The following is a 136,173-nucleotide window of genomic DNA, read 5'->3' as shown; positions in this document are numbered from 1 at the left end:
CCTGCTCTCGGCCACCGGCTAGCTTAAAACCCAAAATAACAACACACAAATTGTATTCTTTTAAATACTGCCTGGCCTATTAATTCCAGCCTCTTACTCACAACTTGACTAACCCATATCTAATAATCTGTGTAACACCATGAGCGGTGTCTTACCGGGAAATATTCAGCACTTCTGACCTGGCAGCTGGCTTCATTGCATCTGGCATCTCTCTGAGGAGAGGCACGGCTGTCTGACTAACTTAGGAGAGGCATGGCATCTGACTGAGCCATCTACCTTACTTCCTTCTTCTTGTTCTGTCTACTCCACCCACCTAAGGGCTGGCCAAGGCAGTTTCTTTTTAAAACAGAAGACCCTCCCACATCAGGTATTATTTATAAAGCAATAAAATAAATTAAAAAATAACAAAACAAAGAAGCTAGAGAGATAGCTCAACAATTAAGAGTGCATACCACTCTTGTAGAGGACCAGAGTTCAGGCCACAGCACCCACAACAGGAGTTCACAACCACCTATTATTCCAGTCCTGGGGGTCTCACACTGTTTTCTGGCCTGCGCAGGCAGCCACTTCTCCACACACAAGTAATAATAATAAAAAACCCTTCCTTTTCATTTAGACAGAAAAGGGGAGGTGAGGTGGAATTCTTCTCTGTATGCTGTGATTACAATAAATAAATAAATAAAAACAGCTGGCTTGAGCCTATACAAGGGCAGAACAAAGGCAGGCAGGGAAAACTAGACTGAATGCTGGGATAAAGAAGGCGGAGTCAAGAGACACCATGTAGCTGCCACTGGGAACAGACATACTGGAACCTTACTGGTAAGCCACAGCCACGTGGTGATACACAGATGAATAGAAATGGGTTAAACTGAGATATAAGAGTTAGCCAATAAGAAGCAAGAGCTAATGAACCAAGCAGTGATTTGATTAATACAGTTTCTGTGTGGTTATTTCAGGGCTGAGCAGCCAGGAACAAACAAGTGGCCTTCCAACAACAAATACCTCCTACCTAGATATTGGCCATTTTGCTCTTTATTAAACTAATCACAACAATATATCTTCACACAGTGTACAAATATCTCACAACAAGGCATAACATGTGTTTATTCATTTGATGGACAATATATTAGCTTCTAGAATTTTTCTATTATGAATAATTTTGATAAAAATAAGAATGGGGATGGAGCCAAATGAAGCCTAACATGTATGAGGCTGGGTCCCATCCCCAGAACTACACATGCACACACACACACACACACACACACACACACACACACACACACACAAACGCACACCACATACATACATGCACATGTGCACACACACACACTTTCTTGCATTGGTATATTTATATGTACATGTATTTTCACCTTTCAGGTTTTTTTTGTCTGTTTGTATGTCTGTGTGTGTGTGTGTATAAGCCAGAAGTAAATACCAAGTGTTTTCCTTAATTGCTTCCCACCTACCATTTTGAGACAGGGTCTTTCACTTAATGAAGAACTAACCAATTTGGTTAGACTGGCTGGATAGAAAGTGCTACAGATATTTCTGTCTCTGCCCCTAGCCCTGGGCTTACAGCTATGTGTTGCCAAGACAGGCTTTAAGTGGGTGCTGGGGGCTGAACTCAGATCCTTATGATTTTGCAGTTTACCAGCTGAGCTATCTTCTGAGTCTCAGGGCAGCAGGTTTGAGGAGGTCTCCGAGTGAAAAAAAAAAGGATAACAGCAGGAAATGCCAAGAGGAAATGCCAAGCAGCCTGGGATTGTACGGTAGAGGCTTGCTTTCTGTCCCAGGTTCTGGGGAAGCTGAAGGAGTCTCAAATTCTACCCTATGTGTTTGCAGTACTAGAGAGAGCCTTTGGGTGTTTGGGAGGATGTGAGCCCTACTCTGACTTACTTCCAGTGTACAGATAGAGTCTTCTCATACTAGTGGTTCCATTATAGTCATTTATAAGACTCCTGGATTTTTCTGGAAACCTATATTTCCTATCTATTTATAGCTCCATTTATTTTTCCTTCTTCACTTTCCAGTAAAATGTTTGTTTATAAAAAAAGGTGTCCTATAATCTTTTCAATGACGTCCGTGATAGGAAAGATCAAATGTAAGTTGTTATGAAAATCTTAATGGAATAAATGACTTGCTAGGGAAAACACACGTCCAAGAGTGATGTCACTCATGAGGATTCCATGCTCCTTTGTTTCCTGGGGACCTGCTGTTTCCATAGTTCAAAGCACAGTTTCAAGTAGAGCAAATGTCAAAATTATGTTATATGTGAAGGCCAAGAGCTAAGAAATTTCTGGAGACAATGATGCAAGTATCTTCTGTGCTTGACAGCTGTTTCTCCTGACTGAGTAGAATGAGGCAAAATGTCAATTTCTTGGTAAACCTCGTATCTGTAAGTAGGAATATTGACACTTTGAGAGGGTTTGGCTTTTTAGTGCCTGGCACAGTGTGCATGGGTCGCCAGTAACTGTTTACTGAGGAAAGAGTCCACGAAAAAGATTTGTTGCCAAAGTGGTAAGATCACAAGACCCTCATCTTCTTTAAGAGAGAGTGTTGCTCTTGTAGATTGAATGTTTGTGTCTCTATAAAATACACATGGTGAAAGTCTATGTTCCAAGATAAGGGCTTTTGGAAATGTGGGCTTGGACAAGTAAGTGGGACTCTCATGTACAGGATTAGTACCTTCAGAAAGGGAGGTAATGACACCACCACACAAGCCCATCTCCCAGCTGCTTCTGCCCCTTGCTTCTGTCTCCTCAGTGAATCCCTATGCTGGTGTCTCTGCAAACACGCTGCCTTAGGTGGTGTTCTCAAACAGGGCCTTTTTATGCAGAGCATATGTAGAAAGAACCTGAGTGTCCAAGGTGTTCGGGGAAGCACACAGGGACCAGCTGCCTCATGAGCAGTGGTTCTCAACTTTTCTAATGCTGTGACTCTTTAATACAGTTCCTCACACTGTGGTGAGCCCCCGACCACAAAATTATTTCATTGCTACTGTTATGAATCATAACGTCTCTGATATACAGGATATCTGATATGTGACCCCCCAAAGAAGTTGCAACCCATAGATTGAGAACCGCTGCTCATGAGTTCTTTGAGTTTCAGTACTTTGATATTAATGTTTTGTTGCCAAAGCAGTAGAGGGCCAGTGTGGGAATCTTGGGAGAGGAGTCTGAAAGGTGAGGTAATGTTCTCAAGGACTCCAAGGCTTGAGAAATAGGCATATCTTGCCTTTCGTGTCCATATTATGTCCTTCTACCTAAAAGCGTGAGTATATACTCAGTGCTGCTGAGTGCATGCGGCATGTAGACCAACGATCCCTCCATTTTGCTTGCTTTGGAGCAGGAGCCCCGGCATCTGGTCTTCTAGCTGTGTCAGTTGGCTTGGCAGGTGTCGGGTCGTCCAGGCACATCTCTGCCAATCTCTGCACATCTCTGCACATCACTGCTTGTTTGCGGGCCACTCCACTTTGAAAGGTTGCAGACGCAGTATACATTGTGATTGGCGTCAGCCTTCCTGGCTGTATTCCAACCCCATTCTGGAGACAGTGAGGTAATAAATTCTCACATGTTTTGTAAAGTAACAAAATCTTCAGGAGCAGGGTACCAGAATTAACCGAAAGAAGATCATCCAGGGGGGGTACCTGGAGTGTACTCATGGCATGGCTAACAGCGACAAGACATTGAGCACGCCTCTGTCTTCTGTGGCGCTCAGCTTTTGTTGCTGAAAGATAAAGGCATTGGTTATAGGATGTCAAAGAACCTTGTTTTCTTGATCTCAGTGCTGTGAAAATTTCTATTCCCACCAGGTCAGGCTGACCACCCAGTGTCATTGCTTAGCCAGAAGTATATTTACAATCTGTTAGGTATCAATGCAGTGAAATATTAACTGCAGTTCATCGGAAGAGAAACAGCCTAATCCATTTTTGGGTATGTACGTAGTAGTGTAAACTTCAGTAAGAACAAGGAAATAGAACAGCAATTAGTGTGTCCATTGGTACATGAAATTGTTCCATGTTTTTGTCTGATTTAAATTTTAAATCAGTGATGACAGTAAACAGATCCTTTCTGGGTTGACACACTGGAAGTGGAAATGCAAGAGGCTTAGAAAGCAGACAGCCTGGGTTTTGATTCTGGTTTCTCTGCTTATCAGCTCTCTGACCCTGGGCAATCAACTTTCTTTCTTTGTAACTTCCTTAATTCTAATCCTTATATCAAATCTACATGTAAATATCTACTTGAACTATGATTTGGGGACAAGTCCTAGAGTGGTTAGTGCTCACCTCCAGCCTCTGGGTGGCAGCTGGATCATCAACATGTTTCAGATTCCTGTGTGTCTACTCATTGGCAATAAGAAACTACCTGGGCCTCTTCAGAACTCCAGAGATGCTCTAGCCTTCTCTGGGGGCGGAATTTAGTTGCTTTAAGGGTAGAGTTCAGATAGCAGGGTGGCTTTTCATCTCCCCTAGTTAACCTTTTGTTCACTTTGGCTGAAGGCCCATTGTCTTAGCCCTGCGATGGCCATTCAGGTCTAGGGTGTGAGGATTGTCTTGTCACTGAATTTAGAACCAGTTCTTATTTGCTGAGACCCTTACCCTTAGCTCCCATGGAGTGGTCAGAATAAGTACTGAAGAGTATTCAACCTCTTCAAGAGTAACAACAAATAGTAAAAGCCCAAGTTTCATTTCAAAACAGTGGAAATGTCAGCACAGCACCAACTCTTGCCTTTCTCAGTACTGCTCTAACATGTATGCTCCCTGCCTGTTCTTAACATCGATGATGACGGTCTTTCACTGTGGAGGACTTTGAAATTTTGTTCAAAAGCTACATCTATTAGGAAAAACCAAATCCATGACAAGAAGTTTTTCAATAAGTAGAATGACAACTCCTTTTCTCTTGAAGAAGTAGATGCATATGAGAGTGTGAGACAACCTTTTCAATTCACACAGTGAATGGAGCTGTCAGGTACCAGTAGCTTAATGAAGGAACTTGGGCAGTTGATTGACAGGAAGGTGAGAGTTTCTTCGATGCTTATTTGTATACCATGCAGTATTATGTATTTATCCATGAACATGCTTACTTGGGATCCAAGGAATGAGTATGCTATCCCTTCCCATTGAATAACTCTGGTTGGCTAGTATATAAATTTGGTTCTTTGGTGATTTTCATACTTGGAAACCCCCCCCCCCAAAATAGAAAAAATATTTTAAAAAACTCTTCTGTATGTAATCCTGAAATGCAAACCTTTTATCTTATGGGAAAAATCACCAATCAACTTTCTTTATTAGAAAGAAATTCTGAGGATTTTGATTGTATATGGAGTAAATCTAAAGCCATTTGGTTGTGCCACTAAATCTGACTCACTTCCCCACATTTGACCATAGCATCACCATTGTCCTCTGTCACTGACTGTGCTAGGTTATCTTAAAATGTTTTTTAAATCCTTATTCTTTCCTCTTCTTTTTTTGGTACAAAGTCTTGTTATGAAGTCTGTGGCAGTCTAGAACTCATTATGTAGTCTAGGCTCATCATGAACTCCTCATCCTCACCTCTGCTTCTTCCTTCGGAAGGATCAACCATTGTTTATTAAGCCAGCCTTATTCCTTTGTGGTATAAACAGCATTTTTTGATGTGAGACTTAGGGTTCTTTTGTGCATGTGTGCATGCGTGTGTATTTGTATGCATGCGTGAACACAGATGTGCCCTTCCAGAGGTCAGAGGCCATGTAGAGTGACTTCCTCTATCACTCTCTGTCTTATTCTCTTGAGACAGGCTCTCTTACTGAACCTGGAGTTTGAATTTTTCTGGAGACTGGCTGGCTAACAAGCTTCAGGTATCCTCCTGACTTCCCAGCTCCCTAGTACTGAGCTTGCAGACATATGCTGCCACCTCTGCTTTAAATGGATGCTGAGGATCCAAACTCAGATCTCCATGCTTACGAGACAAGCGTGTACCCTGCTGAACCATGTCCCTTGAGTGAGACACTCTGCTCTTATAGGGACCTCAGTACTCTTTCCCTTCAGTCCCACTTCCTTGCTGGCACAGGCCATTTTTCCATAGAATTACCAGGAATTCTATTGTGAAATTAGACATGATTTTTAAAACCATTATCGTTCCTATGTTGAAGAAGGATGCTTAAAAGAAATCCCACACTAGCTCAGAATCGAGAATAATAGATGGGTATTTACTTAGTGGTAGACTCACAAAATCAGAATCCTCTGCTGGAATGGAAAACAGAAACCGAATCCTGCAGCTAGAAAAGAGACCGGACACATGCTTTACACAGGCATAAATAGTATAAGAGGCCACGCTCCAGTGGGCAGTTAACTTAAAGGCTATTGGCTGTATGATTTCCTAAAGCACCATGTTTAATAATCATCTGAGTTACTTATAATGAAAGTAGTAAGGGCTTCCAGCATTTTAGTAGCTGCCTCTTCCAGAAATGTTTCAGGAAGCACTTAAAGATATAGTGCTTGCTCTTTCCCAAGAATTCCCAACAATCTTTGTTACTGGGAGACATTGCTTCATGGTTTTCTCATATTTTTGCATTCCTGTGTGACAGAGGGACCCCTCTTTGTTCCAAGATACCTCTTTGGGAGTGTCTTTATAGCAGAAGTATTGGAAGATAGAGATAATTTCTCTGCGGAGCAAAGGGCAGGTGTGTCCAGCATAGTGCAGACCGGGAGCTCCTCCTAAACAAGCTTCCTGCCCTTAGTAAAGCTTCCACACTCAGGCGCTGTTCCTCTCATGTAACATTCATGGGACAAAGGGCCTGCTGCATTGCCCAGTGACTGCTGCTGGGTCTGTGTTTAACAGTCTTCAGCTTCTTATATTCTGCAGGTAACACTTGTTAGCTTGCAAAAGGGATAAAAAAATATTAGAATCCTGTCTTAGTTACTTTTCTGTTGCCGTGACATGACACCATGGCCAAGACAATTTATAAAAGAAAGCATTTAATTTGGGTCTCAGGGTCCCAGAGGGTTAGAGTCCATGATCATCATGGCCTGGAACATGGCAGGCAAGCAAGCAAGAATGGAACTGGAGCCCTAGCTGAGAGCTTACATCTGATCCACAAGCACACAGCAGAGCAAGGGATGGTGGTGGGTCTGGTATGCTCTTTTGAAAATTTCAAAGTTCATCCCAGTGATATACCTCCTTCAATAAGACCATATCTCCTAGTCCCTCTCAAAATAGTCCCATCAACTAGGTAGCAAATGTTCAAATATCTGAGCCCTATGGAGGCCTTTCTCATTGAACAACCACATTGCCTTTCCTAGTCCCTATAGGTTTGTAGTCATATCATAGTGCAAAATGCATTTGGCTCAACTTCAACTCCCCCCAAGTCTTTGTCTTAAAACTTTACAAGACCAAAGTCCTTTCTCAGATCCAAGGCAATCTCTTAATTGTAAGCCCCTGTAAAACCAAAAATCAAATTGAATACTTCCCACATACAGTCACACAGAATATACATTATCATTACAAAATAGAGGAATGGGAACACAGTGAGGAGATACTGAACCAAAGCAAGACCAAAACCAAGCAGGGCAAACTCTAAACCCTGTAGCTCCATGTCTCATGTCAAAGGGTTTGTATGGCTCCTCAAACCTCCTGCTCCTTCTTTAATGACTGCAATACTCTTTTTTTTCTTTTGGGCTGGTTCTACTTCTTGTATGCAGCTTTCCCTGGCAGATAACCCATGGCTCCGGCATCTTCAACATCTTGGAGTCTCCAACAAAATTTAGTCTTCATTTTCACAGCTTTATGCAGTGTTGTCTCTGGGCTTCCATGCAGGGACACCCCTGACATATGCTAGGGCTTAGCAGATTTCCTTAACCAAGGAAGAGGATTTCACAACTTGACTCTAAAGTTAGAACCACATGGCTGACGCTGCCAGCTGGGGATGGAATACAGCCCCTCCTTAAATTATATTTGCATCGCTTTTTCTTCTTGTTGCTCTTTGGGAACAGAAATTCTTTAGGCCTTTTCTTTTTGTGGCTTGCTGGATAAGCAGGATGGGGTCATGCCTTAAGTGAGCCACTCCCTTTATTCCATTTAACATCAGGCCTTTCTTTAAACGACTCACATCTTTGAGCACGAGACTAGGCTTCAACATTGCGTTCCCTGCCGCTCTTTTCCTCCACAAATTGTGTATTTTGTACCTCCTTTGACCCTGCCCTGCTCTTTTTCATTGTGGATCTGCATAAAAGTGAACATTAAGAGCTACCCAAAAGAGTCACTGTTAGGCTGTCCTGACATCTCTGCCAATGAAATTAGTTCAAAACACTTCAATTTAGCCTCTTGCAGAGTCAAGGGCATAAAGCATTCATACTCTTTGCCAAAATATCACAAGAATAATCCCTTGTTCAGCTGCTAATATTGTTCCCCTCTGAAAGCTCTTGAACCAGGCCTCTTCCATAGTCCACTCTGCTCTCAGTACTGTTGGCTTCCAAGCTCCTACTAGGACTGCCTGCTAATCCTTGCATACAGCGTTCAACTGATTTTCCAGTCCAAAGGTCTAAAGTTTTCCCCTTTCCCTCACAAAGCAGTATGGTCAGGCCTGTCACAGAGATATGCTACTCTCTGGTCTGTCTTAGTTACTTTTCTATTGCTGTGACGAGACACTATGAACAAGGCAACTTATAAAAGAAAAGCATTGCATTTGGGATTCACAGTTCTAGAAGGTGAATCCACAACCAACCTAACAGGAAGCATGGCAGGAGGAGGCAGGCAGGCTGCTGGAGCAGTAGCTGAGAGCTTACAGCTGATCCACAAGCAGGGGGTAGAGATGGGGGAGGGGACGGGAGAGGGAGAGAGAGAGAGAGAGAGAGAGAGAGAGAGAGAGAGGGAGAGAGAGAGAGAGAGAGAGAGAGCCTGGTGTAGACTTAACCATTCTGACAGTTTGGACCAAGTACAAAAATATATGAGTCTATGGGGTTCATTCTCATTCAAATCACCCTTTGTAATTCTTAATTAGTTTCTATAGCATAAAATCCGTCTCATCACAAGGCATACGCCTCTTTTCCTCTTGTCATTTGTTTGAGGAAAGACTGAGACATTGGGATGAGCTGAGCTGGTTTCTACTTCCGGTGTTGTTTATCTTCTGCTCTACCTATTTTCCCCCAAATTATTTTTAACTTTGGTCCTTCAGCTTTCAGAGACATGATCTCTTACCTACTTCCTGAATTTTACAAATTCTCTGCTCGTCATTAACACGTTTTGTATGAAAGGCGATTCTTTTGATTTGGCCTTCCATATCCTCTCCCAGAGTGCCTTGGTGAACTCTGTGAGTAGAGAAACCCTTGCTAATGAATGATCTGGCTAGCTGATGAAGTTAAGCAGGATCAGGGAATTAGTTACTGTTTCCACCAGAGGGCGCTCGTCACCGTAGCTTAAGAATTATTTCAATGTCTGCCTTAGAGACTTGCGGGTCAGTCAAGTCCTTAACAGGATGCATTAGTGAATGTATAAAAATGTACTAGAAAGCATTAGAAAATGGAACCTTCGTTTAGTTACACGGAATCAAGCAGAAGCTGCAGGTGAGAGCAAAGATCAGATCTTAGAACACGAGTTCCCGTGACTTCAATTTCTACAAACTGAAAATGTATGTCAGCACGCACATACTGACTGCAGACAGTAGTAGCTTGACTAGAATTTCCACTGTAGGTCACTTTCACAGCTACGAACAAAGATTCTATGTCTCTTGTGTTGGAAAGAGAGACAGTGTTCAGTGCTGACCATATTGAGGGAATGAAGGAAGAAGTGGCAGATGTTTTTTTTTAGTTATAAATGGATTTATTTCCTCTTACCTTTTACCTTTTGTCCAAAGATGTCAGAGTTAACTAACTTCCAAATACATTTCAAACAGTCTTTGACTTTTAATGAGCCCAAGTAGTCCACTTTAATCAGGTGCTGCCTGTGACTTCCATGGCTCAGAAACTACAATTTTCTATGCAACCTATGAGTTCTGAGCTGAAATCTTGCTTAGTAAGATACACATGATAAGGTTTTTCTGTTTTTTCCTCCACAGCTGCTCACACCCTGGACACTGGTCAGGGAGGTTATGCTTTTAGCAGAAGTGAGATTGGGTAAAGTATGCAATGTCTTTGGCTTCACTGAGAAAAAAAAAAAAAACCCTGTAAAGACAGCCTACCTAGAAGATAGGCGTGCTCTGCACCCACTCTTTCCTTTCAGAATGGCTTTAGCCTTGGGATTCCTGAACTTGCTAGCAAGACAGGGATGTTGTCTATGGGGTCCAGTTACTCAGGATACTCGAGCAGGGTCCATGAAGTCGCTCAGGTGTCCAGCTGTTGTTTGACAGAGCTTTGAAGAAAGGCCTCGTCTTCATTTTCTCAATATTGGCTGCTTGGAGCTTGTGTGGTGCTTGGGCACCATAGGCTCGTATATTTGAATGATTGGCGCTATTTGAAAGGTTTAGAAGGATTAGGCGGTGTGGCCCAAGGTATCTTCACAGCGGCAGAACAGTGGCTAAGGCGGATGGTGCTGATGAAATGCATAGAGTAACCCATAGGGACTGCAAGTGTTCAGACACGGTTCCTGCTCCTCCTGGTCAGGCTGTCCTTCGGCATCTTGAGAACCAGGTGGAGGAAAGGCAGCACGTCTCTTGAGACCTTTGTCTCACAGCCATTGGCTGGGCCCATACAGTCCTCAGCGTTGGATAATGCCAGAATGTTCAGGCCAGGCCTCTCTCTTTCTCTCTGTGAGGCGGCTCAGAATACAGCAGAGGACGTAGAAACTGTTTACGCTCTTTCCAGGGACTTTAGTTGATTTCACGCACTTTTAATTTTCCGGAAGTTAATGTTGGTGCTGTAGTCTTAGCTTCATCCTGAAATGGATCTTTTCCCCATTTACTTCAAAAACTGTCCAGAGCCTCACAGCCTTGGGGCCGGATTTTCTACAGGAAGCGCCTTAACAGACGCCAAGCTCTTGCTTCCAACCTCCCTGAAGTAACAGTCCTAAAAGAGTAAGGTAGCTGAGTGGAAGATTTTCCCCTAGTTGCCTCCAACTCTCAAAATTCAGGTTCATCTCCCTAATTTTGACTTCCCAATTTAGATTTCTAGTTGGCCACTAGGTTGCGCTGTGTGACAAGAAATCTCAGGATCTTGAACCCCCGGGAACCCAGGACTCGGAGGGAGAAGAGGTGGGAGCGCGAGAGGGCGAGCCAGGAGAGTGGGTCCCGGTGGTGTCCTCTGAAGAGGAAGACCCACCGGAAGCAACTAGACTGGACGACTACAACCAGCTGTGCCGCAGTCAGCAAAACCCACCGCTTTACTGCAAACCTAACGGATTCCAAGCGGAGTTAAGAACTAAATGCGCCATTTGAAAGGCACAGAGTAGAAGAGGGCTCATCCGCGTTGGCCGGTTTACTGTCCTAAGAGCCAAGCGTACAGGCCCCAGGAGACCAAACAATTCAGAGGAGGAGGAGTATTTGAACCGCCTCACATTCCTTTGGGAATAAGCGCCCTTGTATTAATTTGTAGCTGTCCCTATCTCCCCTATCTCCCCTTTCCTCTTCTAGCACCCTGAAATCTTGAGCAGGGATTCTTCTGAGGGTGAGAAGGCTTTTGTTTGTTTTACAGCTCTTGGTTTCCAATATATATATATATACAATTATTTCCCAGCCTTCCCGTTTAAGAATGATCAGAACAAAAGAAGCCTCTCCCCCCCACCACGCCCCGCACCCCTGTGCTGCTCTAGGCTGGGGAGGATGTGTGTGCCCAGAAGCTTCTTCCACTCAGTCTTCAGACTGCAGACTAAGCAAGAGGAAGCCTGGGGCAGACAGACACTCCTCACTCCTGCAGTTTTCCATTTCTAGTTAGGGAGTGTCGTTGCGCGTGCGCCTCTGTGTGTCTGTGTGTCTGTGTGTCTGTGTTTCTGTGTTTCTGTCTGTCTCTGTATTCCATGACTGGTGTAGGCCTTCACCTGCACTGTGCGGGGACCGTGGGCCTGGGAACTTCTGTCTTGTTGCTGCCTTCTTGTTGCTGCTGTCTGGGAACTGTATTGGACTCTGTTCCCTACGCATGCACGTGGGGCTGAAGAGCAGGCTTGGAAGCTGAGGTCTCCCGCAGGACTCGTTGTTCCGTTGGGTGGCTCTAAGCACCACAAGGGTGTGAGCCATCAGCTGTGTCGCCCACGTTGGGGTTAGCACCCTCTAGATGCGCTCACACGCTAGAGATCTGTCAGACATCAGAACTGTGGAGACAGGAGGGAAAAGCCTGCGCCCTGTGTGGGTGCTTTGTGCAAGTTGCCCAGTGGCTTTTGAGTGGGCCTCGCGTGCTCCAAGAATGTGCAGAGGTGGCCATTCTCATTTTTCTCGTTTCTTTCCATCCAGACTCCTCTTGCTCCGGTTAGCTCTGGCCAGAGGCAGTCTGTGCGTGGGGCGAGGAGTAAGAGGGCTGGGAAGGAACACATAGTGTAGAGAGTTTTTGTCATTCTGAAGACTATGGTGCCTAGAGAACGGAAGAGCAAATCTGCCGAGGTGAGATCAAGCAAGCAAGAAAAGCTTACATCAGGTGTTACCTAAACTTCTGCTATTAGGGGGCGGTTAAATCCAGGGTCCAGGGCTTACTCCTCTCCCCAGTACCCACTAGTTCAAAAGCCGCGGGGCGAGTTCCGAGCTCACAAACGTGAGTAAGAAGAAGCCGTCTTCGAGCACTTTTCGGATAACATCGTGTGACTACTGGATGCTTCCTCCCATGCGTCTTGTACAATTTGGCAACCTCAAGTGCCAGACTCCCACTGCGGCCAAGGGGTGGAGTGCCGGGAATCGGGGAGCCATAGAAAAAGGCTGTGTGCTGGCAGAGTGTCTGGCTCCTATTTGGCCTTTTCGGTAGCGTGCGTGTGTGCGTGTTTCTCTCTCTCTCTCTCTCTCTCTCTCTCTCTCTCTCTCTCTCTCTCTCTCTCTCTCTCTCTCCTCGTGAGCGCGCTCCCGCGCGCGCTCTCACAAGCACTTCTTAATCCTTTTTACCTCTAGGAATTTTTAAGGGCAGAGCTGACAGTCTGAATCTCCAACTTGGGCCAAGCTCTTGCTCCCAACCTGGCAAGAAATTTCTATGGTGAATAAAACTTGTTCTTGAGTGACTTGTTGGGATGACCCTAAGGTACCAGTAGCTTTTCTCTCCCTCCCTCCAGAATGAATCAAAGCTGCCCAGCTTTCTTCTGAAAAACCAGGTTAGGCAGACAGGCCTGGGAAAGTCATCCCATCCCTGAGCCGGGAGCAGGAGGCTGTCCGAGTTTTCAGTCGCGGCTTGGAGACTGGGAAAGACAGAGGCCCGCCGCGTGCACAGACAGTTAGTTAATGGAAACCCTGTAAATCGGTTTTAAGTGCACCCAGGACAGAGGGGAAAGAAGGTGGAGACGGTGGTGGCTACGGATGGCATAGAGTGAGGGACCAAGGGTTACCCATCCAGCCATTCTGAAACCAACAGCAGCTTCCCATTTCTCCATTGTTCTTAACTTAGAAAAGTAAACATATTAAAGAAATTCATCAGGATAGGGAAACCCGAGCCCCTTGCCCTCCCCAAGCGGAGGAGTCCGCGGCGGCCTCCCTTGGCAGGGAACCCGGCTGCGGCTGTCCCCCTCTCTCCCTCCCTCCTCCCCGCCCCCGGAGGGGCATTGCTACTACGGCGATCGCCACCTCACGCCGATGGAATGCTCGAAGTATGCACACGTTCCCAAAAGTAGACCTCCTTCACCGCCGAGTAGCATACATCACCCGTGGCAGCCTTCCACCTTCTCAGGCGTTTCGTAACCGAGTAAACTGAGAGCCGGGAACAGCCCTCTATTAAGTAGCCCGCGGCGCGGAGCCTCTTCCCAGTCGGCGAAGGCGGCCGCCACAGACGCGTCCGCCCTCAGCTGCAGTCAGTCCCCCTGCCTCCGCTCCGCGCTCCAGTCGCCACTCCTGTGTGCTTCCCGCCGCCCTTCTCACGCTGGTGGCCGCCAGGTGCTCCCGGAGCGCAGCGCTCTCACCGGCCAGGGGGGTCCCACACACTGGCTGCAGGACGCCCGCTCCCTCTGTCACCACCGGCTCAGGTCAGTATGGCTTCTGTTCCCCCCCTCAACCCCAACCCCGAGCGGCCTTCCCCGAAGATAACTGGGAAAAGTCGCTTCTTGCTAGTATATTAACCCGGGCCAGGCACAGCACCCGGCGGGAGCCGGTTCGCTTTGGAAGTGATTGATTTGTGTGCCTGAGATAGATCTGCGGAGCAACAAGAAACTTTGCGATTTCTTTGGAGTTTTGAAGGGCGAAGGAAAGATGGCTTATTCGGCTCTGTTTTGTCCATCTGCAGGGGATTGTCCCCTATAGACGGTGTCGCCTCCCTTGAAGTGCATGGGCTGCGTAGGTAGCTCTTTATTATCTGGTGATTGTAGCTTTGCCAGGGTTGCCGGTTTGCAACATGGGCACAGGACATTGCACGAAAGCGAAAAGAAGTTTTGCACGCGCGGGGCAGAATTTCTCGGAGGGCCAATGGCAAGCGCTCCTGCGCGGCGAGGTTAGGCGCGAGTGGCATTTCCAGATGCTCCTGGGAGCGGCCCTGGCTTCATCCTCAACTGCTTTCAACGGGTTGGTGGGTTAGGCTGTTTTTTCACAGCTGCTGAGACATCCTTTTGGGCTTCCCCTGAATGCACTGGGATTAAGTCCTACTTAGGATCAGTCAGAGGCACCCCTGAGACGGCTTCTTCTCCAATCCCTGGGTGTAGAGACTGGGTATCAGACTGTGAGGATTTCGCGTATTTACAGAGCTATGCCACACGGGACCTGCATCTGGCTTCTCCAGCCACCCTCCCTTGACCAGTTCGGATCTCTGGTATACCTCCCCACCCCCAACTTCAAGGTTGGATGGAGTTTTCTAAGGAACCGTGGAGAGGGTTGGGGGATGGGGGAGGAGAAATGAGACTGAACTCGTCCTTGGCTAACTAAGGTCAAGCCTGCAGTTACAGAAGAGTTTGTGGCGCCTGGAATCTAGGTGGGCCCATGGAACATGTGTATGCCTGTGGGTGCGTTTGAAAAAAAAATTAACTTGAGAGGGTTAAGGAGTTGGCCGTTTCCAGCAAGGCGTGGGGGAGGGGCGAGTTGTTCAAAAAGGGACCAGTTCCCAAAGCGCCCCCATTCCAGGCAGCTGATGCATTTTCATTCTGAGGGGGAAGTGAGGGAAGTCCTACTGCCACGTAGGGGCGGCCGCTTTCAGCCATCTCTGTCTGAGAATGCTCAATGAAGTGTTGCTAAGCACTCCGATAAATGTTTTGGCTAAGAAGGAGAGAGACGCTTTTCTTTAAAACATATATGGACGGAAATCTTGGCTGGCTAGGATGATTGAGTTATTCATCGGATACCCCAATGAGAGATGATTCATTCTTTATGCTGAGTCAGGAAGCCGATAGGTGGCGCACTAGACCCAGATAAACGCACTTCCAAGACTCAAGTTTTTGTTCGGCTTATTAACAACTCCCCCAAAACTGCACACAGATTTTTGTGAACATATTGCCACACTTTAAGTCTTCATGAGCTCAGTTGCCAACTTCATTCCAAATTATTATATGAACACTATGGTCAGGTGATGGCAACAATGGGCCAGTCATGCTTTCTTATTTAATTTTTTTTTAACTAATGTAGGAAAGGGTTAGAATGTCACAGTTGTTAATTAGGAAAAAGACATTACTAAAATCCCCTAGATCTCCTAGCCGCGCCAAAATTTTAATCTTGGCTTCATAAAAAGGAGCTCTGGGCAATTTGGCTTGCCTGCTCATCAGACATGTAAAATGCAATTTACACTCAAATGAAGAAAGCTTCCCTAACCTGCGTGCCAAAGATTTGGAAAGGCATGGTTGGAGACTGTCAGCTTCTTCTCTCAAGGAGAACCCAACCTTTGGCTTAGTTTTGACATCCCAAGCACCAGTTCCCCTCCCCCTTTCATTTGTCTCGAGGCCTATGGTGCTGCCTTACAGTAATGTGTGTACCTCTGAATCCACCCCCCCCCCCCCCCCCGTGTGTGTGTGTGTGTGTGTGTGTGTGAGTTTGGCCACAGGCACCTTCTCAGTCCAGCTCATTGATGGTAACTTTTGTTTCTGGATTGGGCCTTAGACGATTAGGACAGTCCATTAAACAGTCACCGTGTGTTCGGGAAACTACAAAAGAAGAGTAGGCCTCTTGACCATTAAAGAATTAACCGAGTTGCAAAGTCAGGGAAAAGTCAGAATAGAACCTTCTTGCTCTGGAGCTTATATCAGTTGTAATCTTCCAGCATATTAAGAACTAGTTAAAAATAAAGATGAGTTATTAAGGTTTTTAAAACTCTAAGAACATTTAGAAAACAGACAAAGGTATTTTGCTTCTTTATATTGTTTTGACTCTCTTTAGTATGCATTTTAGAGTTGGTTGCCCCTCTTCTTTGGTAAAGGGTTTATCAGATATAAAAACAGCATAGTTATCAGAAGAACTGGGTTTCAGTCAGGCCTTGCATATCCCTGTGTAATCTATTCCAGACCTTAAAGACATGCATAGTTTTAGTCAGGATAAACTGAAGAAAACAGAATAAAAGAGGTTTATTATTCTTTCCAAATTATCCTGGGACCACTAAAGTACAGTTACCTAAAGAGTTCAGCAGTTAGGAAAAAACGGTCAAATGAAATCCCCAGCTGGAAGAGACATTTGGTTGAGTCAGGGATAGAAATCACCTCTAAATTATCCATCATCTTGGCAGGATGAAGCCATGTGCGGTCTGGTCAGGCGTTCACAGAGCATAGTACCCTGGAGAAGAGTACCTTCTTTAAACCAGAATTTCCTACTAAGTCCCAGATTAAACCTGTTGGCTCACAATAGGTCCATTATGTGCTGGGCTAGCCGCCGTTTTTATTATGGCACATTTGACTGGGTTCTGGACCATGTTTAGGCTCCTGTTTGACCTGATCCTGGCATGCTCAGAATGGGTGCTGATGGATCACTGCTTCCTCCTGCAGATCCCTTCATGAGGCTGTGAGCTTGAGGCCAGAGCATGCAGACCAGGCTTCCCCGAGCGCTGGCCGCCCTGGGCGTGGCCCTACTCCTGTCTTCCATCGAGGCAGAAGGTAAAATGCTTTTTACTTTCTCTATGGCAAGTGATACTGAAGAATTCAAGAAAGGAAAAGGCTCTCCTCCTGCTTCTGTTGCTTGCTCTGTTTCCTCTGCACTTCTCCTGTGATTTCTCTTCTCCAGAGAAATCTCCTCCTTCTGAGGTATGTCCGTTTTTCCAGACTTTCAAGTCCAGCTCTAATATTCTGCTTCCCCTACTCTGTGCAGTGCTGTCTGGTCTCTCTGTGCTTGTCTGTAGTGTGCTGTCCACACTGCCACCTACGCTGCTGCCTTCCCTGAGGACCAGTCCCCTGCATAGGGCAACAGCTGCATCCAGCTCTACCAAGAGGATCCTGGAGGTCTGGGTACCAGGAATCTCAGAATATGGACATCCTCACAGGATCACCTGGGTCGGGACTGTGACCTTGGTGACAACATGAATAAAAGACTCCAACATCGCCAGCTCCGCGCGTCTGGTTTTCTTTTCTTTTCTTCTTGAGCAGATTAGGGAACTTCAATTGGCTAGGCAGACTTTTAGGCAAAGGATCCAACTTTCAAACTGACTGTCACTTGAGATGGTGGGTATGGGGATGAGTGACAAGCAGAAACCAATTCATAGGGGGTACTTACTCAATCTAGGGACTCTGCTGTTGGTATTTGGTTCCAAAGTCTCTAAAGCATGTGTCCCAGAACAACCCAGCTCAGAAGGATTGGCTCTGGGCCAGGGTTTCCAGCCTGGAGGCGGCTGTGAGCCGGGCACCCCCTTGGCGTGCTCACCCTTGCTTGGCTCAGGAAGACCTGGCCGCGTCTGACCTCAATGCCTTGGCACTAGGTGACCAGGGACACCACAATGCAGCTCCGAATTGGCTCCTTGTGACCCTGCCCTCTAGAAGACTTCTGTTAAACTTTTAACCTAATTTTATTTTGTTTGGTGTGCTTGATGCTTTAATATCTTAGTATTTATTGACAAAGCCACTTCTACGTTATGACCTCACTGGCTCTTTGAAGCTATCATTTGCGATTTGGCAAATTTATCATATTCTGCAATATTAACGAGTTAATCTTAATTTTTCTTTACCCTCTCCAATGAAAGAGACACCTTTAATGAAATTATAGAGGAGACATCAGTAGGCTCTGGAAATTCCAGGGTAGAATGCCCTGCTTGTAGAAGGGTAGGGATGTAGGGATGTTTCTTGGCAACCCTGATTTTTTTTTTAATGTTCTACTTCAAAACTGCGGGTACAGAGAACTAATGTTAGGAAAAGAAAGAGTCCCCAAATGTGTAGCTCGCCTAAGATTCAGAGATGCTGGCTGGCCGGCCCACCTGATGAGGAAATTCAGAGGGCCTCCTGAAGGAGTTTTCGGATGAGGTGGCCTTGCAGTAATCTTTGCTGTGTCGTCAGTTAGGAAGGAATTTTATTTGAGAGACTTCTGGAAGCACTACTAAAGATATTTTTAGATAAGTCACTGAAGTGGCCGTTTCTTGCTCATTAAGAAAATGGTTCTTTGGAAATAAAAGTTTTGAGAATACTCCAGTATAGGGTTAGGCTGGAGATACCGGTAAGTGGAAGACATTGGTTCTGAACTGGCAATGACCAGTCAGCAAAAAACAGTTAAAGACGATATTATACTATTTGCCTTCCTGATTATTCCCATTGTTTCTTATATTCTATCTTTGTATTAATTTTCACATGGTGTAATTCTTTCTTAAACTCTTGTCTTTTGCTCAGTATCTTTTAATAAGATTCATTTTTGGATTGTTTTCTGGTTTGGCAGCGTCAAACAGAAATATGATTCACACATAAAAGTCATATATCTAACTTAAACATTTTTTATAGTCATATAAAGAAAGAAAAGGGACCAGGAAAATTGATTTTTATGAAAGGTTTTTAACATAATGCTATTGTTTCAACACGTGATCGATAGAAAGACCATAGGCCAGCTCCTCTGCACTCCTGGGCTAAGTTTTGGAAGCTGGGCATGCACTTCATACTTGCAGCCCTTTTCATTTCGGACTGGCCACACTTCAAGGGCTCCACGGCCACATGAGACTCTTTGCTCCTTGTTGGGCAGCTCAGCTCTGGTGTTAACTACCAACTAAGTGGCCCCAGGAGCCTGTGAAGAGCTAACAAAATTTGTGGCCAAAGTCTTACTGAAGACATTGGGCTAGAAAATAGATTTTTTTTTCCCCTGAAATCTTTCTGTTGGGGCATTTCAAAATTTCAGCTTGCCCCTCGTTTGCAACCTTCTGCTAAGGGAGCCAAGGCTACTTTGCTTTCTTTTGTTGACTCATATGTTCTTGTATGGTTCCTGGCTCTTTTTAATTTACTTTTTTATATGCTAGAAACAGTTTTTAATGCTAATCTAAATTATTTTGAAATTTGCATTTAGAAACCATGATAATCATTTTCCACATTGCCTCTATTTGCATGATGAATTATATTTCAATGCTGATTTACTGTGTCCAATAGATATAAAGGCAAAGACTACTTCCTTTTTGGCCTTAAGTAATTATTAAATAGACTAGCAAACTTTAATCTTTCCAAGTGCTCTGTATGACCTAGAGTATATGCATTAGGCTGTGATCATGTAAATTAATAGGTTTTTAGATAGGTTAACTTTGCATTAAATAGTTAAAGGTCAGTGTTCCTCTTTCCTTTATCTAGAGTTTGGGATGGACACATATTTTGTGAAATACAGAGTTTTAATTTTTGTAAGTTTTATTTATAGTTTATAACATATAATAAACAATTATTATCAGTTCATTAGTGATCTTAAGTCATGCTTTAACTATGTCTGTGTCTAGATTAAGGGACTAATTTGATATATATTTCTATAATTCTGTATCTAAAATGTAGCAAAACATCCAAACCAGAGAACATAGATATCATGCATTCTGATTATTTTATTTTCTAAATGAGGAACTGAGAATTCCTTAAGTTGATTTTTTTTCTTTTTTTTTTTTTTAGTTTTTGAGACAGGGTTTCTCTGTGGCTTTGGAGCCTGTCCTGGAACTAGCTCTTGTAGACCAGGCTGGCCTCGAACTCATAGAGATCTGCCTGCCTCTGCCTCCCAAATGCTGGGATTAAAGGCCTGCACCACCACCGCCTGGCAAGTAGATATATTTTTTAAAAATATATTTATTTTTATGTTTGTGAATTGGTGTGAGGCTATGAATTTCACTGGAACTGTAGTTATAGACAGTGTGAGTTGCCACATGTGTTCTGGGAATTGAACCCTGGTCTTCTGCAAGAGTAGTCAGTGCTCTTAACCACTGAGCCATCTCTCCAGTACTTCAAGTTGATATTTTAATGTTGCTATTAGATTTTCTTTGTCCATAACATATTATACTGTACCCATCGATTCATCTATCCATCCATTCATCCACCCACTCTCCTACCTCCTCCCTATTCATCCATCCATACAAATATTTGCCATGGTTAATTCTTGGATATAGATTCTTGTTGGGTGCTCCCATTGGAAAAAATGATTATTTTTCTTTAAAACAAGACAGACACACCAGTTTTAAAAATGTTCAAACAATAATGTGAAGTTAATCTATCAAATTCTATCTATATCTACATTGGTGGTACAGTGGTGAGCATAGCTGCCTTCCAAATTCTATCTATATTTGAGTTGCAGATATCAACATGCCACATGTATATTATTGCACAGACATAATTTCTTCTTATAGTGACTTTGAGAGAATAGAAAAATATGTATATATTAACAAGTACTGTAAGTGTTGATCCTAACACTTTTGACTGAAATATTTCTTCTACTTACATTAAATCTAATGTGGTAGAAAACTATACAGACTACAAGATAAAATTGTTGTTATCTATGAACTGCACTTATTCCTTTTGCATTTAATTTATAGATCAAGGATTCCAAGGCCTATAGTTAGGTTGTTATAAATACAAAAGTAAATAACAAGTAAAATGTCTATATGTCTGCATGTTGTATAGAAGACATTGAATAATTTTTACATAGTATAATTATTCCTATCATGTCCTAAATCCTACCAGTTTGTGTAACAAAAATATCATCATAAAGATACTTTTATATCACAGTATTTTGATAACAAAAGCATCATGTTTAAGTATAAAATTAAGCTACCAGTTACAAGATACTTAAAGTTTCCTTTCTTTCATTCACCAGATTGCTAGTAGTTATAATGTTAATTCTGTTTCCCTTGTCTTGCTATGGTGGCTTGCATTTACAAACCATATGTAGTCAGTTAGTGCTTGTACTACGCTAGCATCAGCATTACTTTTGGGAACACCTAGACTCTGCGACAATGTAATAATGGTGGTTGTGAATTAATGTAAAAAAGTTTCCAAATCAATAAAAACAAATATGTGTAATGATTTAAATCAATGTAGTTCATACCCTCACACCTACTTCATCATTTTTTTCAAAATGAAAACTCCCAAGCTTTGTAAATGAAATGACAAGCTTGAAGGGCTGTATGTTTGGTGAACTCAATGAGAAGAACAGCGGGGTAGGTTCTGGTTTTCACACTGATAGGCCATTTTTCCTACTTTCGAGTCCCGTGTACCACATCTGACTTCCCACGAGCACCTTAAAATCCTCTAAAATGTTCAAGACTTTTCCCCCCACAGTCATTTTTTCAGTCTATCTGGAATCCTGGTCACTTGGATATCAACAAGGTGGGCCGCTGCTGGCCTTCAGCAGTTTTAACCTAATGTCCGCTGCTTCAGGTCTATTTCCTCCAAGGTTGGTGGTACTATTTTTCCATGTACTGATTTTTAAAAAGCTGCTCAGGCCAGTTGTGTCTGCCTTTGCATTAAATTTGTCCTGAGCCATTGCTATCAGAACAATATTTTATAATGATATTCTTAATACCCATCGTCCTATTAACATCTGTTGCATGCTTATTACATATACTAAGTGATGACTTCGGCTAAACGTTGCAATATGGTAACAGACAGAAGAATGCTGAATGATTCAGCTGTGCATGCAGATTAATCGTCCTAATCTCACTGCCTGTGTATGGATAGGAAGAAAGTAACATTCGTTCCTCCACTAGCATAGCCAATAAAAATAAAGACATCTCCTACAGCTGGAGGTGGCGATTTATTAAAAAAGATGTTTGCCTAATCAGTTTTGTTTCCTTTAAAAATGTGCTATGAATGTTAAAGACAGCTAATCTAATGCCCGTTAAATTCTGAACTGTGTCTCAGAGCCATTACCGCATTTCGATTGACTTTCATACAATCCTAGAGGGAGATGGTACCCTCTTAAAACAGAGGTAAACCACCTCACTCATAAGAAGTTAAAGTAGAATATGGCTGAAAACCATCTATTTTATCGAACTTGCTTCAAGTGCAATGATTTTCAAGGCGTCGACCATGCACTGACAGTGAGTCAGTCTAAGGCTGCATGAGGAGGCATGACCATCGTAGTAGAGAATATCATTATAAAATATTTCAGGAATGTCTTTGTGTAATGACTATTGTACATGGAAGCTGTTGTTTATTGTGGGAAACTAAAAATAAGCCAACATTTCATTGACACATGCATGATGCTGTACAGTTTTGTATGTAAACTGTTCCTTTCCGTACTTCGCAGTTATTTCTGTCATTGATTTCTCCACGTTTTTATACAGTCATGTCTTCCAATGCTGATCCTTCATTACTGTGTCCTCCAAGTTCTGTAAATAATTTCCCATAAATATACATTGATGTTGTCTTCTCATAATTAATCATTGTTTTGTAGAGGGCCATACTGGCATTTTAGCTTAAAATGCTACTTCTAGTATGGAGTATACCTACTCCCAAGGCAATGACTGTGTTGGTTTACACCTTGGGAGCACAGCAAATTGGTGTAAACAGGCAGAATATGGTTTTATAAACATCTCTAGTACTGCTTATATACTCATAAATTATTAACATCTTATTTTAATATTTGCCTATATTGATATCAATATACACTTAATGTATATTTTCTTGAAAGACATATTTCATTTTTTTATGATTTTACCTTTCCACTCAAATACATTTTAAAAATCCTCTGCCCCAGACTGGGATTTATCAAACAACAATAATCAAAGCAACAATGCAGAAATTGAACCCAAACCATCAGTGATTTTCTTTCCACATTATAAAAGTGTATGATGGCACTGTTCTAAATTAACATCCGTGGTTGTAAGCAGGTTGTGATTTGGCATGCTTGTTCAAAGTGCACTCAGCATGTATTGAATTTCCTTAATCGTTATGTGAATTGTTTGCATATGTGGTTATTATATGTGATTTCATTGTTCTTGTATCCAAACACATTTCTATTCTGCTTGATTTTGCTGGCCATTCTTGAATGACCTAGCAACTCAAGAATCAAGTGTTCCGTGCTGTCTTCTGTAATTTGTACACTTTCTGATGTTTTGTCATATCTCGTCAGCTTTTAATTTTATTCTGATCCAACAAGGTATTTTTTTATACTTGTTGGAAACAAATTTATGCAAAGACAACTTTAGTAAGCTTTGCTCATCACAATTCTTCATTAATATATTAACCATTTTTTGACGTTGGAAAATGCAACTAATTTCAACTCTCTTTTTGCAGTTGACCCACCTTCCGACTTGAATTTTAAAATTATAGATGAAAATACTGTTCATATGTCATGGGAGAGACCATCTGATCCAATTGTGGGTTACAGAATAACGGTGGACTCTACAACAGGTGAGTTCTGAGGTTTTGGGACAGATATCAAGATCATACAGTCTGTTTGCCTAACCTCATATTTAATCACAATGAGGGCAAGAATAAGCAAGCCGGAGGGACTTGGTTGATGTCACCTGGTATTTGGTGGACTCAGGGCTACAGAATCCAATCCTAATACTTATTGTAAGCAAAGTGAGGCAAAACAAAACTTGTTTCAGATGTTTTATTGTGTTATATGTAGTGCTAACCATGTTGCTCAAGTGTGGAGAACCAACGTCTAACAGGTGGGAAAGTGACTATTTGTATTGCCTTCTATTTGTATTGAAGATAAGAAATCTTTGGTTGGCAATGACTATGGACATTGCCTGTATTGCTAACCACTTGAGCTGGGCTTATTCACTATCTCTTGACCTTTAGAATACCAGTGGTTTAAAATGCTTCCTCATCAGGGAGCTTTTAAAAATAGGTAGTATGGCTAAAGAACTGAAGAAGGGGTTAAAAACTTCCCCCTTTGCTGTTTCTTTCTAAGTTTATTTGGTCAATGGCTTCATTTATTTTAAAGAATATTCTAAAAGAGCTCAAATAGGGTCCAGCCCATTTCTAGATACTGGAATATTGGCTTCCAGTCTTCAAAACAGGCACCACAAAGAGCCAATCTAATATATCCCCAATGTCCTCATGTCCCACGGTGCTCTGACCCACATAGATACAGTACATGGCCCATGTGGATATCAGGAGCATTTCTCAGAGTTTTCTTATATATGCTACCTTTCTTCATTATGCTTTGTGAATTATTTAATATAATTTAAGTATTAACAGACATGCAATCCATAGGAGCTATTGTGCTTTCTTATTGAACTGAGAGTTAAAAGAATCTAGATGTAAGTATACTGTCATTATGTAAGTAAATTCTCAGAATATGATATTATGATACATATGGCATCCAATTCAATAAATTCAGAGGACTATTGGTACCTAACAGAGTATGGTCCACATTTGAATATGGTTTTTTCTATCTTTCTGTTCTCTCCCAATTTATAATTTAAAATTGAATTACTTTCTGAGTCATATTTTATTTATAACCTTTTTTATTATTTCATGTTTATTATATTTTTGGTCTGATATTATAACATACCTTGAACTTAGAGGAATTTCAATCTTTTAAAAAGTATTGAATGTGCTTGCCAAATAAAGGCAAAACTATTGCAAATATTGGGTTTCCTAAAAATGCAGCATCTTCTTTTTGGGAGATAGTTAAAAATGTTTGCATGTCTTGGCAGAGTACATGGCAAAACTTTCAGTGATGGTGATACATTTAGACTTCTTTTGTCATATATTATTATTGGGAAAGTTTTGGATGTATTAATATTTTCCTTTTTGTATTTACAGAGGGGCCTACTAAAGAGTTTACCCTTGCAGCTAGCACCACAGAAACTCTATTAACAGACCTTGTTCCTGAGACAGAGTATGTGGTGACTATAACTTCCTATGATGAAGTAGAAGAAAGTGTGCCAGTTATAGGTCAACTGACAAGTAAGAGCACATACACATTTGAACACTTTCATAATATTGTGATATCTCTTCCTTCCCTCCTTTCAGCCCCCCCGGCCAATTCCTTTCTTCCAACTCCTTTCATGTCCTCCCCACTTTCAAATTGATAACCTCCTTTTCTTTGACTATTACTGTCACGTAGATAACATGTATATGTATTTTGCAGACAATTTTCCAACCTCAGATTTAATCTATTATATAAATAACATACGAGCACCACTTTTTATGATCCTTGTTATTAGTACTTACAAGCAATTCATTCACGCTTTTTAACCTTGGTCTCTGGAAGTGGCAGAAATGTGCTGAACGAAATGATTTGAAACACCAAAAAATTTCAAGCAATAAAGTCTTTTTGAAATATCTCTGACATTTCATTAAATAACTTATTTGTAAGAAAATTGTTGTTTGGCATTCTGACAATACGGACAAGACCAAACATTTGAAACACAATATTAAAGAACAATGTATATGTTCTGTTTTAAGAAGTGTATGTATATATACACACAGACACACCCATACACACACACCCATACACACACACACACACACACACACACACACACATATTTGGTAATTTCTTTTGTTAATGATGGGCTTTTTGACTCAGTTCAAACAGGTGATCCAGCAAAGACAGGGGAGAAGAAACCTGGGAAAACAGAGATACAAAGTGAGTTTCTTCCTATACTTTTGTTTGGATTTGTAGAAGTTCCAAGTGCCCTGCCATAGATGTTCTAATTATACATAAAGCTTGATCATCCTCTCTGTATTAATAGCTGTAAGCTTTCTCTGGAAGGTGTTAGCGAGACGAGAGAAATGTCTAACTAAATAGTTATAAACCTTGAGTTCTGACCTTCTGGCTAATATGTCCTCCTAAGACAAATTAGAGCAACCGATGGTACTTACAGAGGTTTGGGAGAAGACTGAGCTGGTCTTAGTGCTCAAAGCAACTCAACCGCTATGAAACACACTTTAAGTCTATTTGTATATTGAGCTCATCTCTGGGATATTTCTGACTTGGCTGATGATGTCAGCTTTCCCAATCTTTCCAGAGTTCCTGCAGCCCATCTCTAAGAAATTGAATATATAACTAGCTGAAAAACACTTTTATTTAGTCTCGGCTATGAGGCTGTTAGCCTTCTTTTGTCTGACGGTGCTTTGTGTGACTTGCTAGAGTGAACGCCTTAGGAGTTTCTTGGACTTCTGATTTTGTCACTTTGTAAGTTGTCTTTATGACCCAGATTGATCATAAAAACAATATAAACACAGAGGCCTCTTTCTCTGGAAAAATTTCCTCTAGATCACTGTTTATCATTCTTTCTTAGAAGTCCAATAATCTGAAATGGAGTTTCTCCTATGCAGTTACATTAATATTTTCCCAAACTATCAATATTTATCCTAAATCAAAATATTCTGCCAGATATGGGTTTTAAAAGACTAAAATTGCTCTCTCTATTAAATATCATACAAAAATTATTTAAGCATGCAACTTGAAATTGTCTTGCACAATTTTCCAGGACATTTTCCTGCTTCTCTTTGCCAAAATACTTCTTTTATTATCTACCAACTAACTTCAAGGACAAAAACATCTTCAGAAATTCACTAAATGTTGCCTTACAAATGCATTTCATGAAAACCAATGTGCTTCCTTGACCATGGAAGAAGGAAAGATAACGTGTGGTCATAAAAGCACACTACATTTTAATCCCTTGAAGATACCACATGGCCATTTGGACTCTTATATCAGCAATATTTTCTCTTTTTGTTTAGTAATGGAGGTCTTAGTTGTCAAATTTGAATACATAGATAATGAAAAAATATTTTGGCTACTTTGTATGACTGTATGTATAGACTACCTTGACTAAAACTTAGACATTTATATTGGGAAATATGACAGACTATTAAATATTTGCTCTTCTCTTCAACTTAGACTGATCTGCTTAAAGAGCACAGATTATATTTACCTGTTGATAAGTAACAAGGCAGGAGACACTCATTTCTTTTGTGTGTCTCCCAGATGTTTTCTGGAATCTTCATTTGGGGAAGTGTAAAGATGTGGTTTAGAAATACAGGTCGGCAGGGTGCATGCTTGGACTGTGTTCTCCTGGGCAGTGTGTATCGGGTGTCTAGTTATTTCTTTGCACAGAATGTCTTACCTAGCAATTTAAAGACATCCAATTGCCAAAATGGATCTTGGTAACTGAAAATGCTTTGGTGTTCTAAGGTTTTATATTGTTTTATGTGTATAAATGGAAAATAATGGGTCCAATATATTATAAGCAGTAGAATGATTTGGAGCATTTTTTGTAATGTTAGCCTTTGTATTTCTAACTGTTTAAAAACATGTTTAATGTGTCACAGAATGCTCGGTCAGCGCCTGGACTGATTTGGTTTTCCTTGTGGATGGCTCCTGGAGTGTGGGAAGAAATAATTTCAAGTATATTTTAGACTTCATGGCTGCTCTTGTGTCTGCTTTTGACATTGGGGAAGAGAAAACAAGGGTTGGAGTTGTTCAGTACAGCACAGATACCAGGACTGAATTTAACTTAAATCAGTATTACCGAAGAGATGACCTGCTTGCTGCAATTAAAAAGATACCATACAAAGGCGGCAACACAATGACAGGTATGTTTAGAGAGATTCCTTTATTGTTTAAAATAAATGAAGTGTCTATTTTGATTGCATAGCAAGTGCCTTTGGAATTAACCTCTTAGGCTCTAACCTTGGCAAAGGAGTGAGAGCCTAGAGTATATGAGCATGTTTCTTTTTTTCCCTGCAGGGGATGCCATTGACTACTTAGTTAAAAACACTTTCACTGAATCTGCTGGCTCAAGAGTGGGCTTTCCTAAAGTGGCAATAATTATCACAGATGGCAAGTCGCAGGATGAAGTGGATATTCCAGCACGGGAGCTTCGCAGTATTGGAGTTGAGGTTTTCTCTCTGGGTAGGTGAAGTCTGACCAGCCATTTTCCTTCTGGATCTCCTTCATTGCACTTAATGCTTAAGAAGATAAAGGTTGAGTCCTCAAGGAAGGATGCTGTCAAAAGTGCTCACTGCATTGTATAGAATAGTATTAAGTAGTCTTTGAGTAAAAATTCTGCTTATCTATTTCCTCATAAAACTCTTAGCATATGGATTAAGTGAGGTGATATTAACATGCTTCGCCCGCTCTCTACTTTTCAAAGAACATTCTGCCAATGATTCTAATAAAGACCCTCCTTGTATTATCATTAAATGGATTTTATGCATTCTGCATTACATAATACTACAAGCATTCACAGGGCTCCAGCTCATTCAGCACTTTGGAATAAAACATATTATCTTTACAGATGTCAGAGACAAGTGATGGCACAGTTAAAAGGGGGGGGGGCTCTCTCTATTAACCATTTGGTTTTCTCTTTGGCTGGTTACTTTTTGTGAAATTATAAAATCCTTTGTCATTGAACATTTGTTTACCATTTATCTATCATCTACCTATTCGAGATAGGTTCTCACTATGTAGGTCTGGTTGTCCTTGAACTCACAGAAATCTTCTGGCTTCTGCCCTGAATGTGGTGCAATTAAAGGCATCTGTCAAAGCAACTCTGGATTTTGACTTAAAAAGGGTTAATAGTATCTTCAGTTTGAGACTTAGAATTATTGCAAAGAACGTCTTGCAGTTGGTAGGGTTCCATTTTTAACATAGTCTAACCCTTTGTTTTCAAGGTATTAAAGCTGCAGATGCAAAAGAACTCAAACAAATTGCATCCACACCTTCCTTGAACCACATTTTCAATGTGGCCAATTTTGATGCAATTGTGGACATTCAGAATGAGATCATCTCCCAGGTGTGTTCAGGAGTGGATGAACAACTCGGTGAACTGGTCAGTGGAGAAGAAGGTGAGTGTTTGTTTGTTGAGAGGTATTTAGACACCAGAACTTTTTGACAGCGGTTCTTGCTTTACAGGTATTCCAGAATAGATCTATCTTAACCGTATTCTACAGTGATTGTCTGGTTTCTCAACTTGTTAATACAGTGGTATTATTTCCTCCATCCAGGGGAAAATTGACAAATATTTAGTTTCTGTGAAGTTCCTGAACATTTTTTGGGAGGGTAAAATTTGATTAGACTTAGTTTATTTAACATTTTTAACTTTAATTAAAAATTAAAATATAATGACATAATTTCTGCTCTCTTATTCCTCCAACCCTCACATGTTCCTCCTTGCTTCCCTTCAAATTATGGATTATTTTTCTTTGCTGTTGTTGCATTTATGTTTGTGTGTGTAGATGCATAAATATATTAATACAGCCTTTTTACTTATGCTGAATTTGTTTAGTGTTACTTGTATGTATATGACTTCCAGGGTCTACTTGGTATTGGAATAACAGTTGGGGGCTCACCTCTAGGAAAAACTACGCCCACTTTCAGTCTTCCTTAGTTGGGGGTAGTTTTTTTGTCTGGGGTGGGGCCTTATGAGATTCCCCTCTTCCGTTGATTAGACTTTTATAAAAAAGTCTTTTTGTGCATATTGTCTATCCACAATCAGGCTTTTCTGGTATTTGCTTTAATTATTTTATATGCAGACCTAAACTTTGGCAGGTTGCAGACACTATAGCATCCTAGAACATGAAAGACTGTCGAATGGCTAACTTTCCCCACCCCCACTCTGTATTATCACAAGATCCATATGCCTGCTTTCATTTTCCTTAGGATATTATCTCTCTCTACTTTGAACAGGCTAATTCTTAGTCAAGTGTAGTTTTGTGCTCACCACAATCAGGCAAAGTTTTCGTTGTGTGGCTGTTTGAACTTCTTGCATGGGTAGCCACGACCACATCACAGCTACATCCATCTTTCTTCAGGGCCTGTAGTGAGTAAATCATCAATGTAGAGAACAGTTAGCCAACATCCCTGTTGGGACACGAAAATAAAGAGTAAAATGCCAAATTCAAAATGAAAATTTGGTTTCAGAGGATTAAACTTTCATAAGTTTATTTCAAAAAATTTTTTTCCCAACCAAACTTTTCAGTGTACTAACTTCAATCCTGGCCATAGAAACCGTTTGTCTGTTCATCCAGGTGGATTAGGGAGAGAGGATATCCATGAACACTTTCTGATGTGGACGTCATCAATGTGAATAAGGAGAACTGGACCTTCAGATGTAAAACCTAATAGAGCTGTACATTAACAACCACCACATTTTTTTTTTTCTAGTCGTTGAGCCTCCTTCAAATCTAGTTGCCACAGAAGTGTCATCAAAATACATTAGGCTGAGCTGGGATCCATCTCCCAGCGCTGTGACGGGCTATAAAATCCTCCTCACGCCAATGGCTGCAGGAAGCCGACATCATGCCTTGAGTGTGGGGCCTCAGACAACCACACTCAATGTTCGCGACCTCTCAGCTGACACGGAATACCAGATCAGTGTTTCGGCCATGAAAGGACTGACATCCAGTGAGCCGATTTCTGTAATGGAGAAGACTCAGCCAATGAAAGTTCAAGTGGGTAAGTCAGTCATTTGATCACGGGGGTTGGAATACCACAGTACGGCCTACTAGTCCAGACTTTGTTTTGAACACAGTATTTGCGGTAGTTTTCTTCTCCCTTTCTTTTGTTTTGCAATGGATGGGGTTTTTTCCTGGAGCCTGGAGCTTGCTGTTTTGGCCTAGACTGGCTGGGTAGTAAGCCCCAGCATCTGCCTGTCTCCATGCCCTCGGTGCTACATTAAGGTCTACTTGATTCTTATGTGGGCGACTAGGCTCCAAACTCAGATCCTCATGCTTGCTCAGGAAGCGCGGGACCCATCAAGTTGCCTCCCCAGCCCTGCAGCAGTTTTTGAAAAGAAGTAGACTTATGAAGAAAGTGAGATATCTAGAGCTGTTTATATCTTAATTTGATTATATTTTAGTTCATGTTTGTTTACGTACGGATTTTCTTTCTCTTCACAGAATGTTCACGTGGTGTGGATATAAAAGCTGATATTGTGTTTTTGGTCGATGGTTCCTATAGCATCGGGATCGCAAACTTTGTTAAAGTTAGAGCCTTTTTGGAAGTTCTTGCGAAAAGTTTTGAGATTTCACCAAACAGGGTTCAGATAAGCCTTGTCCAATACAGCAGAGACCCTCACACTGAGTTCACATTGAAGGAATTTAACAGAGTTGAAGACATAATCAAAGCAATAAACACCTTCCCCTACAGGGGCGGATCCACAAACACAGGCAAAGCAATGACTTATGTCAGAGAGAAAATATTTGTGCCTAACAAAGGCTCAAGAAGTAATGTACCGAAGGTCATGATTCTCATCACTGATGGGAAGTCATCGGATGCTTTCAAAGACCCTGCTATAAAACTCAGGAATTCGGACGTGGAGATCTTTGCAGTTGGCGTAAAGGATGCTGTTCGCTCTGAGTTGGAAGCCATTGCCTCTCCTCCCCCTGAGACCCATGTGTTCACAGTGGAGGATTTTGATGCCTTTCAGAGGATATCATTTGAACTCACACAGTCCATCTGTCTTAGAATTGAGCAAGAGTTGGCAGCTATAAAGAAGAAAGGTTGGTAGATTTTGGAAAGTTATTTCTCCATAAACAAAGTTTCCCAGTTCTAAAACCATGGGTAGGATTCTTCTTCGATTCACTGGGTACAGGGAAACTTCCCACTGCCATTGAAAACCATCAAATTTAGCGTATTTGGGTCTAACACATAACTTTCTCCAGGGTATGCACATCCTTTCATTTTTGGTGAAAAAGATTGTTTACCCAAAGAGTCATGAGAGTTCCCTCCCTAGATCCCTGGGGGAGTTCAGGACCCAGCTCCACCACACTGTTTGTCATAGCCAATTAAGCAACCACTTACTGAGTTTCTACTGTGTAGCTACAGATCCAGGTCCTTTGAACCCAAAGCAACTAAAAGTCTTGGACCTTTGGATTCTTTTTGTGCATTCTCTTTTTTTGTTTTGGTGCGTGATACTTCACATCTGGAATTCTCTATTCTTTCTTCTTGATGTGTCTAAATTCTGCTTTCCAATGTTTAGTTAGAAGTATCACCCCCTTTTTAAACTCTCCTTCAGTTTTCTAGTATAACATCTTTACACATTTGTCTTTTTTGTTAGTAACTTTACACATTCCTGTCTTTCCTGTTTGTGTGTTCCCCAAGGACAATGTGCATTGAGCATTGTCGCTTCTTCTGATCAGTTTAATGCATTCCCAGTTTAATATTATTTTGAAAACCCTTCTTTTGTAGATGTGTATATGTACTTGTATGTGTGTGATGATGATGGGCATACATATGCCATGGCATGTGTGTGGAGGTCAGAGGCCTCAGGTGTTGTCCTTGACTTCCACCTTATTTGAGACAGTCTTTGCTGCTTGCTGCTGTACTCTTCAGGCTGAGTTCTTTTGTCCCCAGACCCTCTTCTTGCTGTGGAAGCACTGTGGTTACAGGGGAACCCCACTGCATCCAGATATAAATGGATTTGGGGGATTCACACTCAGTCACCTCACACTTGCATGACAAGTGCTTTCCCCACTGAGGCTCCATGCCAGTTATTATATTTGTTCATATGCCAGAAAATGCCTTACTGTTACTTTGAAATATCTGCCTACCTGTCACTAAGGGTTAACATGCAAGGACAAGGGTGACTGGGAAAATTGTTATGGTTCATTTAAAACCTGCTACTGTTTAGATAGACACTTCTGGGGGAACATTTATTCCATTACTGTTTTGTCTTGAGAAGCTCAGAATTCAAGTTCCATTTTAAATAATTGCTTCCTTTGTATAATATCATTACTGTTGTGGATAGTCAAGGAAAATGACCCGGAAGTCCTTTTAAGAAGGAGGCCTCTCGGCGGCTATATGCTTGGTTCTCAATGACCTTGCACAGAGGCAAGGGGTCTATTTTTATTCCATAGATTTAAAATTTTAAATTATTTATTTTTTTCCTTTTAAACAGCTTATGTACCACCAAAGGATCTGCGGTTTACTCAGGTGACTTCTAATAGTTTCAAAGCTGAATGGTCTCCTGCTGGAGAAAATGTCTTCTCATATCACGTGACATACAAGGATGTCAACGGGGATGATGAGGTTACAGTGGTGGAGCCGTCGTCAAGCACTAGTGTTGTTCTCAGCAACCTGAAGCCGGAGACCCTGTACTTGGTCAATGTGACAGCGGAGTATGAGGATGGGTTCAGTATTCCCCTAACTGGAGAGGAGACCACAGCTGAAGGTACGGTGCGGTCTCTTCCACGTTTGCTCAAAACCTTGGGATTAATTAGATAGCAAAGTTATAGCATGAATATACCACTTGCTTTTAGTACATGATAATAAAATGAAAAGCAAGCAAGCAAGCAAACAAACAAACAAAGGCTTTTCAGTCATTTTTGTCATTTTTAGGTGAACATTTCAACTGCATGAAGTGTATTGACCTTGTATAGCCATCATCGCCACCGTCCTTGCGCTGAATGTGCATAACCAAAGCACTGTAGCCATAGTGGATCTCCAGTTCCCAACGCCTGTTCTCAGACTGTCATCCTGCTTTCTGTTTCTTTGAATCTGACTATTATAAGCCCTTATCCAATGCAATCATGTGATGCTTGTCCCTTTGTCTGACTTCTTTCACCTGGTGTAATTCCCCATCCACGTTGCAGCTTCTGTCAGAGTTTATTTATTGAAAGAAGGTCTCACTATGTAGCCCTGGTTGACCTTAATTCTCTGTGTAAATCAGGCTAACCTTAAACATACAGAGATCCCTGCCTCTGACTCCTGAGCGCTATGGTTGCAGGCCTGTGCCACCATACTTGGGGCAGAATTTTGTTTCTTTATAAAGATGAATGTTATCTTGAATGACTGCACCGTGCTCTGTTTATTCATCTTTTAGGCTGTTCCCACTTTTAGCTACTGTGAAAAATGCTGTCGGGATGAGAGTGACTTAATCCCACTGGTGTCTGAGATCTATCATCTTTACTGATTAGAGCCGAATACATTTAGGCATAATTAATTTCATTTGACATTTAGTCTGGCCAAGAAAAAAATTAAGATGTGACAACTACTCTTAACATGGAGACAGTGATGATTCCAAGAGATGTGGCTTCTTTCCCCTGTTTTGACCGGGTGCAAGGGGAAAGAATCCAAAGGGTATCATGAGAATTTAAGATGTACAAGAAGAACTTGCAGATAGATCCAGCATTTATTGCATACCTTACTGATACAGTTAGGGAATATCTTTGTCTCTAAAACATTTTTCAAAGAAGATTGATAGTTTTCTTTTGTACAAGATAGAGGAATAGTTATGGCTGTAGGCCAGCTGAAGTATCTAACACATTTTTTGTGTGTTTTTATAACTTAGATATTTGCACTTAAGATATTTCTGCTTTTTTGTTGATTGCTGATACTGCCTAACACAGTTCAAGAAGAAACTTGAGTCTGACAGCTTTTAAAAACTGACTGTGAAGCAGTCTGCCTACCTGTTGAATTGAATTTTCCTATTTACTTCTGATATCTTCTGGTACAAATAGACTCACTGTTTGTACTGATGGTTTTGCATTCTCCCAGAACACTAAGGTTTGATGCTGTTGGGTTTTATTTGAGCACTCTCTTCAAACAGAAGAGAACAAGTACAGTTTTCTGTAGGAAGAGGTGGAGGGCACACGAGATAACTATACTATTAGTCACTTTAGGAAACTAGCCTAGGAATTAAACACCTTAAAAACAGTTGTGTTTTCTGTACTTGGTTTTATTTTCATTCTTTTAATAGGCTGAGAAACTACCATGCTTACAAACATACTGACATTGTTTGCTTTTGGACACAAGTCTCTGTTTTCCTCTGTAATATTACTTAGAGAGTTCTTTTTATTATGACTTCTTTACATAAAGATAAACTGTAGAAATAAACACACCACATTCTCACTTTTTGTCTTAAAAAAAGAGAAAAAAGAAAAGGGAGTTTGAGTTGTAGTCATAGATACTCAAGTTTTTAGATACTTGCGACCACAAAAGAGCTTGACGCCTGTCAGGTTGCTGCTTTTCACGAAACTGTGACATCTAAATTTCATTTTTAAATAGCCAAGTTTTGACATTTAACATCTTAATTGAGCTGGTGGATTTTCAGCTTGTACTAGGTGTCATATGCTATACTGAATGTTTCCCATGGATTATCTTATTCAGATATTTTAATAATCTAATAAGTAGTCATGTTTAACTGCTGAACAATCTGTGGCTCAAATTATGCATCTATTAAGCTTCAGAGCCAGGATTCACAGCCATTAGTCATTCTGTTTCATTTGTTTTGACTAATTGCTCTTTCTTCTTGATATAGTCAATGAATCATAGATAAAGTTTGCAAACTACAACTTCTCTCTTTCCTTCCTTCCTTCCTTCCTTCCTTCCTTCCTTCCTTCCTTCCTTCCTTCCTTCCTTCCTTCCTTCTTCCTCTTTATTTCCTTTCTTTTCTAGGGGAGGGATCAAAGTCTCACTATTTAGCTTTAGCTAGCTTGGAACTGGCCATGTACACCAAACTGGGCTTTAACCAACAGAGATTCACTTGCCTCTGCCTTCTGAGTACAGGGATTAAAGTATACAACCACCACACCCCACATATTTCTTTTACTGATGGATTTATTTTCTTTTCCTTTTTCTGTCTAGAGTGACCTACTTGTGTGTTGAATTTTTCTTTTTAAATTTTGATATACTCATTTTACTTTTGTGCATTTGGGTGTGTTTCCTGCACATGTATGTACCAGGTGTGTGCAGTGCCCTCAGAGGCCCGGGAGAGGGTGTTAGATATCCTGTAACTGGAGTAACAGGTGGTTGTGAGCTGCAGTGTGGGTGGTGGGAACCAACCTGCGTCCTCTAGAAGAGCAGCCCTGCTTTCAACCACTGAGCCATCTCTCCAGCCCCATGACTGCTGGCATTTCAAGTAAACTTCTAATTCTGTTTGTTGGTCACACACAACCACATTACACTACAGCTGTGCCGCAGCTTTGATGACTTTGAGTTCACCATTATTGAACGTGTAGTCCGTATGCACAGTCTTTTTTCTTGAGCATGTTTACCAAACATAAAGTCCAATGGTGTTCTCATTTGAGCTCTTACTTGAAAATTTAATTGAAGACCCTAAGTCTGTGCTGTCCACATTGCATTTCAACTTTGAGATTTATATGTAATGATATTCATTAAGTGCTTATCACATACTTTCCATTCATATATATATACACACATATATATGAATAAAAACACACACATATATATATACAAATAAGTATATGATCATACAAATAAGAAATTATTTGCAGAATGGCTTCAGAATCTATTTGAGGTCTGGCTAAACAAATGTTGTAACCAGAATGCTTGCAAATAAAGCTGGCCCTGGAATTTAGTTAGAAAAATACTATAGTTAATGTTCAAAAGCAAGTTTTTCTTGTACTCACATAAAATCGGCTAGCTTTAAAAAAGAATTATTCATCTTTAAATTTCAGTAAAAGGAGCACCACGAAACCTGAAGGTGACCGATGAGACTACGGACAGTTTTAAACTTACCTGGTCTCAGGCTCCAGGGAAAGTCCTACGGTATCGAATTATATATAGACCAGTATCTGGTGGAGAAAGCAAAGAAGTCAGCACCCCAGCCAATCAGAGGAGGAAAACACTGGAGAACCTGACACCAGACACAAAGTATGAAATATCTGTAATTCCTGAATATTCCTCCGGACCTGGCTCTCCACTGACAGGAAATGCAGCCACCGAAGAAGGTAAAGGAAATACGCTGATCACATGGAAACAACACGCATTACCTGGTTCCACTTATGGGAAAGCTTTAAGGAGAATATTTTATATGGCAGATTTTACACAAAAGATTTTTTTTCTTTTGAGAAAGAATGCATATATGTGGCCCAGGCTAGCCTCAAACCTATGATCTCTCTATCCTACCCTCCTAAGTGCTGGGATTGCAGAAGTATGCTACTATGTCTGACTTCTGTGGAAGATTTAATTTGTATAAGCACAGAAAAGGAATTAGATGCCATTTGCTCATTGTTTACTATTGTGTAAGACCCTATTTAGCAAAGCTTATATTTTGTTAGTGAGGCAGTGGTGTATACTGCCATAGAGTCATTACATAGGATGTAAATTTGGTATAACACATATATGAAAAAATGGGTGTTTTCAAGTCATTTAAAAAAAAACTAAATAATGCCTTTTGATACTATTATCTTTTTTAATGAAGTTAGAGGGAATCCAAGAGACTTAACAGTTTCTGATGCTACAACATCAACTCTGAAGCTGTCTTGGAGTGGGGCACCAGGAAAAGTGAAGCAGTATCTTGTCACATACACCCCAGCAGCAGGAGGTGAAACTCAAGAGGTCACTGTGAGGGGAGAGACAACCAACACAGTGTTGAGACGACTGAAGGAAGGGACACAATATGACATATCTGTGACAGCCTTGTATGCGTCTGGGGCTGGGGAAGCCCTTTCTGGTAAAGGAACAACCCTTGAAGGTAAGTAATGTCCCATGTTCCAGCAAATCTTGAGTCTGTGTGTGATTCTGCATGAAGAAGCTGGATGTGCTTTTAGAGAATGAAATCGTGACTGTGTAATCTTTTTTTCTTAAACGGAATGCGTATTTAAGATGAATACTATAAATCAACCTACTATATATAGATAGAGTGCGAGCAACTGCCATAAAGGCAAGGGCTGCTGCAGTGAAGAACATGGACAGTATTCAAGGGAAGGGACCTGGGGAGACTTGTCATCTGAGGAGGGTTTGTGGTCATGACTCCATTCGCCATGTGGGGGCCACTCTCTGACTTTGGTTATGCTCTTTTCATAAAACATTCATAATTGCTTAAGGACTATGACACCACACTATACTATTTTACATTACTTATGCAAATTGGTAATTAGAGAAAAGTTAATCGGAAGTACATTATGAGTGCAAAAAAATTAAAAGAAAACACTGGAGTTGGGCAAAATACCCAACATTAGTTGGATCCAATAGTTCAGAGGCCTTCTTCCCTCTTCCTTGACTGATGTTGGTAGGGCTAGTCTGTAAGGAACTGGTGCAGGTAACCACAGTTGGTGTGAGTAAATGTTTACCATAGCTGCATCCAGTCTGAGAAATGGTATTGCATAGCCATTCACCCCATCTTTTTAAAAATAATTTATTTATTTGTATTTTTATGTACATTGTTGTTTTTGCCTGTATATATGTCTGTGTGAGGGTGTCAGATCCCCTGGAGCTGTAGTTACAAACAGTTGTGAACTGTCATGTGGTTGCCAGGATTGAACCTGGGTCTTTAACAGCTGTAACATCTCTCCAGCCCCCACCTCATCTAGATTCTTAAAAAAATTAAAGCATCTTTCACCAACAATAATGTACTAGAAATCTCATATAGCAAAATGTACTTTGTAACCTTCAGTTAACATTTTCTTGTCCTGTATTTTTTTAGTTCAGATAGGTAGCATAATATTTATAAATTTATAACTTTATACAGAGAGCAATTGCCAAATCATCTGTGTGTGAGAGTGTAAACACACACACACACACACACACACACACACACACACACCTACATGTATTTGACCAGAAACTGTTTCTGAGGAAGATGCACAGGAAGTAAAATAAATTTTAAAAAAGCATTGTTTCTCATTTGTTGAGAAGGGAGAACGCTAAATAATTTGTGAACTCGCTGAAACTAAATTGTGTCGATCAAAGACGTCATTGTCACTTTAGTAGAGCTCGTGGCCTAGCATGAAGATTACAAAAGTGCTGTCCTCCTGCTTTTATGGACATATTTATTCTATTGTATTATGTGTGGCAAACTTGACGAGTCTGTGAAAGTGTAGTTGTGGCTAGATTAGTAGAAAATTTTTGCCCCTGCTTCTTCCATTTCATTTTATTATGCCAGTTCAGCCAAATCCACATACCATGTACAGGAATAGGATATGATGGTGAATGTGGGGAGTGGAAAAGCCCAAAGAAGAGCCAGGCAAATGCTTTTGAGGGCTTCTGTTTTTCTAATCTGGTGCTCTCCTGGGAGAGGAGGTGGTAAGACCAGACCTTGAAGGAATGCTTCTTCTATCCAGGGCCTGGAGTCAACCAGCAAGAGCTTTCTGTAGGTTAAAAAGTTTGCAGGTTATCTCGAGACCATGTGGCTTTCAAGTCAAAGGACAAAAGTTCTGCCTTATTCTTTTCTAGAATCCTTTGTAATGGTCTACAACCATTTCTAGCCTGAATTTCTTTCCTCGCACTTTTTCCTTTTGAAATGCAGTCGATGCTCTGAAAATTTCCCTTGTCTCTGGAAGAGAGATTTATTAGCACTGGCACCGGGGAAGTTCATGGTTGGCTTAGGACTGTTGTGTGATAGAATCACAAAGGCAGAGTTTATTACTATTTCAGATCCAAACTTCAGAGGAATCTGAGCAGAAGTCATTACATTTGATTTATATTGTCCCCAACTGCCGTTGTTGTCATTAAAGTAGATAGACTTAATGTAATTAAAAATGCGGCTGTGCATGCAAATGTACTTTAAGTCTGGATAGAACCCTTAGCAGTCACTGCTGGGACTTGACAGAGAGGGGAACCTGCTTTGATAAATCTAAGTGAATAATGCTTCGCTTTGATTCAGAGATTCGCCACAAAGGAATGGGTATATCAGTTTGGGAATAGTACAACTCTGTTTTTGAGTTTTGAGTATTTTCTAGCTATGGAAACCATGCCCTTTCAGGATTTCCTTTGTTTCAGTTGCTGTAGCAACCTGCTAGTGCCTGACCTATGGATGGCTCCCTACAGATCAAACCAAGTTGACTCAGCTGACATTTTGTTACAGTGAGGTCTTCAGCACAGTGCAGGGATTCTGCCTTATGCACAAAAACATGGGCTTCTCCAAGGTGGACTAAAACAAGGCTTCTCTGTTTTCTTAGATTTATTGCTGTCTCATAATTTGAAAAATCATACATTGAGGGTACAAGCACTCCGACATTGCCAAGGAACTTTATCACGATCACTGAATGCTAATTCAGTTTCTTGTCTGTGATTTAATTGCTTGCCAGAGAACTCCAGCTAAGTCAGATTTGGAGAGGCAATAATTAGGGAAGACAGATTTCTACTCCTGCAGCTCTGAAGCTGTGCTGCAGTTTTGGGAGATATTTACAAATTGCTTATTCCTCTAAGTAGCTAAGCTGAGTCTTCGACAGTGAACTTTGCCCTCTGGAACGGTGACTCTGGTTCTGTTTCCACATGAACGCTCTCCAGAGCAGGCCTTCTGTAGTCTGCGATGGAAATGCTCTCCAGAGCAGGCCTTCTGTAGTCTGCGACGGAAAGTTGGATGGCTTTTGAGCTGAGCTCTAACGGAAAAGACAAATTGATTTAGAAGAGCATTTACATTATGTTTGCAATTGAACTTCTATTTTTGAAAGTGCTGTATGAAGGCTGGCTGGAACAAGCTATAAGATGAAGCACAGCTTCATTACAGGGTGACTCATTCTTCAGTTATCATCATTGGTTAATTTATATTTTAATTATGTTTGAATTGGATACTAATTTCCTTTTCGGAAGGCAAATGGAAAAGAGCTAAGGAAACATAGGAAAGTTACTTAAATGAGACATTGGTTCTTTGGCATAGCATGTGGAAAAACTGTATAGTTCAACTCTTGGTGAATGTTCAGATCATGAGGAATACACCTGTCTGCTGCACCAATTCCACAGCATCAGCAATGAGGTGATGCAAACAGACACGAGAAAAAATTGCATTTTGAATATATATATTCATATATATGCTCATATATTGTTAATATATAGTAATATATATTATATAATCATGTTCATATAAATATGAACATTATTTATAGTCAGGAGATGCCAAACACCAAAATTGCTTTAAAGAATATTCTTATTTTTTAAAACAATTTTATACGCATATACAGTGTATCTTATTCTGATTCTCTTCCCATTTCCCCTGAGCATTCTGCCTCTCATACTACACACGTCCTCCTCCTACTTTCATGTCCTCATTAAAAAATACAACCTCATAAAAAACCAGTGGAGCCCCATTGGTGCTACCTGAATGCACTAATGAATGGACATGAGGCTATCAACCTGAGCATAGACAATCTACCAATGGCCATTTGCTCTTAAGAAAACAAAAATGAATCCTCCTTCCCCAGTAGCTAGTAACAACCAATAGCTTCTCAGCTAAGGGTGGGGCCTCATGAACGCCTCCATTTTGAAATATTAACTGGCTCGACTCTGTGCAAGTTGTTCAGGTAGCCACAGATGCTGTAAGTTCATGAGTATAAAGGCCATATCAGGTCCAAAAGATGGCATCCCACAGCTCATTTTCCCTCTCACATTCTTTCTACTGCTCTTCTGCAATGTTCCCCTAAGCTCTGGATGTTACAATAGGTGCTCTATTCAAAGCCAAGTACTCAAAAGTCACTTATTCTCATTCCTTTGGCTGAATACCAAGATTTCAAAATCCGACTGAGTTTTATACTTTAAAATCGTGGACAGAAATATACTCCTATTCCTTGTACTTACACTGGTGCTAGGAAGATTGTATAGGAATGCTACTGAGATGGAATCAAAGGGAAAAGAAGAGATGACACTTAGAAGAGACACTCGAAACAAATGCCACGGATTCTTTTCCAGAGATACATGAAATATAGAAAACTCAAGTGCACAGTTGAGAGCAGGAGAGAGCAGGCACTAGGAGATTTGCATTATTGAAACACGCCACTAAGGAGAAACCCCCTGAGCAATCATCAGGGTCATAAAAAACATTGGAGGAACTCATGCAAGAGGGAGGGAGCAACCCCTCCAGCAGATGTGGATCTCCTCTAAGCAAGGTGGAGACAAAGGAACAAAGCTGCTGGGTTCTGCTCACTGCCAGGAGACCAGACTCTAACTTCTGGCTTTCTTTTTCTCCTCTCATTCCTAATGTATTCCAAACATGGATGCTTGTTCAAACCCAGTCTTACCAAACTAAAATATTTTCTGGTAGTTACTGGTAACTGGAGCTTCCCTGATGGCAGGGACTATAAATAAATTAAACAATCAAATACCTGCCTTGACAACACTGTGATTGAACTCACAAGAGTGCCATTGAGTGTTCAAAAACAGGCATGTGTTGGGAGTCGGTTTCTTTTAAGGCAGGATAGGCCAGAGGGAAGAGAAGGAGACATCCCACATCTCACTGAAAGTATGTGATGGTCGGTTAAATCAGCTTCCCAGGTCTCTGAGTGTCAGTCTTGAAGTGACTTGATTTATGTGCATGGCAAAAAAGCTATAAATATAGGAAAGGCCAAGTGACCACAACCATGACCCCCATTTTAACCAGTTTTGCTTCTCATGAATTCTTCATTTTCAAGGAGCCATTATTCTAGACAAATGCAAGAGTGAAGGCTCAGTGCCACCCTAGCCAAGTGTATCTTTTGCTCAAACAGCTCTGTAGGTCTCAGAGAGGAGCAACAGAAAGAAACTAGACATGTGTGTGTGTGTGTGTGTGTGTGTGTGTGTGTGTGTGGTGGGGGCGGGGAGTAGAAGGAGAGTGGAGAGTGTGTGAAGGGAGACACAAAAGAGTGAAGAGCTGTGGAGGAATGCATCACAGGACAGATTTAAAAGATTTTTTAGGAACTGCTAGTATTTAGACAGAGTCTCATGTGTTCTGATCTGAGCAGGGCTGAGCTTTGCCTCTCAAAACATTGTTATGTTCCTAATCATGTCGAGTCCAGATGTTTTGCTGCCGAGGCACTAGGGAGTGATATAGCTTGCTAGTGGCCCACTCAGGTGATTGTACCCTTAACGCCAACACCAGCCTAATGCTAGCCTGTGTCCTGCTTGTTGTACCTATACGGTTGCTTTAGCTTTTGGTAATCTAATGTTTGACCAAACCAAGACCCCATTTAAAAAGAAAACAAAAAACTTCATAGGTTGTAGGCCTGATACCTAGTCTCCTCAAGGAGCTGTCTTTTCTAAAAATCCATATGTTACAAAGCATCTTGTATTACATTAGAATGTGTAGCCTCCTATTGTGGAGGCAAAGAGCAGCATGCAGGATAACAGCATAAACAAGGAGGGATACTCTTATTACTCTGACTGATAAAAGAAACTGGGCTGAGCATTTATCTTTGCAGTCATAGCTTCTGAATTAGACTTTCCTCTCCTTTCCTTGAGGTCCGAGCTGCATCTTCTGTGGGGATGTGGTAATATGTGTCTACAGATGATGTTCATACATCTTTGTCAGAAGCTGGGTGTTAAAGGCCCACTCCTTGTGACTGGGAATCTTCTCTAGGGTCACTCAGGTCATTGTTGATGTGCCTTTAATGAGATGTCAACTATCCTTTAGTTGCTATTTCATTTGTATCTTAAAAAGGCCTTTTGCAAATTAATTCTAGGGCATTAAGGCACTCGACAAAGTCTTTATTGTGATTTTGTTAGTATTTTGTTCTAGTTTTACAAGGATTTTGATTCTTAAAATAGTTGGTTAAACTCATGGGAAGACATGTCTGGTGATGAGGGAATTTTCTGTTTTAAGCTCAGAAATGTCTCTGTGAATACATTTTTGCTTCAACCACAATTCTCTTCCTGTTATTTTTCTCATAGTGAAATTATTTGCTTGTGTTTGTGAGACTGATGCTTGTTGTCATGGAAACAAACAATCCCACAAATTCAGTGCTTTAGAAATTAGGGAGAAAAGCAGACTGAAAGACACAGACCTTAGGAAAAGTAGACACTGGTGATTACCCTGGTGTTAATTTGGAAGAAAATTTCCATTTTCTAACGCATTAACTATCTTCTTTAAATCCAAAGTCACTATTAAGTGAGTTCATTTCCCCGTAGTCCTCCTGACTGCAGGCCAAGAAATTCAGAAGCAAAGGTACAAATGGAAAAATGGCCTATAGTAAGGAAAGGGAAAGTGTGTTGCAGACTTGAAACTTAGCAGAATTGTGGGAATTCAGTCATCAAAACAAGTAGAAACTGACAAACAGCCAAACCAAGCCAAGAAGCCAGCGATAGGAAGTTGCACTTTCATATTCTGCACGTGAAGAAGATGTAGCGGTTTATCACCATGAAAGCAGCAAATTCTCAGGGCAAAGGGTTTTCATTTTTAGGTGCTGAGGAAAAAAGTTACTATGTTCTTGAAAATAAGTGTTCTTGGTTTCAGTGAAATATGCAGCTAATTCCTTCCCAGAGATGAGATGTCTTGTCTACTTTCAAAGTCATTTATAATGGAGTAAGAACTTTCCATTAGGTTCTGGTAGCCTTTTCAGCTTCTGTCTTGTTTATCTTTCCCTCTACGTTCTACCATGTATGAGGAGAATGTTTGTGCACTGACATTTTTTTCATTAATACTTATCTTTATTTTTGGTTGATGCTTAATTGTTTATGAGTAGTTCTAAAATGTTCATTGCACTCCGAGTTAAGAAAATAGCAGCTTTCAAAAATCTAGTATGTGCACTGTCATTTACATGAATGTAATACAATTGTTGGTATAATGTATGCTGAGGAGGCAGATAGTTTTATAGTTATGTCACAGTGTGGTATAAACCCTAGTAAAAGCATTCAATATAAAGTGACTAGTATATTTATATTACATTTGAAATATGGAAAATGAGGGTTTTATTAGAAGACATCTGTGCCTATCATTAAGTTTAGGTTGCTATGTCTTTCCATTTAGGATAAGTAGAGATTTATGAAAGAGCCATGATTTAGTTGCAGACCATTTTGATCAGACAGAACAAGCAGTGTGCTCTAATTGACAACTCATTACTTTTAAGTTGTTCAGAATTACTGGTGACTTTTAGTTTCACTGGAGTGAAACTGTCAAAAGTGTGTACTTTTGCTCTCTTGAACAGAATATGCAAGTTAAAGCTTATTCAGAAAGCTGTGGTGGAAGCTAAGATTTGCAAGCAGTATATGGTGGTTGTAGTAACTGTAATTCATAAATTGAAATGAGTATATTAAAATTAGAGAGAAAGGAAAACATCCTGGTAAAAACATGGAGACCTTTGTGGAAGTGGGCTTTGTTTCAAAGTACTCTGACATGTGATAAAATATGGACATTCAGACATTGTTCCTTTTAGAAAAAAGTTAAAAGCATTCATTTCTTCGAATCTGGGTGTCTGCTTTGTTCTCGAGGGCCCCGTAATACAAATAAGCGTATGGGGGTTGATAGTTAGGAATTGTGCAGCCTGAAGTTTTCTTCTGCTGATTTGCTCCATTGATGAAAAACAGCCCCAGAGCTCAGAAATAATGATCAATTTTAGAGAGGTTGAGTTTGAGTCCAGTAAGTTAGGATGTCTACCAGGGTGAAGGAATACTTAATTATTCAGGTGACATTTAAAAAGTGATACCCTTTTAACCTCTGTTCTAGAGCGTGGTTCACCCCAAGATCTAGTTACTAAGGACATCACGAACACGTCCATTGGGGCCTATTGGACATCAGCTCCAGGAATGGTCCGAGGGTACAGAGTCTCATGGAAGTCACTTTATGATGACATTGAGGTTGGAGAGAAAAACCTTCCTGGAGATGCAATTCACACCATGATAGAGAATCTACAGCCAGAGACCAAGTACAGAATTTCAGTGTTTGCAACTTACAGCAGCGGAGAAGGGGAGCCCGTGACTAAAGATGCCACAACTGAATGTAGGTAACTTCCCAAGAGTGTGGGGATACATGTTGGTGCTACCTAAGAACTAATCAGTTCAGGTGACCTGAAATGGAGCCACTGAGGTTTTTTTTCTTCACTTGGGAATAAGAACTGAACACGAGTGATGTTTAAGGAGTGTGGTTTAAGTTCCAATCAGGTTCTGATCTGAAAAATAATATATTTGGACAATTTTGAATTCTTCCCAGCCATGCGTATGTGTCCATTTTGTTTTCTAGTAAAAGGGTCAGCTAGCTAGGATACTAAATTAGTGGAAATACAGCTCCCATGTAGACCAAGCAAATTTAGGAGCTGTTGTGACTGCATGACCTTAGTCAAGGGCCTTAGCTTTCCTCGGATGTCAGTTTCCTAATCTGAGGAACACAGATGATAAATGTCTTCTCTTACAGTGCCATGAGCATGAACTGGAAGGATAGTAGCCAGAGCACCAGGGACAGTGCCTAGCCACCTAAGGATGTTCGTCCTGTTTTCTGAGTGACAGTGTATATGTTTAGTAATTTCAACAAGGGTATCACCTTGGTGGGGTGTGGATAATGGAGAACATCGTGTGTATACGTAGATAGGGAAGCCTACCTGGGGCATATCTGTGCTTCTTGATCACTATTTTCTTTTCTTTTTTTGAGACAGGGTTTTATTATGTAGCCCCTGCTGACTTGGACTAACTATGTAGATTAACTAGTTCCACATTCATAGAGATCCGCCTGCCTCTGCCTCCTGAGCGCTGGGATTAAGGGTGTGTGCCAGTAGATCTGGCCTCTTTTTGCGCACTTTTCCTGGGATGGGAATAGTGGTCTAATAGTGATCTAAGGGGTCACACTGGAAGGGAGGAATATACTCAGTTCACACTCTATCTGGTATGAAGATGTCCTTATGTAACACTGTAGCATATACAATGCATAGGCATAACAAAAGCCGAATAGGAGCAACCCCAAGAAAGCATAGAATATTTAAACCCGACAAAACCAAAGCAACCAAACCAAACAAGAGGGCAGCCATGATAAGACCAAATAACAACAAGCATCTGTTAGTCACAGACATTCCTACACATGTAGAGAAAAGCCTTTTCTTCGTTTGTTTTGGAAAGGTTCACAGTTTTATACGTGCTTCTCACGCGTGCTTAGAAGTGTGTCCAGCATCACTTTAAGATGAAACTTAAGGACATGTCCCGTAAATGTTTATGCCATGAAAATAATGTGCTGGGATTAGAATATCGGTTGTCCCTCTTCACGATGGCTAGTTCAGCAGTGGCATGGGGGCGACACTGTGAGTTGTTGAAGCTACAACAGTGCCTTTCAGAAAAATACAGAAGCCTACTAATTTAGTGATCTAAGGAGAAGAACTTTCAGTTTTCTTCTCTTTTACTGTAAGATACAATTAAAATATTTTTATTTATCATCATAAGGGAATGAGTTTCACTGTAGCATCTTTATAGACAGTCTCAGGATGCGTTTTATTTTGTTTTCCTCCCAGACTATAGTCTCCGTGTTTCCAGCTTTCTTTCCCTAGTTAGTTCCCTTCTACTGTTTTCCAGTTACAGATATTTTATTACTCTATTTCCTCCCTCAAAATCTCTTCTCCTCTTATGAACCCCCCTTTTCTAGCCTTATGACCTACGAACACACACACACACACACACACACACACACACACACACTTAAGTTCTTTTCATCAGAGTTGGGGATAGAGGAGGGTGAGCCTGACCTGGTTGGTGTCTCCACTTTCTCTACTAAGGTCACTGGTCACTGATATCATTAGATTAGAACCTCATCTACATAAGCTTGTTTAACCCAAAGGTCCTACCTGCAAGATCCACATTGGAGGTTAGAGCTTCCACATGATTTTTAGGGAGAACACAATTGTTACATCCAAAATTTATTTTTTATTTTTATTTTTTTTTGTTTTTTCGAGACAGGGTTTCTCTGTGGCTTTGGAGCCTGTCCTGGAACTAGATCTGTAGACCAGGCTGGTCTCGAACTCACAGAGATCCACCTGCCTCTGCCTCCCGAGTGCTGGGATTAAAGGCATGTGCCACCATCGCCCAGCTACGTCCAAAATTTAGATCATAAATTTGTTCTTGGTGTGCCATATAATTTTTATTTGAGTCCAGATATTGTGAGTTTTATTTTATTGGGTTCTGGAAAGTATATTACTATAAATATTAATCTTATTCCCTTACCTAGAATGTAGTTATTTGGAAATAGTTTGATTTTTTTGAAATTCACGCTAAGACCTGTTTTAGCTTAGGAGCACTTTTGCTTTGTTATCGAAGCAAAACCCCTGCTGTACACTCTACGTGGTCTCACCACAATTCTAAGGTGTGGTCTTGTGGCTGAGGGAAACTTTCTGGCCACGTGTGAGCTTCAAGAGTGGTTCTGTTTGTTTCGGGTGGTGTGTTCTCTAGTTTGTGGTACTTTCCTCACACACATGCCCTGACTTACCCTGGGTTGGGGACCCAAGGAGGATTTTCTGTGTGCTTGGGGACATTTTATCTGTGGCCTTCTCTCTGCTGTAGTTCTCTGTCTCTGGACTCCATTTGATGTGCACTCCCACCGTCTCATCAGTTAGGAAAATCACAGGGCTCCATCTGGGTCCCACCTGCCTGTGTTGGGGCCTGGAAACACACCAGCAACAAAATGGCCAGCATAGAGTCAGCCCAAGTCTGTTCCTAAAGTCCCAGGGTTAACTGGTGCTAAGTGACGTTCATTGTCTAAAAACTATTTTAACAAAGTTTTTTCTTCCCTATTTAAAACTGTTTCTTAATGATTCTTACCCACTTGACCATGAAAATTTCTTTGAAAATCAGGGAAGACAGTTGATTTTGTTTCCTTCAACTTTAGCGTCTTCTAATAGTACTTGCGAGTCTTCTAGTATTGAATTAAATGATTCTGCTGATAAACTTATTATTTATAAGAAAGGGGATGTTATTGTTTGCAGATATTGGGTGAAGTATGTCTGACAGTTATTCATAATAGTTAAATATTGCTAAAAGAACTAGTTGAGTGACGGTATCAGCTTCACATTAGATAAATGTTAATACACAGTGCTTCCTAACATACTTGATGTGTGTGCTTTCGTCTGCCAGCCTTTGAGATGTTTTCACCTATTAGAGTTGCCTATCCTTTTGTGTTCATAGTCATATGCACATGGAAATCAGAAGATTGATGTCAATCATCCTGACTCTGATCTACTTACAGACTGTAGCTTCTTCTGAAAAGGCCTGAATAAAATTTCAAACTCTTTATTTTTGATCTTTAGTATTCCTTGTGGCTTTATTACTAGAAGAATTCTTTACAGAGACAACACAATAAAACTTTAAAACCACATTTTTGGAGATGAATTTCTTTTCCTTTACTAAAGTTTCTAGAATGCAACTAGGAAATCCCTGCAATATGAACTTTCATTTTTTTAGTATTAACTGGATAAAGCAAAAGCATCCCACCGAGGCCGTTCTAAGATTAGGCTCACATACCATCATGAACCCAAGAGACGATGATGCCCAGCGTGAAAGACATTTGTGTCCACACTTAAGAATACAGTTTCTTCTCATGTGAAGGAGGTGGCAAACAAAATTAGTTTTCTTTTGACATGCTATGGATTAATTTTTTTTTTTGTTTCACAGTATCCCAAGATTCCAAAACCTTAAAAGTGGATGAAGAAACAGAACACACAATGAGAGTTACATGGAAACCAGCACCAGGGAAAGTTGTCAACTACCGTGTTGTGTATCGCCCTCAAGGGGGAGGGAGACAAATGGTCGCTAAGGTGCCACCCACAGTCACTTCAACAGTGCTAAAGAGACTTCAACCCCAGACCACATACGACATCACAGTTCTCCCAATGTATAAGACAGGAGAAGGAAAGCTTAGGCAAGGATCAGGGACAACAGGTATACAACAATAATAATACTAATCATGCCTTTGGGGGAGAAAGTATGATGCCTTTCAAAAAGAAGGCTAGTATCTATTTTATCTGTAGACATTTCAAATTGAAGCTGGGGTGCGGGAGGTCTGTAGCTGAGTTGTGGAGCTTTTGCCCAACAGGAGTGAGATTCTGGATTCAAGCTCCAGCACCATGCATGCAAACACTTTTAATTTGTAATAAATTAAGTTGTATTTATTAGGGGCCATGTCTAATTAGTGCATTATTTGCTTTGCAAATCCAGTTCCTGGTAAAAATGATTCTACAGGCTAACATATCAATCTAAGCCTCATCTGAATGGCGAGAATTGTTTATGCTACTCTGTCAGCACTCCATTTCACAGGGCTTTTCGCGACCCTGACATCTTGTGCTATTGGATTGACTCTCTATACATTCATATTTTTGTGGGTGTGAATAAAAAACACTTAAGGCTATCTTATTGGTAATCTTTTTAAAAAACCTTTTTCATTTTACAGCTTCTCGGTTTAAGTCCCCAAGAAACCTCAAAACTTCTGACCCGACAATGTCAAGTTTTCGCGTGACTTGGGAGCCTGCCCCTGGGGAGGTGAAAGGTTACAAAGTCACATTCCACCCCACAGGCGATGACAGAAGACTAGGGGAGTTGGTCCTTGGACCATATGACAACACAGTTGTCTTGGAGGAGCTTAGGTAAGAATGAACTGTATTTGTGCTAAAATATTATATCATTTATATAAGTTAGCAGGTTTGGCACAAAGAACCACCTCATATCTGTTTTCAGAATCAAGCAAAGAATTAAGACTAAACAAATAGTTTGTATTTTTAAATAATTTTTGTTATTAAGTGATAAGGGATAACTTTAAAAAAAAAAAGGAATACTGAATTTTAACATGTCCTTATCACATAGTTTTCTTGCAATTACAGCCAGGTGGAAATGTATGACCAGGTAACTCATTCTGAGACTCCCAGTGTGGGTGTCCCTGCAGTGAAGCACACGGGAGCTCAAAGGACAGAGTCTGAGCTTGTTGCCAACTGGCAAAACAGCTTTGGGTTGATTCAAGGTCTAGTTTCAGACAGTGAGCTGGGAAACAGAGGAGTGTGAGTTTGAACAGCACTCCACATCCATCCAGTCGTACCAACGTGCTACTGGATGTTCCTCTTAGAAACTTCGTCTGTTCGAGTGTGCATTCAATAATGTTAAACCTGTTAATGCTTGCTGTTCATGATCACTTGTGCAGATAGGATGAAAGTTGGTGATGTCACTGTCTGACGCTGCCCAGTGCTTAGCGTCCCGGGTTACCTTGCAGACATCAAACATTTCAATCTCCGTAAGCCTTTGAGATTTACTCAGAGGCAGCAGAAGAAAGGCAGCTCCTTCTTCTCCTTTCTGAAGGGCATGGGGGGAATGCTGTCTCTGGCAGCAAAGCCAGTCCAGAAAGGGTGCTGTGAATCCCCTGAGCTCCCTGGAATGCTGGGTGGCTGGTTCCCTGCGAGTCAAGCTGGAATGAGATGGCAACTATTTTTCTTCTTTCACAATACTGAACATTTTAAGTTCCTTTGGGTAAAAGTTTGTTAATGAAGGTGGATATCTTTAACAAGTTGGGAACTGCTTCCCTGAGCCCATGGTCCATACCCACTGTGCACATCCCTGTTTCAGGGCAGGCACCACCTATAGAGTCAATGTCTTTGGGATGTTTGATGGAGGAGAAAGTTTACCACTTGTTGGGCAAGAGATGACAACTCTTTCCGATACAACCGTGACACCATTTTTATCCTCTGGTAAGATACTAAGTTATATTTCTACAGGAAACAGTATTGTGTAACTATGTCATATGTGACGTGTTAGGTTATTAAACAATGACAAGTAATTAATTATAAGTTTTCACTACAATACATTTAAATAATTCACATACTATATGTTTGAATGAACTGCTTCAAAATATCCAGCTGAGTCTATTTTTGGCTTTTTCTTTCAGTTTTGCATTAATTAAATACCGTTATTTAAAAATGGGTTTTATTTAGTGTGACAGCCGTAGTTACACTTTCTAATTTTTCTTTTTAGTTGTACGATTTTCTTTTGGTATAATATATTTTTACTTCAGTGGCTTATTTGGGCTGAGAAAGAAGGTTTTACATTTGAAAAAGTGGGCAATCATGACTTGCAAGTAAAATGGTAGCGCAAACCCTTTAGACATTCTGCCCCTTGCTATCAATACAGGTTTGATGTGAACCAAGACAGCATTTAATAGAATTAAAGTTGAGAGGAAGAGGTACAGTTTACTTCTAAACTTTTAAAAAGTCATTTGCTAAAACCAGTCAGTCTTAGCACAGCCAGAGATGTTAAAGTCGTAGGTCCTAGGAACACTGTTTAGGAGTCTTCTGTCTTGGGAAAGGTATGAGATGCATGGCACTGTGTAGTTGATTGTGTGATGGGCATTACCTAATTTTCTTTCCTTTTAAAAGTGAGATAAAGATGATCTGACAACATTGCAATAAATGGGGAAGTTTATAGCTGGGGACTCAAGCTTCTAGAAAAAAGAGGATTTAAAGTTTGACGTGGAGGGAAGAAAGTCACATTTTGCTATTTTATATTGTCTCATTGTTTCTCTTATGATGACATTAACTGGCTTATATTTTTATTTTGTAGCTTGTCACTGAGGATATTGGGATTATTTTCTCTTCCCAAACACCTTCGCTTTGTGTCTGTGTTTGTCTGTCCCCTCAATTTGTGTATTTCTTTGCATATTTTTCCCAATTGCCTTCCTCCTTCCTCAATTCTTTGAATGTGCAGATTTTGCTTTCTGAAATTATCTACAATAGATGAAAGAGTTAAATAAATAACAGTGAAACAATAGAACAGCATGTTAGATTTTCAAAGCATGTTTTTACTTCATAGAGTTCTGATTTCAAGAGTCATGTGTCTAATCCTTATAACGTGTGATAGTTACCTGGTAGCTTAATTATTATAAGGGATATTTTTGGCTCACTTAAACCACTTATGGTTTATACATTTAATCAGTTCATCTTATATATATTTGCTAATATCTTAAATAGCGAAGAATGCAATATCTTACCTTATATAGAATCCAAATCTTATTCAAATTATTTATATTTTTTGTTAGATAGCTATGCATTCTCATTTATTATTTTAAGTATTGATTGTGTGGGCCTTTCAAACTGACCATCACGGTTTAATTAAAATCTCTAGGTTCTATGATCATGGTCAGGAAATAGAGTCAAAGATGAAGATTTGCCACTGAAATAATCTTTGGGAAAATTGGTTCTTGTGACTTATTTGAGGTTAATAAATTATAGCTGTGGCTTTGAATTATTAAGCTTACCTGGTATGTTGAAATAGACAACTTGGGTGGCAGCAGCTACAAAGGGAGCGACCTGCCAACTCTGTGTTCCTTACCGTCCTGTCTCACGATTGCTGTGTCAGGGATGGAGTGTCTCACCAGAGCTGAAGCAGACATTGTCTTGCTGGTGGATGGGTCATGGAGTATCGGCCGCGCAAATTTTAGAACCGTGAGAAGCTTCATTTCTCGTATTGTGGAAATCTTTGAAATTGGTCCCAAGCGAGTACAAATTGGTAGGTTCCGACAACACCGAAGATCTTTGACAGCTTAACTGCGATCTTTAATCCATCCTAACACCCTGGTGTCATTTTAGCTCTCGCTCAGTACAGCGGAGACCCGAGAACAGAGTGGCAGTTAAATGCCCACAGAGACAAGAAGAGTTTGTTACAGGCTGTGGCGAACTTACCATACAAAGGAGGAAACACCCTCACGGGTAAGTCAGGACGCTTTGGCGCAAATTTGGCACGTGCTTTTGGTCAGACAGATAGCTGAGAGATGATGTGACCGGCTGTCTTCTAAAAATCCCCCTAGGCATGGCTTTGAATTTCATTCGCCAACAGAGCTTCAGGACCCAAGCTGGCATGAGGCCTCGCGCTCGCAAAATTGGAGTTCTCATTACCGATGGGAAATCACAAGATGACGTGGAGGCTCCATCCAAGAAACTCAAGGATGAAGGAGTGGAACTGTTTGCTATTGGTAAGACCTGGAGAAGATAGTGATGCCCTGGGTGGCAGATGGGCTGAGGACTTTTTTGTAGTTAAAAATATTATTGGATTACCATATTCACTTAAACCAACAAGGCGGTAGAATTCTTGTCACTTCCGAACAAAAGTCTCGTGAGAGAGGAGTTGAAATTAATTAACGAAGGGGAAAAAGCTAATACTTACTTCGAAATTTCAGCTCTAGTTTTGGAGTGATCAAGACCTTGCTCCATCTGAGAAGGGATTTATTTGCCTACAGAGGCCTCTGTGGGCACCTGGTGCTCATCTGCGTACACCCCTATACAGACTCAGTGGAGGAACACTTACAAAAAGAAAAGGCCTGAAGTATTTTCCTCATTCCATTAACATTTCCTGGAAGGTGCTTTCAACTTGTAATTCACTGTTTTCCAAGGTATTAAGAATGCTGATGAAACTGAGCTAAAGATGATCGCCACGGATCCAGACGACATCCATGCATACAATGTGGCGGATTTTGAGTCATTATCCAAGATTGTGGACGACCTCACCATCAACTTGTGTAACAGCGTCAAGGGCCCTGGTAAGCTTAGCCAGGGGCTGCTCTATCTGGGTGGGGCCCTCACTCTGAAATGCTCAGCAGTGTTAGAGGCTTTTGCCTCCTGGCTGCCAGGAGCAACCCCTGAGTTGTGGTGAGTAGATATGACGTACAATTTAGGTAGGTTACCTGCATCTGGCACACAGTGGACAATCGAAGGCTTTTAGGAAATTAATTATGAAATTTTGTCCTTGTTAGTGAAAATCCCTTCCTTTTTATATAGGAAGATTTTGGTAAAATTGTTCTTCATTTATTTTTCTTGGTTCTGGGAAAGTTAGCATGAGTTTAACCTTACAGAAACAGTAGAAACCATTCTAGACTTTTGTAGAATTGTCTTTACTGGTGCCAAATGTCTTCTTGGGGGGGGGGAACTCCCTAGTTAAGAATCTCTATTTTAGTTCATTTTTAAATGATATCTTTTTGGGGGTGGGGTGGAATCAAACTAGAAAATGCTTCTAGTGTATTTAAGGATTTATTTAGGTTATATGGCTCAGCAAATGCACAAAAGTGGGAGAAGAGAATAAAGGGGCGGTAGGAGACCCCCCTTTCTGGTACAGATCTGTTCTGTAGTGGAGCAGTTTTTTGTTAGTGCTATGTCACACAGATGGCTACGACAAGCTCACAGATTTAGATTGCTAAGTAATGTTTGGTAGCCTTTTCCAGCTTCCCAAGGCATAGGCCTGGGAGAGGCATCCTATGTCTGCTTTCTTTTCTTCAATTGTAGACTGTCAGATCTGCTGCTCTACACTGATAACCCCTGAATGTGAAGAGAAGTTACAGTCCTAAACTTGAAACTTTTAGAAATAGTGCAATCCTTCTTTACTGGCAAAGACATAGATACAGAGAAGCTACCCAGTTGGGGTCAAATGCCTAGGGATGTTGTTGTGGGGCTTTGAATGAGGTAAGCATGGAAAGGGATTAGGCGTTAGAAACAAAATTTCAGAACTGGGTTTGTAGTGACAGGAGAGGGCTCAGATGGATGGGACATTGAAAGAACCAACACTGAAGGGCTTTGCAGACATAATGACACACAAATCCATGCCCCGTGGACTATGAGGACTTCTCTGGTAGACATGCGAATTGTGTGCAGACAATCTGTCATTAACTTGCCATGGTCAGAGAAGTGGGGGGGGGGGGTTCAATAAACAGAGTGGCAGAAATGCTTCACAATATTTGGGTCCTTGGTTACACTCACATTTTATTTTTCATGCTCCTTCTTGAACTTCTGTCTCCAAACTTTTAAAGATTTTCTCTTTTGGATTTTGAACAACAGTCTGACCTTTTCCCTGGAGAAATAGACCAGCTGGGCAGCCAGAATTTGTAGGCTTCTGGCTTTGGGTTTGCTGAGAGAAATGGTTTTTTTTTTTATTCAATTGGAGTGAACTCTGAGTGGGGATGAAAATGTCTTTTATCTTTATTTATTTATTTTTTTAATCAACCAAGTAATAGTGGCATTCATTGAAATTTCCCAGACAGTAAAACTACTTGATAATTTTGCAAGCTTGACTTTGACCCAAGCACAATAAAGGTTAGGCTGCTAAGAGTAGACGTGCTCACCCAGTTTGGGCTCACAAAGAATCCCAGAAGAGTTTATAAGAAAGTGATTTGTCATGGTCATGGACTCATAGAGTGACTCCTTTCTCTTTCTTTAAATTATTTGCAACATCTTGCTATTGTTCACAATGTATTTATCATGTCCATTTTTATTGTTATTTTATAGACACTGTTATTTACTCTTATCTACCCACAGACTGGCTATTTTAAAATGCTTATTTCTATATTTAAAAATATCAATATTTGCTTATTTTCATTCTTTCTTGATAAAAAATAATTAGATTTTCTTATTGCCTATTTAGACCTAAACAAATAAATAAATGTTCTAAGGAAACGTAACATAGAAAGCAACTAGTGTTATCTTCATAGAACATAACATGCTTAGAAATAGTAATGAGGTAGTGATCTTGGTCTAATGTCAGACAATGGAAAAGTTGAATTGATTGGTCCCTTCCTCTGATTATGTGAATGGGGTTGAGAAGGGAGATGGTGTCAGAGATGACTCAGAGGTCTTGGGTCGAGGTGACATTTTGACTAGTGGTTTCATGAAGAACAGGAGATCGTTCTGTTTAAAGAGCTCTAGTTTGAACCTTCTGAGATTAAGGAACCTTTTGACCATTTGTTCAGGGAGGTCAGTGGGCAATAGGCCTCTATATAGATTTATTACCCTCTTCCCATGTGAAGGAAAGGCTGTAAAATCTTCTATGCAGATCAGTGCTGTTTCAATCTAATTTCTTACTTCACCCCCTTGCTACAGAAATGAAAGAATGTGTATACTTTATCTCCACACACAGGTGACTTGGAAGCACCATCTAACTTAGTTATTTTTGAGAGGACTCACCGTTCCTTTAGAGTGAGCTGGACACCTCCTTCTGACAGTGTGGACAGATACAAGGTGGAATATTACCCTGTTTCTGGAGGGAAACGCCAGGAGGTGAGCAGATGACTCTTAAGCCCTCCTTTCTCATGCTGAGATTGGGTGCTTCTCATTAGAGCTCAGAGGAAAACGTTGGGTGAGAAACAACAGATGAATGAAGAATGGTACTCTCTGTTCCTCTCAAGGCAGGCACTTCTCTTTGAACTTCATGAAAGGGAAATAGCTTTTTTTTTTTTAAAAGTTCCTAATGCTCAGAATATCAATATGATTTTTCAAAGAAGTTAATTAATTCATAAGTTTGAATTAGATGCATAAAGTTGACAAGTAAATCGTATTAAGGACAACAATTTATTAGTTTTAAAAATATGGTGATGATAGCTGGAAAAATAAATTATGTTATCACCTCCTGAGTAAATTGGGAGCATGGGGACCTTGGGAGAGGGTTGAAAGAGAGGAGAGAGGGAGGGAGGGGAGCAGAGAAAAATGTAGAGCTAAACAAAAATCAGTACAAAATGTCAAAAATTAAATTATGATATCACACCTGAGATCTCTCTGCAATCTAGTAATTTCTCAAAATAAAGGGCAAAGCCTCGTGAGATACCTTCTAAACTTTCCTGCAAACCGCTGCTTGGAGGTCTGACATGAAGAATGGAGTTGACTGTTCTTTCTTTTATTCTCCCCTCCAGTTTTACGTGAGTCGACTGGAAACCAGCACAGTACTGAAAGACCTGAAGCCTGAAACTGAGTACGTGGTGAATGTGTACTCTGTGGTTGAGGATGAATACAGCGAGCCTCTGAAGGGCACAGAGAAAACCTGTAAGTCCCGTGGGGAGCAGCAGCAAGGATATAACCCTATTATTTCTTTTCTAAGACTAAAAAAGAGGTAATGGCACATGGGAGATTTTTGCTAGCCTTTGACAAAACCACTGTGTTCCAGTCATTGATATGTAAAATTCACATCTTAAGTATGTCTTCTTTCTTTCTTTTTCTTTCTTTCTTTCTTTCTTCCTTCCTTCCTTCCTTCCTTCCTTCCTTCCTTCCTTCCTTCCTTCCTTCCTTCCTTTCCTCCTCTTCTCCCTCCCACCTTTTCCTTCTCCTATTCCTCCTCCTCTTCCTCCTCCTCCTCCTCCTCTTCTTCTTCTTCTCCTTCTCCTTCTCCTTCTCCTTCTCCTTCTCCTTCTCCTCCTCCTCCTCCTCCTCCTCCTCCTCCTCCTCCTCCTCCTCCTCCTCCTCCTCCTCCTCCTCCTCCTCCTCCTCTTCTTCTTCCTCTTCTTCCTCTTCTTCTCTCTTCTTCCTCTTCTTCCTCTTCCTCTTCTTCCTCTTCTTCCTCCTCCTCCTTCTTCTTCTTCTTCTTCTTCTTCTTCCTCTTCTTCTTTCTCTTCTTCTTTTTTGCTAAAGAAGAATGAAGTGAAATAATGGGTTGGTAACTTCTGTCTGAAGTTCTATGATGAAAGAATAAAAATAGCTTAGTGATGTTCCAGAAAAAGGGATTAAAGTCTCAGAAAGCTTATCTATTTTGGCTTTCATATGGTTCCATTGGAATGCCATTTGTAATCTGAACTTTGAGCGTTTCCTCTTTTTAATAGTTGGAATGCGTATCCTGGAGAATAAAGTGCAATCAACACTGACATTGGGTCTTTATGAGTAGAGGGAGCTATAGTAAATCATCAGTTCCTCAAGCAACACACTTTCTGTTAACATATATGTTACCAACAAAATAGGAAACATTTATTTGAAGGGATTCTGCTGATGTCCACTTGTGTGTTTTCATAGTGCCAGTTCCTGTAGTTAGCCTGAATATTTATGACATTGGCCCTACCACCATGCATGTGCAATGGCAGCCTGTGGGAGGAGCTACTGGCTATACTGTGTCACACCAACCAGTTAGAACCCCCGAAGCAGCAAAACCCAAAGAGGTGAGAGATGCCTGTTTCTTAATCACTCTGCTCTTCTCAGACTTTATAGGTTGACAGTTCTATTATCTACTGCCAATACTTATGAATCAATTTATGACTCTATACCCCAACCAAAAATAGAAATGTGGTTTGTGACCTGTAACCCATTAAAAAAATTGGCATGAAAGAAAAAAAAATTAGTTCTTTTGAATGTAAAAGCTGTGTTCTAACCTAGTGGTTATTAACAGGCCTCTGCTGCATCTCTCACATGTAAGTGGCAGCCTTTGACTCATATGTCTTATTTTCCTCTGGCATGCCCTTGTGTAGATGCGTGTGGGGCCAACAGTGAATGACGTGCAGCTGACTGGCCTCCTTCCTAACACTGAATATGAGGTCACCGTCCAGGCTGTCCTGCATGACCTCACTAGTGAACCTGCCAAAGCTCGGGAAGTCACATGTAAGATGTTACTGGCTTTTTTCTTTTCTTATTGCTGTTAAAGTTAACATTTGTTGGAATATTTCCACATGATGTTAGTGATAATTTGATAATTAATGCATAATTGTAGTTATTATTTTTGTTAATATGTGAAGTAGCAGGTGCAATTTTGTTATTCCATATATTTATACCATGCACTTTTCTTTTTTTTTTTTTTTTTTTGGTTTTTCGAGACAGGGTTTCTCTGCAGCTTTTTTAGAGCCTGTCCTGGAACTAGCTCTTGTAGACCAGGCTGGCCTCGAACTCACAGAGATCCGCCTGCCTCTGCCTCCCGAGTGCTGGGATTAAAGGCGTGCGCCACCACCGCCCGGCTATGCACTTCTCTTATATTTGTCCTTCACCACTACTCTATCCTTTTCACTCTCCTTTATTCCTCCAAGTAGAACCCTTTCTGAGACTATATTCTGTCATATCTGGCCATGTCAGGACCGACAAACCAGTCAATCTGCCTATCTTTTTGTTTTGTTTTGTTTTTCAAGACGGTTTCTCTGTGTAGCTTTGGTGTCTGTCCTGGAACAGGCTCCTGCAGGCGAGACTGGCCTTGAACCCACAGAGCTTCTCCTGCCTTTGCCTCCCAAGTGCTGGAATTAAAGGCAGGTTCCACTACTGCCTGGCTATCCTTTTTTTTTATGTTTAATGAACCTTATTTTGAGGCATAGCCTATCAACAGCAGAGTTTTAGAGTTGCTCTAGGCAATGTGTTAATCAAGGTATAGACATGAAATAACGCTGCATGATTTAATCTATGAAGTACAGCATGTAAGACACATGTGATCAGGACTATTTTTGGGCTACAGTTTGGAGAAGGGTATGTAGGTTAAGTTCAGGCATTTTGAGTTCTTGTTGAAGTGGAAACTGGCACCTATGAATGCTCATTTCAAGTCAATTCATCAGTCCACTCAGTCCTACAATTGAACATGCACTATGTCCCGGTCATCAGGCTTAGAGCTGGGGACATGCCACTGAGTGATAGAAAGCAGTGTGTAGAAGGCCTTTTTTGATCTGCAGTGATTCTGTGTGCTGTTTGGTGTCTTGGGCTGATGAGGGTTGTTCCCTTGAGGATTTAGTGAATACCCTTTATGAGAAGTGTACTTTGATTTTGCTTGGAGAAGTAAAAATTTCTGAGATATATTTGTCTTGAATGTAGTGCTCCTTAACCTACCTTCTAAGGAAACTGAAGAAGGAACTTGATGAATAAAAAGATATTGAGGAAACATAAGCATCATGTGGCAGAGAAAAGAAAAAGCCTGACAGTATAAATTTATTGACGGCGTATAAAGATTTATCATTTTTTATGTGTTAGATACTAACCAAGGCTGGCAGTTTTGTGGATGTGGGTAGTGATACAAGAGAGGGTGGGATTTTGTTCGGATTGGAAACACATGTTCTGAGGTGGCTAGGAGAGAAAACCCAAGACTCGCAGTGAGATGGCAGATAAATGGTACCAGGGATTTGGGAATGGTTCTAGACTACAGCAGTGGGGGAAGGAGATAAGAGAAAGGCGCCAATGCAGAAAACCAAAAACAATGGAAATATAGAGGGGACAGAAGATGGTGGCAGAAATAGGGATTCAAGATGAGAGACCCGCAGAGATGAAACAAAAGACAAAGAGAAATGGTCCGGTGGGCAGCTAGAAGGAGATAGATACATATAACAAGATAAAAATAAAAATAAAAAATAAAAAATAAAAAACCAAGGGTGGTAATGTACTGCTTTAATTCCACCACTCAGGAAGCAGAATCAGGCAGATCCTGTGCATTCAAAGACTAGCCTGGTTTATATCATGAGCTTCAGCTAGCCAAGGCTATATAGAAAGACCCTGTGAAAAAAAACAATGATGTTTTTCTTTTGTTCATTGTCGTCTCCTTTTAAAAAGGTAATCATTTGTTTGATTTGGCAAAATTTTGTTGTTTATATTTTCTTTCAATGATTTAGGCAAATATGACTATTCTTACAAGCTTAGTGGTTACCTAACATTGGTCCATTTTTATTTTTAATTCTCATAACTATTTTATATAGCATCCCCTGTAATATTCTTTTATTAATTCTTGAAGAATTTCATGCAGTGTATTTTGATCATAGTCCCCCAGTGTCTCCTAGATTCACCTTCCTTCCCTACCCAACTAACTTTGTGTTCCATTTTCCTTTTAAACCTATTGTGTCCAGTTTGTGCTGCCCATATACCCTTAGCATATGGGTAGCCAATGAAGCACAGGTCCACTCACTTAAAGAAAATGGACACCCTCTTTCTCCCAGAAGGTATCAATTGCCAATGGCATCTCAGCAGGGGTGGGACTTAATGCCCACCTCCAATCTCCTTTCTGGATTAAGTATGGCTCGAGTTTGCACAGGTCTCGTGCATGCTGTCACAATTTCTGTGAGTTCATATGTACATCTTCCCTGTTGAGTTTGGAGAATACTGTTACCTTATAGTCATCTACCACGTCTAGCTCTTAAAAGTTTTCTGCTCCCTGTTCTCAAATGATTTCTGAGGAGAGGTTGTAATATAGATGTACTGTTTTGGGTTGAACCTTCCCAATCTCTTATCCTTTACACCTTGACCAGTTGTGGATCTCTGTTTTTAATCACCATCTGTTTCCCTGGTGATGCATTAATTAATTAATTAATAATTAATGAAAGATGCATTAATTTATGGATACAATGATAAGTCATTGATTTAATATTTTATTTATTCATCAGAGTAATAGTAGTATGTTCTCATCTATGGCTTATGACCTGCCCAATCACAGGTTGTTGGCTTTGATAATGGTGGTGATGAGTGTGTATTTCATCTTTTGGAGCAAGACAAATCAAATCAGAAAGTAATTGGTTACTCCTGTGACATTCATGCCACTAGTGTATCAGTGAGCATATCTTGCCAGCCGAGTCATTATTGTAGCCTTCAACATTCACAGTTGTGTAAGAATGATGGTTATGGTAGTGTATACAACCCCTTCTAGCACTAGGAAAGCTAATCAATAGGGATTCAGTTCATAGGTTATGATCAGCTGGATTTATCCCATGTTCTATGACTCAGGTGTTTGGTGTCTTCAGGAACATGGTCTTACCTCCAAGTTATGAAAAGTAATCAAGAGAGGATCTGTAACATCCTTAAGGGAGCACGCCTTGATTGATTAATTTTTTAGTATTATTTTATTTAAATATCTGAAGACACATCATTTATGGTGAATTTATGATTCCTGATGGCTGAGCAGCAAGCAGTTAATGTACACAAGAAGTCAGCAGGACAATGAGAGAATATATCCTATTTCTAAAAGACCTTCTAATGAATAAAGCAACTCTGTCTGGTAAAAAATGGTATTTCTATTATTTCATTAAAAATCAAGCTTGGCATGGTGGTGTATGCCTTTAATCCCATAAATGGAGAGGCAGAGGCAGTTGGATCCCTGAGCCTAGTCTAAAGAGTGAGTTCCAGGGCAGACAGGATTACACAAAGATACCCTGTCTCTAAACAAAACAAAACAAAACAAAAACCAAAGTAAGACATAACAACAATAGCAATAAACCAGTAGCTACACACCTTTACGTTTTCTCCAAGCAACTTCCTGAAGGCTTCAGATACTGAAGACTGTGGTGGAGGCTCCACATCTGGTTCTAATGTCTTGTGCTTCTTCAGTACCCTTACCCAGACCTCAAGATGTGAAACTCAGAGATGTGACTCATAGCACCATGAATGTCATCTGGGAACCTGTGCTTGGCAAAGTTCGTAAATACATTGTTAGATACAAAACTCCAGAAGAGGAGTTCAAGGAGGTAGGTTGGAGATGAGACGATATATGGAAATAGTTGTTTTCCTGCAAGGCTTAAGAACATAACTTTATCAAGGGTAGACAGATGATAGTGTGTTTTGATACTTGCCACTTTGTTAGTGAAAGGCGGAACATTTGTGAGGTTAAGATATTATTTTTTGAAAATCAGTAAGATATTGGACTGTGTTAGATTTAGTTTGGAAGAGTTCTGCTGTGTGGTGTTAGTCTCAAAAACATCACCCCTCAGTAGATAAAGAGTTATAGAATCCACGTGGCATTTCCTTCATGTCTAGTTGCCTTATATGGTGCTCTCTAGTCTATGAACGACTAAAAATGCCCAATGTTCTAAAAGTACGAGGTGGTGAGAAGATACAGTAGAGGGAAGGGAATGTGTTAGATGGTAAGATGACACAGGTGGGCAGTTCAGTGAGAAAGGAGGAACAGGCTGTGAGAGTGAGAGGCCTTTTGGCCTGATATTTTTGAGGAGACGTTGGGGTGCACATCTGATGTAGGTGTGTCTTCTATCTATCTGATGATTACATTGGATAATTAATAAAGAAACTGCCTGTCCCATCTGATAGACCGGCCCTTAGGTGGGTGGAGTAGACAGAACAGGAAGAAGGAAGTGAGGTAGATGGCTCAGTCAGATGCCACACCTCTCCTAAGTTAGGCAGACTGCCATGCCTCTCCTCAGAGAGAAGCCAGCCGCGATGAAGCTCCAGCCCAAGATGGACGTACGCTAGAATCTACCTGGTAAGGCACCACTTTGTGGTGCTACACAGATTATTTGATATGGGTTAGTCAAGATGTGAGTAAGAGGCTGAAAATAATGGGCCAGGCAGTCTTTAAAAGAATACAGTTTCCGTGTAATTATTTTGGGGCATAAGCTAGTCAGGAGGCCGAAAGCAGGGCGGCAGGAATGCAGCCCACAGCTCCTCACTACACACATCTTTTTATACTGCCATGTGATTCAAAATGGGAGCAAAAAGGGGTGGCTTCCTAGAAAGATGGGTTTAAAAATTAGGTATGCTTGAGGGCTTTTAATGCCAGAATTCTAGAGGTATTTTTGAAACCAGACTTTCACACCTTTGTATATCTTTGTTATTTATGTATTGCAAAAAATTTAATTTATATGTCTGTACACATTTATTTCATTTTGGGTTTCAATTTCAAATGGATTTAATGGCCAGTGGGCCTCATAAAGTTTTTACATACAACAAATGAGATACGTATAAGAGAATATTGCTGAAAGAAATATGCAGATAAAAAATGGTTTAGTTATTTGAAGTCATAAGCATTCATTGCTTGCCTGAAAATCAGGTCATTATGACTCCAGTCCATATGTTTTCTGGAAACATTTAAGTTGCACCCATGTTTTGGATTCTTATGCAAATTGAAAATTCTCCTTTTTTGGAGTCACGACTCTTCTATTCTTGTGCTGAGAGCTCTAATGAGCATCATCTGAGAGGCTACAGCAAATCCTTGAAGGAGCGGTCCCACTGTTTTCTTCCTGTTACAGGTGGAGGTGGATAGATCAAGGGCCAGCACCACCCTCAAAGACCTCTCCTCTCAAACCCCATACACAGTGAGCGTTTCTGCCGTGTATGATGAGGGCGAATCTCCCCCAGCGACTGCTTATGAGACAACCCGTGAGTTGTGCCCTGTTTTATGGACACATAGGGAATATTTAACGTGCTTGCAAATCTACTTACTGGGACATTCCGTTTCTAATGCTCTTTGTCCAGCCTTTGATGCTAGGGTTTGTAGATTACTTTCTCTGATTTTCTTTCGAAGTAAAATGCTATCAAACAGTAAATATCAGCCTCTTTCCCTTCACCAGCTCACAATTTAGTTGTCTGATCAAAGATTAATGGAGAGTCTCAGGGTCATGGCAAGATCAGGTGAGTGGGATTCAGAATGAGCAGTCAGTCCCCAGAAGAGGAGAGGAGGCCTTAGTGGCAGCATGGTATAGAGACACAGGATAACCTACAAGAACCTCCCCTCCCCACCACCTTCCTTACTCTATTCTGCTCTAATTTCTGTGGATGTCAGTTTTTCTCTGTATTTCTTGGTATTTCTGTGGTGTTTAACTTAGTTATCATACCTTCTGTTCCTTTTTTTTATTTTAAATTTTTCGTTCACGTTGCAATACCAACCACAGTTCCCCTTCCCTCCCGTCCTCCCTCTCCCCTCTACTTCCTCCCCTCCCCATCCCATCTTCTGAAAGGGTAAGGTCTCCCATGGGAAGAAAACAAAGCCTGACATATCAAGTTAAGGCAGGACCAAGGCTGAGCAAGGTATCCCAACTTAGTGAATAGGCCCCCAAAAGCCAGTTCATGCACCAGGATAAATTCTGTTCCCACTGCCAGGGGCCTCACAAATAGACCAAGCCACACAACTGTCACCCACATTCAGAAGGCCTAGTTCGGCCCCATGCAGGTTCCCCAGCTGTCAGTCCTGAGCCCATGAGCTCCCACTAGTTCAGGTCATCTGTCTCTGTGGGTTTCCCCATCATGATCTAGACGCCCCTTGCTCAGTTCTGTTGTTCCTTTCATAGTTACTGGGTTCCCCTGGTTCCTTTCCAATGAGACAGAGAATTTTATTTTGTATCTCTAGCTCCTGTTATTGAATTACTTAACTCAGTGCTAAGCATATGATGTTCTAATCAAATGTTCTACTAATAATAACTTAATCACAATATTGATTAAAATGAAAATTGAGAGCCAGTAGTATTATAAACAAACAATAGGAGCCTCATGTGTAATTTAAAAATCTCCAACATCTGCTTTAACAAAGATAAAGTGACACATAACATTAATCAATGATTTTATTGAAACCATAAAATGATAGACTATATCATTTCAATTCTTCAGCATAACTATAATAAAGTATTTCACTATTTTTATAAAAGTTCTTATATTTTGCCTTCACAAAACCTCTTAGTTAGGACTAGCCACGTGAATTTCTCAATAGACACATCTTCCTAGTAGCTCCAGTAGGAAGCAAAAGTCTAGAGAATCTAAATAGCTTTCCGTGCTTCATCAGTAATCTACTGGTGGGGCCAGCACTAAGGTCTGGAACTTTTGCGGAGGCCAGGGTTCAGAATCTTTGCCTCTGATACAATAAGAGGGCTGGCTATGACCCCGAACCCAAGCTCAGCTGCTTTGTTGATGCCAGTTTGTCTATATTTGATAGACATTCCGGAATTCAGGCATGCACCTTGTTCTCTCTTTTTAAACTTCGCATTTTGTAATGATATAACATTCTGTAGTCACTTTGATTGTTGTCCTGTTGTCAGTTCTTATGTGGTAAAATCGTAGGTTAGAGATGACAATGACAGAGCAGAACTGACCCCTCTGTGTAAACAACAGAAAAAAAGAGAGGAAAGTCAAGAAACAGATAATTCAGTAATGAAATTTATACTTTCAATGCATGTTATCAAAAGCTAAGATTTTAAATTTAGGTAGCTCTAAAGGGCGGCTTTCACAGTTGAGTTGTTTTGAGTCGTAGTGTGGAGGTGGTATGTGCTGTACTGTTTCTAAGATGAGATATCTCTTAATCTCAACCCTTGAAACTCTAACGGACTGGGTGAGGTCCACGAGCTTTTCCATTCCATGTCTAATTTCAAGTCACAGTTTGTGCTTTGTATATTGTTGCTACAACAGATCCTCAAAGTACTGGAGACACAAAAACTTTGGGAACCACTGTAATAGAAGAGTATTATGAAACAGTACTTTACAAAGGTCATCATTAAAGTAAACTTGTATATTTTACACATTTTAGTAACCTATGCATTATAACCATACATTGCTCATCCTATGTTTTTCAAATGAGCTAAGCTGTTAAAATAATTTCATTATAATGCTATGCGTTTTGTCAGTTTTTTACCATATCGTTTAAAATAAAACATTTTAATTATATTAAGATGAGCTTTTATTCCCGTTGAGACACAGACTCTTGCTTTTTCTATGATAGGGCCTGTTCCAGCACCAACAAACCTACAGTTCACTGAAGTGACACCAGAGAGTTTCAGGGGTACTTGGGACCACGGAGCTTCAGATGTGTCTCTGTACAGAATAACCTGGGCACCTGTTGACAGTCCAGACAAGATGGAGGTAACAGCTCGCTGTCTCTGCCTTTTGTCTCACTCTTTCTCCATCTGCTTCTAGGGAAGCATGGCCAAAATAGTTTTTTACTTCTATGTATCAGTTACTTCTGCGTTATGATAAAATGCCACAGCCAAGGTAACTTATGGAAGGAGGAATTGACTGGGCTTAACATCCCAGAGGGTTAAAAATCTTTTATGGTGAGGAGACATGGCTGCTGGCAGACATGGCAGCCAGAACGGGTAGCTGAGGGATCACTGAGGACCGAGTATTCAAATACCCGAGCCTATGGGGGACATTTCTCACTCAAAGCACTACGTTCTGTTACAGATAAGCATCATTTCTGGCTAGTGGATTTGGGCTCATGTCCTAGAACAGTACAGAGGAACATACCTAAAGATGTCAGCACAGTGTCATTGGGTGTGCATGATACGAACTGATTATTAATTTAATGTGCATATGATCTTTCCTCTTTGCCTAAGACCATCTTAAATGGAGATGAAAATACCTTGGTGTTTGAAAATCTGAACCCCAACTCTCTGTATGAAGTTTCCATTACTGCCATCTACCCTGATGAGTCTGAAAGCGAGGACCTGAGTGGCACCGAGCGCACACGTAGGTGTTTAACTTTTAAACAGGACCTTGATAGTTTGAAGTTAAATGTTAAGAAACAAAGCTGCAGCTGTATTTCTAACGTTTCTTCAAATTCTGTTCTCTTTCAGTGCGTTTGATCCCTTTAACAACGCAAGGTAAGACATTAACTTATCAGGTTGTCTGAATGAACAAGGTGTAAATTAACAAATAGGGCCATAAAATGCGTTGTGTACACACCTTCTGCATTTTAATTGTAAGGTGTTGCTTTCCTTGAAACCAACCTTTCTGGAAACACTTTCTGTTGCTTGTCGAAGGATGTGTGAGTCAGCTTGGGCTTCCATAACAAAATGCTGGTCTGGATGGCATAAGCAGCAAATATTCATATACCTATAACGCTAGAGAATAGAAGCCAGATTTGTGCTGCAGGCCTGTAATCCCAGTTGCTTGGGAGGCTGAGAAGGAGGATCATGACTTTAGTGCCAATCTGGCCAATTTAGTGAGACCCTGACTCACAATAAAAAAAAAAATCAAGGTTGGGCAAGATGACTCTGTAGGTTAAGGTGCTTGCCATCAAGCCTGGCAGTCTTAGTTCAAGTTCCAGTATTGACTGAGTCGAAGGAGAGAATTGACTCCTCCAGACTGTCTTCTGCCCACTACTTGTAAGATGTGGTGGGCATGTGCTCTGCTCCAAACAAATGAAAACAAACAATAACAAAATGTCAGTACTAGAACACTTGTCTAGCATCTGTAGGACCCCACCTTTAATCTCTAGTCCTACTCAAAATAGTCTGGAAAATAGGAAGTCCAAGAGCAAGACAAGATGGCAGCCACTTCTTGGGGGTAGGGTCTGCATTCATCTTCTCATTGTGCTGTTACATGGAAGAGAGAAAATGAGCTCGCTCGCTCGCTCATGCCTCCTTCTATAAAGACTAATCCCTCTTGAGTGATCCACTTTCATGACATCATCTTCAAATGCTCCATTTGCAAATTCTCCCATATTGAGTGTTAGGGTTTTTCTATGCAAGAGGGAGAAGTTTGGGGGAGACTAACACATTCAGCGCATATCAAATAGCTGTTTAAAATTCAGTGACCATATTATTGGTTTAAATTTAATTCTAAACCCAGCACTACATAACTCTCTTGATTTCTTCGGAAACTACAGGTTTTTTGTTTTCTTGTTTGTTTGTTTGGAAAAGGAGGGATTATTATATGTGTTTAATATGTTTTCACCAATCTTATTTCAGCTCCAAAAAGTGGTCCCCGGAACCTTCAGGTGTACAATGCCACATCTAACAGTTTGACTGTTAAGTGGGATCCTGCTAGTGGCCGTGTTCAGAAATACAGGATCACACATCAGCCTTCCACAGGAGAAGGCAATGAACAAACGGTAATTCATTCTGTAAAAATTTAAGTTGGAAATATTCTGCCTGATGCTCTTCAGCTATTTCCCCTGAGTATTTACAATAGTAACCTTGTTAGGGAATGTAGGATTTCCTGTGCTGGGTAGAACAATTTGAACCCAGCTGACCCTCCTTCTGGAGTGCACGATGGAGACACACAGGATGCTCTGGTGAGACCTGAGAGTTGTTCTTCATAGGAAGTACACATTAGTCCTGTGCCCAAGTAGCATGATGATATCCAGAAAGTTTCTGAGTCTATGTAGATCTTCAATGTTTCTCATTATAACAGGTCTATTATTTCTAGATCTAGAAGTCCACTGACCTAATTAAAAATATTTACCAAATGGAGGTCTGCAGTTGGTTATTTTTACTCTTTGGGGGCCCACCACCAGCTCCCAAATAAATACACAGAGACTTACTATTATTTATAAATGCTTGGCCTTAGCTTGGCTTTTTCCTAGCCAGTTTTTCTTAAGTTATCCCATCTACTATACCTCTGGGCTTTTACCTTCTCATTTCTATATATCTTTTCCTCCCTTTTTATTTTGTGTCTGGCAGTGTGACTGTTCCCTTCTTCTTTTCTCCTCCTCTTTCTCTTCTTCTTTTCTATTTATTCTCTTTGTCTACCAGCCCTGCCTATTTCTCTCTCCTGCCAAGCTACTGGCCGTTCAGCTCTTTATTTGACCAATCAGGTGTTTTAGGCAGACAAAAGAACACCAGAGTTAAACAAATGCAACACATCTTTGCATCATGAAATAAATGTTCCACAGCATAAAAGAAGGCAGCATATCTTTAACTAATATCCCACAACAGAGGTTCATGCGAAAGGTGATAACACTGGGAGCTCAGCTGTCATCTTTACTATCCCAGACCTTCCTTATTTAATAATCTTTATCTGTTTCTCTTGTTTAATTTAGCTGCTTGTCTGGATTTCACCAGCTTTGCCTTTCATGAGGACACCTCACAATTTTTATATAGGTTCTATTGTCTGGCTTATTTTCAAATGTCTTTTTGTGGTCAGCTCTAGAACTCTGCTGACTTTGGGGTCAAGAGTTATATTATTTTCTTATATAACCTCATAGAGTGACAAGTTTTGAATTTCTAAGCAGTAAATGTGTTATGCTCAAGCAAATGGATCATACCTTTCACCAATTTAGAAAGTTAGTAGAGTTGAAGTTGGCAGTGAATAAGTATATATAGTAAAGGGCACGGCTCTTACCTGGCAAATGAACTTAGCTGGACCACGTATGCTCCAGTCCCATTTGTATACCAGTCTATAAAGTAATCAAAATAATCAAGTAACAAATCACCAATTCTGTGCTTATTTTGGAAAGATGGAGGGAGATATATAAGTAGACACCCATTTCCTTCCTGATAAGATTAGTTCTCCTAAACAAGTTCTTTCAACTCGCTACATGTCAGAGTTTTATAAACAGGGCTTCTGCCTGTACTGATCTCTTTCTCCCACATCCTCTGATTCCAGAGAGTTTGCAGTGCACCTCTGTAGCTCAGTTTCTTCATGTTGAAGATGGTTACAGTGATCCACAGAGTTATCCCCCCTGTCTCGGAACTGTTTGAGTGAATGGGTGCTAAGTTGGAAACATCTGTTAGTGCTAATACATCCAGCAATTTTCATGAGCACTCACTGTGGGCAGCGTGCCATTTCCGTGCCATTCTCATGTGATTTTAATTACTGTGGCATAAACATCTGAATTCAGTAGACTGTTAACAAATCGTACAAATTTTCTTTCAACAAGATAGCAAGACAGCCTTGAGCAATGAATTAAAAACTTCAGACTCCATAATTGAAGGAAATTGAGATGCTTCATACCTCATGGCTTGTATCATGGAGATCACTGGGAACCCCTGCCTGAGTGTGGCTTGGCGAGCGGTCTGGTCACATCGTTTACACAGCTAACACTGTTAGAATGGCAGAGTTTGGGGGAAACACCAAGAGCTTCAGATCCTTTGCCGAACCATTTTAATGTGTTTCTAAAGCAAATAAAAAACATCTGTAAAATAGCAGGAAAAATACCAAAGGGCGAGGAGCCTCTAAAATTGCGCAGTCCTTTAGTATCTTAAAGACCCTTTGTAACTCATTTATGATTAATGCCTTGTTTTTGGGAAGAGTTCTGTGAAATGTGTTTTGGATGAAATTTTGCAATGCTGGCTGCTAGCAAGTTGAAATATCTTTTCGAGGTCTCCATCTTAAAGCTCGAAACTCTTTTCATGACCCAAAACACATACTCTACATTTAAAATTATGCCATGATATATATTGTAAGCCTTCATTGTGGGACATGGTCCCAGAACTTGGCAAGGGTCTCGAATAGTCCCCCCAGAGAAAGAGCTGTATTTCACAAACCAGAGAGTTGGGAAGCGTAAGACTGATGCTTACCAAGAAGTGTTTTCCTCAAGACCACAGTAGGAGGACGGCAGAACAGCGTGGTCCTGCAGAAACTGAAGCCTGACACTCCCTACACCATCACCGTGTCCTCCCAGTATCCTGATGGGGAAGGTGGCCGGATGACTGGAAGGGGCAAGACGAGTAAGTGAGACTAAAGTCCCTGCAGCTTCTTAATCACCACCATGGAATGACATCACATCTTCTGCAAACACTGAGGAAATGGAATATCTTACTGATGTTTTAAAACTTTAATTAAAAAAATTAAGAACATTTTTAATTGAAATAGAACTGTATCACTTCTTGTTCCTTTTCTTCCTTCTAGGCCTTTCTGGCTACCTTACCTCAAACTGTGCCCAAGACCCCTCCTTACTATCAAGACTGCTTACCCTCCCTCCCTCCCTCCCTCCCTCCCTCCCTCCCTCCCTCCCTCCCTCCCTCCCTCCCTCCATCCCTCCCTCCCTCTCCCTCTCTGAATCAGATTCTGTCTACATAAATTTGGTTGTTCTGGAACTCACTGTGTAGTTCAGGCTAGCTTTGAACTTACAGAGATCCATCTACCTCTGCCTTCTAAGTGCTGGGATTAAAGGCCTGTACCATTATGCCTGTCAATGGCCTATTTTTCTTTCATTATATTTGTTGTGTGCACGTGCTTGCGTGTGTGTGTGTACACAAATATATGTAAATACTGCCAGCTAAATCCATTTTTGTTGTTTGTATGTATATGGTTTCAAGGCTGGCAACCCTGCATTGAACAACCAATAAGGGGCCTCATCTCCGGGAGAGGCTAATTTTCCTTCTCCCAGAAGTCAACTGTTGTTTGTAGTTGTTTGTCTAGGGGTGGGAACCCATGACACTTTTCCCATTCCATGTCAACATGCCCATTGATATTGCTCTTGAGCTGATCTTGTTTATGCAGCCCTTTTTAGGAGAGGCTATTTCACTGCACCTTCCTGGTCCTCTGACTCTCTCAGTCTCTCTGTGCCCTCCTCTAGGATGTTCCCTGAGCCATAGATGAATCTTTTAAGATAGTAGTTGTTGTTTTTAATATCCCTGTTTGTAATTATGTCTTTATTTGTATCAGCAAAAGATGTTATTATATACCAGGGTTAAAAATTTCAGGGAACCAAAATGTCTGGCAGATAGATGAGACACATATACCACAGAAGTGTGTATCTTTTATATCTTTAATTATTATTCTAACAAATATCTGTGGGGTGTCTGCTATGTTCTAGGTGGGCTAACGATATTGTTTAACCTGTGTTTCAGATATACTTGCTAGTTAGAGCACCACTACAGTGTACTTCCTGTGTATTTCAGAACCTCTGAATACTGTGAGGAACTTGAGAGTGTATGACCCTTCTACCAGCACTTTGAATGTTCGCTGGGACCACGCAGAGGGCAATCCTCGCCAGTACAAGCTCTTCTATGCCCCAACAGCAGGTGGCCAAGAGGAACAGGTAATTAGTAATTTTTGAGATAGCGTCTCTCTGTGTAGCCCTGGCTGTCATGGACCTTGCTATGTGGAGCAAGTTGTCCCTGAACTCACTCTTAAGTGGAAAATGTTAGTCTGTTTAAACTTTAGGTGATTGGTTTTAAAGGGCATGGAAAGATTTAAGTTGTTTAAGGGTGAAGAATTCATATTACTGCAAAGGACTTGATAGAGGACATATATTTGGTGCTTTAGAGCCTGGGGAGTAAGAAGACTGTGGGTTGGGTGCTGGTTGGAGTGGGACATAGAGAGACACTGTATTAAAAGAAGTCTTCATAACCTCTAACAATCACCTTGAGGTGGCATTTTCAGCTGGTATTTTATTTTTAGGACTAGCTCCTTTACCATTTTCAAATTCAATGCTCTGTGTTTTATTAAAATCTCTAGGTACCAATCCCTGGGAATACCAACTATGCCATTCTTAGGAACCTGCAGCCAGATACTCCATACACTGTCACAGTGGTTCCTGTCTATTCAGAAGGCGATGGAGGACGCACATCGGACACTGGAAGGACGTGTGAGTAAGAAGCAGGAGAGTTAACTTTTCATTGTAGATCTTGCTGTTCGCTGTAAAGGTCTCATTGGCCATGGAAGAAAATTATAAAAAAGTTAGAATGAGATTAGAAATATCAAAATGACCTACCGTTCACATTTCAGACACCAACTATTAACCTCTTAGATAAAGTAACCTTTAAATAATGTTACTTTGAAATTGCAATTTCAGAATCTACAAATGTATGTTATGTTCATCCTTGTATGAGCTCAGTCTCCTTCTCTGACAAAAACATATGGGGCTGAGCTTTGCACCTTGCCAATTTGAATGAAGCTTGGTTTTGTCGCTGAATCTCATAGCACAGGTTGTTGAAACCTGTTCGCTTTATTACTTGGTTGTGCATTTTTTTTTCTGGTTTGCTGCTGTGGAGCTTTTGGTATTAAAAATATGTGTGCTTTTATTCATGAATAATGTAGACAAATTAGCTTAAATGCTTTTGTTGTGCTCTCTGGATACTGCTGAGTTTTTTTTTTTTGCACACTTATAAATATCTTTCTGACTTTTCAAACACACTTGCGGCCGGTTGAAGGGGAGAGCAAGCATGGATAGCTTCCTCTGGGGAAACATTAGGGATCTAGAGAGAGGATGCTGTTCGTTAAGGGAGAGTTTGGGGTTGGTATGCAGATTCAGTTCTCTAAATTTTATTGGTGGAAGTTAATTGAGAACTGACTTGTCTCTTTGTTTGTCTTTTTAAAAAATAAATCACGGAAGATATTCCATAGCTAGTGTTGAATAAGGCAGGAACAAACGAAAGGATGAATGGCTGAAAGCAGCCAACTGAATCTGAACCTTTCTGTTGGTTAGAAGGCAGGCTGTATAAAATCTCTCCTCTGGCCCCATTACTTTACTGGAAACTCATGTACTTCTTCTCTTTCCTCTTCCTAGTCCCATGTCCTTTCATGGCCAGCCCAATCCTGTTGCTCATACTCACTTATTTTTATTGAAAACAGCATTGACTCCACGTTGGCAAGGGCTCACTTTGTATTTGGAGAGCTTTTAATGTGCTTTCGTGTGTAGATAGCAGTATAAAGTGGATAGGATTTTATCCCGTTAGAGAGTGTAACTTGTGCAAGAGAGATGAAAAGCGTGACATGTGTAAACAGACATGAGAAACAGGCATTGGCTTTCCTTTCCTCAGTGGTGAGAGGACTGGCGAGAAATATCCAAGTGTATAACCCTACGCCCAACAGCCTTGATGTCCGCTGGGACCCTGCTCCAGGACCAGTCCAGCAGTACCGCATTGTATACTCTCCTGTTGCTGGCACAAGACCCTCGGATTCCGTAAGTAATTTCGTCATCTTAGAGCTCAGCAAAGAACCTTGTAGATTCTGCTGTGGCTTTTGCCACAGCAGATGGTTAGGAACAATCAGCCAATTATTGGTGTTGCTGCCTTTCATGAAGATTACACTTCCTGATTATTATAGCTGCATGTTTGAGTCATATTTAGGAGCCTTTAAGAAGATAACCCACCAATATGCTAGTATATAATATTTAAATGGTTGTGTTTGATGAGTTAAGACTTGTTAATTATAAGTTTGCTTGGAAAAGAACTTGGAGGGAGAAGCATGATAATAATAAGAGATTATTATTGAGTTAGTGATAATAATAAGAGATGCAGCCCATTTCTAGAACTTTCAGTAATAAATACATTAGGAAAGTTCACATGCCTTAGCTATGAATATATGTTAAGTATGCCTTTATTGGTTATTACAAATTACAGTGTCTCTTCAGTATTTCATTCAAGTGCTGGCCAGACTGTTTAATTTTTTTTTCAAGACAGGGTTTTGCTGTAGCTTTGTCCTGGAACTAGATGTTGTAGACCAGGTTGGTCTAGAACTCTCAGAGGTCTGCTTGCTTCTGTCTCTTGAGTGCTGGGATTAAAAGTGTGCACCACCACCGCCCAGTCAGACTGTTTAATTTTTGAGACCAGATGAAATCAGGCATGGTCTGGAATGGTATGGTCATAGACTTGCAGTCATCTTCTTGATGCAATTCTAGTTCTGTTTGTGAGTAGGCCAATAATATACAAACCATAAATCACTTATGTGAATAATAATAGCAGCACAACACGGAGGGAGAAATAAATTTATGGACTAACAAGTCTTTGCAAAAGCAAGAAATGATGAGAAAGATAAGAAAATGATAAGCAATGGGTGTATTCTGCAGTAGTGTTGGTTTTAATGTCCCAGTATATGAGATGACATACTCATACAACATTGCCCTTATCTGAAATTTCTGTCTTACCACTAAACCTCTCTGGCAATGGCATGGGATCCCTTCTCTCTTGTGTACGTGACACTCAGGATCTACTCTGAGAAAATGTGCATCCTAAATATTCCATTTACAAGTGTTTATGAGAAATGCAAATGGGCGATAAGAAGCAAATCAGAACATTTCTGAGAATAACTTGTATCTAATAATGTGCTGGAGGCAGATCTTGCTGAGAAGCACACTTGGCTTCTAACGTGCCCGGGCTCAGCCTTTTACAATAAATACTATTATGCTGACTAACTGAAGACCTGGCAAGCATTTGGGTGGCTGTCAGACAGAGTTTGGCGTGTTTTCTCCCCTTCAGATTGTGGTACCAGGGAATACCCGCACGGTGCATCTGGAGAGGCTGATTCCTGATACACCCTATTCTGTGGACATCGTGGCTCTCTACTCAGACGGAGAGGGGAATCCCAGCCCCAGCCAGGGCCGAACACGTGAGGCAAAAATCCCTTTTCCACTTTATCTCTTGTCATTGAGTGAGGTGTGGCTGGTGGGTGCTGAGTGAGGGATGCTGAGGACTCTCTGAAGGGGAGGGTAGCCTCTGCAGGTACCTCTGCCTGGCATTTCCTACACTCACATTTTGGGCTCAGGCTATGTGTGCAAAACTATCTATTGTGATAATTTAATTTCATCCTTAAAAATAAAAATCTGGACTCTAAATGAAAGAGGGCTTTCCTCACCCCCTTCCTTTTTTATTGCACTGGGTTTTCTTGCCAAACAGGTGATTTGAATATGTGAAGTCTAAGCCTCTCCATTCCATTAAATGGAGGTAGTTACAGTGGCTAAAAGGACACCCTTCTTTCCCGGTCTACATATTTAGGGGCAAAGCTAGCTCTGTTTTATTGCAGTTCAGCAGGTAACTATAGCTCTGAAATGTAGCATGTTACGCTGTGTAATGTCACATTAAAACCACAGAAGAATGTGGACCATATCATAGGGGAGTGAGCATCATGAATGGTGACGTTCTAGCAAGATCTTTCTGTAAGCTGACCTGGGAAATGCTGTCAGGCAAGCAGCAAACCCAACTGTATTTTATTTAGTTCCACGAAGTGGTCCAAGGAATCTACGGGTTTTTGGAGAGACAACCAACAGCCTCTCCGTAGCCTGGGACCACGCTGATGGGCCAGTTCAGCAATACAGGATCATCTATTCTCCTACCGTTGGTGACCCAATTGATGAATATGTAAGTATAACAACACAAAAGTTCCTGGCTCAGCCTCCCTTAGTCATGTAATGACTTGGGGATCACTTCTATTATAAGGGCTAATTGAAAAACCATCTCATTTTATATATCTAACTGCCCACTCACATTGAAAGGTCTACTGTAACATGCTACATATTAACCTGTAACACCCAAAATAATGTTCAGATCGTAGGATTATTTGAACCTTACCCTTCAAGTCCAGTTCCTGCGCATGGTCTCCCCTCAGTATCTTCACCCTCAGTCTCCATTTTCTCTAAACTCACAGTTTTTTTTTTTCCTGTGCTCTTTTGCTTTGGACCATCTCCCGTTAGTTTTATCTAAGCTAACTTTCTCCTTTTCTCCCTCCTTTTCTCCCCCACCCCTTCTTACTTTGTTTCGTCTACTAAGACTTGAACTCAGGACTCTGGGCATGAGGAACAATCTCTCTACCAGTGGCTTTCACCTAGTCTCTCCACACCCTTTGCACCGCCGTATTGTCTCTCCCTAGACACAGGCTCCAGCTCTTCCCTTTTCCTTCCGGTGATACTGGGGAATCAACCAGGACCTTGAGTGTGTCAGCCCAGCACTCCACCCCAGAATCAGCATATTTAGCCCCTCAGGTTTCTCAGAGTGTCAGTTTATCTGGAAAACCACGCACACTGACATTTACTTGATTGGTTTCTGTGATAAACTAGATTTCCTCAGATGGTGACCGTAAAGTAGTTAGATTTGTGGCTTCCAGCCCTTTCCCCATGGGCATCCTTTCACAACTGTTCTTCTTCCATGCACTTACTTCATGTGAAGAAGTATTTTACCTCTTGATTTAGACACGGCAATCTTTAATTGAATCCCTGTTTTATTAATAAGAAATAGGTAATTGTCAGTTAGAGTTTTTAAGAGTCAAAATGAGATCAATGATTTCACTACTCACGTTTAGTGTTTTTTCTTCCTTACTGGGGAAAAAAAATGTTCCTAAGCTTTCTGAAAACATTGAAAATAGAATGTCTTTTAGCACTTCACTGTTTGTAGTTTGTAAGAATTTCAGGCTGGGAGACTTAGCCACGGTGTTTGTACCAGACTAGAAGCAAGGTTGAGAGATGACTGGTTCATTCATCTTTGAGAAGGGAGTCTAATACATTTTCCACTTCCTCTTTTTCAAACTTACACTTAATTAGTACCAGCTAAACTAATATTCTGGAGGGTGGAAAACTGCCCATTTTGCTGATTAATGGATACTTGGTCCATAGCATTAACTGACGGTTGTCCTCTTCCTGAAAATGTGATGTGCTATGATGAAAGATGAAGGTGACAAAGTCAGATGCAGCAGGCTCAGTGATGCCCTCTGGGATGTTGTGTGCATTGTTGTCTTTAGTGTCCCTGCTCCTCTCCAGCGATGCTCAGTCACATGACTCTCAGTGGCTGGTCTGGGATTTAAGCCCAGATCTGTCAGGCCTTAAGCTATTCTACTATGCTGTGTAGAGGCAGGCTGGATAATTCGCCTTTCTCTGAACAATTTGAAACAAAAAGAAAGCATAAAGAATCCATTTTTCTTATGAGACTATATCAAAACAGCATTGGCTGTTTGATCTAGGTGTCTTCTTCTTGGAAATAAATACATAATTGAGCTTTCTTACAGACCACAGTCCCAGGCAGAAGAAACAATGTAATACTGCAGCCCCTGCAACCTGACACTCCATATAAAATTACTGTCATTGCCATTTATGAGGATGGAGATGGTGGCCATCTAATCGGAAATGGAAGGACCGGTCAGTGTTGTCTTATAATTTTTTTTTTTTGCTCTTTAACATGCTCATGCCTTTAATGTCACTCACTATACTATTTAAAACTGTGAATTTCTGTCTTCGCCAGCATATCTCATATGCTACATTAATAACACATATCACAGTCTATGTTAAACACTGAATTTTGTTAAAATGATGACACAAGGACACAATTTCTTAAGCTTTTAAAGGTATGATAAGAGGAGGAAAAGGGTGGCAAGGATCTGTTTATTTTCCTTTGCTTGAGATCATTTTATTTTTCTTTATAGTATAACCTGAATAATAAGTCAGGTGAAGCTGTAGTTGTAACTCAGTATAGTATCAGCCAGACAACCTCTATCATGATTGAGTCTTGATACACAAATAAAGAAGCAGAATGATTATAAGTCAGCTGCCTAAAAATGTATCTTAAAATTACCGCTTCAGATAATCTACAGAGAATAACCAGTGTTCTGGCCCACTCCTTGATCTATATTGGTGGCAATTTCATGTGGCTTAAAGATTTTCTAAATTATTTTTATTATTTTAACCTGAAAATCTTTTCAAAAAGTGCTTACCTGGGAGCCTTTTCCAGAGGAGCCAATGCACTTGGCCTGAGATGTGGCCTGTGGTTCTTCTGATGTGCAGCAGCCAAGGCTGAGAACCACTGGTTCCTCCAAGGCAGGCTGGACTCCAGTTCCATAAACACTGACACTGTGTTTCCTTGCTTCATTCAGAAAATCTACTTAGTTAGCATGGTTTACATTTCTTTATTCACTCACTTGTTAAAAGTCTGTTTGGGTTTAAATGTTCTTGACAACATCAGAGAACTTGTGAAAAGCAACATTGGAACTCTTCTAACAGAGAAGATTCCTGGAGTTGATTCATCTCCGTGCCTACAGCCTGGAAATCTGTGCTATTTACTGATGCTCTAGTGACTAGATGTTTTTACCCGAGCAACCCACTTTCCCACTTTCTCATATTTAAAAACTATTTTGTTAACTTTCTGGGAAAATGGAGTATTTCAGAATTTTGTGCTTACCAAAATGTTAAATAAACTTTGACTTCTCTAGAAAGGGCCAAAGTCATGTCTAGTTTTCCCCATGGAAATACAGATTTCATGTTGTAATTTCTTTAATGCTATGGGTAATAATTCAATGGATCTGTAGGATACCACACTAACAGCACTGATTTCCAAGTTACACATTTTGGGAAAGATTGTAGGTTTAGGACAAAACCTCTGAGACTGAGACTCTAGGCTATCTGGAGGACAGGGAGGGGTGGAGAAAGAATGTTGCTTTACACATTCTTGCTCATCTTTTGTGAAAATCAAATCTCATTTATGTAAGGAGGTACCTGCCATTTAGTCTCTAATGTACCTTCTGGTTCTGTTCCTGCACAGTACACTCATTGCAAAGAAGATTCTGAGATTTCTCCAATTGCCTACAATTTTGAGACTTCTTCCACACCACCTCTGGGCCTTGCTACTGAGGTCTTCTGAAAATTATCCATTTTAGAGTCCATTTGAACTGCTGTTTGAATTTACAAAAACACTAAGCTTTTTTTTTGAAAACTGACAGTGGCTTTGTAATTGTTTCCTGGATAAAGAAATAATAGACTATTAGAAATTAAACTGTTCTCACAGAAGTGTCCTAACAAGGCAGTGACATTTGCCAATGTTTGTTTGCAGTGGGATTGCTCCCTCCGCAGAACATACACATCTCCGATGAATGGTACACCAGGTTCAGAGTGTCCTGGGACCCTTCACCCTCACCGGTTCTTGGATATAAAATTCTGTACAAGCCAGTTGGTAAGGAGTCACATTTATCACCACAGGAATATGTTGGAAAGTTATTTGCATATGATAGTACCTGCCTGCATTTCCCACTGCTGGGTTCTTTTGTAAAAACAAGACCTTTGGCACTGGAGGTGCTATTTCTGGAAACAGTGTAAGTCATCGCCTAAAGAATCCTCATTACTCTGGGTGTGCAGGAGGCAACTGTTACTATTGAAAATCTTGCTCTGTGACCAGTCTCCAATGGATGGCCCCATACTGCAGAACATATTGACAGTAATATACAAAATTGGACTCAGTGGGCTACTAAAGCAAAAGAATACATAACTGGAGTGGGTGGTAGAGGTAGACCTGGGAGACGTTGGGGGAAAGTGGAAATGAGAGTATGGCCAAAATCTATTGGGTGAAATTCTCAAAGAATTAATAAAAATATTATGTCTAAAAGGGAAAAATTTTTATCTGGTACATGAAGTTGAGCAGATTAAAGACGCTTATATTCAGGTACCACCCATGTTGTTATGATCATGAAATAATGATCGAACCCACATAAACATCTATGTTTTCCCCATTACACTAAAAATTTATTCCTTTTGAGGCATAGGTTTTATGCATTTAGTTTGTTCAGGCTTGCTTTCAACTTCCCAGTGGGATTTTTAGTTAAATCAACATCACCTTGAATGAACAATTTGATATCTATGTATATTTTGTCTGCTTGTGTAAATTTCCTAGGGCGTCTTTCATGTGCCCTGGAAGATGGTGAACAACGCAGACAAGGGCGAGAAAGCAAATGTGAACATGTGCTAGAGACGTGCAGAGAACCCGAAGTGTGAAGGAAGGGGCGTTGATAATTGAGGCGCTCCAGTAGAGAGTAAATGTGGAACATGGTCCGAGATAAATGCTCTCAGATCACCACTACAGCAAATACAAATGCTAATTGAGTCTGTAGTCTGTGGAAAGCACTTTTCTGGCAAAGCAAGGCTTTCAGAAGAAAGGAGAGAATGGGTTCCCTAAAGGGTCGTCTATACATGCTGACTTCATTCTTTATACTGTGCTATGCTTTGAGGATAAGACTGCAGCCTTCTGACTTGGGCTTGCAGATCCCTAGTCACTGTACAGTGAGGCACATGGATGGTGAAACATGCCTAAAGGACGACTGGAATTCATGTGTTCATCCTACCATTTGATTTTTAAGTTAATATCTTTAATTTTGAACGAAAACTGAGGCGAGCGATTATCTAATTCTGTGTCCTTGCTATTAAAGGATCCAATGAGCCCATGGAAGCCTTTGTTGGAGAAGTGACATCATACACATTACACAACCTCAATCCCAGCACTACCTATGACGTCAGTGTTTATGCTCAGTATGACTCTGGACTCAGCGTTCCCCTCACAGATCAAGGCACCACATGTGAGTTGGGCATCACTTGGGATAACAAATGGTGTAGCAAAGCTTTCCAGGCCTTCTTGTTGCAATTTACTTTTCTCTAATGTACACATTTTCTGCAGTATCACATTGATAAACCATTTTGTATTTAGTTAAAATATCCAGATGAATCTCTAAGCAACTTAGTAGATTATATGCATATATATGAGGAAGATGTGATACTAATTTGATGGAGAATATTATACTTTGATTTTTATAATATTAAGGTTGTACAATATCACTTAACCCACAGTGATCTGTGTTGCTGTTTTTTGATATTGGATGATAATGTATCACTTGCAATCATTGATACAATAATTCTGATGAAATACCAAATCAGTGGTTTGTCCTCAGATTTTATTGTCCCAAAGGTTTTTTGTTTTAAAATAAATATTGTAGGATTAAACAGCTAGTATTTCAAAAAAGTTTTTTTTTATTATTTTTCCATAAATGACACTGATAATTTTTAGGGATTATATAATTTCTTTCCTTGAAAATCACTGATGGAAGACAGGTGTATGGTGCACACCTTTAATCCCAGCACTTGGGAGGCAGAGCAGGTGGATCTCTGAGTTTGAGTCAGCATTGTTTAAATAGTGAATTCCAGGATAGCCATTTATATAAATAAAACAAGGCCTTGTCTCAAGGTAAAAGGGTAAGGAAATCACTGGTGGAGAAGCAGGATGATTTTGTTTCTGCCCCATTTTCATACATGTTTGATGTAAGTCTCTCATAACAAGACATGGTGAGATTTCAAGCATTTCTTCTATTGTGGATATTTGAACATTGTATTATGGTGCAAAGTATGCTCTTATCTTTAGTATACAAAGTGAATCTATTCTTTTTTCTTCTGTAGTGTACTTAAACGTGACAGATCTGAAAACTTACCAGGTTGGCTGGGATACGTTCTGTGTCAAATGGTCACCTCATCGGGCAGCTACTTCCTACAGGCTAAAACTGAGCCCTGCAGATGGTATGTACGAGAGAAAACAAACTGAGCCTGGAGTGGAAACACCTTAACCTGCAGCCATGCAGAGTTTGTTTATAAACCATGGTGGCATGGCCTGACAGGTGATTGACGATTGACGCTTCTGTCCCCCTTTGCTGTCACAATTAGGAACCAGAGGACAGGAAATTACAGTGCGAGGATCGGAAACCAGTCACTGCTTCACTGGCCTCTCCCCAGAGGCCGAGTATGGCGTCACCGTTTTTGTGCAGACACCGAACCTGGAGGGGCCCGGAGTCCCCATCAAAGAACAGACCAGTAAGCTCTGAGTGACTGGAAGAGTAGAATGAGGGACACACTCACTGGTACCTGAGCAAACCCTTCCTCCCTGGGGCAGCAATACTAGGAAGATGGTTTCCAGAAGCAGAGAATGTGGCTAATTCGGGACATTTGTAGCATTGGTCTTCACTGGTGGTATTTTAAGGCAAGGGTTGAGGAACGGAGAGATGGCTTTGATGACAGAGAGAAGGTGAACACGTTGCTGGCTTTTACTCATGTGGCTTCTCTGAGGGCCCCGTGTTCTCCTTCTGAACTTCTCCTTTTCGCAGCGTCATTGATCTGAGAGCTGACTGAGGATGCAGACCAGACGGAAAGTGTTCTCTCTCTCCTTAGTCATTGCCGAACGAACCTGTGCTTTCTAGGGCCTAAGGAACTCCTTTCCTTGAGGGGTAGGGAATGTGCACGTGTGCATTTTTCTAACTATTCTTTGGAATTCTAGCTGTAAAACCAACAGAGGCTCCTACGGAACCGCCCACGCCTTCTCCTCCTCCCACTATTCCCCCTGCCCGTGATGGTAAGTAAAGCTGAAATAAAAACAAACCAGCCTGCAGGGATCCTAGAATCACGCCACATATACACAATCTAGAATTGATAAAGAACATTCTGATACTAATTTTGCTGAAGAGTTTTTACAGAGGAAAAAACCAATTGCCAGTAATTTGTTTCCCTTTTTCTAGGCACATTTTGGGGTGAATCAAATCAGTCATAAACTAACTCAGCCCTTTAGCTGGGACTCTGTTTCCTCAGTTTTGCTGCAGATCTAACAGGACTTTCCATCAGCCACAGTCACACTGGGCAGGCGCTGTGAACCTTTTTGGCTGTATCTGAAACTTTAGATTTCCTGGCTTCTGAACTGAGAAGAGCCCCAGATTACACAAAGCTAAAAATATTTCCATTCATCAAAATCTGAGACTCAATTGTCAGCTGCACTGAACTGGTGCAAACACACTGAGCTATTAACCCTGCTCTTTGAGTTATTTGGGGACATTTTCTTTTCTTAGTGTTGTTGCATCAAGTTCAGTTTAAGCAAAATAATTGCTGGTTTATTCTTTTTCCCACTTGTTGATACTTAGAAAACATTTATTTTTTTTCTCAACTGTTTTTCTTTCTAAGTTTTCTGAGTGTTTTTTTTCTAAGTGTTTTTTTTTTTTCTAGGTGGTTGGACTCTTATTAAAACTGCTATATAACTAAAATTAAACACTTAATGTTGGGTATGGTGGCACACACCTCTGATCCCAGCACTCAGAAGACAGAGGCAGGCACATTTCTGTGAGTTTGAGACCACCCTGGTCTATAGAGTGAGTTCTAGGACATCCTGGACTACACAGAGAAACCCTGTCTTGAAAAAAAAAAAAAAAAAAAAAAAAAAAAAAAAACCAAAAAAAAAACCAAAAAAAAAAAAAATAAAAAAAAAAAAAAAGGTGTATTATTTAAAGAGTAAAATAAGGACCCTCTTTAAATTAGACTGTTGAAAAAAAGCATGTTAAGTTTTTAAAAAGATAGTTTCATTTCCTAGGAAAGTCGTGGATTCACAGCAAATTGAGCGAAAGCACACTTACCTTACACTCCTGCTCTCTCCTCCCCATCTATGGCTGTCCCGACCAGACTGGTGCATTTGTAATAGTGGTGGAAGTCCCATTCACACTTTATTGCTGCCCACAGCCCAAACTCCCATCTTGCTCTTCAAGTTACACTTCTATACCTTAAGTTTGAATGAGCTAAAGTTTTCTTAACATTGACCTAGAAATTGTTTTTTTTTAAGGCTGCAAGTCCAAAATGAGTCAAATTAAAGATTTTACTTTTTTCTTTCTTCTTTCCCCACTTATGGTTCTGATGTTCTAATTTGAAAATGAAGGCAACCTTTTATTCGTGCTAAATATCTGATAATTATATTGGAAAATCTCCAGACCCACTGGTGGCCTTCCTTTAATTTTGGTTATTATTGCTTTTAATTTGAGTCCCTTCCTTTATTGTTTGAAGCAGCTTGAAGAATTGCATGGGGCAAGAGGATACATTACATAATGAATCTAATTACTGTATTCGCAGAGCCAAAAGTGAAGGTCACTTAGATCAGGGCTTTTAAACTTTATCGTACATTTGCACCATCTGGACATCTTACTGTTTCTGACTCAGGAGCCTGGCTGGTTCCAGGAGGCCGCATTTCTTATTGGCTTGAAGGCAAGCAGTTCCCCATGTAGCCACACTTAGTAGTGAGGTTTTATATGCTTTTTAGTTATGCAGTGCCAAGTGCCGAGAAAATTAAGATTTGGATTTTTCCTTTTTACTTTTTCAGTATGCAAAGGGGCTAAGGCAGATATTGTGTTCTTGACGGATGCCTCTTGGAGTATTGGAGACGACAATTTTAACAAAGTTGTAAAATTTATCTTTAATACCGTGGGGGCCTTTGATGAAGTCAACCCTGGTGGGATTCAGGTGAGTGTCCCATTAGCAGAGCCTGCTTAGCTGTAATGTCCTGATATTTTATTATTAGCAGTGTCTACTGTTTTCTTTCAGCTCTCTATTAAAGTAGAAAGACATTTCAGTATCAGTTCTGTCTTTTTACCTTTACGCTTTGCTACGTCCATTGCATGTGTCTTTGGGAAAGAATTTGGTGCGGGGGATAAGCGAATAGAAAAGTAAATATTCGTTTAGCTTTCCTCTCTGTTTAGATGATATTCCTCTTGGAGAATTTAGGAGATTCTGACTCTAACATGCTGCTTGAGATTCCCCACAAAGTTCATTCCGTGGAGGGTCATCCAAAGTTCTGCACATTAAATGCATTGTCATGTCATGCCCTCAACATGAGAATAGTGTTTGGAAAGGGTGTGTGTCTATCCTTGCTATTACATCGTATACATCACCCCAGCCAGAAGAACGTCCATTAGTGACCCAAGGCTAGTTTGTTTTTCTAAGATGGTAATTGCCAATTAAATTACTATGGAATCATTTCCAACATATTTTCTTTGTACTAAAGTAGGAGCTAAAGAAATTTATGTTTGTGCAAGAAGCCTCAAAGAGTGATTAGTCATTTTATTGTAACCTGTCCCCAAACTAAGACCCTCCTCCACTGTTCCTGGACACCCATGAATAAGTGAAGATCCACACTCGGACTCTAAACCTTTTGAGGTGATCTTCCAAACTCCTTTGAGAATGTTATCCAAGCTATTATTTGCTATTTCTTGGATTTCTCAAAACAATACCTATTCATTGCACTTTTAGCTTCACTTGAATACATGGTTATCAATCCTTAAGAAAATCCTACAAGGTAAATATAATTATCTTGACCTTGCTGATAAGGAAACCAATGTCCAGGAAAGAAGGGCCTGCCCAGTATTACACAGCTACAGTTACCTAGAACTAACATTTGAGCCTGTATGTCGACTATAAACCTCTAAATCACATAAATCACAGTAAGTCATACCGCTATTAAGTTTGTTATGACTATGATTATGATTTTGATCGTGCTATGACATTTTTGCATACTGTGTTGAACAAGTGCGGTCCATGAGAAGAAGCAGGTGGCTGAGAGCCAATAGTCCATGAGCCAAGACGGTACGCTCTTGTTTCTGACACTGGGCTATTGCTGTCTCCCGGCTGGACTCATCTGCTCTTACATTTTGGAGAAAGGCACATATGAAATTTTTGGCATTAATATAAAATGATTGCAGTCTCATTAGAGATTGGAAATTAGAGACAGTAATGAGACTACAGCAGTCACAGTTTCAGTATTAGGTATTAAGAGTTTAAAATGCCTTCTTAAGTCCAAGACCCCTAAGTCCCCACTTTGCCAATGGAGGAACTACCGGAAGACCAAAGTCAAACTGAATAACTGACACTTGTCTCTAAACGTTATTTCCCTTCAGGTTTCCTTTGTGCAGTACAGTGATGAGGTCAAGTCTGAGTTCAAGCTGAATACATACAATGATAAGGCTATGGCCCTTGGAGCCCTCCAGAACATTCGGTACAGAGGAGGAAACACAAGAACAGGTACAGTGCAGCATAACCGGTGCAAGCAGGCCTTCTCTTCCCAGGGTGGGCAAGATGATGGAAGCCAGCTCCCATCTTGTTATAGTAGTCATTCCCCTGTCACCTGGGCATGGTCAATGGAAGTTCTCACTGAGGTGACACTAAAGCACTCATACCCCACTCTGCAGGCAAGGCCCTCACGTTCATCAAGGAGAAAGTCTTGACCTGGGAGAGCGGCATGAGGAAGAATGTCCCAAAGGTGCTAGTTGTGGTTACAGACGGCCGGTCACAGGATGAGGTGAAGAAGGCAGCGTTTGTCATCCAGCAGTCGGGTAAGCACAAACACGGACTCTCTGGCATATCATACTTTAAGTTTTAAGTATGCAAGAGGGAGTATAAAAGACCCAAACTGCTGATTTTACTCTATTATTTTGTTTTATTGTATACTTCAAAATTAATTAAAATGTTAATTTGTATTTAATTAGGGAATTAATTGCTAATTTCTTAAAAATGACATGTGATATGACTCACATCATCAGGTGTGGTTCAGGGTTGTAAACCGAATCTCCTCATGGATGGCAGAAGACTACAGAAAACCACAATAATAGAATAATCCTAGGGAAGGCTTCTTGCTTTATCAGAGATGAATCTTGATACTGGTTCCTGTGCAAGGGAAGCCATAGGATTCCTTCTGCTGTAGCTCATCCTTGCGGGTACAGACCAAATGCAGATCACTGAAAGGCAGACTGCAAATAAATATAAGGTCTCAGGGAGATGGTGCTGGGGCTGATTTTGCCAACCAGACATCCTAGGAGTCCCTTGATAACACGGATCTGTTGATTTGTTGTTTCGACTTAGTAGAGATGAAAGCAGGTTTTTCTAGGATTTGTATTAAGGTTGTCTCTTGTGCCATTGCCCAAAGCTGGGCTTCAGGTGCGCATATTTTGGGAAGTATTCTATGCTAGGTGTGGTCTGCTGTACTCAACAGTAGAGAACTTGGTTACACGGAAGTTGTCATCAGCTCACGCAATTGTTTGACTGAGACTGTAATTCACACTTAGTGTGAAGCCATTCCATTTCCTTTTAGTTTTAGTTTTTAAATTATCTTATAAAATAATATTTTACGTTTTGGAATTTCCATACACACTTGACTTTGGCTGCTGCGCTCCAATCAGCTCCTCTCTGCCATCTCTTTGAACCTCCATCCCTGTTTGTACCCTTCACCCCAAGTATTACTCCAACTATTTTCCTATGGTATGTGTTCTTTCCCCTTCCCATAAGGTGCATTTTTCTCGTCATGGACTCTTTTCTAGTTATTGGCCTCTCTCCACACTCAGGACACATGAGGACACATATATACAAATTAGAAGCTAGGATCCGCTTTTAAAAGCCCATGGAGCTTTTCTCATTCTGAGCCTTGGTTACCTCCCTTAGTAGAACAAACGAACTGATGGCAAAAATGTGATAGACATACAAAGGAATTTTGTTCAGCCATAAAGAAATGCTGGGAATATGAATGCTTGAGCCAGTAGATATCCTAATCCTTAGATAGCCTGTTTCTTACGATATCATTTAGAATGAAAACTTTACTTATATTTGCTTAAACAGTAGAATATTTGTTTCCACTAAGTGCTGTAGTTTTTATTTTAAAGGTCATCAGTGTGCTACCATTGAGTACAAGTTTGATTAAAAAAAAATCAGGTTCAAGAATTCACATTTAAAACAGCCTATTCTGTGCTTAAGTTGTTAATGGAACCCAACAGAGCTCTTGGACTTTTGTGTTTACATTGTGGGTCTGTGAAAGATGAGGTGCAGTGCACAGCCCTTCTGCTACTAAAAGGTTCACATCTTGGTTGTTAGGGTGTCATTTGAATTGAATTTTATAAGCCAGAAAATAGGGTGGCAAGGAAGAGGTGTATCTTCATCTAAGAGGACATACTCTTCTCTTAGGCTGAGTTTGTGCCTGAAAAGTACTTGCTGTCCATGCTGAGAGAATACAGCATGGTCTCGGATGCTCTCATTTTTGATTGCTCAAACAATAAATGATAGAAAGAGGATATGTGATTCCCTTGTCAATGGGACTTTGCAGGATTCAGTGTGTTCGTTGTTGGTGTGGCTGATGTGGACTACAATGAACTCGCCAACATTGCCAGCAAGCCCAGTGAGAGGCATGTGTTCATTGTGGATGACTTCGAATCTTTTGAGAAGATCGAGGACAATCTCATCACATTTGTTTGCGAAACTGCCACTTCAAGTAAGTCATGGTCAGCACAGAGTCGTGACCTCGTCTGGGAAATGGCTGCTTATAGGCAGTTATCCATACTGTGTGGGATCAAGCCCAGGACATAAATAGACTCTGGGAAATCACTTGAAACTAGTGAATCATTGCTCTTTTGAGATCAGTCTAAATGTGTGCTTGCCAGAGGTCCATTTTTAGCCTTGAAGATGTAATAACCCCCACATGGAAACAAATCATTTTAATATATCCTTTTCCTACCAGCCTAATGCCTATGGCATTTGGTAAGGCACTCTTCAGTTTTGAATTGTATATTTAGGAGAATTTCAGTAAGGTGGTTTCCTGTTTGTAATCAGTTGGTCTCTTGCTAGCTTCTGCTCAAAGAGAACACCGAGAAAGCTAGTCTTTTTCTTTTGTTTATTTGTTTTTCTTCGGTAGTGCTAGAGATTGAACCTAGGATCTAGCATATGCGAGGCTAGTGCTCTGCCACTGAGCCAAGTTCTCAGTTCAGTCAGTTGAGGCTTGTTTTGTTTTTTTTTGTAATGTAAAAATATCAAGTTCAGTTTTCCACTACAGATGCTAAAGGTAGATTAAATCCATTTTTCTTCCCCTCAGCCATTAGCAACAATTCTTGTGGTATTAGATGACAGAGACAATTATGAGAAAAGTTCAGAGCACTACTTCTAGGCAGGGCTGTATTTATGTGTGTATTATGCCTAGCAATAAGTCGTATATTAAAAATGAAAAAACTCTGCTTTGTACATATGAATTGTTACTTTCTGTGCATCTATTTAAATTATGCTGGTGACTCATACTTAAAGAACATTGCATGTTCCAGGTTGTCCTCTCATCTATCTGGATGGCTACACCTCACCAGGTAAGCCTTTGTATATCCTCCAGCTAATTTATTTCAAGATTTCAAGACATTCATGCTAACATAACTATAATGTACTCATTTAATATCTTCTTCTTTGATGTCAAGGCTTTAAGATGCTTGAAGCTTACAACTTGACAGAGAAGAATTTTGCTTCTGTCCAAGGGGTGTCTTTGGAATCAGGGTCTTTCCCCAGCTATTCAGCCTACAGGCTTCAGAAGAATGCCTTTATCAACCAGCCAACAGCGTAAGTTTGAAAATGGGACTCCCCTTTTCTTAGAGTGGTCAGGAGGCTCTTGGAATTGCTGCTGATTTCCTAGAATCTTGGTACTTAAGGATTGCCAGAAAACTCCCTATGGTTTAGCTGTTTTGCTTTCCTAAACACAGCTTAATTATATTCCTAGGGTTATGTAGCAGCTTGTACACATAAAACTGTCTCCCAAACCTCATTATTCCCAGACCCAAGCCTCTTATCCTGGTAACAACACGATGGGTAACACACTCTTGAACTGAAGGCTAGGGTTTCAGTTTACTCCCTTCTTCTGAGGGAGGCTGTTAAAACAGGAAGGCCATTTATTATTTTGAACATTTCACCCCTGTGGTGCAGAAGTGCTGGGTGAAGTAAGTGAGGAATGAGAGCAAGCGTTCCAGCTCGTGTTTCAGACCTTAGAAAACGAAGGGCTTGCCTACAATCAGGCGGGCTGAGGGTAGTTGTTACTGGCAGACACTCTAGCAATCTGTTGGGCAGCCCTAGATGTATTCTATTTCATGAAAGTTTGCACCTGGGTATGATAACAGACATTCATATTTCTTAATCATTAAAATAAAAGTGTTTTATTTTGGAAAAAATATGTGTTTGGCAAGTCCAGGGAAGGAAAGGACAAGAAGAAACAAAACTTCCAGAAAGGTAGAAGAGGGTCAGAAAATACTGTCTGAAATTTGAAATGCATCAGGCAAGCCAATGGAAAGCTAATTCTAAAACCAAAAGTAATTTGTTTTAAGGAGGAGCACATAGCATAGTTTGATCCATTATAAATTCTGAAGTTTTTATATTTAGTTACAATGGTTCAATATGCTTAGTTTTCCAGTGGACAGTATTACTCTATATTTAACTTTTTCTGTCATCTCAAGACATGAATTTAAATGATGGTAACCTATTGTCTCTACAGAAGTCACAACTTTTGACTTGAAAGAAAAAAGAATAAATGTAATCAGACTTTTGTTGGTTCACTAAGGAAGGAGAAAATGGGCTAAATGAAAGAGATGGGGGTAATAAAGGAAAAAAATCAGAATCAGTATTTTTAACTGGAAACATGGAAAGATAGCTCTTAAACACATAAAAGGCATCATGTTAGCTTTCTCAGAGATTATGCCCAAGGAACAAGAGTGTATCATGCCCTAGCACATGTTTATGACATTGCCTTAGGACACCGAGCCTTCAGAGGCATCCTGTACACTCTGCCAAAGCTTGCGGAGGAATAGCTCCTTCCTTCCCAGGATCTACTCTCTAGGCTTTTGTTCTGCCTCCAGGGAGAAAGTGTTACATAGTATCAGACAGAAAAGCATTAATTCTATTTCAAACATTCTCCCAGAACAATGGTTTATTCAATGTTAGAAGGACACAAGGGATGGAAATATTTTGTCTCATGTCTTTAGAGCCAAAACTCATTTCTGTCTAGTTGAATCACATCCCTGTTTCATTACTAATTGTTTGCATATGTACAAGGCCTAAACATTTACAATTGGTCCTGTTCTGGGGAATATGTAAGTTTATTGAGGTGCTTTATTTGACGTTCAGGGAAGAATTTAGAAGTGTAAGAGCACAGTGAGAACAAGAGAGAAATTACAACTTTAAGCCATTTTATCTACATTACCAGATCCCTGCCACTAGAAATTAAGTATATTTGGGTAAGACTCTCTCTCTTTATTGTATCTACAGTCATAATGTTTGCTGTCTTAAAGTGAGTATTTCCATGTGTCTAGCAAAACGTAGTTATGGATAGGAAGATATAGACTATTTAGTAATTTCCCACACTTTTATGACTTGATCAAATTTTTAGCAGTCTGTTAAGTGTTTGCTCCTTCGTTTGTGTCGCAAGGTTTTTTCTTCTGCTCTAAGGCCTGGTGACTATGAATAGGTTTTAGTATTACCTATAATGAGATTCTTGTGTAAAAGTCTAAAATGGTCTCTTACTGATGAATAATCCCATTTATTTATTTATTTTGTTTCATCCAACAGAGAACTCCATCCAAACGGACTCCCTCCTTCATACACGATCATATTATTGTTTAGACTTCTCCCAGAAACTCCCAGTGACCCCTTTGCAATTTGGCAAATCACAGACAGAGACTACAGACCACAAGTCGGAGTAATTGCAGATCGTAAGGGACTTTATCCTATGTTAAACCCTATGTCTAGTTTCATTTTTTTCTTTTTCTTTTACTAAAATTTATTTATTTTGTGTCCTGGCCACAGTTTCACCTCTCTCTTCTCCTTCCAATTCTCTCTTCCAACCCCCAATTCACTCCTCTGTTTCTGTTTAGACAAGGGCAGGTCTTCCACAAGTATCAACAAAACAGCATAGCAAGTTGCAGGAAGACGAAACACCTCCCATTGTTTTGAGGCTGGGCAAGATGACCCAGTATGAGGAGCAGAGTCCCAGAAGCCAGTAAAAGAGGCAGAGATGGCCCGTGCTGCTACTCTTAGTAGTCCCAAAACAGGACCAAGTTACACAACTGTAACATATATGCAGAGGGCCTAGGTCAATTCCATGCAGGTTCCCTGGTTGTTGGGCTCAGTCTCTGTGAGCCTAGATTGGTGCCTAGCCCAATTGTCATCAGAGGGTTTTCCTCCAGCAACTGATGGAAACAGATGTAAAAATCCACAGCTAAACATTAGGCGGAGCTCTAGGAATCCTGCAGAAGAGGCGGAGAAAGGATTGTAGGAGTCAGAGGGATCAAGTATATCACAAGGAAACTCACAGAATCAACTAAACTAAGTATTGTTTTGACCATGTTTTGTCCTTTCTTTCTCCAGAAATCTTCTGGATATATATATATATATATATATATATATATATATATATATATATATATATTGATATATATTTATTTACTTGGTGTATATTTTAAATTTAAACGTCTTCAAATAACATGTCAGCAAACACTCAAATTGTATCTTCTCACAATTGAAATAATTCTTTTTTTCTCATTTATTTTAGAAAATTATTTGTTCGCTGACAATTTTATCATACATAGTGAATCTTATTTCCTTTTACCTCCCTTATCCTATCTCATCTCTCTTCCCTTTTCTGCTGCAACCCTTCTTCTTCCCAAGAGCCCCCTCCATCTGACCCTTATTTATTTATTGTTTATTTGTGAAGCACTAAATTTAATTTGGATTCCATACATGAGTGAGTGGGAAGTTATTTATTGGAGTGTGGATAGCATTTCAGTGGCTACACCACTGAAGAAGCAAGCAAGCATCTCCCCAGGCAACCATTAATTGACAATGGTTGTTTAGGGAGAAGTAGGGCCTCATGAGCTCTCCTGCATTCATTGAAGAATGTTAATGGATCCAATCTTGTGCAGGCACTCACAATTGCAGCGAGCTCATGAGTGCAATTGTTATGCCATGCTTAGAAGACATTTGTTTGTTTGTTTTTATCGTACATTTCTCTATCCTCTATTTTTTTTAAACTTTTTTGCCCCCTTTTCTTCGATGTTATCATAGTCTTGAAAGGAGTGATAGAGATGTCTTGTTTAAGGCTGAGCATTCCACTATTACTTATTATTGACAGTTTGACTAGTTATGAGTCTCAGCAGTAGCAACTGCCTGCAGTGATAGGAAGCTTCTCTGATGAAGACTGAAAGTGGTGCTAACCTATGGTTATGAACATGTGTGTTCAGAAGGTAGTCTGATAGCATGCTCATTTACCAACGAATAGGAGCAGCCTCCCCTCCCCCACTCTGATTCTGGCCGATGGCCTCCTCAGCTGTGGGAGCCTTTGCAGGTATACAGTGCCAGACCTGAAATCCCTCCCATGGAATGCAGCACAGATCCAATCAGAGAGTGGCTGGTTACTCCAATGGAGCTGTGCCACTACTGCACCAGTGGACACATCTTCTCTGGCAGATAATGAACTTCTTTTCAGTTCCTCCAACAAGAAATAAATATCTGTGTACTTTAAATAAAGAAGCACACCATGTATATACTTTGACAATAATTTTATCTTGATTGCAGCTTCTAGCAAGACACTATCTTTCTTTAACAAGGATACAAGAGGCGAGGTACAAACGGTTACATTTGACACAGACGAAGTGAAGACATTATTTTATGGAAGTTTTCATAAGGTAAAAATGTAAGCTTATCTGAGTCTTATTTTTAGAATAAGAATATGAGCGTAAAAACAATAGCTTAAGTATTTTATTGTGTTTAATGTTACACTAAATTAGAATTTTAGCTATGTCTTTTACAAACTTTTATTTTAAATGGTTTGATTAATTCAAAAGATAAAATTTAAATAAAACAATAGCTGTCATTAGTATTTTGATATACTTTCACTGTATCTTTCAAAGTTTGAATTATAATTATATAATTATAATTCAATAATATAATAATTATAATAATTATATGTAATGAAGCTTGCTTGTTTTTCTGCTTCCCAATTTTCTATTTTAAGATTTAATGATATTTATGTGTATGTGTGTTTGTCTGTGTGAATGTATGCCATATGTATACCTTCAGGAGTTACAGGTAGCTGTGAACCACTTGACCTTGGAACTAGGAACTAAACTCAGGTCCTCTGGAAGAGCTACAAGTGCTCCTAACCTTTAATCCAACACTCTAGCCCCTCTACTTACCACTTCATTGTAAACATTTCTGTCATTTATTTTGAGGAGTTTAATAATTTAATGGATTATATTTTAGTTGGTCATATTATCATTTTATTGAGTGCAGGCACTTCCTTTTTCTTCCTTGCCTATTAAAATGTTACAAGCATGCAAGCAAATTGTAGAATAAACATTTCTAAATCCAAACATTCATAATAATTGGTAAAATGATTAAGGTAAATATGTAATAGATTATTATATGAACACACAATCTAAAACATTAATTTCTTAATGTAGAGTTTTCTAAATAATCACATTCAAGTTCTAAGACATATTTGAGATGGTTTCTTATACTTGGAGATGTTGAGTTTTTGTCAGCATCGAGAGGATTGTTGAAACTTATAGGTTTCTAAAGGACAGTCACTTGACAAAGGCTAGTAATGAGATTGTATAGTAGTAGGCCACTTGTTCGTTTCCTGGTTGCCCAGATTCCCAAAATAACCACGCAGAAACTGTATTAATTAAATCACTGCTTGGCCTATTAGCACTAACTTCTTATTGGCTAGCTTTTATATCTTAATTTAACTCATTTCCATTATTTTATATTTTACCACGAGGTTTGTGGCCTATAGGCAAGGTTCCAGTGTGTCTGTCTCCACTGGCAGCTCCATGGCTTCTCCCTCACTCAGCTTCCGTTCTTCCAGCATTCAGTTTAGTTTTTCCCACCTATGTCTACTCTATCCTATCACAGGCCTAAGACAGTTTCTTTGTTAACCAATGGTATTTACAGCATACAGAGGGGAATCCCACATCAAGTTTGGATTATTAGAAACAAAAGGAACAGTCTAGTTTAGGAATACATTTTTAATGCTGTTCTTCACATAATGGATTGTGTTAATAGTAGTACAAAGTTATTGTACTGATAATCTAAAATTTTTCTATGTATTACATACCAAAAGAAGAGCCACATACACAAAACATGCCTTTTTAGTTCAATCCAAGTGAAACTAAAGAGACTTTCTTTTGCTTGAATAGGTCAGTGAGGTCTCTTCCTGCTTAATTTCTTTCCATAGAATTTTCTAATTCATGAAGTAGATTTCTTTCTCCTCTGTATTAAAATAATATTAGTTCTTTGAGATTTTCTCAGTCTTTTACTTAAAGTAGATTTCTTTTTCATATACTATATTCCAATTATGGTTTTTTCTTCCCCTACCCCTCCCAGTTCCTCGCCCACCTCCCCTTCCATTTGGATCAACATCTTACCTTCATTCTTTAAAAAAAAACAAATGGGCATCTAAGAAATAATAATAAATAAAATAAGATAAATAAAAAGCAAACAAATTGGAATATGACAAAACAACAAGACAGGAAAAGGAGCCAAAGAAAAAGCATAAGAAATGCTTAGAGATGCAGAGATACACACATTCACACACTCAGGAATACCATAAAAATCCCAAGTCAGAAGCCATAACAAATACACAAAAGACCTGTAATGTAGAAAAAAACTCTGACTTAATGTTATGAGACAAAGAACCTACAAATATGCTATTGAGTTTGTTTCTCTAGTGAGATTCTTAGAAAAAGCTTAGTTTTCATTTGCATGTGACTATTAATTGTTGAGATAGCTTCTGGATTGGGGATGGGTGAGTGTGTGTGTGTCCACTTTTCTATTCAGCCCTAGGACCTCATATGGTGTACAACTGCACAGACTCTGTGCATGCTGCCACAGTATTTGAGTTTGTATATATGCCAGTCCTAGTGTGTCTAGAAAGTCTTCATTCTTTGGTGTTCTCCATCCACTCTGGCTCTTACACTCTTTCTGTCTCCCTTTTCTGAGAGTTCCCTGAGCCCTGAGGGGAGGGATTTGATGGAGACATCCTTTTTAGGCCTGAGTGTTCCAAGGTCTCTCAATCTCTGCATAATGTCTGGCTGTGGGTCTCTGTATTTGTTCCCATCTGCTGTAGTAGGAAGCTCTCTGATGATGGCTGAGCAAAGCACACATCTACGAGTTTAGTAGAATATCATTAGAAGTCATTTTATTTCTCCATCCTTCAGCATAGCAGTAGTATTTGATTTTCCTCTAGGTCCCTGGGCTATCTTATGTTAGGTTCTTGGTCACCCAAGCAGCACTGGGTGTGGGTTCCATCTTATGGACCATTCTTTAACTCAAATCAGATATCTGTTGGTTGTGCCCACAAGCTTTGTGCCACTATTGCACCGGTGTATCTTGCGGGCAGGTCACCATATAGATAGAAGGGTTTGCAGCCGGGTTGGTTTTTACTTTTCTCCTCTGGTAGTGTGCAGAGTAACCTCCAGTGCCATGAAGACTACCCATAGAGGTGAAGGCTCTAGGCAGACACCAACTTGAGTTCCCCATGGAACTTGTTGTCAGTTAGTGAAGAGTCACTAATATTCTTGACAATAGCCTGGGTTGTTTGGGGATTACCATGAGACCCTTTTGACCAACAATTTGACTATATATAGTCCATTCCCAGTACTGAAAGTTTTATTTGGTGATGATAGATGTCCAGTTGGGGCTATGTCTTCTTTGTTATTTTGTGATTTCATTTTGATTGATTTAAGATATGTACATATATTGCAGAAAACTTCTACTGTATTAAATTTCCATATGACCCCTCAAATGGCCCTTTGTTTTAACCACCTCTCCCCTCATTTCCTCCTTCATCACTTTTTCCCTCCTCTTTTATCCTCCCATTTCTGTTTTCTCCTATTTATTCACAATAGAATAGATAGTTATAGATTCTTAATGAGAGTGGAGAAGGGCTTTGCTGCTATTGCTTAAAGACACAAGAAGCTTTCTTATGGCTATGGGGAGCAATAATGATGACAACAACAAGACAGCAATAGAGAAAACCAAAAGATATCCAAATGCTATAGTAGAGTATTTCTTGCTTAAAATCTTTTTTTTTTTTTTTTTGGTTTTTCGAGACAGGGTTTCTCTGTAGCTTTGGAGCCTGTCCTGGAACTAGCTCTTGTAGACCAGGCTGGTCTCGAACTCACAGAGATCCGCCTGCCTCTGCCTCCCGAGTGCTGGGATTAAAGGCGTGCGCCACCGCCGCCCGGCTCTTGCTTAAAATCTTATAGACCTTGATGCCATACAGTAGATAAGTTCCTCCTTGGGAAAGGACATTCGCACTTGAGGATGTGATTAATTTTGATTCATCCTTATCCAGCAATAGATGTTGATTCTGGCAAAGTTCTTAGGAACAGCCTTAGCTCATTGATAAACCTATTAAAATTATAATTGAGTAGCATGCTGAGAAGATGATTTTATACCTCTGTCATAGTCACTGGAGATACTAAGAATTTAATCTCTGAACAACTTGCAATCATTTTGTAGCTATTTTAAAATCTCCAACTTTCATGGAACCCTCCATTATATTGATGCCAAATGGGCAGTATTTTCAGAGATCTGTACTGCTAGTAATTAATCATTGCAAATCAAGATAAAATTTTCTTGGCATTGCCTTCCTTGTACTGTTTGTCTTCCTAGAGAAGTGTCCATTCTTTTAATATTTCCTTCTTCTCAGTGGCTGTCTCTTTTTTTTTTTTTTTTTTTTTTTTTTACAAATTCTTTATGTTCTGCTGTTGTTTTTTTATTAGTATTTTTGACAGTTTCATATATATATATATATCAAATTGGACATATAATTATATATATGTGTTTACATTCCCCACCCTCCTTTATTTCTTCCTATCAGCACCTCTGCTTTACGAATCTTTCCCCCATATTTGCTAACTTTTAATTAGTTTAGTGCACATCAGAGTTTAACTCGGCCCATCTGTTTGACTCTGAGTTTAGAACTAATCACTAGAGACAGGTGGGTTCGCCAGTGGCTATATACTTGGACATTATGCCTCCTTTAATAGATCAACAGTAAGTGGTAGGGTCCTGTGTTCTTCTTCCCCACCAACAACTAACTTTTAGGGGTTCCTCACTTGATTGGACCCAGTGCCAGTAGGCACAGCTGCTATGAGTTCAGGACTGCTGTGACAATGTCGTGCTTAGAAGACGGCATCTTACCGTTCTTCTCTGTTTTCTGAATCTTACATTCTTTCTGCCTCTTTTTCTGTTGAGCTCCCTGAACCTTAAGGGAATGGTGTAAATGTCTTATTTAGGGCTTAGCCCTCAACCATCCCTTTTTCTCAGCATCTTGTGCAGTTGTGGGTCTCTCTTTCACCTTCATTCATTTTAAGGAGAAACTTCTCCGATGAAGACAGAGTAGGCTTTGTCTGGGGTGGGCTGGGCCAGGCCATGTGTACCTTTCTACTCTTCATACTCTACTGTTTTAAAGTTCTTTACAGTGTTTCCTCTTTCCCTTTCAACACCATTCTCTATTTTATTTTAATTTTATATGTATGAGGGTTTGCCTGTGAGTTAAACTAGGGCTCTCTGTGTGACCATGAGTTTCAAATTATCTATTGGGGCCTGAGGAACTTATTTGTAGTATACATTGAGGACAATGAATGTCTCCCGTGCCCCAAATCTACTAGTAACTAATAACTATGAATCAGAATAGGCTCTGGTCCCATGAGTCCTCCCCATCTATGGGTGATAGGCACAGTCTTCTTCAGGCCCAATGCAGGCAACCATAATCCTGAATTTTTGGGCCAGTAATCTACCGATGAGGAATTCATGTTGAAATATAATTATGCATAAGATTAAAATGCAGTAAACTGAGTGAATAAATTATAGCAAAATGTGTTCTTAGGATGTGGTCATTTATGGTTCACAGTGAAAGACAAGTATATTTTGAATGATACAAATTAAAATTGGTTTTGCTTTTGCAATAACCCCTGTGGATTCTTGTTTCTGTGGTTGTTCATTTAAGGACCCATAAAAAGTTTTAACTTTTGTTATATACTAAGTATCCTAGAAATGCTTATGTTCTTGAGTTCAGTATTAGCTGACTATCTCACAGATGTTTAAACTTTATTTTTAGTAAGCCATGAATCACTTGTATACAAAGACATGCAATTCCTATTTATCATAGATGTTATGAGCCAGTGCTTTAGTGATGACTCCTTGTAAGAAAAATATTTAGTTTTAAAATAAAACTTTAGGAAAATTTCTTATTCCACCTGCTCCAGGGCAGTCAAAACTATTTCTGACATTTTTAACTTTCTGTAAACTTTTCACAGTAATCTCCAAATTTTTGCTTTAGTATTTGTGCTGAGATAGTGCAATCCATAAGCGTAGCTGTGAAGACAACAGTTACCCACAGCCATTCTCTTCCTTGCTTCTATACAAACGCTTCACCAATTTTCTGTTTCAATAGACTTCCTAATGTCTGCCATCTTCAGAACTGACATCAATGAGAGATAGCTACAGCTCATTTGTACTAAGTGAAATATTTAGTGGTTTATTAACCTATTTTCAGATAATTCTTGACTGTTTACAAGTTCGTTCATCTACTGCATCCTTTCTGGTTGTCTCAGCGAGAGCACACAGTTGGAATTTATGAAACGACACCCACGTACACGGGTGACAGACTTTGAAATGCAGCGAGTGGCCAGTACCGTTTCCTAGGACATCATTTGAAACCTGGGTTCTTGGATTTTTAACCCAAGACTTTTGGCTTGGAAAGAAAGGGTTTAAAAAATAGTTATAAAGAATGTAATATAAAGTATGCAGAAATCAGCTTATTTTTTTGAGAGAATTTCATAATGGAAATTGTCTTTTTAGGTCCATATTGTAGTGACTTCAAAAAGTGTTAAGATTTATATTGACTGCTATGAAATTGTAGAAAAAGATATCAAGGAAGCTGGAAATATCACAACTGATGGCTATGAAATTCTTGGAAAACTTCTTAAAGGGGAGAAGAAGTCAGCGACAGTAAGTAACACATTTTGGTATTTTTGATGTTTAGTGCCTTTTAGTAAATAAGATTGATGTAGTATTTTCTAAATCTCTGAATTTTATTTATTTCCCTCAGTGTGTTTTAAACTGTCAAGTTTATTAGTCAGTTTGAAGGTGTGGAAAAATTACACTCAGAGAACTTGCTACCAAGAGAACACAATAATGTGCTTTTTTTACTACTGAAGTCAAAATGAGGTACTCAGGCTTCAAGAGACACCATGAAATCTCTTACAACAGGGTCATTCTGGGAAGAAACAAGGCAAACAAATGCTTACATATCGAGTGAGGTCGTAATAGTTCATGATTTCAAAATAATTGTTAACCTGAATTTGTGCAATTGGGACATGAAGCCTCCACGGCCATTAGCTGTTCCTGTCACCCACAGAGAGGGCTGTCTTAAATGATTGCCATGGCAGTGCAGCCAACTGACGCTCAATTTCAAGTTTCATTGCCTTGGATTTAAGGCAAGCACATGGCCTTTATTCACACTGTGATCCAGAAATGGAGACTTAAGTCTCAAACTTTCACTATCCCAGGCTCATGAGACATCCTGTCAACCAATAAACATTGTCCTAGAAGCTAACAGTTTTGGCTTCTGTTATTATTATTTTTAAATGTCATTATTTTAGTTTTCTTCTGTAGACAGGATAAGTTTTTTTTGGCTATAGTATGGGAACAATTAGTATAAATTTAATAGAATTATGATAGACACAACATTTTGATGAATATTGGCTTTGATATTTAAATAAAGCTGTTATCAGATTTTTATTCCTGATCTCCTCCCCTTTTGAGACCCACTGAGTTTAACTAAGATTGGTCATGTGACCATAGATTTGGAGCTGTCCTTTGGTATCTGGTGGGCTCATCAGTAGTTACATAACTGAAGATGGTGTCTTCCTTTCCCCCAGAATTTATCAGTAACTAATGGCTAATGAGAAGTGGGGCCTCATGGACCCCTGGCTGATCCCCAATTGGCAGTTGACAGGCCCAGGCTTGTGCAGGCCCGTTGCATGCAACCATAGTGACTGTAAGATGACTGCCTTGGCTCTGTAGCGCTCAGAAGACATCTTCTCAAAACTCTTCTCCCCGTCTTCCAGATAGGACATTCTTTCCTGGGCCATGGGGTGGGGGCATAAACGAGGCCCTAGGGAGTGCGGCATAAATGTCCTGCTCAGGGCTGAGTACTTGCGATCGTGTGTTCTCAGCATCGTCAGCAGCCATGTATCTCTGCCTTCACTGCAAAGAGAAGCGTCTCTGATTATGGCTGGGGATCATATTTGTCTATAAATATTTAGATGGCAGACTGTTACCATCACAATTGAAGAATTAAGACCTCCTCAGTCAAGGGTATTTTGACTGGGCTTATAGTTGAATTCCCTCTAGTGGAGAAGGCCTCAGATCCTGACAGAGAACAGTCGGTGACTTGCTTGGCAGGTTGGTAGTTTGTGGGGTTGATAGCTGGGGGAAATGTCAATGTCTTTTCTCCTCCAATAGCGTGTACAGTATCTTCAGGCTGCAGGGAGGAAACACAACCAGCAGATCTTTAAAGGAATGGCTGTGTCTAGACAGCCCTTTTCTTTTTGTGTAAACAGTTCTGTCTTAAATTCTAAAAAGACAGATGGCATGTACCTCACTAAAATAGTTCATCTGAGGGCCCTAAAAACTATTAGTTGATTTCTAGACAGACATTTCTAAAGTGAAGGTCATCAACTATAGCATAAAGTTTCTTTAATGTTTCTTTTCTACAAAAACACATCTTTAAAGATTGATTTAAACATGTGTAGTATTCAGATTAATTTAAACACAGGATCTAATGTTCTTAAATCCTTCACTCAAACATTTCTTTTCAGCAAGTGAATCAGGGATAGAATCTGGGTAGACACAGTTCCCTAAAAGAGTACTGTCTCCTTTAGGCCCACATTTCCTCCTTCCCCTCACCACATGCAAGCATAACAGTGTTCTCAGGAGTGTAAGCTCTAGACAGAATCTGCCTAAAGTTGGCAAGATTAAATTGTTTAGAATGTCTTCCTGCATGCTTAGCTGATGTGGCTGTTGGTTGTTTGCAGTTCCAAATCCAGAGCTTTGACATTGTCTGCAGCCCGGTGTGGACCAGCAGAGACAGATGCTGTGATATTCCCTCTCGGGTGAGTAAGTCCTGTCCTGGCTTTACTTGTCCCCCAAGAAGGAACCCTTATGATGCAAATGGCCTGGGACAGGAAGTAGCACTCAGCAGCTGCAGTTCTAGATTGGAGCCCAGAGATGTGCAACGTGTGTGTGTGCTTTTCAGCTACCATTGCTCAGGCCGGGGCTCATGTGACCCTTCACCAAGGCGAGGCATGCACAAGACCATATCTGGAAATTCTCTCAGCAACAGCCAGGAAGGTCGTGCTGAGCCAATGTGTTTGATAAACCTTCTAACTGCAGACCTCCTACTGCGTAACAGGCTTTTACCAAATAAGCTATTACTTTTCTGGCTTACTAAGGGTATTTTGATGGAAGGAATACATACATACATACATATGTGTGTGCATGTGTGTGTCTGTGTTATGTATAGGTGGTACGGTTAAAGTTCATTGTTGTTGAGATGATGCTTTGGCAGGCACAGCTGCACACATCTGCTAGGTAAATGTCACTATTAAATATTTAGTGAACATTTATTATAAGCCATCAACCCCTCAATATGCCAGGGTTGTGGCAGTAAAAAGGAGTATCTGTGAACAGCAATGAGAGAAATTAATAAGTAGATACATTGGTTCTTCCTGGGCTTCTTAGCTGTGGGTTCAACCAAATACAGACTGGAAATATAAAAAAGACCATATCTATTGAACTTATAAGCACTATTTTTTTTTGCTCTAATGTTTTCCTAACAGATATTTACCAACCTCACACAGACATTTTTCTTGCCATTATTTTCTAAATAGCATAAGGTGACAGCCATTCATAGCACTTCTGCTGTACTAAGTAATCTAGTCATGGTCTGAAGTACGCAGGGGGATGTACTTAGGCTACATGTGAAAACTGCAGCATTTTATATGAGGGATTTTAGTATCCTTAGGCCTTGGTATTCTCAGGAGATCCTGGAACAAATAACCCCAGATACCTGTGTTATGCTGCATAGTGGAGGACCTAGGAAGAAAACCAAGTCAAGGAGAAGTGAGGGGGAGTGATGGCAGGTGCCATCAACTTTTGGTGATAAGAGTGTTTAGCCGAGGTCCCAGTGAAGTGAGAAAAACACTATGTGGAGCCGGGCGGCGGTGGCGCACGCCTTTAATCCCAGCACTTGGGAGGCAGAGGCAGGCGGATCTCTGTGAGTTCGAGACCAGCCTGGTCTACAAGAGCTAGTTCCAGGACAGGCTCCAAAGCTACAGAGAAACCCTGTCTCGAAAAACCAAAAACAACAACAACAACAACAAAAACCACTATGTGGATGATAGAGGAAGACAAATCGCTTTGCTTTTTAATTTTAATTTTTCTGAATTAAATGGAGTTGGTGTTTAAAATATGTAGCATTTCTATAACAGGGATGAAAGAAAATTGGTTTAAACGGCCAGTTGTCCTGCTAATCTTGCGAACATTACTTTGTTATGTGTGGGGTTTGCTCAAATAAAGCTCAGAGGACCAGAGAAGGTTCTATGTTAGACCATTTATAAGTGACGATAACTAGCAGCCATTTCTTTCAGTTGGGAAACAGATTCTCATGTATGCAAATGGGGTTAGTGGATAGGATGTCACCCATCACTCCTCACTAAATTTATCTGCAAATAATCTTTTCAACATTTCAGAGAGATGAAGCAAAATGCCCTGCTCTTCCGAATGCTTGCACGTGTACACAGGACAGCGTTGGACCTCCAGGCCCCCCAGGCCCCGCAGTAAGGAGACCAACATCATCACATAGAGCATTATTGTTTAGTTTTGAAATCTTTTTGGAGGGGGATCTTTGGAATGATCACCTGTTTGCCAGTATGGAGACCATAACATGCTATTTTTCCATTTGTGCTCTTGGTGGATAAAATATGCTAAACTTCTAGCCATACTTAAAATAGATTTTGAGATCTTAAGTAAAGTGAATCAAAAAGAAAATTTGGGAGCTGTCAAGGCAAGTCAGTTGATAAATGTCCTTACTGCCAAGCCTAATGACCTGTGTTTTATCCCTGGGACCCTAAGGTGAAATAAAAGAACCATCTTCTGCAAGTTGTCCTCTGACTTCCACTCATGTGCCATGGGAAGAATATACTAATGTAACAAGAATTATTTTTTTAGAAAGATAATTTGGTTCTAGTGCTTGGTCCATTTCTATATCTGCCCAGGGACAACAACATCGGCACTCTTTAAGACTTTTCTATTAAAAACACAAGCTTGGGTTTCCATCTGTAAATTCAAGAGCTTGGAAAGTCTTACATTTCCTGAAATTTCTTGCATGAATGGAATAGATCCATGGTTTGGAAAGCTCGTCAAGAACAGCTTACTTAGAAACTAGACATATGAACCTGACATGGACACACCATGAACAGGATACATAAAGGCAATAACTCAAATATATGTCATAGTCTAAGCGCTGGGAGAAAGTGCTAGAGTTTGGAATAACTTGAGTGGAGAGTCTATGACTGGATACTATGCAGTGGGAATGGGAGACTAAGAAAATGCAAAGTGAAGCATTGAAGACTACAATTATGGTAGAGAACATTGATCAATCAGTGTGTATTCCTCAATTTAAGGTTGAGCCGACTTGAGCCCCATTGAGGAATAAAAGTGATTGCTCTAATTTCATTGACTTAGGACAATAAGTTATTGCTATGGGAGCAGCTCAAAGATACCAAGAACACCAACCCTTGTTATTCTTGGGTTATAGTAAATAATTTATTTTAGGTTAGTTACAAGTAAGTTTTAATAAACAGATTCAAATGTCACTGGAATTAGTATCATTAATTTGATACGTACCTGGCATATAACTTGGATCTGACAGATACTTTTCAGGTTTGTTTCCCTCCAGTTTTGAGGTACCATTTTCTGATGTTATTATTATATTTATTTTGGCTTTGCATTTGGCTTTGAATTCTTGTTTCTTAAGTACATGCTCCAAGGTCCAGAGAGATTAGGATATTTTCCTCCATCAATATAATTCTTTTGGTTATTTTCCTTTGAGAATATAATTCATATAATTCTCAAATGCATTTTTCTTTTTATTCTACTGCTATAAGTATAACAGGAAGAAACAAAGAGTGTAAAAAGTTTTGAAATTCTATTTTCCTGTGTGTTTGTATGACACAAATTTATTTCTTAGCTATGCAGGCCTCAAACCAGGGCTTTGCACATGCTAGGCAAGTGATTTAGTCATAGCGCTGCACACCAGCTATGACATGATGGTTTTCCTTTAATATTTTGCATATTTTTATTTTATAAAATAAAATGTTTATTTTAATAAATATTAAAAAGTCACTTTAATAACTGTGAGAGTATTAACTGTTTAGAGACTATTTTTCCTTCTTTAAACACTATTTTTATATATCCATTTTTATTTTCCTTATGCTCACACCAAAATGTGTTCTTTTTTATGTGTTTTAGGGAGGACCTGGTGCAAAAGGTCCCAGAGGTGAAAGGGGCATCAACGGGGCAGTTGTAAGTACATTTTAATACTCCAAATATTCATCAGTATGTTGAAGTGTGGTTGTTTAAGTTTCTGTGGAGGAGGTATTTGACCTTAGTTTAGTGTGCCCCAAGGTGTATCACTATTCTTGGTTTCAGATATAGTGAGCAATTATTAAAGATTAAATCTAACAAAATTTGAACTTTGAGCTCTTGGGAATCTATGAATGCACTATGTATTATATAATGCCTTTCACTTTAAAAAGTCTACTTTTAATAGGACTTTTATTGAAATCTAAGTGTTCTCGTGAATTCCCTGCACATTCTACTTTTTAAATGTGTAGTAAAGGGAATGAAAGAATGACATCAACACAGTTTTCTACAAGTATGTATTTCCAAAATGTTTATGAAGACTAAGTGGTGATGCTTTCAGGCTATGAAGGAACGTCTAAATGTTCCTACTGGAGGGTGTTACATCACCGCCCTCCCCTTCCTCCCTTCTTTCTTTTCCTCATATATTTTAGGGGCCTCCAGGTCCCCGTGGAGATACAGGTCCCCCAGGCCCTCAGGGTCCTCCAGGCCCCCAGGGACCCAATGGACTCTCCATTCCAGGAGAACAGGTAGGCATAAAGGCTTTCTGTAGTAAATGAAAATTATTTTAGATATGTAAATGGAATATGCAATAAATAACTGCAGAAAAATTTGTTCTACTTATTTGATCTCTCAAAAACTTCCTAAAATTAATGCACATATCACTTTTGTTAAACTAAATTCTTTCAAAGTAGATATATAATCCTGTAATTATATAATAGCATTTCACAATGTAAAGTAGAAAGTCCAGAATGGCATTTACTGGAGAAAGTGAGTGGTTAATAATAATAAAAACTGGTTTATTCATCTCCCTTGAAGCAGACCTATGTGCTCGTCTCTGAACCTTTGCACTGGAATAATAAATTAATAAAAGTGCATAAGTGACTCATTTCTTCCTTTTAAATGTAATCTCCATAATCTCTGAGAACCATCTTCTCGCTGCCCACTCTAGGGTCGCCAGGGAATGAAAGGTGACGCAGGAGAGCCAGGGCTTCCCGGCCGGACTGTGAGTTCTCATGGACCGTTTGAAAAGTTGTCTTTGAATGTTGCAAATGTTTGTGAGAGAGAGAGAGAGAGAGAGAGAGAGAGAGAGAGAGAGAGAGAGGAGGGAGGGAGGGAGGAGGGAGGGAGGGAGGGAGGGAGGGAGGGAGGGAGAGAGAGAGAGAGAGGGAGAGAGAGAGAGAGGCTGTGGAGCTTGGTGGGTGAGGTGGCAATGGAGGAGCTGGATGGAGAGAAAAACATGATCAGAATATATTATATGAAAAGGAATGTTAATTTAAAAGGTGAAACAATGAAGAAGTGAAGCGTAAGCTGCGCTGCGTGCTTTCATGGACCTGCACTTTCTCACTCTGTTCCTTAGAGCCTAAAGTACAAGTGTTTATTCAGAGGTCTGCCTTTGCTGACTGATGTTTGTGAGGCCTGGGTGCTGTTGGCTATGAACCTTCTGTGTGCTTTTCAGAACCCCCAACACTTATGTCTTTCTTTGATTTCTTCTATTTATTTACCTTCTTTATTTATTGCTTGTAGTTTATTTGTTTTCTTTTCTTTCCTTGTCCTTGTATTTCTGTATCTATCTATCTCTTTCCTCCTTGCTTCATTCTTCTGTCTTTATTTCTCCTTCCTATCTTCTTTCTTTCTTTCTTTCTTTCTTTCTTTCTTTCTTTCTTTCTCTCTCTCTCTCTCTTTCTTTCTTTCCTTCCTTCCTTTCTTCCTTCCTCTCTTTCTGTCTCTCTCTTTCTTTCCTTCCTTCCTTTCTTCCTTCCTGTCTTTCTTTCTTTCTTTCTTTCTTTCTTTCTTTCTTTCTTTCTTCCTTTCTTCCTTCCTTCCTTCCTTCCTTCCTTCCTTCCTTCCTTCCCTTCTCCTTCTCCTTCTCCTTCTCCTTCTCCTTCTCCTTCTCCTTCTCCTTCTCCTTCTCCTTCTCCTTCTTCTTCTTCTAATATTTTTGGAGGATGTTAATCATCACTTTCTACACACGCAGTATTTCACTGTGCACTAATTGTTTGTTCCTCTTTGTGCAGGGAACCCCAGGATTACCTGGCCCACCAGGACCAATGGGACCACCAGGAGACAGAGTAAGTTTTGGGCCACACATCTACATTAATTACAGAATCCCCACAGTCCTGTTTGCACTGTTGGAAATGTGGAATTCCATATCTTGTGGAAAGCTTCAAACTGGTATCAGTATCCAGCATCAGAACCACCATGAATTCCCTTAAACAAATTGATGGGACTTTAGGGGAAGTATTTGAAATTTTAATTTTGAGAATTTTTAAGTTGTATTAGATTCAGAGCCCAGTAAATCATTTTTAACTGATTAGGAAAACATTAAAGAAACTTAGGAATTGTTTTAGTTTCTGTAATTAAAATCTTTATCGTGAGATTGACTTTATGTAAGTTGGAGAGTAGCCTTAGCTTTCATAGCATTGTCTTTGAAGTCTCGAGGAACTCTACACCTTTAGAAGACAAGTGTCCCTTCTGAGCTTGACACCGGTGCAAAGAGCTGGTATTCAGTAGGGACTTGATTTGCAGCAGCATTCAAATTTGCTCTTGACTCAAGGTAATAACAAGGTAGGAAAGCCATTCCATTCTGGGACAGGCTAAGTGGTAACCTTGTGAACAATTACATGTGAATGTAATTTTGAACATGACATTGATGCTTCTTCATTCACCAACGCTATGAAAACATTTGTTTCAAGAAGAGACCAAAATTGCTTTAGTAAGAGGAATTTAGAGATATTAAATTCCTCAGAGCCCACAAATCTTGCAACTTTGAGAGTCCTCCATCATTTTATGGTTTAAACAACAGTGTGAGGGCTGTCTGCACTCTATCAGTCAGGCTAAACTGCTACTATCAGCCTCTCTTGAAGGGTTAGTGCTATACCTGCTGTCAGTTAGCATGTAATTTGCTAACCTTAATATCTGTGAGTAATTGCTGGCAGGGATGTGTCACTCTGGGAGCAATGGCTTACCAAGACATCTCAGAATAGCGGGTGGTGTTCTCCAGAGCACTGTTTCTAGAAAGACTGAGGGAACCTTTGCATTTCCTCTCTGAAACTCTAATCCGGATCCAACATTGTGGTGACTCTATTCTGGTCTCCTGGGATGAAAGTGAAGAAAGATTTCAAGAACTCGTTCCCCCCTTCTTCCACAGCTCCGTCTACCTACCTATTTCTCAGTACTGCCTCTGAGGCTAAAGGCAGGTGCACAGAGGGAGCAGGCCACAAACAATTTCACACAGGGGGAGAGACTGGTTAGGGGGATCTTGGCCAACAAAATAAGAAAGGAACAGGCTTAGAGATGGAAGCAGGAGAGTGAAGCCAAGGATTAAGGTTCTGCAGGAATAGCAGGGCATGTGACAAAGGAGGAACAACAGAAGAACCCCAGGCACTTGTATCTGGTATACATATTTATATAAAATGATTGCTAGTCTCTTCAACACTGTCACATGGGTGAACATAACAGCTGCAGGCCTGCAACAAGAAGTGAAACTAGAAGTTGCAGCATGGCAGTCTGCAGGTGGCTCAAGATAGCCCCTTTAAGGACTATCAGACTAAATCCCTTCTCCTCAATTTAGATATGCTCCTTCAAAGTCCCAAGCACAACTAGATTGTTAAAAGCATCATACTCACTAAAGAATGAGAAAGAGCATACTAGGTAGCAGTTGGCTATGTTTATATGGAATAAATGTCATTCAGACCATCTCAGCAAAGCTACTGGAACATTTTTGTTTCTTAAGTGGCTCTCAGAAGTAATGTTGGTTTTGTATCAGATATACTCAGAATCTGGTTTGTGTTAAGCTGGCCTCACTCCTTCAGAGAGCAGTCTGAAAGTTTATCCCTTTGAGTTTCTGAAAATGTATGTTTTTCGGATATGGAGTATTTCTAAAATTCCCTTAAATAAAACCCTTTAAGTTTCTGCTATTGTGAAGTCAGTAGACTAAGAAATATGGATGCTGAGTAATTATGGACAAAATAATTATTCTTTCATGTTCAATTTTTCAAAGCCAGAGTGGCCCAGGACTCAGCCACCCTTCTGTCTCAGCTTCCTAAATGCTGGAATTACAGGCATGAAGCCACCATGCCTGGTACTGATCATTCTTATTCTCTGAAGAAAATGGGAGAAAAATCATTTCTGACGGAGGAATGCAGCAAACATAAACAGAAGGCTGACTCAGAAGTCCTCGGCTGGGGTTCAGAGATCTGTTCTTGGGAATGAAAGCAGACTAGGTAGCAGGGTGACTCACTCCGGGCAGAGGTCATTTGGCACTGTACAGAGAGAAGGAGCTCATCAGCTTGGACGCAGGAGCCAAAGGGCAGCCCTACAGGGAGGTGCACCCTGCCCTTTCCTTGATGCTCACATTGACACAGCTTGGCTCTGTGGAAGAAGGGAGAGAGTTTCATGCTGGTTGTGAGAATGGAAAACTTCCTTTCCTCTTAGGGTGTAGGGCAGTTAATACAGTTTTTCTCTCTCAGAGAGCAACTCAGAGTAGACAGAGTAGACAGAGTCAATCTCTCTTCACCTTTCTTTACAGTCTTACAGAAGTAAAAGCCAAAATCTGCCTTATTTGAAAAAGATTAGTTTGGCATTTAAAATGGTTTTATGTGTAACTATACAAATTAATGAGCATAGAGCAAATTAATGTTGCTCTGTAACAGTGTAATAATGTAAGTTGAAATGAGTTGTTTTGAAATGGTCTTCATGTTGAAAGCTTATCTACCAAACACCAAACTGTACTCTGTCCTTCGTATTTCCCATTCACTCTTAATGATCTATTCAGCTTCATTTAACTTGTTCATTTTCTTCCTAATCTGTAATTGTGATTTCATTCTTACCTAGGGTTTCACTGGAAAAGATGGTGCAATGGGACCAAGAGGCCCACCCGGGCCACCGGTAAGACAAGCAGGTTACATGGTCTTCACCTGTCCCCAATCTCTTTTGCCTTTGTTCTAATTTTGCTAGTGAGAAAACATGGTTTGAGTTACCCTCCGTCTGTGTTCTGGAGTATATTGTTACATGAGCTATTTGGATTTTTTTTTTATAAATTAAAATGTGCTAGAGAAAGCAGATATGTCAAAATACAGATGCTTGATTAAGTTATGTTTTAGAAAAATCTCAGACTGACTTGGCCACTTGCTGGTTAGTCTTGTGATTTTCCTCTGTGTTGAGTGGTTATGTTCAGGACCTCAATGGTTACCTTGTGATTCTGAAGCTTGTGACATTTAAATGTTAAGGACATTATTAATGAGCAACCATCAGTCATTCTGGGGAAGTAGGTTTTATCTACAACTTAAAGGGTCTTCTTATTATTTATGGAGAACATACTGAAGATAAGAGATTCTGAAGCTTCTTAGAGGAGCACCGCCCATAGGTGAGGTCACAGTGGAATGGAGACAGTGGCTGTGCCCCTGTCTGTGTGGTAGGATTCGGAGATTTTGGAACATATGTTTAAATGATTTTATTATTTATCTTTAATACATATGTTTTCAGGTTTAAATATTAAATCTAAGTGTTTACTGCAGAGTTCAATTTTTTGCATAAATTGACAGAGAACTATTTTAAAAATCTTACTATTCCATTTAATGGAAATGGTAGGCTTTAGAACAAGATGTATTAGATATTATATTATAAATAGCCCGGTAGATATATGGCGGAAATGCCTGAAAGTTGACTTAAAAGCAACAGGGAGAAATTCTTGTGGTTTCTCTGGGTTGAAGAGCGCTGATAGGCTAGAGAGACTTGGAGCCTGGGGAATGTCCCTGAGGAAGCAGTGATTTCTAGACTCCTCTGCAGACATCAGAAGTGCAGCCAAACCATGATAAACCCAGCCACCTTTTTAATCCCTCTCTAGCCAAAGTTTCCATCCCTGTCTTTTGGAGCTATTATTCTTATTTTCTGTTTCAGAAATAAGCTAAAAATTCAGAAGTTTCCTTCTGTAGATATGCACTGTAGCAAATTATTGGGGTGGTAGTCCAGAGATTGTGAAACTGGTTATACGTTTGCATGTATTTTTTTCATTAGATTCAAGATACAGTGCAGACCAAAATGCCAAGACTTACCCCCACCCCCATGTTACCTCAAAATGTGGCTGTCCTCTTCCTTACCGTGTAATGATAGTCTGCTTCTTTTACAAGTTTTTAAACCTGGTCGGTTCTTTAGTTACTGTGACTAGGATTTTTCCTCACCCTAACATTCCCTTTCTTGCTCTGTGATTGTAGGGAACTCCTGGCTCTCCAGGAGCCACAGGGCCAAGTGGAAAACCAGGGAAACCTGGAGATCATGGCAGACCAGTAAGTAGATGCCTTGCGTGTTTACTGACTTTTGTTCTCTTGTGGACAAAGATAAAGAGAACTCCAAGGCTTGGGCATATTTAGGTTATCTCAGTCATAAATGTGTTTGGAGCCTTGCTGAAACAATGATAAACCCATGGATTTGACTTGGGAATAGTTCTAAAGACTTTTTTTTCCCCTGCTGGGTTGCTATAATTTCCTGGGATGAAAATTGTGGTCATTGGGTTTCTTTAAAAGGAGGAAGGGAGTATGAGCCAAGACACATATTTCTGCACTGCATAAACACTCAGAGCTTCTAGCTGGGTCAGCAAAATCATTCTTTTTATTTATAAGTGGTATGCTGTTTAAGGCATAAAAATACATGATCGGCGTGCAGGGCGCCTACTTCCTTAGTTTATGAATGTTAACCCTTTGGCAGACAATACTGCCCAGCTGCACCATTTGTTCCTTGCTCCATAGCTGAGGATGCTGGAGCATCAGACCAGTGTTAGAAGTGTTTACTGGGACCTAAGGAGATGGCTTAGTGGGTAAAAATGCCAGCTATGCAAACATGAGGGTCTAAGTTTGAATCTCCAGAACATTTATAAAAAACTGGACATGTATGAGTATCTGTTATCCCAGTGTTCCTACAGAGAGATGACAGGAAGAAATGGGAGAATCCCTGGAAGGGCTCAGGCTAGTTATCTGGCACCCACAGTGGAAAAACAGCAAAGAGACTTTGTCTCCAATAATATGGAAGTTGGGGATGAACACCCAAGGCTGTCCTCAGATCTCCACATGTGTGCCATGGCACACATGAACCGACATATGTATATTCAAATGCCCTCACCACACGTGTATGTGCAAACAAAATTATGTGCTAGACTGAGGGGGTATCTCAGTGGTGTAGTGCTTGCCTACAATGTGCAGGGCCATGGGTTCAACACTTAGCACAAACAAATAAATAAGTAGCTAAACTTGAGTTGCTTGTTTTACTTTTTCTAATGTGGTCCTTTCTCAGTTTATATCTGATTTAGCTCTCTCTCACTCTTAATGTTGAGTTAGAAATAAGAACTGCAATATTATTATACCTATCATGTGCTTTCAAATTAGTACCTTCCCATTGAATTTGGAGTTTCTAAAATTTCCACAAGTATTTGCAATAACCATAGGACTTCATACCCTTCATGGTTAATTTTGCATTAGCATGAGGCAAGGGTATTGCTAATCTAGCAAGCAGAGGCTCAAAAATTTCTATTGCTTTTACTGGTAGCAAGGATGCTTCTACAAGATCATGGACGAGGGTTTGGGGGAAATATTCCCATGAACTCCTAACGATATGATTGTCTAAACAAGACTGGATAATGACAGCACTAGTTGTCATGCCAACATGTATGGGGGCGATACCACAAGGCCTCACCCCTAGATGAAGAACTAAAGGTACTTAATGGCCACTGCGAGAAGGAAACTTAGTTTCCTTTAAACGTGAGACCCAGATAGGTTATTCAACTTCAAATGGTCATCCCTAAACATATGCACACAGGAGAAATACTAAATTCCCTTAGTAGGGTGTGTGTATGTGTGTGTGAAACAGTAATAATTGAGGGGCACATGAGAGGACTTAGTGGGGAGCTGGAAGGGTAGTTGTGACATACATACGGTACTCGTGAATCTCTTTCTTGAAAAATTTAAGTAGTCAGTTTAGAGTAGAAATAAAATAAAAAGTAAATCAGAAACTTTTCAAAAGAGCAAGAAATAAAAAAATAATAACTGCAGTTTGCACAAAATTCCATATTCAATGTTAAAATTTCCACAAAAATATAATACTTTTGGCAATAAGAAAGCCAAGCACAACTTTTTCTTAGAATAATTCTAATTCAGTAGGTATTTATTTGAACTCATGTGAAGTGAGACAATCTAATTTTTCTTTAAAAATACCATTCTTGCATCTGTATCAAGAATAGGCTATTAAGAACAAAAGCAGGAAGTCGGGAGGTCAGTTAAGAGGATAGTGGAATAGTTACACTAGGCCTTGATTTGAACTACAATGGTCCAAGTTGGTTTGGCTGGAATAGTATCCCAACATCAGATTTGTTAACGACTTGGATGTTCCTTTTTTAATGGCAGTTGGCAGTTTGAAAAGATGCTACCGAAAGATAGGAAGTTCCTGCCCCCAAAGGCTCTCTCCTGGACAGGAAGGTGCTTCTGATTGAGCATGATAAAGACTATGTGGTTGTTTGGATGTGAGACAATTAAGAAAGAAAAACACTTTTTTTTCTATTCAATCACAAAGATTAGCTGGAGGAAGAATTAGCTAGATTAATTAGATTAGAGCCCCTCATTTTGCTGGTTTATCAGATGATGGGCTCTGGCCTCTCTCTTGTCATTTCTGTCTATGTATCACTTTAGACCAGTGGCTCTCAGGCTTCCTAGTGCTGTGAGCCTTTAATACAGTTCCTCACGCTGTGGTGGCCCCAATCATAAAATTATTTTCATTGCTACTTCACAACTATAATTTTGTTACTGTTATGACTGTAATGTAAATATCTGTGTTGGCTGACATTTTTAGGTGACTCCCATGCAAGGGAGTCATCATGACCCACAGGCTGAGAACTGCTCTTTTAGACTCTACCTTCCTGTTTCTAAAGTGTGACATTCCTGTGTTTTAGGGTCAATCTGGGTTAAAAGGAGAAAAAGGTGATAGGGTATGTATTTCATAAAATTTGACTTAATTTTATTTCAAGAGTTAAATGTTGACATCCAAAATTATAGAAATAATATTTTATTTTTTTTTAAAATTTAATTATTCAGGGAGACATTGCTTCCCAGAACATGATGAGAGCAGTTGCAAGACAAGTCTGCGAACAACTAATAAGTGGTAATTCATAGTTTACCATCTGAGTCTGTGAACGACTTATAAGTAGTAATTCATTGCTTACCATTTGAATGACTTTTAAAGTAATTCTAGGAAACCTACAGAACTTGAGTCATAGAGTTGATCAGAGAAATTCCCAATTCAGACAGCTCCTTGCCTGAAGATGGAGTGTGGGCTAGACTTGAACTCAGGGCTCTCTCTCTGAAAATGGAGAGCAGGCCAGTCTTGAACTCAGGGCTCTTTCTCTGAAGATGTAGGCAACCTTGATTCAGAGCTCTCACTCTCTCTGAAGATGGAGTACGGGCCAACTCAGGGCTCTTTCTCTAAAGTTTAGTCAGTGTTTCTCACTGCACGATTCTAAGGAACACATTCCTTCAAATTGCTTAATTTGCTTGTTAGAAATGAGAGTTCCTAGACCATGTTCTAAACCCAGTGAATACTGTGCTTGGAAATGAGGCCCAGAAATAATATATTTTTCAGTGTGTGCTTACAAAAGTTCTCATTTGTGCTACAATCTGGGTGTCATTGCCTTAGGTACCTAGAAAAATAACACACTGTCCTAATTTCAAAAGGACTCTCTTTTGAGTGACATCATTCAGCACACTGGAAGGTAGTATATTTCAGAGCCACCCCACACTTTGATAATTCTTATATTCACAACAATGCTTATGGCTTGAGTTGAGCATTTTGGGGAAATGACCATCTATCAAAGGTTATTTTGTACTGGGTGGCTGATGTATCTCATTTTTTTAATTGTTTGTACTAATTAGAACACTTCCTAGAGAGAAGGAAGGAAGGAGGTAGATCTCCTTAGATGCTAAGAGAAAGTAACTTCCCAGTCTTGCACTTCCCTTCCTGGGTTTCTTTCTAGCAAGTCTTTCTATTTTACAGGCCAGATGAGCAGATTCAATCAGATGCTGAATCAGATTCCAAATGATTACCACTCAAATCGCAACCAGCCTGGCCCACCAGGGCCCCCAGGGCCCCCTGGCGATGCTGGAGCCAGAGGAGAACCCGGACCTGGGGGGCGACCAGGATTCCCTGGCACACCGGGGATGCAGGGACCCCCTGGTGAACGAGGTGGGTCTTTCTGACTTTACCCAGAGATAAGGGAAGAGCTTGCATGTGCTAGAATTGGGGCAGGTTTAAAGTATTGGGAGGGCAGAATTTGGCAAGAAACTTCAGTGCTATTTAGACAGTCCAGACGAGCTGCCTGGGAGCCACCTTTGCCTGTGGTAATTCGCAGTTCACAGGTGTGTATCCTGGTGATGGGGGTGCGAGAAAACAGACGCTGCTTTCAGCAGATCTCAGTAGAGACGTTTCTGTCCATTGAGCTTTCTGTGACGTTCGTGGGAAGCAGGGTCTTGGCACATGGAATCAGGACTCACATCTGACCAAGTGTTGTGACTGTGACAAGAACTGAGAAGCCACCCAGGACATCTGAGCAGCCCAACGGTCTTAGGTCCAAATTTTTTCTATTCCCTCATTCAAGGCCTGGCACTGGTTCTAGGATATTTGTTTGACTTTAATTTCATGGTAGATAAATGAAATTGAAAGGGGGGGGGGGAGAAAACTGGAATTTTTCTGCTTCCAGATGTTTCAGGTCAGTGAATGCCAGTTTAAGAGTTATGTAACCCTGCTATCTGATGGTGTCAATGCTGTGCACACACAGCTCCTAAAGTCTACCTGAAGGGCCTTCTCTAAGACCTCTGCTTTTAATTACTATTTGACAATATATTAGTCCTATTTGTAGCCTTCAAATAATTCCCCTCTGACTTTCAGCCAGATTTGTTTCTTGGCCATGAACCTGGAATTACACAAATGTCTAGAAAGAATTTGGCTTCAGGAGTGAACTTCTGGGAAAAATTAGGTTCTGTTTTCACTAAGGAAATGAGTTACTTGAATTATTATTATTTAAGATGAAAAATCATGTTTCCAGATAAAAATTTCCCATGCTTTTCTTCTCTCTCTCTCTCTCTCTCTCTCTCTCTCTCTCTCTCTCATCTCCTCTCTCCTCTCTCTCTCTCTCTCTCTCTCTCTCTCTGTAGGTTTGCCTGGAGAGAAAGGTGAAAGGGGTATCGGGTCTCCAGGATCCCGCGGGCCGCCGGGACCGCCAGGTAAGCTTGTTAAGACATCAGATTGGAAAAGTCTATAAAGCGTGAGAGGCAACTTCATAGCATCAGCTTTACACCAATATGGCGGTCTTTGAGTGCACAGTCCAGCTGGACTGTTCTCTTTGTTAAAGAGCATGCTCCATCAGGTTTGCTCACAGCTTCCGTATATGAAGGTGGGATGGTCGCTGACTTAAGGAAGGATCACTTTCATTTGGTAGGGACTTTCTGTGTGGTGTTTTGTGTTGTTGTTGTTGTATTGTTTTTGTTTGCTTTATATCCTCTAAATGCTATTTTTTCTAGTATGCTTCAATATGGAGTTATTAGAGTGAGAAAAATGAAAGATTCGACACACACTTTCCTTTCCAGTATTTCCCCAGCGTGTTCCAAGGAAGCAATAGCTGTCCAGCTGACTTATGCATTGTTTTCACTAGGTTGAAAAGGAATTTTTTCCTCTTATTTGAAGATTAAAAAAGTCTTCTGTCTGTCTGTCTAAATATCTGTATCTGTCTGTCTGCTTGTCTGTCTAGTTATCTTTCTGTCGGTCTAAATACCTATTTATCATCTATTTATTTGTGTGTGTGCATGTGTGTTTATTTCATGTTGACTTGTGGATGCCAGAGGACAACTCGGCGAGGGTGGTTCTCTTCTTCCACCATAGGAGTCCTGGGGATTAACTCTGGTTTTTAGGCTTGGCAGCAAGCACTTTTACTCACCAAAGCCATCTTGCTGCCCCACATTTTTCTTCTCTTCATGTGGTTGCTGGATCTTTGCACCCAGGGCCAACCTTATGATTAAGTCTTTATATTTACATTAATCATGACTTAGTGCCACTTTATCCAGAAAGAATGTCACTTGTGTCATATAAACTGGAGGTGTGGACCAGATACTTACCTACCTATCTGATGCAACCATTCCAGGCATCCTTGTCCTTGTATGAATAGGAGCAAACAAGAGAATTCACAAATAATTTTAGCTTGTCTTACTTCTTGCTATATCAGTTTTCCTTAAATTAAATTGCTATGGAGGTGGATTGCTGGCATTAATTCATCACAAGGAAGTTTTTGGGTTCTTACGAGGAATTTCTTATGGAATTGCTTTCTTATGCACTGGTGAATGGCAGTGTAACCTCAAGTTAGGGGAGATGTCACTTGAGTATTGAAGCCTGCCTCAGGTGTTTTTTGACAAGAGGGGAAATGTATTTGTTTTAACCTCACACTAGGTCCACAAGGAGAATCCAGAACGGGTCCACCAGGGTCTACAGGCTCAAGAGGCCCTCCTGGTCCCCCTGGCCGTCCTGGAAACTCAGGTATCCGAGGACCCCCTGGTCCTCCTGGGTATTGTGACTCATCGCAGTGTGCCAGCATCCCATACAATGGGCAAGGCTATCCAGGTATGTGGTTGCCAACCTAAGGATCTCAATTCCTCACAAGTAAGGAGCCCTAGGATGGAGGGAAGGGAGAGTTAAGGATTTTGTGGAGGTGCCAAAACTTTTTGCAGTTCTGTGTTTTGGATGTTGCTGCCTTCTAAAGCACAGAACACCTTTCACTATTAGAATTTAAGTAACCCTTTCCCTTGCTGCATTTCTGGATTTACCAAACCACATCATAAACCTCTCTGCAACTCTCCTGGGAGTTAAATGAATGCTACCAATTCATGAGTTTTTTTTTTGTTTTTTTAAATTTCCTAAAAGAATAGAGAGATAAACAAAAAGAAACACAGTTAGAGAATTCTGAAAATATATAGTGAAAGTATTTTCGGGACTCTCATTTACATGTGATAGTACAGGACAGACAACTGAAATAATTCACTGTCTCATACCAGCTGTGGAATTGATGCTTATCCAATCTGGAGCTTAAAAGTTTTATAGGGTTGTTCATGAAATTCTAGTGTTCCCTACTTGTAGACAGCAAAAGTCTCTGTCCTGATACTGGGGATGTGAGGTTTGGGAAGCATGCTGGTCTGGATAGAAGACTGGCGTGTTGTGGCCAATGGCGACTTTTTATTAGTGCATCCTCATGCATCTTGCAAGTTTAAGAATGATACTGCTGTTTGATATGATTTGCTACTAGCAAATAGTGCATGAGTAGTTGAATACCTAAATATCTATATATCTATATATTTATGTGCATAATCTTATATTATCAAAAGTAACAAATCCAAATGCATAGTCCTATGTAACTCATTCGTAAGATTATAATTTAATTCTTTGTAAAACAAATTTAAATGATTACTGCCTTATGGCATATGTGAACTGAAAATATATGGATATATATATATACTTTAACATTTACATAGATGGATGTGTATATATATATATTTTGCATAGTAATTCAACTTTTAAAAACTATCATCTCTGACCTGTTTCAGGTTCCGGCTAACAAATTTTCTAAGTCTCCAGTGCTGCTTACAGTTTGAATACATGAAAACCCTGTTTCTGAGATGTTTGCGCACGTGCTTATTAGAAAATGAGTCTGTATGGAAATCTCACCGCAGATATGGTTAACGACCTGGGTCGGCATCATACAGGAGGGTGGAGACTCGATACTAACCCGAATGATACAAAAGCAGTGGTGTCAGCCCGATGCTTCTCAGCAGTAATGTAGAAAACCATCTTTTAAAAAGTTCAGACACAGCCTCGAGGAGCCTTGGCTGTGAAGAAGGTGCCTAATAAGCTACTAACCAGCAGAGATACGCCATGTTACAAACGACGATTAACCTGGTTGAAGAGAAATGTCCTATGTAAATAATAAACTAATTGAGGCTTGTACATGATCTGGATGGGATCCTACCCACTAAAATTCTGTAACAACCCAACAGTCTGCTTCTGCACCCAAGCCTGCTGGCTGCTTGCTCTCTGCAATAACAGTGAATGGATCTGCTCCCCTCTTGCTTGTTAGCAGTGTGTCTGAGTTCAGCGCATGTGTGAGTTCAGGGCATGTGTCTTCTCAGTATTCCGTATGCGTACTCCCATTTGGGTTTTTTAAGCACAGTTTTTCAAACCAAAGTCTAAAAATCACCGTTCCTTCCTGTTTGGATGTGGTCCCAGGTGTTTCTCACCTGTTGACTGTAACTCTGTCTGTGTGAGGCCCAGCTGCAGGGTAACCGGGTGACAGCTCCTTCTGACCCGAGTTCAGTTTTTAGGCGCCAATACGCTTCAGGTCCTCAGCTCTCCAAGTTGTTCTTTGACGTGAGGACTTTGAAATTACGAACAGTTATTTAGGGATTTGTCAGAAATTCTACCTACGTACTGTGTTTACAATTATTTGGCCCATAATTTCTGACCCTTGCCAGGGTTTGTCCATTGATTGTATTTACTGCTGGATCTTTGAAGGTGTGCCCCCCCCCCCCCATTTGATTACCAAATTCTCTCTGCGCATGTGCACATGGAAAGAATTGGACCACTGTAACGCACTTATTTATGGTTGTGAGATTAAGACTGGAGGGCCGTCACCTCAGGTGATGACTTAACTTTTACTATGCGTATGTACATTCCAAGTCATGCCATAACTGTAATGTTGAATCGGACAGAGCCTTATGTGCCCGAGGGTGGGGCCTACCTGCCTGATCGTGAGCCCTTCATCGTGCCTGTGGAGCCTGAGAGGACAGCAGAATATGAGGAGGACTACGGTGCAGACGAGCCTGAACGGGAGCACCCTGACCACATGCGTTGGCGGCGTGCCGTGCGCCCAGGCCCTGGGCAGTGAACCTGAGACCACGGGTTCATCGAGGTGGGAGGTGTTGGGATTCTCATTCACAGGTCAGGCAGGGCAGCATACATCTTTTCTGTGATGTTTTCTTCGCGTTGCTTCATCCACAAGTGCTCTTTTCTGACTGTAGGGACCCTTGTTTCCTCAGGCAGTCTAGTCTGCCACAGTCTGTAGACATTTATAAGCCTTTGCAGTTCAAATGCTTACAACAACACACGCTGTTCACAGAAGCTGCGAGGAGAGAACACGCCCAGGGTGGGCTGTGGCAGCCAAACTTCCAGGTTAAGCAGCAAGCCCTGGAAACCAGAGCAGCTATATATTTGGAAAGAGCCTTTGTCTTTCTCAGTACTAATCTGCAATTCAATCACACCCCATTTCCAGTAATTCCTTTCCTTAAACCAAAATGGAGGGAAACGCCAACTCACTGCAACGTTTCACCTTTTCCCCCTTCCTCCCGTCCCGCTTTAGGGCACAGAATCTTAGTCTCTTAACAACCACAGACCTTCCGCCATGAAGCTGAAGCTATTGTATCAACTGGATACTGTTTCATATTGCCGTAGACCTCCTTGTTTTGACACACTAACATTTACGCCAAATTGCAGATTATTCTGCAGAAACGGAATTGCATGTTTGTGTTGTATATTTAGAATGAACTTTTTGCAGAACTTGTTTCTTAGTTATCAAAGCAGTTGGAAATTGTCTTCAAGACTATGAACATAGAATTGCTGCTTTTTATATTTTAACTGCAGATTGTGAATTTCACTGCCTTATATTATTTATTTCTGAAACAAAAGAGGCATTTTTCAATAAAACTACTGAAAATTTGATATGGCATGTTCTTTTTCTTTGAAGGGCCTTTTGGAATGCTCGAGTGGTTGTTACAACAAACAAATTAATATCCTTGGATACGGTTACAAATCTTACTAATACTGTTAAATTATGCTAAATAACTTTAGATTTTTTTTTAAAGCTATGGTGAAGTCATTGAAGAGAGTGGCGAGAGCCTTAAGAAATCCAGCAGATTCCAAAGGTTTTATTAGGAATGTAGAGGATGTGTGGGCTGGTGGAAAAATAATGAGGTATCCTAGGAGACCCCCAAGCAACCAAATAATCTACAACCCACATGATTTTGTGTGCATTTAATTACTTTCCTATACTTTGCCCAATAGCAAATTTAATTGCAAAGAGGAAAATTCCTTAATGGAAAAATTTAATTTAGGTAAACTTTTCTTTTCCACTTAAAAATGCAATAAGAGCATCTTAAATATAAAAAAAAAAACGATGTAAATATCTGTTAGAAAGAAACCAACATCAACTGAAAAGCGAGGGGCAGTGGAAGAGATTTTCATGGGGCAAAACATGCAGTAAATTTTCCTTGGAGTTCAAGATGAAAAAGCATAGATGGCACATTAATGGATGTCAATCAAGAGGCTTCAAGTAGATTGTTAACTCGTAGCGTTTTTCTCTCATTCTCAACTTTTCACTCACATTTTTAAAGCCAGAGGAGAGCACTGAGGTTCTGTTAGTTCCCCTCTTTCACTAGGCTGTAGGAAGAACTCAACTTTGCTACTAGCCTAAGAAGAGGACTGACACTCTTTCTTTCTTACTATGTAGGCAGATGTGTTTTCTGCCTCTCCCCAGCCCTTTACAGCTGAGTCTCCAGGCAGGGGCTTTCAGACCTCAAAGATTCCCCCAACGTCGTTTCTTATTCATTTGTGGTTTGAATGTTCCTTGAAGAGCCCTTGGATTAGGAGTCTGAAAATGGGTCCTCAGGTCTCTGACTCAGTGAGGTCCCAGCCACATGAATTTGAAGCACAAAGTAATGATTGACTAGATGGGGCTTTATAACGTCTTGGTTCACCACTACTTTCTAGTTTGCTCGGGAAGAAAGGACGGGGGCCAAGCCCTTCCTGAATAGAGAGTTAGTAAAGGAGCTAGTATAGATGCGCTTTTTGTAATTGAAAATATTTTTCATGCAATTCTGACACACGTGATTTTTTATTTTCATAACATATTTCATTATTAACTGTGCATATACACAGGAAACTGGGAAGAGAAGAGATGATGTAGTTTGGATGTAAACAGTGACAAAATCCCAGAAAGTCAAATATGCAGGTGCTGGTTTATTTATTGAAACTTTCTTGGAAGAGAATGCCATACACCACAAAGGACATTCTTACTAATGTTTCAATATGAGACAACTCTAACATCCACTGATGTCTACTTTGTATATATGAAGGTGAGGTCCCGACTTCAAGAAAGGGGCCTGAGATTTGTATGGCCACAGGTTATTACTTCTAGTGAGGTCTATAGCTAGAAAACAGCATTTACACAGACCCTAATTCCCATATAGTTCATGTAGAATATTTTGCATAATAGCATTAGCAATTTAACAAGTGTAAATGTAGGTTACACATATATTTTCTTAAATATGTGAGCATTCAAGCATTCAGTCGGGTCTATAAAGAATCATGCTCTTTACTTCCATATTATTTTCCATACAAATGAAGTCAATGTAAGTTTCTAAACATTTTCTATCCATTGGACTGGGTTAAGCACATATGAGTCTTTATTTCTTCTTCTTTTTTTTTTATCATGATTTCTTCTTCAGTAAAAAGGGCTTGGACTCAACAGTCATAAGGTGACATAAGTGGTTCATGAGAACGAACGGCTCTTTGCAAAGAACTGCTGTAGTCACCGCTGTTTTCACAGACGTTATAAATACAAAGCAACATTGACTTCTAGGTTACTTAGGGTTTAATGTGGATATCTGCCCAAGCAAACATTCATCAACCTTTGTCTTCTTAGATCAGGCTGCTTAAGGTTTGGAACAGAATCATAGTCCTTTCCTTTCTTAGAAGGATCTGCACTCCCTGTCTTCAACTCCAGTGTCTAGTCCAGTTCCCTGCCAATGTTGAATTGTGCATCCCTCAGGACAGGCTTCATGCTCAGGAGTAGCTGACCAACACGAATCAGATGTCATCTGTGTGTGTGTGTGTGTGTGTGTGTGTGTGTGTGTGTACGCGTGCGCACACACTTCTGACTTTTTTTTTGAAAAGTAGGAAGGAACATGAATTTGGATGAGTAGGAAGAGGATCTGATAGAAATTGCCAAAAAGGAAATAATATGATCAAAATATACTGTCAGAAATTTCCAAAAAATCAATATAAAACATCAAAGTGTTTCCTTGGTACCCCAAATGTAACACATTTATTAGGATTAGGTTCAGCTATAATAGAAAGCTGCAAGATAAGTGGTTTTAAGAAGAAATTCCTTGGAGCTCAGACATGTAATCTCAGCTATTTGGGAGACTTTCATAGGGAGATTACAAGTTCAAGACCAGTCTGGTAAACTCCATGAGACCCTGTCTTAAAACAAAACAAACAAATAAAATAAAATTCCGAGTATATAACTCAAGAGTAAAATTCTTGCTGAGTGTGGTAAGGCCCTGGGTCTGGTCCTTAGTACCAGAGAACAATCGTCACCATCACAAAAGAATTTCCTTTTGTTTCCAGTGTGTAAGAAGGCATAGATTTACGCTTTTATATTTTACTGCTCAAACCTTTTGTGGTTGTCATGGTTAAATTAAGTAAATGGCCCATGAGAGTTAATAGACGTATAATTATCATGCTCATATCATCCAGAATGAGAAAGAGAAAAATAAAATATTATTCATTTGATGCATATTCTTGAAAGCTGTAGGTAGAAAGCAATATATATCTCCAGAACTCAGTCTTTTCATATCTACCTCTGAAGGAAAACAAGGAATGTTATCTGTCTTTGGAGCTGTCATTTGCCCAGTTAAAATGGCAGCTCTATTGCCGTTTTCACCTGCAGCTAGCTACTCATTTAGTCAGGATAGAAATGCCAGAGTCATTGCAATGGTGCCTTCTGCTTCCCACTGGAAGTCAACCAGAGTTACATTGTTCACCACACTGTTTACATTATAGTCACTCCATCAATTCAGTAGATATTCCAGCTAGTGGTCCTCATTGCTTTCTAGGATAAAAAATCTGGCATTTTCTGAAAGATCTCAGCATCATATTGAATAACAAATCCAATAGTCTCAATTACTTGAACTTCTTGTCATCAAAGACTTTTCTTTTACTCAAGCTTGGCTACTCAATCTTTCCAAGGTTATTAATATAAATTTGTTACAAACTACTGGTTCTTTAAAATCCCTGATGGGGACATCCTGTCCTTTTGGTGCTTTCTACTTATCTGCTCAAATGTTCCCAATGTCTCTATCCTTCAGTTCTGTCAGAACCCCTGTGCATCCTTGACCTTTAGCTCCTCCATGCCTTCACTTGATGCTTCTCCAGCTTGGTGTCTGTGCTACGGTCACATGCTACATTAACTGAAGGACATACTTATTTTATTTTTGTTTGGCCATTGTCTTTAGTTATGCTTACTTACCATTACTCTTAGAATTATATTGTTGTAATAAAATATCATGACCCAAAACAATTTGGGGAAAACACAGTTTACTTCATCTTATAACTCTCAGGTTGCACTCAATCACTGAAGAAAATTAGGGTAGGAACCCAAGGCAGGAACTGATGCAGAGGCCATGCAGGAGTGCTGTTTAGTGTCTTGCACCTCACAGCTTGCTTAGTCTCCTTTCGTATGTACTCCAGGACTACCTGCTTAGCAATGACACTGCCCACAGTGGCCTGACTTCTTTTACATCAACCATCAATAAAATATACTGTACACTTAACTGTATGCCAGTCTGGTGGGGGCATTTTCTCAGCTGAGGTTCCATCTTTCCAAACGACTCCAACTTGTATCAAGTTGATAAACACTAACCAAGACAATTGCCCTTCTTAATTTGACATACCAATACATTAAAATACTAACCGACAACCTTTTCTTACTAATCCCCAGTACTACATATTAACAGGTACCATCTCAATATAAAACACACTTCATTTTAGAAGTCCCATAGTTCTAAATAATTCAAACACTTTAGTCTCTTTAAAATATCCAGTCTATGTGAAACTCCAATTTGGGGAGAGACAGCTAAAATTAAGGTCCATTTGTGGGATAGTTCACAAAACTTCCCCAAATATATATGTCTATGAAGAGAGTCTAAATGAAATCTCCAAATAATGGGGGAGACAGAGTCCCACTGACTATTTCTAGTCACCAAGTGAAGTTTCAAGTACCATGATTGGGTTACTTCTAATTGAGTTGTTGGCCAAAGAGATCCCACAGGAATCCCCAAACCACCAAGGCTGTTGGCAAGACTGTAGGTTGCTTTCCACAAATTGACTGGCAAGGCTCCATTGCTGCTGACAACACCTACACAACTCATGGAACATCAAGAAGTCCAGCTCGTGCCTACGTAGAGCCTCCCCCCTAATATTTTTGGTACAGAAAGGTACTCTGCACCTACAAAACGGGGGAAAAACATCAAGCCAGCCACAAATTTTTTGATCTACAGTGGTGCCCTGCCTGCAAGATATGCTAAGCAATGGTAACACAAAGCTTATGGGAGTAACAAACCAATATCTGATTTGACTTAAAACCACTTTGAGATGGAACCCATACCTAATACTTCTTGGATAACCAAAACCAGAGATTGAATAGCACATTCACTAAGGGTAAAACCAAATACTACTTACTTGTCTAAATAAACAAATAAAGAAACAAATAACATAGTGTAATAGAGTTTGTGATTCTTTGGGAAGAATCATAGATTCAATGCAAGTATAAGTAAAAGATTTATTGATTAGCCGCTATCAGGACAAACAATCTCTGATTCAAATTTGAGATTGCCATGAAGGAGAAGAATGGGGAAGGGTGTTTTAAAGGCAAACCCACAAGAAGACCTTCAATATCTATGCAAGCAAGCAAAATCTGGTCTGTTTTGCCAAGTTTAAGTGGCAATTCAAAACAATAACAGAACAGACTTCTCAAACAGAAAAAAATCAAAACTTAACAGACAACTCAAAACAAAACAAATTTTGTGTATATGCATAAGCAAGTTACAGAAGTTAAAAAAAGCAGTAGAACATATCATAACCAGTAGATATTCACAATTGTACATTTTTGGATAGAGGTCACTGAGTCACAATTTCTGGAAATTTCCTTCCCAGGGACTGGAAACAGAGACAAATGGTTAGTGGGTACCAAGAAGAATGTCAAAGACGAGCCTTGACAAAATTCATACATTCCAGGGTAGTAGCATGAGGATTAGAATTATAAAGCAAAAAGAACAGAGATATGAGAGAAATAAGAGATAGAAACACAGAACAGCATCGAGAGGGAAATTCAGTGAATCGTCCGTGTTTATTTTCCACATACTTATATACTTCACTCCAAAAAGGGAGTGGGTAGGCAATAAACTTCATTAACATGATATAAGGTATAGACCTGAATTATCCTACATTTGGCCCAGGTGGAACAGATTCACTTCTATACCCAAAATAGTAAGCAGCCACACCCTAGGTCAGAATCTCTTGTTTGTACCACATCTGTTGTCAACAACTTTGAGAGAGCAAAAAGATGCTCAAACTTTTTGTCCTATAGTCAAGGTGGAACAGGCTCACATCTGTAGGTCCTCACAGATGGATGCCTAGCATAAAATTGAGTTTCGTTAGCTGTCAGAGTATCTATAAAATGACTCCTAATGACACATGCTGCTATACTCATAAATCAGTACCTTGCTCAGCCATTCATCAGAAGCTTCCCTCTGCAGCAGATGGGAACAAATACAGGGACCCAGAGCCAGACATTATGCAGAGAGTGAAAGATATTGGAACACTCGTCCCTAAATGGGATGTCTATATCAAGTTTCTTCCCTCAAGGCTCAGGGAACCCTGCAGAAGAAGAAGCAGAAGAGTGTAAGAGCCAGAGGGGATGGAAGACACACACACACACACACACACACACACACACACACACACACACACACACACAAAAGGCTCCCTAAAACAACAGGATTAACGGTCATATGAACTTGAAGAGCCTGAGGCAGCATGCACAGGCCTGCACAGGTCTGCATCTGGTCCATTGTGTATATATTATAGCTTCCAGTGTTGTGTTTTGATGGGATTCTGTGGTGCTTGAATACATGGCTCTCTGATTCTTCTGCCTTCTCTTTGGCTCTTTTGCTTCTGTTTGTTTTGATCAACTCTGATGTGTTAGGATTTATTTTTATCCTATATTTTACATTTAATATTATTTTAAATATTTATCTACTATTATCCCTTGGAAGTCTGTTTGCTTTCTTATGAAAGACAGAAATGGAGTGGATCTGGATGGGAGGGGAGGTCAGGAGGAACTGAGTACCATGTTTGAAAAAAAGTCTATTTTCAATGAAGGACAAAAAAAAAAAAAGGCAAAGCAAAGGAAAACCTGACAAAGTATCTCTAAGTAGATTAAGCATGGCCTACGGGCTAACCAAAATATGATTCTGTACTGTAAAAAAAATCAAATAAAAAATTAACACACATATTTTTTAAAAACCCAAAAAACTCCAAAGTATTTATAAAATATTCAAAATCTGTCAACTGTTGGCTCTAAATTTAAACCCAAAATTCAACAGGGAAAACATTTCAGTGCTTAACATCTGGGACACACTCATGGTCCCTGGGTTCCACAGGGCTTTGGCAGCTCTATTTCTCTGGCTCTTGCCTTCTACAACACACAGAGGTTGTTTCCAGGCCCAGGCCAATGGCACTCCAAAGATATGGCCATATTTTGTGGTTATCCCATAGTACTGGCATCTCCAAAATTCTGGGTTCCTTTCTATAACTGGGTTTTACTTTCACTAATAGGCTTTCCTGACTTTTCCTCAGAAACTGACCCTGCTGTATGGTGCAAAGCCTCAACTTCTCTCCATGACTGCTGTGGAATAAGCCTTCTGTACACTGTAGTGATGGGATGAGCAGGCCTGCTTTTCATCCCACCCGGCTCTTGCACGGCTAGCTTTACACCTGAACTAACAACACACAAATTGTATTCATTTAAACACTGCTTGGCCCATTATCTCTAGCCTCTTACTGGCTAACTCTCACATCTTGCTTAACCCATTTCTAATAATCTGTGTAGCACCACAAGGTGGTGGCTTACCAGGAAAGATTCAGCATGTCTGACCTGGTGGCTGGCTTCATGGTGACTGTCTCGGGTCGGAGAATCGTAGCAACTGACCCACTTCCCTTCTTCCCAGCATTCTGTTCTGTCTTCCCCGCCTACCTATGTTCTGACCTATCTAAGGGCCAAGGCAGTTTTTTTTATTAACCAATGAAATCAACACAAAACAGAAGACCCACCTACATCAGTACACTATGCAAATAGATGTCACTCTGATTGGTTTAATAAGCTGACTGGCTAATGGCTGAACAGGATAAAGTTAGGTGGGAAAGTCAAACTGAGAATGATGGGATGAGGAAAGGTGGAGTCTGGGGAGTCACCAGGAGGTGGAGAAGAAGCAAGAGGAGCATGCTGTGCTGAGAGAAGGTACCAAGCCATGTGACAAAGCATAGTTAAGAAATATGGGTTGACTTAAATGTAAGAGTAGTAGCAAGCTAGAGTAGTAGCAAGTAGTAGGCTGAGCATTTATAATTTATCTTTAGTCTTTGAGGCAGTTATTTGGGAAGCAGCTGCTGGTTATTTGGGAGCAGGTAGTTGGAACAGGAAGCTTCCACTTACACATGACACTTTCAATTCTGTAGCTTTTACTGCAACTAGGAACTGCACCTTTTTCAATGGCCTCTCACAACCTCTCATAGTGACAAACTGCTGTCCATGACCCCTTCAAAACTACTCCAACCTGGGAAACTCTTACACAATACCAACTCTGGTTACCAGCCTTGGCCCCTTTGGGCCATAGCTTCTGTGTGTTGACCCTGAGGAAACATTTTTTTTGGAAGATTTGTTTTAGTGATGTTGACTTCTTCTTCTTCTTCTTTTCTTTTGATAATTAATATTTTATTTTAAAAATTTCATATAATCTGTTTTGATCATATACTCTAACTTTCCCTGATCCTTAAATGTTCCTCTTCACTCCCCTAGCCACCAACGCCATGCTCCTTTTTTCTCTTTTATTCTCTCTCAAAAAAGGACAAAAACAAAATAACCCCTCCCACAAAAACACAAAATCAAAACATACTAAAACCAAACCAAAACCTAAATATGACAAAAAACCCCCAAAACAAAACCATTCATAAGATACACAACTAAATAAAACAACAACCAGAAAAAAAGTCTCTCTGTGTGTTGAGTAACTTCTTATGGAATAAGGCCTGCCCTGGAGTGTGGTTGATATACCCAGTGACTTTCCATTGTAGAAAATGGATTTTCCCTTTCCCAGAAGGTATCAATTACAAATGACTTCTTGGTTAGGGTAAGATTTTTTGTCCATGCCTCCTTTTCCATGATCCAATTTAGTATGCTTTGAATCTGTGCAGGTCTTGTGTATTCTGTCATATTCTGAGTTCATGTGCATATCAGTTTACTTCTGCATGGCATTGTTCCCTGGGATATCTACCAACTCTGGTTCATACAATCTGTCTTCTACCTAGAGAACTGAGCCTTGAGCTGAAGGGTCTGATAAAGACATACGACTAAAAACTGAGCACTAGAAAGTCACTCTCTGTACATTATCCAGTTGTGTTCTCTGTCAGTTTCCATCTACTGCAAGAAAAAGCTTCTCTGATGAGGGCTGGGCAATGCATTGATTTATGGGTATAGCAATATATCATTGGAGTCAATTTCTTGCTAAGTTCCTTTAGCAGAATAATAGTAGTAGGTTTTCCCCTAGGGCCCACGACTTATCTAATCTCAGGTTCTTGGTCACTTTACAGTGACAGCTATGGGTTCCATCTTGCAGGATGGGCTTTAAATATAATTTTTTAAAGTGGTTAATTATACTCATAACATTTGTCCCTCTACTTCACCAGTATGTCTTGCAAGCAGGTCACTGTTATAAGTATCAGGGTTTGTAGCTGGATGATATTGATGATCACTTCTCTCCTTCAGTAAAGTGCAGAGTACCTTGCAGCACAATAGAGGCTAGTCAGTGGGCCTGGCTCGTCTCATTGGGAATGGCTCAATTTCGTCATGATTGATGACATAAGTAAGTTATGTCCTAAGCAACAGGACCTTACTGATGTGGGACTCCCCTTCATATTTTGTGAATATCATTGGTTAATAAAGTAGCTGCTTTTGGCCTATTGCAGTGCGGAATGAGGCAAGACAGGAAATCCAAGCAGATAGAGGAGGAGCCAGTAGGCAAAGTCAAAGAGAAGCCATGTAGTTGCCTCAGGAGGCAGACACTGGATGCCAGACAGAACCTTACCAGTAGGTCACAACCACATGATGATGCATAGAATAATAGAAATGAGCTAATTTAAGATATAAGAGCTAGCTAGAAATATGCTTAAGTGATTGGCCAAGCAGTATTTTAGTTAATACAGTTCCTGTGTGGTAATTTTGGGTCTGGGTGGTCAGGAACAAATGAACAGCCTCTTCCAACTGATTGGCACACCAATATGGGGTTGACTACATCCATGTAAAACCTGAGAAAGCTGGGAAAGGAATTCTAGACACAGAAGAACAGAGTTAAGCACAGCTTTTTGGTAGCTGGCATTTTTTTTCAGATGGGCTCTGTTTGCTGGCAGTGAGCAAGGTCACCGTGGCTCTTTTAAGAGAGGTGTTCCTGATTCAGAATTATCAGCAAAAAGCTGCATGGTTTCAAAACAGTGGCTTCCTGGTTCGTGCTATTTGCATGAACAGCTCTGGCCCTTTCAGGAGACCAAGCACTTAAATGGGGTTTGTGAGCAGCATGTTACTAGTTGCTTAATAGTGACATAGAACCACTGTGACCCTGGAGCTGGGGCAGTGTGCATGGCTCTCAGAGGTAGGGAATGTGCCCCTGCAATCTTGGGCTGGGCAGATCCAGTAGGCAGTGCTGCAGTGTTGGTTCTAGTTATGCCCCACTTAGCACTAAAAACAAAAAGCACTCCTGGTCAGAAAATAATTACAGATAATACAACAAAGACAGATCCAGATTTAAAAAAAAAAATCCAAATAGGCCACAGTGTTGGATAAATGTACATAGGCTTGGGAGAGAGAAGAAAAAAATATAGACAGTTATAAAAAGCAGTAATTTTTAACAAAAATAAAACAAAATCTTTAAAGAGACACAGTACAGACAGTCATAGATTAAAGGAGAAAAAAATAAGCCATGTAAAGATAGAATATAAATCAAGTCTATATTATGTATATTACTGTGTTTTCTTTGAATTTTTGACTCTAAATGAGCTAAGTACAGAGAGACATTTCATTGTACAGGCTACTAAGCTAAACCAACATATATATTTTAAAGGTATCTTGATTTCAAAATTTGGGTCTAAGGATATGCTACTTTGGAAAGGAGATTCTGCTTTTATTTCCACAGAGGATGAGAACTTGTGGATTCCTTCCAGACAAATGTTTGATGGACCAAGATTACCTGAAAGGTCTCTGTGAACACCCAAAAATACTCTGCCCAACAAAAACAGGAAGCAGTTTGTAGAGAACTATAACCAAGTTCCCCAATAATGTTTATAAGTGTTTATTTACATTTAGAAGGGGATATGATACAGAGAAGAATACTTTGCATTGGTATGGATCTTCATTTATTGAAAAAATTTAAGGTCAATTTTGTTATATATATTTCTGCTCTTGATTAAGATACTGTGTTTGTGCAGCTCATTTAAAAATGTAATGTATATTTAAGAAATACAGGTTAATAGATAGTCATCTATAATAGTCAAGCTTGTAGTTATGTTAGTTAGGTTTCCTATATGTACAGATATATATTTCAGATGGATAGTTATTCTTCAAATCTTTCAAAGTCCTTCAGAATATGGCATTTAAAATGTTTAAGAACTTTTCATGACAATAAGACTCATCTGCTCCTGGCAGCACCAATCTACTTCAAGAGGATGATGGGTATTGAAGAATCTTCTCATAGAGTTTTTGTAGCCATTTGGGCAAAAAACTGCTCTTGCCTGGACTGCTTGATGTTATACTGTATGAACTGGACATGCAGGACCCACAGAAAAGTGACTGCTGAACTTGCCTAATTGTGAAATGCTCCTTTGGGGTTCCTGTTTCATGAAAGAGTCTGCCAGACATTCTGCAGGACAGAGAAGAAAATGACTGACAAATTGCCAGTATAGGTATCTTTGAAATTTCCTGCTTTCAGGGTTCCCCACTCTATGCTAAGACCAAGGTCCTCCCAACTCCCCCCAGGTCCAGGAAGGTGATCGACCAAGCTGAGAAGGCTCCCACAGAGCCCGTCCATGAAGAACAATCAGAGCCCAGAGCCATTGTCCTTTGCTTCTCAGTCAGCCCCCGCTGTTGGCCACACTCAGAGAGACGGGTTTGGTCGCATGATCCATCAGTCCCATTCCAACTGGAGTTGGTGATCTCCCATTAGTTCTGTCCCACCGTCTCCATGAGTGAACGCACCCCTCTCGTTCCTGGCCTTGAGAGGGAGGGAGGGGAGGTATGGGTGGAGGGGAGGGGAGGGAAGGGGGAGAAGGAGGGGAGAGAAAGGGGAGAAGGAGGGGAGGGAGGGGGGAGGAGGAGGGAAGGAGATGGAAATTTTTAAATATAAAAAAAAAATAAACCATGAGAAAAAAAAAAAAAGAAATTTCCTGCTTTATGGAAAAGTCTGCTGGGTACTATGGACCTTTAGGCTGAAGATGGGTGCCCCAATGTTACAGAAGAACTTTGGGTGACTATCCAGACAGTGAGATGTCTCTGTTAGTTCTAGAGTTTTTGAATTTGTTTACAATGCACTTTCTGTTTACTTAGGTAATCTTATATCCTTCTTCAGTCTTTGATGGAGCTGAAGAAAGATAGTTATAATTGTAAAAGAAAGATTTGATATAAAACTTTAGACTCACAAAGATAGGATAGATAATAAAGCATTTTCCTTAATTTGCCAAATATAAACGGACTAAATATTGTAACTGTAATTCTTGATTGATAACTGTTTTGTTGTATGTAATCTTTATGTTAAAACTAAAATCTTCCTTTTTAATTAGACAGAAATGGAGAGGTAATGTGGGAGTCCCCTCTGTATGCTTTGAATCTTGATAAGATCTGCACTGACTTTCTGGGTTACTTTGAGCATGGGAGTTCTTTCCATCTTCTGATTTCTTCTATTTCATTATTCAATGGATTAAAATTTTTATTATATAATGTTTTGTTATTTATTATTAATGTTATTTATTATACTTGCTTTGTTAGAGTTATATCAAGATATTTCATTTTTTTTAGGCTACTGTGAAATGTAAAATGCTCTAGCTAAGACTTCAACCCACTATATTGACTAGATATGGAGAAAAAGGAAACTATTGTCTTTTTCTTGATTTTAGTGGAAATGCTTCAAATTTCTTTCCATTTATATTGACGTTGTCTGTGGGGTTGCTGTAAACTGCCTTTATTTATGTCCCTTGTATCCCTAGTATCTCTAGGACTTTTATCATAAAGGGATGTTAGAGTTTTGTCAAAGGCCTTTTATTCACCAAATAAGATGCTCATGTGGTTTTTGTTTTTTAGTTTGTTTATGTGGTGAATTATGCTTATTGATTCCTAGATGCTGGACCATCCCTGTATTTCTGGGATGAATCCAACTTGACCACGGTCTTTTTCATGTGTTCTTAAATTTTGTTTGTAAACAGTTCATTAAGAATTTTAGATCTATGTCCATAAGAGATATTAATCTATAATTTTTTTGTTGGTTGTTGTATATTTTTGATAGTAGGGCACTAGTCACTTCATAAAAAGAATTTTAAAATGTACTTTTAATTTCTATTTTGCGTAATAATTTGAGACATACTTACATTAGTTCTTTGAAGGTCAATTAGAAAGAGTTCTACTATACTGAATCCACCTGGCTCTTGGTCTCTCAAGCACAGGTGACTAGTATTGATTGTCTCAGCAACTAAAAGACTTGCCTTTAGTGCTTCTTATTTACAACCAATTCTTCAGCCCCATCTGACTAAAGCTATTGACTCTTAATCCAAAATATCAAACAGTCAAGCCAGGTCTCCATAGTTTTATTGCACTCGACATTCTTACCTTTCAAGCTTCTAGAGAACAGACCGCTGAGTTATAATCTCTCAACATCATTTCCAGCTCAAAGTTCAAATCCCATCATAATCCGCTCAGAAACACAGTCAGGCTTGTCAAAGCAATTTTGTACTCCTCTTACCTGTTTCCTAGTTTTCTATTACTGTGATGAAAATCATTTTGGGGTGGAATAGGATTATTTAATCCAGCAACTCCAAGGTAACAACAATCCATCACTGAGGGAAGTCAGAGCAGGAACCTGGATGAGCAAGTAATCAGCACTCCACCATGACCTCCGATTAAGTTCCTGGATCAGCGGATGTTTCCTATGGTTTTCGCAAGGGCCC

At 40.2% G+C, this 136,173-nt stretch overlaps 1 protein-coding gene across 1 annotated transcript; it reads left to right on the top strand.

Annotated features, from left to right (window-relative positions):
- Nucleotides 1–17,011: 17,011 nt before the first annotated feature.
- Col12a1 (collagen type XII alpha 1 chain) lies at nucleotides 17,012–122,390 on the top strand. Its single transcript, XM_038322304.1, has 65 exons — nucleotides 17,012–17,084; nucleotides 23,652–23,768; nucleotides 25,140–25,283; nucleotides 25,909–25,968; nucleotides 27,660–27,923; nucleotides 28,078–28,242; nucleotides 29,004–29,177; nucleotides 30,496–30,786; nucleotides 31,230–31,832; nucleotides 33,230–33,502; nucleotides 36,750–37,022; nucleotides 37,496–37,768; nucleotides 45,644–45,916; nucleotides 49,558–49,824; nucleotides 50,333–50,525; nucleotides 51,493–51,614; nucleotides 53,278–53,427; nucleotides 53,508–53,627; nucleotides 53,726–53,890; nucleotides 54,308–54,454; nucleotides 56,818–56,957; nucleotides 57,587–57,716; nucleotides 58,674–58,816; nucleotides 59,123–59,252; nucleotides 62,928–63,064; nucleotides 64,580–64,709; nucleotides 67,036–67,175; nucleotides 67,649–67,781; nucleotides 67,889–67,915; nucleotides 69,005–69,147; nucleotides 71,578–71,707; nucleotides 72,884–73,023; nucleotides 73,443–73,572; nucleotides 74,747–74,889; nucleotides 76,184–76,313; nucleotides 76,920–77,062; nucleotides 78,699–78,828; nucleotides 80,513–80,632; nucleotides 81,879–82,025; nucleotides 82,897–83,013; nucleotides 83,158–83,304; nucleotides 83,765–83,839; nucleotides 85,619–85,758; nucleotides 87,189–87,312; nucleotides 87,480–87,623; nucleotides 89,381–89,545; nucleotides 90,366–90,404; nucleotides 90,510–90,648; nucleotides 92,641–92,783; nucleotides 94,645–94,754; nucleotides 100,942–101,091; nucleotides 103,182–103,259; nucleotides 104,898–104,984; nucleotides 106,678–106,731; nucleotides 107,223–107,318; nucleotides 107,741–107,794; nucleotides 108,807–108,860; nucleotides 111,625–111,678; nucleotides 113,004–113,075; nucleotides 115,724–115,759; nucleotides 115,866–115,932; nucleotides 116,821–117,009; nucleotides 117,978–118,046; nucleotides 119,263–119,433; nucleotides 121,572–122,390. The coding sequence occupies exons 1-65, from the start codon at nucleotides 17,012–17,014 to the stop codon at nucleotides 121,745–121,747; spliced, it is 9,363 nt and encodes a 3,120-aa protein (XP_038178232.1). The 3' UTR covers nucleotides 121,748–122,390.
- The last annotated feature ends 13,783 nt before the right edge of the window (nucleotides 122,391–136,173 follow it).

Source organism: Arvicola amphibius, chromosome 3 (genome assembly GCF_903992535.2).
Source record: "Arvicola amphibius chromosome 3, mArvAmp1.2, whole genome shotgun sequence".
In the NCBI taxonomy this organism is placed as follows: Eukaryota; Metazoa; Chordata; class Mammalia; order Rodentia; family Cricetidae; genus Arvicola; species Arvicola amphibius.
This window is presented reverse-complemented; position numbering and strand designations above follow the sequence as displayed.

Bases quoted from the DNA above. Each gene is read 5' to 3' on its own strand.
- Col12a1 (XM_038322304.1), top strand. From the start codon at position 17,012: ATGCAGACCAGGCTTCCCCGAGCGCTGGCCGCCCTGGGCGTGGCCCTA. The intron at 82,026-82,896 runs GTGAGTTGGGCA...TTTCTTCTGTAG, and splicing joins CACAGATCAAGGCACCACAT to TGTACTTAAACGTGACAGAT. The intron at 101,092-103,181 runs GTAAGTAACACA...GGTTGTTTGCAG, and splicing joins GGGAGAAGAAGTCAGCGACA to TTCCAAATCCAGAGCTTTGA.